Source organism: Pristis pectinata, chromosome 10 (genome assembly GCF_009764475.1).
Source record: "Pristis pectinata isolate sPriPec2 chromosome 10, sPriPec2.1.pri, whole genome shotgun sequence".
NCBI classification, from domain to species: Eukaryota; Metazoa; Chordata; class Chondrichthyes; order Rhinopristiformes; family Pristidae; genus Pristis; species Pristis pectinata.
In genome coordinates, this window is record NC_067414.1 from 62355299 (window position 1) to 62499477 (window position 144179).

Consider the following 144179-nt stretch of genomic DNA (forward strand, 5'->3'; position numbering starts at 1 on the left):
ATTTTGTTGTTACACATTTCTACATTATAATGGCAAAACAAGGGAATATCTACCTTTTACAGAGTGACTATAATTCAAAATATGATTAATTGGCGGTGAAGCATTTTGGGATGCCCTGAGATTGTGAAAGGAGCTAGATAAGTGGAAGTCCTTCATTTTTCCATTGGTAATGAAGTACAGTCTGGTAATACTCCCAGTGTGTAATGTTCATCTAGTAAATGTAGAAGTAGAATTTGATACCGATAATAGTTTACATTTTTCAACACTGGGTTTAATATTGTAATGAAAATGCTAAAGTTATCTTAATTTAGTCAATTACAGGTAATTAAAAGGTAAACAAATTAACATTAATTGGGTAGAAATTTTTAAAGTGAAATTTGACAACCTTACGATATAACTCTTTTTCAGAAGAGTTACCTTTAGAAATGGCTGCGAAAATACAGTACAATTATTTCTTATTTCTTTATAGAAAGTAACAATTAAAATAGGTGAGCACGCTGCTTGATTCATTGAAAAGAAGGTAGCTGACTTTGCATTATTTATTACATTTGCATTCCAATGATACATGTGTCTGCATTGATTGGATAAACATAATACTGTTTGAGAAGTAAACTGACATTTAGTCATTGATTCAGACAGGATCAATGTGGTATTATCTTTAATATTGTGAGATACTTTGCAGAAATGACCTTAGCTCACCCCAAAACTAAAATGATTACATTTTCAAGTTAGAGATCGTCTAGGCACCATCTTAAGGGGTTACACAGCCCGGTGATCGGAGAATGGAATGACACTTGACAACTAGGTCTGAATAAATCAAGATAATGGGGATTCTTGTCAATGGTAATTTGTGCTCCCATAATATATTTCCCTTTTATTACAGTCTCTGGATAGATTAAAATTGTAAAGCAAACAAAAATACCTATTTATTTTTTAATACAAGACATTCGGTGCTGAGATGCTGCCAACAATTCAAATGCATTTTGCTGGTGTCACTTCATCAAATGTTTTCAAGTCTGTTGTATTGGATCCATTATGGATTCTTACATTATATGCACAATTTGCTCAGATTGTGTGGAAGTGTTACAGAAAGATAGAAAAGTACAGCACATGAACACCTTTGGCCCACCATATCTATGCTGACCATGATGCCATTCTAAACTAATCCCATCTGCCTGCACTTAGACTGTATCCCAACACCCCAAATGATGAAGGCAAGCATACCGTATGCCTTCTTTACCACCCTATCCACTTGTGTTGCCATTTTCAGGAAGTTATGACCTGGTACCCTAGGACTCCCTCTGAATTTCAATGCTCTTAAGCGTCCTGTAATTTACTGTATATTTTCCTCTTGCATTTGACCATTCAATATGTAATGCTGTTACTGTATTTTGCATACTAAATATTCATTAAACTTGCTATAGAAAGTAAAATAATGTAAATAATGCCACTGGTTCCTTTTAAGCGTTATGGGAATTGTAGTGATGATCAATCAACCAGAAAGTGGTGTCATGTTGGCCACTTAAAGTTTGAAAAAAATATCAAAAGGGAAAATAAGGAAAATCTACTCTTTGTTGGTTTCCTTTTTCTCTCTGCATTCAACCTTTCTTTCACTAACTGCATTCCACTTTATGTTTCTGGTTTGAGATTGAATTCACCCACTCTAGTTTGCTTATTCATCATCCTTCCTCTGTTTATTTTCCTAATCTCATTGGTTAAGCATTAACCTGTTTATACTGTAAAGTCCCAGATACCCTGTTACTGTCTGAGCTCTTATCATCAACTTACAAGACAAAACAGTTTAACTAGCAGTGTGCACCATAAAATGTCTGATTCCAGCAAAATCTGGCCCAGTGTCCAAATGCTTTCACCATTTTGCTGAGTTCTATTATATATCATGATAACACATTTGTTAGACTGATATATATAAGAATTAATTTTCCTGAATTTTATTAAGGTAGGGAGAAGCAGCTAGACTATTTGTGAAAAGTGAATTGGGTAGGAATGTTGCCATAAGTCCAAGGTATGGAACCAACATGTTAGATTCTTCCCTGTATGACTATTTCTTACATTTGACATAATAATACTATAAACATCTGACAATAGCTATCTGCAAGATCCTTGTTTTCATTTTATAGCATTATAACACTCAATTTCTTAACCGGTTATCCACACATTAAACTTTGTGGAGCAGCTAGCATAATCAAAAACCCCACCCACCCAGGTCATTCTCTCTTCTCTCCTCTCCCATCAGGCAGAAGATACAGGAGCCTGAGGGCACATACCACCAGGCTCAAGGACAGCTTCTATCCCACAGTGATAAGAGTTTTAAACGGTTCCCTTATACAAATAGAAGGACACTTGAGTTCACAATCTACCTTTTTTGACCTTGCACGTTGTTGTCTACCTGCAATGCACTTCCCTGTAGCTGTATTCTGTTATTGTTTTTACCCTGTACTACCTCAATGCACTCTGTACTACCTCAATGCACTGTGTAATGAATTGATCTGTACGAACGGTATCCAAAACAATTTTTCACTGTACCTCAGTACAAGTGACAATAATAAATCAATACCAATACCATTTACTTTTGGAATGGATGCTAAAAAGGAAACCCAAGTTTATTGTTGTTGTTGTTTTCCCAGAAGGAATCACTAGAATTAGGAGGTCAATAGCTTAGAGTACTGCATATAGTTTTGGTCACTAGTGGAGTAAGGCATTGTTTTGCACTGCATATAATTTTGGTTTCTCTAAGGAAGGGTTTATTTGCCTTGGATGCAATGCAAACGTTTCAATAATTGATTTCTGGCATAAGGAAGTTGTCATTCAAGGATCAATTGAGCCAAATGGGCCTATGCCAAATGAGCTTGGAGAAGAAAGAGAGATGATTTCAATGAGTAATTTAAGATTCTGTAAGGATAGATGCTGAGGGTTTGACAGGTGAGAAGTAATTTCCTCTCCAGAGATTATGAATCTTTGAAATTCTCTATCCCAGAGAGCTGTGGATGATTAGTCATTAAAGAGTATTCAAGAGAAATATAATTTTTACAGGGAAATCAAGAATTATGGAATTAGCAGGAAAACAACGTTAATACCAAAATCGTATCAGCCACAACCTTATTGAATGGCCATTTGAATTATACCTGCTCCCATTTTTAAGTTCTTACACATCACAAACTCTGATGACTGGATTTTCCTGGACAATTCATTCCAATTGCCCAAAATGTCACTAACACTAGTTTTTCAGAAGATCATCAACAAGATTTCCAAAAGATAGGATGAATGGTTAAACAGTAAAAGTTCAGTTACAACCTCCTCAGCTTCCAGTAGTAAATGTCGCATGTATAAGTCTTGCTCCTTGCATGAATTGTCAATTGCAAAATGAATATCTGTTATAGAATGCATTGCACTTAATACCTTGGTCTAACATGAATGTGAAGACAGCTTCCAAAATGTGGTGGGCGAGGTTGATAGAACTGAATGCAGAAAACCGGATGTCAATTTAGCAGGTTGGAAATCTGCAATCACAACTGAATTATGGAAATTAACACTTTTGCTTCTGAATACCTTGTCTACAAACTGCACAGGATATTGACTTTAAATGCTCCCAGTGAATTCAAACAACTTGCATAATGAACAGCACATATATGGACATTCCTTAGAGGACCTCATTCCTTCAGAGGATCCACTATCATAGAATGAGTTCCCATACACAAGTGTAAATACTTACACATTATTTAGCTTTTACCAAGGAATTCTCAAGTCTTAAGTGAGCATAGTAGACACTTTAATTGTAGCAGCTGTGGAGGGTACGTGTTGGAGAGAACTATCCTCTGCTGAACGGAAAAGGGTGGAGAGTGAGCTGAAGTTGTTGTCAGGAAGGGGCACATTGGAAATGCATCAGCAGTTTCGTCACACATTTACACACATGCTATGTACAGTCTGTGAAATAGTGGAGAGCAAGGAGGAGTCCAAATTGGTCCGTGACAGTTTGGTGGTGCAGGGTAAGTAAGGCAGTCAACTTAGTTAACTTCGACCATGCCCAGTGCTATGCAGCTCTGGCTCTTACCTAAGCAAAACCTCAAATACCTCTCCAAGTCCTTCTGAATTACTATTAATCTTTACCAAGGGACTGTGTAGGTGTTTTAAAATGGTACAATGGTACAATTGGCCCAGGAAAGGTTAATGAAGGAAAGGCCATTATACATGGAAACTTCATTCATAGTATTACCAGATCTCATCCGTTACCTGCCACCCAACTATATCCAGCATAATGCTTCATCTCCCACTGGTTAAGACTACCCAGGCACAGGGGAGCTCCCCACAGGTTTTTTATCGATGCATTTTCAGGATGTGGATGTCACTGACAAGGCTGCCATTATTACCCATACCTAATGTCCACGAGAAGGTGGTGGTATGCAACCTTCCTGAGTTTCTGCAGTTGTTCTGAGGAAGGTAGTCTCAGTGCTGTTGGGGAGGGAGTTCCAGGATTTAGACCGAACAATGATGAAGGAATGGCAAAATGTTTCCAAGTTGGGATGGTGTGTGACTCAGAGAAAAGTGCACAAGTGGTGATGCTCACATGAACCTGAACCCACGTCATTCTTGGTGATAGAGATGACGGGTTTAGGAAGTCCTGTTGAAATAGCCTGAGCGAGTAACTAGACAAGCATTATACAGCACAGCCATTGTTCATCAGTGGTGGAGTGAAGCATAGGAACCAATCAATCAGGCTGCTTTGTCCTGGATGGTGCTGAGCTATTTGAGTACTGTTGGAACTGCACTCATCCACGCAAATGAAAAGTATTCCATCACTTCTCTGATGTTTGCCTTCTTACTGGTGGAATGCCTTAAGTGTATCAGGAGGAGAGTCACTGACCACAGGATACCCAGCCTTTGACCTGCTACTGCAGCTACAATATTTCTATCACTGGTCCAGATGAGATTTTGGTCAATGGTGACTTCCAGGATATTGATAGTGAGGGACTCAGCAATGATAATCTTGTTAACAGTCATGGGTAGCTGTTTAGATTCACTTTGTTGGGGATGGTCATTGCCTGGCACTTTAATGGTATGAATATTACTTTTAACTTACCAAACCATGTCTGAATGTTGTTGAGGTCTTGTTTCCTTTGCTGAGATTTGAAAATGGAATTAGACAAACATCAGGGAACAGCCCCACTTCTGTCCTGATGGTAGAAGGGACATTGATAAAGCTGTTGAAGATGGATGGGCCGAGGACTCTGCCCTGAAGAACTGCCGTGATATTCTGTGGCTGGGATTATTGACCTCCAACAATTACACCCATTTTCTTTTGTGTAAGGTTTGTCTTCAACCACTTGCATGATTTCCCTTTGACTTTCCATTGACCTCAGTGGTACCAGGGTTCCTTGGTGCCACACTCAGTCAAAACTTTCTTGATCTCAAAATCAGTCACTCTCATTCACCACCATAATTCAGTTCTTCGGTCCATGCTTGGACCAAGACTGTAACTAGGTCTGGAGCCAAGTAGTGCTGGACATCAGTGAGTAGGTTACTGGTGTAAAAGAGCCACTTGACCACACTGTTATCGATAGTTTCTATTAATTTGCTGGTGATTAAGAGCAGTCTGATTGTGGACTAATTAGCTGGATAGGATTTGATTTACTTTTATGAAGAGAATATACCCAGGCAATTTACCACATTGAGGGGGAAGATGCCATTAGTGTAATTATACTGAATCAGCTTGGCTAGAATCACAGCAACTTCTGTCCTGCAGATCTTCAGTACTACAGTTGGGATGTGGTCTGGTCCCATAGCCTCTCCTATATCCAGTGCTCTTGGCAGATATCATGTGCAGTGACATGAATAGGCTGAAGATCAGCTTCTGTGACGGTGGAAATCTCAGGAGGAAGCTGAAGTGTATCATCTGCTCAGCACTTATAGCTGAACATAGTTGTGAATGCCACGGCCTCACCCTTACCACTCACATGTTGGCCCAGATATCCTGAGGATGGGGAGTTTTTGAAGCTGCTCCTCCCATTAGCTGAGACGCGATGCAGCCCCTAAACTGTTTCCTTGATTGAAAATGTTTGCAGTCGTGAGCAGCTGTGTTATGAATACATTGTGACAACTCTTAGCAGTTATCTGGTGTGGATCTACATGAATTTTTCACGTGGTTGCACTCCAGCCACACATTGACAGAAGAATATCCCTTGCTGTATACTAAATATTTTGGTTTCTGTGTTGATGCTATTCATGCCACATTAAAGTGTGATTAATGGTAGCCTGTACCAGTGGAAACCCAGCCAGAATCTGAGTATCTGTTAATTCTGGCTATTTCTATCACCCAGCCAAGCAAAAAGAGAATGTGCTATGGATTAATGTGCAGCTGATCAGATCATGCATATGTCTCTGAAGGTAACCCGGGTATAACTGCCTGTAATTTATCTTACTCTGGTTCCAGGCAGTGGAGCAAGGTTGAGGTCTCAGAGGCACCACCTATGTCACAAGGTGTACAGATGGGAACTATGTTTACCTGACCCAGTCAGGCGAGCAATCCTTCGAACCTGATTTCACTGTCATTCAAAATGTGTGGTAACCAGGTCCAGTAAGTGACAGATCTTTACTGAAGAGGTTGCATATACGTATCTGCAACCACTTAAAGTGAGACACAAACTTTTAGTAGCATGGCTCTTCTGAGTGGTTAAGTAAACAGAGTTTCCATCTGTACATCAATGATGCCTTCCGAGATCTCAACCTCCCTCCAGTCCATCTAAGCGTGACCAACCAGGGCACCTCTCCCCTCAGTGTACCTCCTCTGTCCTGTCCTTCTGTGAACTCACTACCCCCACCACAGGGCATAGCTGATGCCATGAATGATGGGAATCTTTCTCTTCTGATGTGATATCAAACTCGTCCAGCACTGTCAGTGTCAGACTTCAGACGTTTAGAAAATGCTTTAAGATTCAAGATCAAGATCAAGATCAAGATTCAAGATTTGCTTTATTGTCATTTCTCTGAGTATTTACATACACAAAAAAAACGAAATACTGTTTCTCACCAGCCTATATCAGTGCAACAAAAAGAACAGTGATAAATATCTAAAATAGTCTATCAAAACATCTCTAAAACAAAACTAAAAACATATCAACACCACATATTCATATCTGTTAAAGTGTGTTTATGTATTAATAAGTGCTTATTCAGTTCGAGCTGAAGTTCAATGTATCAGGTAACTAACTATCAAACAGTTTCTGTATTGATGTGAGTATGTACGTGTGTGTATGGAGGGAGAGCTTGTTGGTGGGAGTGGAAGGGGACACAGTCCATTTATGATCCTGACTGCTTGTGGGAAAAAGCTGTTCAGCATCCTACTAGATCTAGAGCAGATGCTCCTATATCTCTTCCCCAACAGCAGAAGGGAAAACAGGTCATCAGAAGGGTGACGAAAGTCCTTAATGATGGCCGTAGCTCTGCGAACGCAGCGTTGCTGATAGATCTGCATCAGAAAAGGGAGAGGGGCACCAATGATCCTGCTAGCTGTCTTCACCATCCTATTGAGCTGCTGTTGTTCGTAGGCCTTGCAGCTACCAAACCAGGAGGTGCGGCAGTAGGTCAGGATGCTTTCAGTGGTGCCCTTGTAAAAAGTGATGAGGTGTGGAATAGGGAGGCCAGCCTTTCTGAGTCTCCGGAGGGGGTAAAGCTGCTGCTGGGCTTTTTTAACGATGGCTGCAGTGTTAATAGTGGAGGTCAGATCATCCACTAAGTGAACCCCCAGGAACTTAATGTTGCTGACCCTCTCCACACCAGCACCATCAATAGTCAGCGGTGTATGATCATGCTTGCCAGCCCTCCTAAAATCAATCACCATTTCCTTTGTTTTGTCCACATTGAGGGCAATATTGTGGAATCTACACCACACTGTTAGCTGCTCCCCCTCCATCCTATATGCAGACTCATCATTGTCACTGACGAGACCCACCACTGTTGTGTCATCAGCGAACTTAATGATGTAGTTGGTGCTGAATCTAGCAATGCAGTTGTGCGTGAGCAGGCTAAACAATAAAGGGCTCAGGACGCAGCCTTGAGGTGAGCCTGTGCTCACTGAGATGGTTCCTGATATATGACTGCCAACTCTAACTATCTGCTGCGGCTGTGTCAGGAAATTGAGAACCCAATTGCAAATGCCAGTATCCACCTCTAACAGCCTCAGCTTTTCCACCAGCTGTTGTGGAATGATCGTGTTAAATGCTGAGCTGAAGTCGATGAAGAGGATCATGGCGTATGTATTCTTCCCCTCCAGAGGTGACAGTGTGAGGTGGAGCAAAGTGGAGGTTGCATCCTCTGTGGATTGCACAAGCAATCTCTGCCCAATGTTTTGCAGAGGAAATTGAGATACAACATCTATCATCAAAGATCCCCACCATCCAGGCCATGCCATCTTCTCACAGCTGTCATCAGGCAGGACTTACAGAAGCTTGAAGACCCACACCACCAGGTTCAAAATGTGTGGTAACCAGGTCCAGCAAGTTACAGATCTTCATTGAGGAGGCTGCATATATCTGCAACCACTTAAAGTGAGACATAAACTTTTAGTGACGTAGCTCTTCTGAGTGGTCAAGTAAACAGAGTTCACCTTCCTTTGAACCATCCAGTTCTTGAACCAACCTGCACAACCCTAATCACTATCTCAGTAAAGCAACACTTTGACCACTTTGCACTACAATGGACTTTGTTTTTTTGTTCTAATTGTGTTCTTTTTTGTAAAAGCATTATGTATAATGTACATTTTTCTTGTGAATGCTGCTTATTTGATGCTATGTGCCTATGATGCTGCTGCAAGTATGTTTTTCATTGCACCTGTGCATGCAAGTACTTGTGCATATGACAATAAACTCGACTTTGACTTTGGTACCACCTGCAATAAATACGTTTTTATTTTGAAGAAACAATCACAGGTTTAAATACCCACCTGAACAGTGACTCAATGTCATGGTTATTTCATTGCTCTGCTTCCCAGAAAACTTGCACTGCAGACGTTGGGATTCACATGTTATCATTTATATCATTCTTCTATTTATTAATATAATGTTTCTGAAATAATCCCCATACATGTAACATATATAATTAAAGCAGGAGGAAACCATTTGCCCCTTCTTGCCTGCTACATCTTTCAATGTTCAAGGTTGATCTTTTATCTCAACGCCAGTTTTATGCACTAACCCCACTTACCTTGATTCTCTAAATATCTAAAAATCTGACATTTTTTAAGCTCAGTAACCAAGTATTAACAGTTTTCATGGTCAAAGGATTCCAAAGATTTACTACCCTTTGGGTGAACAAATTTCTTCTCCACTCTGTCCTGCAATACCAATTCTTCTTTTGAGATTGCAACCCTTGGTTCTGGCCATCCCGATCAGGGAAACATCAACTCTGCATCCATCCTGTCAAGCTCATAAGAATTTTTGTGTTTCATTGAGATGATCAGTCACTTATGCTAGGGTACAGGAACTGTGGTGTACAAAGGCTGTAATAAATCTCGTCAAGAAGAAAAGAAAAGCTTACACAAGGTTCAGAGAGCTAGGTAATGTTAGAGATCTGGAAGATTATAAGGCTAACAGGAAGGAGCTTAAGAAGGAAATTAGGAGAGCCAGAAGGGGACATGAAAAGGCCTTGGAGAGCAGGATTAAGGAAAACCCCAAGGCATTCTACAAGTATGTGAAGAGCAAGAGGATAAGACATGAAAGAATAGGACCTATCAAGTGTAACAGTGGGAAAGTGTGTATGGATCCAGAAGAAATAGCAGAGGTACTTAATGAATACTTTGCTTCAGTATTCACTATGGAAAAGGATCTTTGTGATTATAGTGATGGCTTGCAGCAGACTGAAAAGCTTGAGCATGTAGACATTAAGAAAGAGGATGTGTTGGAGCTTTTGGAAAGCATCGAGTTGGATAAGTCACCGGGACCTGATAAGATGTACCCCAGGCTACTGTGGGAGGAGATTGCTGAGCCTCTGGCAATGATCTTTGCATCATCAATGGGGAAGGGAGAGGTTATGGAGGATTGGAGGGTTGTGGATGTTGTTCCTTTATTCAAGAAAGGGAGTATAGATAGCCCAGGAAATTATAGACCAGTGAGTCTTACTTCAATGGTTGGTAAGTTGATAGAGAAGATCCTGAGAGGCAGGACTTATGAACATTTGGAGAGGTATAATATGATTGGGAATAGTCAGTATGGCTTTGTCAAGGTCAGGTCCTGCCTAAAGAGCCTGATTGAATTTTTTGAGGATGTGACTAAACACATTGATGAAGGAAGAGCAGTAGATGTAGTGTATATGGATTTCAGCAAGGCATTTGATAAGGTACCCCATGCAAGGCTTATTGAGAAAGTAAGGAGGCATGGGATCCAAGGGGACATTGCTTTGTGGATCCAGAACTGGCTTACCCACAGAAGGCAAAGACCGGTTGTTGACGGGTCATATTCTGCATGGAGGTCGGTGAGCAGTGGTGTGCTTCAGGGATCTGTTCTGGGACCCTTACTCTTTGTGATTTTTATAAACGACCCGGATGAGGAAGTGGAGGGATGGGTTAGTAAGTTTGCTGATGACACAAAGGTTGGAGGTGTTGTGGATAGTGTGGAGGGCTGTCGTAGGTTACAGTGGGACAGACAGTAGGTAGGATGCAAAACTGGGCTGAGAAGTGGCAGATGGAGTTCAACCCAGATAAGTGTGTAGTGGTTTATTTTGGTAGGTCAAATATGATGGCAGAATATAGTATTAATGGTAAGATTCTTGGCAGTGTGGAGGATCAGAGGGATCTTGGGGTCTGAGTCCATAGGACGCTCAAAGCAGCTGCACAGGTTGACTTTGTGGTTAAGAAGGCATATGGTGTATTGTCCTTCATCAATCGTGGAATTGAATTTAGGAGCCGAGAGGTAATGTTGCAGCTATATAGGACCATGGTCAGACCCCATTTGGAGTACGGTGCTCATTTCTGGTCACCTCAGTACAGGAAGGATGTGGAAGCCATAGAAAGGGTGCAGAGGAGATGTACAAGGATGTTGCCTGGATTGGGGAGCATGCATTATGAAAACAGGTTGAGTGAACTTGGCCTTTTCTCCTTGATAAAGGTGTATAAGATGGTGAGAGGCATTGATCGTGTGGATAGTGAGAGGCTTTTTCCCAGGGCTGAAATGGTTGTCACAAGAGGACACAGGTTTAAGGTGCTGGGGAGTAGGTACAGAGGAGATGTCAGGAGTAAATTTTTTTACTCAGACAGTGGTGAGTGTGTGGAATGGGCTGCCGGCAACGGTGCTGGAGACGGATATGATAGGGTATTTTAAGAGACTTTTGGATAGGTACATGGAACTTAGAAAAATAGAGGGCTATGGGTAAACCTAGTAATTTCTAAGGTAGGGACATGTTCGGCACAACTTTGTGGACCAAAAGGGCCTGTATTGTGCTGTAGGTTTTCTATGTTTCTATGTTTTGTAGACTTAAGCGAGTGAGGCCCAGGATGTGTAATCCCTCCTCATACAGAAGAACAAAGGAACACAAGAAAATAGGAGCTCAAGTAGGTCACCAGGTCCCTCTAGCCCCTCATGGCTGATCTCTACTGGCCTCAAGTCCTCTTCTGTGCTACTTCCCCATGCATTCAATTCCTTGACCTTTCAAATATTTATCTATCTCCAGATGCTAGAAATCTAAACTGAAAACAGAAAATGCTGGAAGTACTCTGCAGGTCAGACTGCATCTACAGAAAGAGAAACAGAGTTAATGTTTCATGTTGAAGACCCTTCGTCAGAGCTTTGTCCCCTTTTGCTTTGCCCAAAATGATGACTTAAAGTGATGAATCTAACTCTTTGTTGCATTGCACAAAGCAAAAGTGGAGAAATCTGATGAGGTTGATCACATAATCAAGACATCTGGATGGAATTTCTTTCCATTAAAATTGATGGAAAAATAATCAATGGTTGTGTTATCGTTCTGCATTCCCTGCACATATTGCTTAATACTAAGGCACAAAAGGCATAGAAAAATTATCCTTAAGTTTGCTGCTGGTTCTCGATTGGATAGCAGCTTACCAGAGCTCATTGAAAATATACTTTGCATATTTACAATGTGATGCAAAGTTATGTCTGCTGTTTTTTTTCTCACACTCTTCTTTCAGCAACTAGAAATAATTGTTCAAAATGGTTATATTTGTAAAATATTAGTTGTTATTCTTACTGAAGAATAGAGTAATGGAAGTTTCATAAGCACAATACTTGTAGTAGATCCTACAGATATCAAACAATGAAGATTTATTATTTTGTCCAGTGCTGGAAATATTAATTATAGTCAGTAGACTTAATGAATGAAAACTGAAAACTGAAGTAAGAAGTAAGTAAAAATTTATGGCAGTGTTGATTTGGACCAACAATGAACTAACAAGAATGTAAAGGCTCATTTATTGGGGGTACCAGGTGTTAGGAGGTAGATTATAAGAACAAATTATAGGCAAAGTTTATAAGAGTGGTGTGGGAAAGAATGTTTCCATTTCATGGGACACTGGCAAGTCCTTGGACAAGTGAATTTGGATCAATGCAACAGGCTCTATCTGAACAGGACCAGGGTCCACGATGAAGGAAAAGCAGGGTAATCTCAAGAACTTTAAATCAGTAAAGGGCAAGAGGGTTTAGGAGGAAAGAATGGAATGAATTAAACTTCTAAAACAAAAGAAAGTGAACAGGTTAAAAGTCTGAAATAGTACTTTAGGCACTACAGGTAAAGCAAAAAATTAAAGGGTGTGCAATAATGTCAGGACTGGGAATTAAATATAACAAATTATAACATCTCCAGGGAAGATATGGAGAAATGTATAAGGCAAGATTACTCTTAGGTTGAAGTCATGTTATCGATGAAATCAATGGAGAATTCATGTGTTGAATTTTGAAACAAAAATAGAATTTAAGACTGTATAAAGCAGCTACTTAGGTTTTAGATTTAAGAAAGGCCAATAAGCATGCAATGAGACATAAACCACACTTGGTAAAACAGTAATATCTAAAAGTAATATCCACGTTACCTTTATACATTTTAATGTGGTACAAATCATTACCACAGTTTAATTTTATGAAGAAGATGTTGATAACATTTTCTTATCTTGAGTTCTGAAATCTGATTTTCTTGTGTGCCTCCTGTAGGAACCAGATAATTAAAAGAGCATCTGGCATTAGACAAAAAAATACTCCTCTCAAAGCATATTAAGTTGTCACAATTATCATCTCCTTAATTGCGTGCGAGCAGGGACAGACAACTGCAGTTTCGTCTAGCATGTGATTTTTCTGTGCAGTCATGTGCAATATTACTGTAAAAGAGTGCACATCATGCATTGAACTTTAAGATATAACACACAGCTCAAATTATATCATACATCATGGAATTGCTTGGCTCACATTAGAGTGCATTATCATCAATTAATAAGCTATAATAAGAATGCAGATAATACTCCTGATTTTTAAAATGTTTAAATTATTGGACATATTAATTATATCTTGGTTGTAGCAATGCATCACCCTTCCAATCTATCTTCTGCTCTACTTTTCACTTCCATCAGCTGAAATCAATAATGTTTTTCTTCCTAGTTTCTGTTACAATTGCCTACTATAAATTTTGGATGTTGTACATAGAAGTGACAGCATGCTTTGAGGCACTCAATCTTTGCTTTTTATATGTTCTCCTAAAGTCAGCAGATGCCATCTCCGGATTGATAAAAGAAACTCAACAACGACCAACCATAACATGAAAAATGACTCAACCTAACGCTTTACTGTTTGTTGTCAAATTTATCAGCTGGAGGCCTTCAGAGTTTCATTCCATATATTTCTTAAATTAATAAACAACTAGGTGATCAGTCTTAAAGTCAGCATAAGTTTTAAAGGTAATAGACGGAGAATATTGATTGGTCATATCACCAATGGATGTTTTGAAAGCAAACACAGATACAAAGTTCACGGGTATGATAGAGTCAAAGAATTAGGAAGCAATGTATTCTTCTGACAACTGTCATAGGCAAGCAAACTTGAGAACTTAGCAATGAATTGACTCAAAGAAGAAACAGGCCACCCACTTAAGAGAACCTGCTCAATTCATTAAGAAGTACATAGGATGTGATAACTGAAATGGCCAACATTATTCCAAAAATGAGACTAACTGAAATCACTGGTGCAGATAAAATTGAATTTCTGCAATTGGTACAATCCTATTGTGGAAGTTTTAATTAATCTAAATATATGGCTCTGTTCTCATAACCACCACAAGGCCTTCTGCTAAAAGACCAGATGTCCAAATCTGCATGTTGGCAAGGAGCCTTGCCTCCAAGAGCTTGGAAATTCCAACACCTACTGAGCTCTAATGGTCTCAAGGTCAAACACAATTCCCAGAAGGATAGTTGAGACTGGTCAGGAACACAATGTCAGAAAATTATCCCAATTATGTTAGACTTACATAAAACACCTTATAACACAAAGTAGTGTGGATGTTGAGGTACCTGACTGAAAAGATACTGGGTCAAAAACAAATACTAATATTGTCTATTTATCTCTTACCTCACAACAGTCACAAGAAGTCTAATATTAGTGTGAGTCAAGGTGCTCAACTGAAATTACTGAAATTCTGCAAAAATAATGGCTCAGATTTGGCTGCTAAATTAATAATGCCTTACTAATGGACAAATGATTCATAAATTTTGGCAAGGCAGCACTAACCCACAAATTGCAAATTACCATGACCTGCTGTATTGTATGCACCTTTCCACCATTAGCTTCACAGATCTATAGCTCACCTTTAACATTCCCATTACTTTCAAGAAGTATCTGCATTTGTATATTGACTGACAACTAAACTCACTGCACAATAGAAAATGTAATCAAACTTTTTTAAATTACTTTTTATTTTCTATTTAATGTTCCCTATTTCTTTGTCCAGTCCTTTCTTTACTCTCTTTAGACTTCTATGAGAGGACAGATTTGAGATTGGCTGGGAGGTTAATTGCATTGAAAATGACATGTATGGAGGAGCTAATTCCAATCCAACTCAAGCATGATAGGCTACATGTGAATGACCTCATCTGATGACAATTTCAATACATCAATATGTCTTTAAAATGACAATAACAGGTGTTTGGCACTTTAACTCAGTTCACATAGATTTCCTGAGCTTCCTGGAATTTGCTAGCAAAGGCGAGAAAATAGCAATTTAGCACTGGAAAAAGAATGAAGAATTAATGGACAGTTGGGAATTTGACAGCCTTAGGCAAAATCTGACCATCAGTATTAGCTGGCTGCATTAGGTTCCAGAAGGCTGCAAATGTCTGCCACCATCTGTTGTGACACTGGTGCTCAGACATGTCAATAAATACAGCAGGTGCTTTCATGTTAAATCTGTCAAAGGCTTTGTTCACATATACTTTTAAACTATTTAAGAAATGTGAGCGTCATTGGGCATTGCCCATGCTTAATTTTTCCTGAGAAGCTGGTGGTGAGCTATCATATTGAATCACCACAGTCCTTGCGATGAAGTGTTGCCAGGGAGAAAGTTCTAGCATTTAGACCCAACAAGGTAGATGTAACACAAATATACTTCCCGATCAGAGGAGTGTGTGACTTAAAGGGAACTTGAAAGAAGTGGTAGTTCCATGTACTTGTTCCCTTTATCCTTCTGGCTGTGGAGGCTGCAGTTTTGAAAGGAGCTATCAATAAAATCTTGACAAGATATGACAGTGCATTTTGTAAACTGTACACACCACAGTCATAGTGATCCAGTTGCGGAGGCAATGTGTAGGATGGAAGACAATGTAACAAACAATTGGGCTCTTAGGTTTAAAAGGCATCATATTTCTTCTGTATTCTTGTAGCTGCACTCATCCAGATAAATGAAGAGTGTGTCATCACACTCCTGACTGGAACCTAACAGTTGTTGGGAACGCTCTGAGTAACTTGACACAGGCTACCCAACCTCTGATATGATCTTGTGGTTCACATAGTTATATTTCTTGTCAATCATCAATCAGCTTTTGATTCTACTGTGCTCGGTGACGACAATGTGTTGGATCTCAAGCTGTTTGGACTTTATTTTGCCGTAGAGAGTCATTACCTGATACTTGTGCGGTGCAAATATTATTTGCTGCTTTGTTTATTGTCCCATGGCATAGGTCTTGTTTCATGTGGATACAGACCACTTCATTATCTGCTGAGCTGTGACTAGAGTTTAACATTGGATAACAATCAAGAAGCATCCGCTTCCAACTTCTGCTGCAGGGAATGTTGGTGATGAAGCTGCAGGATCCAGGACAATGACCTGAACGGATCCCGTGGGGATGACCTACAAGCCCAACCTCCTCCCTCTGTGCTAAGTATGAGTTCAACTAGTGTCCCATTGACAAACAGAGGATGCTGGAAGCATTCAGCAGGTCAGGCGGCATCTGTGGAAAGTGAACCAGAGTTAGAGTTTCAATTTGCAAACCATTTGACAGAACTGGGAAAGAGAGAAAACAAGTTAGTTTTAAGTTGCAGAAGGGGTGGGGAAGGGAATATCTCTGATAGTGTGAGGTCAGTGTTATCATGGGGGATAAGCTATAGATGAAGTCATCCGGCTGTTAGGTTAACGCAGAGAAGTAGGAAATGCCTGGCAGATCTGACCATGCCAATGGAGAGAAAAACTGAGCCAAAGTACAGATGGATGCCCTATGACAGAAATGACCAGTGATGACACAAGCAGAGAAAGCAAGTTGCCTGAAGTTGTAGAATTCAATATTGAATCTCAAGCCTGCAAAGCGCCCAGACAGTAGCTGAGGGGCTGTTCTTCAGGCTTGCATTGTGCATCATTATAACAATGCAGGAGGCCACAGACAGAAAGGTTGGAGTGGGAACAGGATGGACCCTCTATGTGGCAGGCAACAGAAAGCTCATGTGTCACTCTTGAAGACTGAAGAGAGGTGTTCCATAACGGTCACTCAATCTGTGTCTGGTTGCTCAAAAGTAAAGGAGATTATATTGTGTTGTGAGCAAAAACAAATACTTGTTCCTCATTTCTGCTGCATTGTTTCCTCTTTAGTATGAACCAGGTTCCATGGTCAATCATCCCAGCCCCAATACATCACTGCAGTGTTTCTTCAGTGCAGTATTCTGGACCCTCCTAGACCTAACTATCTTTAACTGCATTAGTAACACCTTCCTTCCAACATAATATCAGGAGTGGGGATGTTCACTGATGATTTCATAATGTTCAATTCCATGCACAACTCCCCAGCTAATTAACTGGTGCATTACTGCATGCAACATGATATAGGGTAGGTTTCAGGAATGGGGTGATGTGGCAAAAGTTGTGGGCAATGACCATGTCCAACAAAAGGGACCTGAAGCATCTTGCCCTGATATTTAAAGGCATTGTCATCACCATTTTCCCCACCTTTATAATCCTGCAGATCACCATTGATAAGAAACTCAGTTGGACCAGTCACAGAGATACTGTGGCTGAAAGAGCAGGTCAGAGACTGGGAACCCTGAAATGATGACTCTCCTGACACTCCAAAACCTTTCCATCATCTCCAAGGTAGAAACCAAGGGTGTGATGGCATATTCTCTACTGCACTTCAACAACACTCAAGATGATCAGTATGACTCAGGACAAAGCAGCCTACTTGATTGCAGGATCCTAATAATATTCCCGTAAATAATATGTACCATGTAAAATAATGATAAACCAATCCTATAAATAGTAACAGACAGGTTAAAATCACATTTCACCTGCCCTGCTGGCTCATAGAAAGGAAAAAAATATCCAGGACTGCCTAAAGTAAATGTCACTGAGTGCTCATTGTTGACATATGGAAGATATCAGCGTATGCACATCAGATTTCAATGCAGCAGGATGTAACAACATATTAGAGGACCAATTCAGTGCCAGCTCAGCAACTCCAAAAAGAGCCTATCACTGCAACTTAATAAAATCTCACTAGGTCTGACTGCCTGCGTTCTTTAGCATTCTGAAGATTTTACCTAGCTCTGAGAGGCTGTACCTTGAATGAGTACAGATTCTATCAAGAGGCTTGGTGGGTGGAATTCCGGCAATATCCTGCAAACTCCTTCAGCTGCAGTGGAACATCGACAAAACTGATGTGCTGCCTGTCCTCATATCCTCTTCTGCTCTTGGAATTCAGCCAAAGGAACTGCAGGCTAAATAAGCTCTGACATTGACTTAGAAATTCCTCTCACAGGCCAGGAGTGCAGCAGGATTAATTATTAGGTTTAATCCTTTACACAGAAGACTTAAGATAGGAAATAGAAATATAAAAATCAATCAACTGTTGTCACAACCTGCATGCACTCTCATTTCTACCTAATTTTTGATGTAGAAATTTGCATTGCTCAGCAAATTGTGCTGTCATATTTTCACTGGCTGGATCTCAGAATATCTCAGATGAGAGAAGTGCAATGCAACAGAAAATGATAAAGAATATTTTAAGTAGTTGTAATAGGTGTTTGATACAATAATTACAAGTTTTGTTGATTTGGTTGTAAATATTATGCAGAATTAATCCATGCTCAGTGTCACAGCTGAGGAGATCATGTCTAACAATACAATGATTTGATAATAATTATTAATATTGGTATTACTATCACAGTTCAGCATTATCTCTAATACTCAAATTATTATCTTCATCCATCAACAAATGTATTGTTATCTGAAGTACCATTTGACAATGTAAAGGAGTTAATGAGGTTAACCTTAATCTCATATACCCAACAAAATCAGGCAACTTGGTGGTTAAACACAAACAGATTGGTTACCCATATTGAGTAGAACCCTTTCCCCATGACCTGTGATTTTAACCTAGGCAACTGCAGAGGCTCATGAATTTATGCCCAATGTGATCTTATTCCAATAAGACCCTGGCTGTATTTTAGACTGGACAGGATTCACACAAATCAATAATGGGCATTAGCATGCTGTAGGGAAGCAACAAATGAAAGCACAGGATATTTATGGATAGGGAAAGCCATTTCCTTTTGATTCATCCACCCTCCGCATGCCAAAGTTCAGTTTATTGCAGCATTCAATTGTTTTTTAAATTATACCAGGTTTTTGCCTCTGCTGCTTTGTCTACAAGTTTAATCCCATGCTATTCAGTATTAATGAGAAGAAAATATTTAAAATATTCTGTTTTATATCTTAGGCAATTTTCCTTCTCCAGTTTGAAAAAAATGTTTCAAGTTATACTCTGCATTTAATTTTGCTATAATCTTGATAATCTTTCATATCTCAATAAGCTTATCTTTCTGTGTTCTCCTTTCTGAGCTGGATGTCACAATTTTCTCCAGTGTCCTAAGAAAACATATATATCTGACAGTAAAGGTCATGCATTTATATGCATAGCCTTCCGTAATGAATGTGTCTCTTGATTGGTGTAGTATTCTAACAATGGTATCACCATAACATTATGAAGTTTGATCATTAACTCATCTGAGTTCTATCATTTTGTCAATTAGTTTAGCATCCTATTGCCTTTATTGAGTGCTGCTATTTCATTGGTTGGATCCATTTAGCACTGGGTTGACAACAACTTTTTCGGACACTTTCATTCTCATTCCAAGCTATTATAGCACCATTCAGCTGCTGTTGTTCTGCTCAACTATATATAAGACGTATTTTAAGTGTTTTTGTTGGAATAAATTTTTGACAGTTGACTATAAATTTACTGAAAATAAATCCTTTCATCTCATACCTTTACAAGTGATGGGCTTTTTCAACCTATAATTTTAAATCCAATCGTTGCTGAAATAGTTTCATCATGTCCGATCTGGTGGCCTCTGTTCAGATTGATTTCATACCTTATTCATTGGCTATAAAGTTTTCCATCTAGTTCAACACAGAACAGGTGGTGGATATTTGAAGAAACTTAATCTTAAAAATGAGGTGACTATCTTGCAGTGTCTTGTCACTTTAATTTGCTGCCTTATTGCCACTCTGATCTCTCTGTCCTCTGTCTCTGAATTGTTTCAATGTACGCTTCAACCAATCACCTCACACAGCCAATTGGACTCTATATTGAGGTCAGTTAATAACTCTGAAACTCCAATTCTCACCATATTCAGGATGACCTTTTCTTTATTTCACTGTGTGTTCTGATGTACATGTGACCAATAAAGATATCTTATCTTGTCTTTACTTCTCATATTATCTCTCTTTCTCCCCAGTGTTACATAAGGGTTCCATTCCTGAGAACTGTCCATAAACCGATTTCACTATGTCAGAGAAGTCCATTTTCTATAGCTACTTCTATGGTTTTGTTCTACAAACACTTGCTATAATTCTTTCATTTCATCAAATAATAAAACTAACACTACCCATAATTAAACTAATGGAATATATACTGCATCCAGTCATTAATGAAACATTTTATTATTATTATTATTTTTACTAGCTTGAAAAATGCTTTTAAAATGTATGGGAAAATTTGCATTTAGCCAGATTTCCATAAGTCAGGTCATTTTTAACCCAGGGAGCCTCTGTATTTGGTTAACACTGAAACATTGACACTATTGGTAAAATTTGCAGGTTTCAAGGTCAGAGAAATTGTTATACCCACTTAATCCCTGAAGGCTGCAAGGACTTACAATAGAACTAATAAACATCTGTTCTAAATAATTGCAAGTGACCAGTGTGTCCTTTCCACTGACTTTGTCTGCTAACTCTTAATTCTGTTAACGCTGTATTCCTGAACCCCTAAATGACCCAATATTGCATTTTCTTTTCCTTTATCGCATCTTGTGGTTCCAAAAATAATACTCAAGCTGTGTTAATAATTCAACTAGCACGTGGATCTTGAAAAATTACCATTGCTATAAATCTAACCTTCTAACACTCATTTTTTAACATAAAGAAAGTGAAATTTATTTGCTTGATTGTCCACAGTTTTGCTTTTTTGCCAGATGGTTGTTATTGGAGGCATATCTCACTGGTGCCAGTTTATCACTGCAGGAGTTCCTCAGGGCAGTGTGTCATTGCCAACTATCTTCAGCTGCTGTGATGCAATGACCTTCCTTCCAAATTACAATCAGATGTGGTAATATTAGTCAATGTTTGTACACTATTCAATTCCATTTGCTTCTTCTTAGCAAATGAAGCAATTCACATCTCTGTAAAGTCTTGACAATGTGCAGGCACAAGTGATGAGCAGCAAATAACTTTTGTTTGATAGAAGTGTCGGACAATGATCTTCTCCAACATGAAACAGTCTAAACACATATCCTTGACATTCAAGGGCATTACCATCATTAAGTCCCCTACATCAATATCTTGGGAGTCACCATTGAAGAGAACTCAATTGAACCAGCCACATCGGTACTGTGGATACTAAATTGGGTCAGTGGCTGGGTATCCTGTGGTGAGTCACTCCACATGTGGCATCCTTTCCAGCAGGTATAAGCCAGCAGTGTGGTGGTATATTCTCCATTTGCCCAGATGAGTGCAGCTTCAACAATACTCACGAAGCTCAACACCATTAAAGCAGTCCACTGATTGGCACACCGTTCAACACCCTATAAATTCTCTCCATTCACCACTGAGGCACTACAGCAGCTTTCTGTACCATCTTTGAATGTAATTCAGAGACACACTCTGGTTACTCTGACAGCACCTCCCAAACCGCTGACCTCTACCACCAGGAAGAACAAGGGCCGCAGGCTCTGGACAAGCCATCTGCTTCAGTAATTCTTACTTGTTTTGTTCCTTGTCTGATGTCCAGTGGTAGATGAGGAAAAGTTTCACTCCTTAAGACCCAGTTCTTTGATCCAGCTTTTGGTACTGCTCCAATAGTATGAATTAAAGCTCATTTTGCCGTACACTTTAATTTTGCTGTACAAAGTTACCTGATTTTGCAGAACAATCAAAATGAATGGTCAGGAGTGCTAAAAAAGCAACATTTACTATTATCCACAACTATTCATAATGTGTTTCGTATGATAAATTATGACAGTGGCAATATTATATCCAACTTTTATTTAATTGAATAACAGTAACAAATGAATCAGCCTCACACTCTAAATATTATAATGCAACATTTACAGTGTCTTTTTAAATGGGTGTAACATCAGATTAGAAAATCCTGAACTAAAAAGGAGGAATTTATGTCCTCAATTAATTTTGTCTTCATTTTATGTTTTCTGTGTGGTCAGACATAAAGGCCTGGACAATCTGTCATGTGACATTGTTTCGTTCAATGCTTTGCTAACATAAATTGAGTTTTTCTGGAAGAGAACATGATTGCAATCATTTCTGAGTCAAACTGCACTAATTTGGAAATTCATACAGGTAATTCCAGTGGAGATTCACCTTTGCACATCTAACATAATAGTTGCATATGGAGCATATCTAACGATGCCTTTCTCTGTGTAACGTTCTTTCTGGAACATTGCTGTTAGTCCATGTTTTTTCCTGGGAACACCTATTATAGGGTGCTTCTGCGGTAGTGCTTGCACCATCTTGTACTACTGTTGTCAACCTTGCATGAGCGTTGTTGTTTATTTTGCACATATGTATGTTTTATATAATTTATGCTAATTTAAGTTTACGTTAACATATGTTTGCCCTCGTCTGTATTGTACTGTACTACTGCTGCAAAAAGTGACGATTTCATGATTATACATTCATGATAAAGACAGATTATACTCTGTGTATGTATGTGTATGACAACAATAAACTTGAACTTGAATTTCCAGGGTTAATCATGTTTAATTTGTGCTCTTCCAGACTGGGATCACATTAAGCCAGGCCCAATTAAATATCTCCTCCCCTATGGGCCCACTTTCCGCGATGAGACCACACCCTACCCACAAAATCTGACATCCATTCCCATTGCCATCACTGAATCTGGACTCCTTCCATCCTTAATTTCTCAAGTGGTTGGAGCTCCCCAGCTGGTCCTAGTAGCTGAATTTGCCCATGCAGCTGAGGTTCAAAGCCCCAACTGAACCAAAACTCCCAGATATCCCAGTTCTCTGATTCCTGACTCTCCAACTCTCTGATCAAGGATTGTCCCAATCCTGTAACGCTTTGACTGAAGCATATCGCTCCCCCCCCCCCCCACCCACAACCCCTCATGACACTGTGCCGCTACAATCTTCAGCCAGCTACCACTCAGTTCTCCATGCCTCCTTGGACCCCAAATGCCAACCTCCTGCTTCCCAAACCCTACACCTGGCCCCAGTCCCAAACCCAGCTTGTTCTCCTGCATGTGCCGCAGCTGCACAATGGCCATTTGAAGGGCATTGAGCTTTATATGTTGCTGTGGCTTGCTCTGACAGACCACAACTGAAATGATAGCCATGTTGCAGCCCTACAGCACAGCAATTTTTAGGGCATTCTTTTATGCCAGCAAGCATTTTCACTAAAGATAAAAGCAATTTTGATTGACACATGTTATTGTTGGATTGCAGAAGCAAAATGGTGTTGTGTTTTCATCCTCCCATGTTATGATGTGTTCCAATTCACTAAGTGCTTCTTTTCAGTCGACTTACTGGTAATCACAACATTTGCCGCTTGTGTGTAGGATAGAGTTGCTGTCAGATTGTGACTTCCTGGCTTTAGCCACCCATGAGCTGGCTTAGGTTACATAAACATGATAAGCCAAATTTGATAGCACATATTCCATTTGCAGTTACTTGTTTGTCCCCATTTCACAAAACACATCAGAAGACGACTAATGCTCTTTTGAAGATTCAGCCCCATTTGCTAATGACAGTCCAAAATCAGGTCAAGCAGCAAAGCAGAGCTGATATTTCAACATTTTTCATATGGCAAAATACATTGCGGCTCTTCAGGAATATGTAGGTTCTTTTCGAACATAAAGATTTAATGCACTGTAATATATAGCAGGCAGAAACAAAATAGACAGAAATAATGGTGAGTGCCAAGCAGACATTTCATTTTATTCTGTTTTAACTAAACTGAAAATATTTAATGTAAAATCATGCAGGGTTGGTTGTCAGACATTTCATCAATAAAACTGGCTCAAAATGTTGCTCTACTCACGTATGTCCTTCCATAAGAACTGATCCTTCACAACAGCGAGTGATCTGTGACTCTGATTGTAACAGGATCTGACTAAACAAAAGCAGAAGTCAAAACCTTTATTGCCTGTAATAAATTACAACAAAACTTACATCTGCATTTTATCATTTTTTTTCAGATATAGATCCCAAAAGCTCTGCAGAGCTACCACTGGGAAGAGATACAATTGAAGAGTAATTTTGCTAAGCACTTGTTTTTAATGAATGCGGACATAGGAACTTATAATACAATAGAAAACAAAGAATGTACAACTTTAAGCTGAAGACTGAATATCGGTTGTGCGCCCTAGTCTGACAATCTCCTCAGCCTCCTGCCCTGTGTTTATCGGAAGGACAGATTTGGATTTGATTCCCTGGAGTAGCATTTATTCAAGGGATTGCCTGATCTCCCACCATAACTTTGGCAAAAAACCTAATGAAAAGACTTACACAGCTGTTTACTTCATTTTCCCATGGCTTCTGCCTTTGTTTCCATGAAAGCCTCCAGAAATTTTATCTCTGAGAGCAATGTCATAATAAAAAAGTAACTGATATTTGGCTTTTAATGAGAGGCAGAGTTAGTACCCATTTTTATGCCAATTGGTTTATTTCTTTCAATCACAATCAGTAACCTATTAAGCCTTGAAATAAATTCTATGTTAGAATATTGAACACATTGAATCAGCAGGAAGGATGCTGAGCCTATGGGGTTAATAGTGAGGTGTCAAGGAATCTGAGAATTTTGGTCAGCATTTTCTCGATACCACCTTTCATGATAAACAATATGCTGTCAGTATTTACTGATTCAATAGAGGCATTCAAGGTCAAGGGCAGTATGTTCAATCATGGATTCACTAGTTTCGGTCAGAACTGCATCATGGGGTCATTCATCCTTTACCTTTTGATTGCTGCAACAGTTAGTCAGGATGAAAAATGACTACAAGATGATCTCTCAGTGGATTTTTTTAGCAAGAGAGTTATTACACTGAAAAGGCTTACACTAGCACAAACAAAACTGACAGACATGTACTTCAATGGCAATCCTGGAGAAGATTGTTTCAAAGGCTACATTTTGAGACCTGATGACATGATAATTAAAGCAATGGCTGGAATTTGAAACAGACCACAAATGAATTGGCAGGCTTTCCTCTATTAAATACACTGTTGCCTTATCTGTAGCAAGAGTGTAACAAACAAAACCATAAGTTAATAACAAATCTGGATGTCTGTACAACAAAGGCTGTTTTTGGCCAGAAATAGATGAAAATGTAATATTCCAGCACATCATGATAAAACCAAGGGCTCTGGAAATGTACAAAGTGTGAGGGGAAGAGGCAGCCACAGGGCTCATATTTATTTATAACTCAGGCTATCACAAGAAACAAAATCAAGACAGAAGTTAAAGGGAGGAAGGAGATGGTGGGAAATCCTAGAATTTATATTTTCTGAGCTGAATGTCGCACCATTGGAATTGTGTTTTCCCATTTGCAGTGTAATCTCTGTTGTAAATTTGTTTCTCCCACCCGAAGTGTAACCCAACCATAACTATGGAACTCAAACTTAAATTATGATTTCCCATTTGGTACGTAATTTAATCGTGACTCCGTAACTTAACAAAAATCTGACATTGATACCAACCAAATAAGGTGAGGGGGTTGGTGGGGTAGTTAGAGTTGAACTTCTGTTTGCTCAAGTTAGGAAAGGAGTACAAAACTTAGTGGTAGATTAAAGAAAAAGCTGTAATTATAGTGATAACGCCTAGCAAGGTGTTACCTTTAAAAATAAGACCTTCTATCTGTAAGGATGCCTGGTTACTTGAGAAGAATGACCTAATCAATCACCAGAACCATCACCAGCGGATTGATCCCCAAGATGGTCGTACATCAACAGAGCTCAGTGCATAGCATGATGGGGTTGAGAGAAAAGGTATCACAGAATCAGCCGTTATGTTTACTCTTATTTCTCAAGCTCAGATAAAGGCACATCACCACAGAATAAGAAATTCTGGTCTCTTGTCATATATTAAATTCCTGGGTCAGACTGTTTCACAATCAATAAGAGTTCAATCCTGGGCTTATTTTATGAGGCAGTGGGAATTATCAGTCCCATACAGCTGACTACGAACAGTGTTTGTTGAAAAAATAATAATTTAGGTAATTTTAGTGCAAGTCAAAACAAAATTTTACAATGGGATCTGATTTGGTTAGATATCAAGAAATAGAGAAAGACAATGAAATTATGATATGTCATATTTTAACAATATATCTTACAATGATTAACCAAAATCAGAACAGTAGAGGTGTCAAGCAATGTTTGTAGAAACAGGCACCTATTATTAGGTTGTATGGATGTTGGGAGTTTGGGGACATAGGTTCCATTGATTGTCATGCAATAGAGTTTGGGTCAGTGTTAGCTCAATGGTAGCATTCTCATCTCTGATCACAAAAGAAGGGGTTTGCTCCAGTGTAAGACAGAAGGAGAGCTGCAGTATCGGAGGTGATATTCTTTTAAACCAAAGTTCCTTCTGTCCTATGTGGCAAATGCAAATAATCTCATGAATTTTCATCAAACAAGAACAGGAGAACTTTCCTGGTCCTATACCCAGTAGGTCGTCATTACACAAAACCACTAGGAAGAATTATCTGTTCATTCTTTGATGGTACTTATGTTCCATTTCTTTGTGCAAACTTCCTGTTACGATTCTTTATTCTTTGTTTTATTTGTTCACATTTATTGTTCATCCCTAATTGCCTTTGAACTGAATAGCTGGTTACAAAATTTAGAGAGTAGTAAAGATTCACTGCATTCCTGTGAGTTTGGGGTCACATATAGGAGACATTTGGTAGGGATGGTGGATTTTTTTCCCTAATAGAATAATGATGAACCACTTAACTTAATGCTAATCTGGTTGCTTTATTGTTGTCATTAATGGCATTACTTTTTAACTTCCATATTTATTTAATCATTTAAATTTAAATTCTCCTAAAGCAGTTGAGTGATTTGAACACATTTCTCCAAATCAATAGTCCAGGCCTCTGGATACCTTTCCAGTAAATAAACTGTCAAGCTACCAAACCCTTATTGGCAATGAATTACCATGCAAAGTCTCAAGGTTATGAAGGCTGCTGCATAAATACAATTTCTTAGAAGGGTGACACGAACTAAGGCTTCTGCATCAAGGCAGTCAAATAAGACATTTGTAATAATGAATAAATGGAAAATAGGCAGAAGTGGGGAAAATGAACAAAATAATGCAGAACTTGTGCTTATTATGGAGAATAGGGCTTAAATGAATTTTCTGTGATCTGGAGCTTATATGTGTGCCGATCAAATGATAACACATAAAGGATTTACAAAGCTTAAAAAAAGCCATTAACATTTTTAAACTCCAATAACAAATGCTGTTGTCACATAATTAACTTGTCTTCCTTGTTTGCTACTACTGAGGCAGAGTGTAACATGGAAATTAACAGTTGTGTGCAATAATTTTGTCATTGGTTCACGGATGCATATCTTTTGAAGTTTACTTTTCTGTTTTATGAGCTTGAAGTACTAAATTAATTGGAAAGATGAAACATTTTGATAACCCACAGAAAGCTGAAATATAATCCTTCTTCAAGAATATAATCTTAATTCTACTCTGGTGGCACTGTGATTTTAAAACATTTCACTTTGCCTAATTAACATATATAGTCTAGATCGCGACATTTAGATTTGCATCTTCTCAGATTTGTCTCTAAATTATGGGGCTTCCCTTCAGAATTTGTTAATGTTTTGCATGTTGTATTAAGGGAGATTTCTCTCATCTGACACACCTCTTGACTCTCTTTGGTTAAAATAATGTATATTTAATGTTTACCTTGATAAACTTGCTATATTATGGAATATTCTCACCATATTATCATTGTTTTCAGAATCTACAAAGCACATTAGCTGTATTACCATAACAGAATTTTCATGTTAAAACTTTTGACCCCTGCCTTTCTTTGGATATAATCCTTATTGTTCCTCCAACATAACCACGTCATATTTAGCATTGCACAGCGAGTAATAAGCCATGTTTTTCTTAGCATTTTCTATTTATAAATCATTTCGAATATTGAAATGTATTGTTGACAATTCTTGATTAAGCATAGTACCAGATTACTGAGCCCTTTATAAATTCACAGGTAAGATCATGGCCTGGAGATTTATCCTTGGTTGCAACCTGGAATGAATCTGCACCCAAAATTGTCTCCATTTTGTCAGTGTAGAGCAAAATACAAGTGTATTCACAATCAACTTAGAGTACACCCAAACTTAAAATTGGTACAAACTGGCATTATCCACCTCGTTCAGATTATAACACATTTGGGAGGACAATGTAAGTGGTTCTAGTAGAAAATACTAGATGACCACATCTAATTCCAATTCATATGCATTTGTGTTAAATTACCTGCCTCAGTAATTTTTTACCAATTGTTATATGTCAATTTGTAATCAACATGATACATTGGCCCAGAAATTCCTGGGAGCAGCAAGCTATCAACACTCATCATGTTTTAAGTGGATTTTTTTTTTCACCAAGTCTGGTTGGTAAAGTCCTGCATTTATTTTTTCAACGAGTCTTTGAGAAATATCCATGTCTCTTTCTCAAATGTATCTGGTAATCTCTTACTTTGTCTGAGCTTGGAAGAGAGTATTTGCTTTGGGAGTCCACTGTTGGGAACATTAACAATGTAGCTCCCCTACTGGAGCTGACTGAGTGTTACTCAGGCTTCAGTTCTGGGACTGTTGGCCTGAGAGAAGACATTGACATTGGTTTGCTCATTCTTTGAATGGATTTGGAGGATTTTGTAGAGATGGCATTGGTGGTATCTTTCCAGTGCCTTTCTAGTCCAGTTCCACTGACTATATGTAGTCAGAAGCATATGGAAAAGCAGAGGTCACTGTTGAATTTTAGACTATGAGTTTGGTGCCAGGTTTGAAGTCTTGCTTGTCAAACATCCTGTGCATCAGTCAATGAAAGAATGGCACACTGAAGGCAATGAAATGGGAACTGGTCCATGTTTTCCAAGGATCTTTATTGTCAGAGAGCTGAATTGTACAGCAGGAGCAAGTTGAGGCAGGACCTATGAACTTGTCAGATGTTCCAGTGAGTAAGTCAACCAGGGCTTGGAGCTCATCCATAACATGTGCAAACGCAAGCATCATCTGCGTACTGCTGTTCCCAATGATGTTGGAATGACATTGCTTCTGGAGCCTAGGTAAGAAAATCTGTTCTGTAGTCTTTCCAAGGCATATGTTTTCTTCCAACACATTTGTAAGTTTTAAATTTCAGTGATCTGACACATTAAAATATGTACTTGACAGATTGACATATGAATCATCCTTGTGCCCTTTATAACTTGTTGGATACTTCTTTTCCAATTTCCAGAAACAGCTAGGTTTCAATTTTTATTTTCATCAGAGACCAGCTTGACAAAAATAAAAGATTAATCTCTATTACAATCTGTATTTGGCCATGCATTATATGAAAATCTCAATTATACATATGATGTGGCAATAGTTGATATATCAACAGGAATAATTTATCCATGGAGCCTGTAATCTCATTTCCTTCCACCTTAATTGAAGAAAGGATTTATATTATTTACACAGTGCTAAACTGCTAATTCTGACACATGGGAAGATTACATTTTTTGTTTTACAAAGGGTACTTCCATTTCTGTGTTCTACGATTACTTGAGTTATCACACAATAATGATTACTCCTTATCTTGTGTCACAATCAAAGTGCATAAGTTGTGGCAGCAGAAATTCAGTTCGAGAGGAACTAATTCAGTTTTGACTGTTCAGTCATAGAAGGTTGAAATAAGCAGACACAGAGCTGATCTAGCAAAACAAAATGGAGCAAGGTTATTTAAAGAAGTCTTTGACTTTCCCAATGCACATGCATAAATATCTTAAACAAGCAGGGATCAGCAGTCTTCAGCACCAGCATTTGTTAAAAAGTTGTGCAAGAATTGCTTCCAATTCTTTATTATGCCAGAAATCAGAAGAGAAGGGCTATCAAACCATAAGATGCTTTTTTGGAAATGTTTCTTCCAAGACAAAGCCTAATGGGGTTGATTAGATAAACTCACAAAAAAATAATAGAATTGATATAAAGTACCTTTTTGGATTGTTATTTTAAATGGTGCAGCATCATAGAATGATATAACTTTAGTAATTATTCCAGTACTTTCAAATGTTTAAATATTCTTGTTCTTGGGGTAGGGTAGCAATAAGATCAGAAATACAGATGGAAATTTTACCACTGGTGCAAAATATCCAAATCACTTTTGATATGCCAAATGTATCTCAGTATAATTGTCTAGCTTTGCACACATGGAGCATCAGGACAGGTTCTGTTTCAGATCTTGACATCAAGGGACCAGCAAGACACCAAGTTTGGCATTAAAGATCAATTAGTTCAAGGGGGAAAATACTTCAGCAGCAGAATCATGCCTGCCACTTTGTAGATGGTTGTGATTATATATGTGATAGCAGTCATCTCAGCTCCACATTATCCCTTGAGGAGTTCCTCAGGGCAACATCCTAGACAAAACTGTTTTCAGCCCCTATTTCAGTAACCTTCCCTCCATCATAATCTCAGAAATTAGGCATTTCACTAAAACTTTGGTAGTGTCTGAATTTATTCACAATTCTTCGATTAATGAAACATCTGTTCCCAAGGAGGAACCTCACTTAGAATCCAGGATTGGGCTGAAAAGTAGCAATAAATTTTTGTGCCACACATGTATCAGGCAATGACCATCACCATCAAGACAGAACCTAACTATCTCCCCTTGAAATACTATAGCTTTATCACTGCCATCAATAATCACTCATGAACAGAAAAAGGATCATTAATGACATATAAATACCAAGGTATGAGAATAAGTCAAAAGCAGATCAGCAGCATGGCTCGGTTATTGAATCCTTAAAGCCTCTCCATATATATTACAGCTGTGATGAAGTGACAATAACAGTCAAGAACCTCGACAACATCCATTTCCTGGACATCTGCTCTCACCATTCCAGGCCAAACACAAACTAAATAAACACCATCTCATATTCCACTTGGATAGCCCATAACCCAATGGTATAAACAGTGGAGCTTTCAATTTAAAGTAACCACAATCCCAGTGCTACTGTCCCACTCCTACTGGTCTACCAAGGTTCTCTCTGCTTTATTCCCTTTTTCCATCCCCCCCCCCACCCGCTCATTACCAAGAATCATTATGCTCCCCCACCTGTTTTCATCAGTCTAACACCCACACACCTATCCACCTGGGTTTCTTCTCACATGGCCTGCCCTTCCTATCCCCTCTGCCATTTGGTTCCATCTCCACCTCACCTGGTTCCACCTATCAGCTACCAGCCCCTGTCTTACCCGTCCTTCTCACCTCTTCACACTGGCTGTCTTCCATCTACACTCTCAGACCTGATGCAGGGTCTCAACCTGAAACGTTGACCATTCTTGTACCCCCACTCCACAGATGCTGTTTGGCCTGCTGAGTGCCTCCAGCAGTTTGTTTTTTTGCCACATGAAGAACAAAATATCAGAGTCTAAGTTCCAAATCCACTTTTTTTTAAAGCATCTACCATATTTAGTATAGCTGCTGTTACTCATTTATCTTATCCAAATGAAGAGGCATCCTGAGCAGCATGCCACCCCACCAGCCTTCATATTCAACCAATCAGCCTTTGTGATTTCCACCGGCTCCAACAAGATTCTACCACTAGACACATCTTCTCTTGTCCTTCCCTTTCAGCATTTTGAAGAGACCATTCTTTCTACAACTCCAGGGATCATCTTTTCCATCCCCACTCCCCACCTGTTGGTACCTTCCCATGAGAGACAACACTTGGCTTTTTATCTCTTCCTTTCCAAGCACCATTGACCCAAGTAGGCCTTCCAAGTGAAGCAGTGATTCATTTGCACTTCTTCCAATCTAGCGCACTGCGTTCTTTGTTTTCAGTGTGGTCCCTACATTGGAAAAAGCAAATGCACTTTAGATGAGTGATTTCTGTTTTTTTTATGTCAGATGTCAAGTATCCATAGTTTTTTGTTCTTCATCATCAATAGGATACTCATGAAAGCACTTCACTGAAAAATATCATTGATAAAACCAGCAGAACTAGTGCACAGTGTGTAGATTTAAGTTGTGAATAACGTTATTTTGTCAAAGAACAAAAAAAGATGTTGAAGAATGAGCATCAGGTTCTTGGAGCATCTAAATAAATTGAGCTACTTTAAGAGTAAGAACAAAGGTTCTTGCACAGCATTAACTAATTCACAATACTAACATTAACCAACTGTTGTTTTTCTGAACTTTAATGAGCCTAACTCAGGACTGGTGTGTATTTATTGCTCTCCACAGCATGTCATATGTACTCAGGTCTGGGTTGACTTTAGGTGTTAGTATTTTAATATGTAAGGAGTTGGGTCTAAATAACATAATTTAATTAATTGCCTTTTAAAGAGTTAACTTAAGGTAAACCATAAAATGTGTCAGAATTATATTGGAAAATAACCTCTCATTGTTATAATATGTTTTCAGCTTTTGTTTTGAACTTAGTTTCAACCCATCACTGAATTGCTTTGCAAAGGAAGGACATGTAAAATGAAATGCAAGAAATATTTGTGCACGATATCTGGTCTTCTATTTGTAAAAGCCTGACAACTCCCTCTTATCCACCCATTAAACTAATTATGCAGTATGGCACCAGAACATTGCCTCTTAATGATCAATTAATGTGTCAAAACCATGTGAAGACGATTAGAGGAATGCAGTCTTTGCCTTGTAATTAAGTTTAACATTTTGAAATCATCAGAGTGGGTTTTCTTGAAACTGAATTTGTTCACAATGGTTTTATACAGCTTAATTCTTTGGGGATTTTTTTTACTGTGAAGATATAATTTGCCAGATGGAATTTTTGAAAGATGAATACAAACTAAGATTAACTGATCAATTTCTACAGTGATAAATGCTTTTATCTGTTATACAAGGGCTGATTTTTAGCTTCTAAGTTTATATTCAAAAATGAACTGTCATGTTGACAAGAGTGCAAGCTCAAGGTTATGGGATACAGAGATTCCAAAGCATTGAATTGTTCAAAATTGCTTTCCTTCTCATTAGGACACAGAATGGGCTGAATACTTATGGTTTCCATGCAGTGAATTATTGACTGATTCATCATTTTTGACTCCCTCATTGACTCTATGACCTTATTCAATGTATACTCAACCACTCAGATTAGGACACTTGTAAATTCAATCTCCAGCTTATTTTAAAGATCTCAATCAGGACACAGTATGGATGTTACAATGGATCCGAGCACTCTTCAGTTAAATTAGAGATTGGTTTTAGGTTTTTGCTCATGATCAGTATTCAGTGCCTCTTCCAGAAGTTGTGCATGTGTGAAAATGAGAGAGAACAAACATGGCAACCGTTTGTTGTTGGACAACCCACTAAAAATCTGGGAACAGGAGCTAAACAAAATTTGGATTACCCAAATTTTGTGCAACTACTGTTTGGTGGGAGAAGGATTGAGGGAGAAGGAAGTGGGTTACATGGATAAGATGGCTTTGCAGGGATACAAGGAGAAATAGGAAAGAGACATAAAAAAAGAATAAGAAATAGAAACAGAGTAAGCCACTTAGTCTTTCAAGCCTTCTCCAGCATTCAATAATATCTTCTACCTGCCCTATCCTTACCTGACAGCCTCCAATGAACCTGAACCCATGGTTACCGTTGAGGATGTAAGATCAGTCTTTTGGAGAGTGAACCCATGGCCTGGATGGTGTCCCTGGCTGTGTCCTCAGATCCTGTGCAGTTCAGCTGGTGGGGGTACTTGCAGACATTTTTCACCTCTCCCTGCTTCAATCTGAGGTTCTCACCTGCTTTAAGAAGACCACGATCATCCCAGTACCTAAGCAAAATCAAGGTAACGTGCCTTAATGACTACTGACCGGTGGCTCTCATCCATCATGAAGTGCTTCAAGAGGCTGGTTATGGCACATATTGACTCTAGCCTCCCAGACAACCTCGACCCACTGCAATTTGCCAAAATACCGCCAAAACAGGTCTACGGCAGACACCATCTCCCTGGCCCTACACTCATCTCTGGAACATCTGGACAGTAAAGACACCTACATTTGACTATTGTTTATTGACTATGGCTCCGCCTTCAATACTATAATTCCAAGCAAACTCATCACCAAACTCTGAGACCTGGGGCTCATCACCCCCCTCTGCAACTGGATCCTTGACTTCATGACCAACAGACCGCAATCAGTGAGGTTAGGCAGCAACACCTCCAGCACGATTATTGCCCACACTGGTACCCCAAAAGGATGTGTCCTTAGCCCTCTACTCTACTCCCTTTATACTCATGACTGTGTGGCCAGATTCTGCTCTAACTCAATCTACAAGTTTGCAGATGATACCACCGTAGTGGGCAGTATCTCAAATAATGATGGGTTAGAGTACAGGAAGGAGATAGAGAGCTTAGTGACATGGTGTCATGACAACAACCTGTCCCTCAATGTCAGAAAAACAAAAGAGCTAGTCATTGACTTCAGGAAGGGGGCCGGTGCACATACATGTCAAGAGAGTTGAGAGCTTAAGTTCCCAGGAGTGAACATCACCAATAGCCTGTCCTGGTCCAACCACGTAGACACCACAGCCAAGAAAGCTCACCAGTGTTTCTACTTCCTCAGGAGGCTAAAGAAATTTGGCATGTCCCCTTTGATACCAACTTTTAGCAAAGCACCATGGAAAGCATCCTATCTGGATGCATCACGGCTCGGTACGGCAACTGGTCTGCCCAGGACTGCAAGAAACTGCAGAGAGTCGAGGACACAACTCAGCGCTTCACAGAAACCAGTCTCCCCTCCATGGACTCTGTCTTTACTTCTCACTGCCTCAGTAAAGCAGCCAACATAATCAAAAACCTCACCCACCCGGGACATTCTCTTTTCTCCCCTCTCCCATCAGGCAGAAGACACAAAAGCCTGAAAGCACATACCACCAGGCTCAAGAACAACTTCTATCTCGTTGTTATAAGATTATTGAACGGTTCCCTAGTATGATAAAATGGACTCTTGACCTCACAATCTACCTCGTTATGACCTTGCACCTTATTGTTGACCTGCACTGCACTTTCTCTGTAGCTGTGAAATTTTATTCTGCATTCTGTATTGTTTTATCTTGTACTACCTCAATGCACTGTGTAATGAATTGATCTGTATGAACAGTATGCAAGACACGTTTAACACTGTACCTCGGTACAAGTGACAATAATAAACCAATTCCAATTCCAGTTCCAATATTCCTTGATTCCCTTACTATCCATATATCTCTCAGTCTCAGTTTTGAGTGTAATCAATGACTGAACCTCCACAGCCCTCTCTCTCAGTAAAGACATTTCTCCTCATGTCATTCCTAAATCGTCTAATTTGCAAGTTTGAATGTGATGCTGGGGATAGCTTTAAAAGCTTGATTTGGTGTTTGAGAGGAAGGAAGCAAAATTACATGGACAACAGACCAAATAATCTCAAGATCAGTGACAAAGAAGTCCATAAGTTCCTTGCTATCTGAGATGAAGGGAGACAAAATGAATGAGGAGGGCAACAGAGCAAAAAGATTGGGAATTTAGCCTTGTTTTAACCTTGCCACCCACGCTAATCCTTGGACAGTAAACAGTTTTGACAGGTAATTAACAACCATTAACTCTTCCTCTTTTTTTGTATCCATTAGCTAACTTTCTAACCAAGTTCTTTCACTTACTCTGAAAATTCTATTTGTTTTAATAATACATTCCCAAAATCTATATTCACTGCATCTGCCACACTCCCATTAGCCGCAAAAACTTCAGAAAGTAATCTAACAAATACATCCACTCTAATAATAATATTGGGCCAAAATGCAAGGCCTGGATCAAGTCCAGCACACATGTGCAGTGCCAGATATTGAACCATGTTTCTGAGTTATTGGTTTACAAGTACCATATTGAAACCTTTTTGGTTGAAAGTAACTCAATTAAAGGACATTTGCTTAGCCTAGAGGGTATTTTACTGGGATCAGACTCATCAAGACTGGATTCCATTTTGCTGCAGCCATCATTATAATGTCGCTCTGGGCTACATTTCCAGTCTAGAGGGAAGGAACCCAATATCAGTTATTATTTCAATAGTGGCATTTTTGTTCACAGAGGTCTGGCCATACAAAATGTTCTCATGTTGGAACCAGCTCAGCAGAATATAATTTGTGGAAAAATCAACCATAGTTTATGATCAGATGCTTTAACTAAACTGAGCTTCTGGCTGAGGCAAAGCCTCTCAGCACTTATTGCAAAGTAGAGCAACTCCTAAATGGAGGACGGATTTATTTGACGTTGCTGCAGCATTACGGTTTACTGTTCTGATCAATGGATGGAAATTGAGTTAATTAAGGTATTTACAACAGCCATTATAAGTTGACTACCAATCAATCAAAACACATATTTGCAGTGTTTTATTAAGATTGCATTTAAACAGAACTCTGCCTAAGGTGCCAAAATACATACAAATATTTATAATACACTAGCTTGGCCACAATGAGAATATTGTGCCCAGTTCTGGTGTGACACTTTGGAAGGAATTTAATACTTTAGACAGGGTGCAAGATGAGATTTAGTAAAATTATTTTGTTATGTGGAAAGACTGGAGAAGCTGGGTTTCTCCATAGACAGAGGAAACTGCAAAAGGATCTGACAGAGGTTTTTAAAACCATGAAGGGCACAGAGAGAGTTGTTAGAAGCTATTCTCATTGGCAGAGGGGTCAAGACCTGGGGGACATAGATGAGGGTGATTGGCAAAATAAAACAAAACCGACATGAGGAAAAATAGTTTTATGGAGCAAATGATTTTGGGTCTGTATTGAACTATCAGGGATAGTAGTGGAAGCAGATTCAATTGGAGAGTTCAAATGGAGCTGGAAAAGTATCTGAAAGGAAAAGATTTGTGGGGCTATGGGGAGAAGGTGGCGAAGTGTGATTGCTCTTGCATGCAGACTGTATGGAGTTGACAGGGCTGAATGGTCTCCTATACTCTAACCTGTCTGTTGTATATATACATGACGAACGCAGAAAATGAATAAACAAAAACGTTGCTGCTAAGACTGCCTGCCAGATGAACTAATATTTCACACTATTCATTACTTTTTCCTTGAGGAGTAAATGTGATTTTGAATATCTCATTTTTCAGGAAATACCTCATTAGAAGTGCAGACAGAATTGCCCATCTTAAGTGGAATCTTCTTTGAAAATATTTTTATGCATCTTCATTATGTGACCATGTAGAAAATGAGTTAGTTTACTTTTTATGAAGGAAACTTCCAGTGAAATTTTCTACCATGACAACAATAACAGATGGGGCAACTTATGTCCTTATCTCACTAACAAGCGTCATGATTATTATCATCATTGACAATTACTAGAACCAGAATAAATGCCAAATACATAATAAAGTACACAAATATGTTAATTCAATAAGTTATGTGCAACATCTCCTATGTGACATTCTATGCTCATTTATTAACCTTTCTGGAATAACAATGTTATAATGCCATTTGGTATCACTCCATTTTCATCCTCGCCATTTCAAGCAATTGTGTTGAAATATTGCTGAGGTCTGTCCAAAGTTCTCAACATGAATGAGCAAAAAATTGGTGGAACCCCCCCCCCCCCCACAGACATGACGTGAATACTATGAAACAACCTGTTTGGTTCAAGGTTTGCACCAATGTCCCACTGAATTCATCCGGGCAGAACCTGAAAGGAAGTTGCAGGCTCTGGGGGAATTAGTCTATGCCAATACCTTCGACATTCTTTGCCGCTGTATCAGAAATGTCCCGTTCATCAATTGCACTTGAGTTACAGGATCTGCATCCACTGAACAGAGCTTGGATAGCCCTTTTATGCTCTAAAGTAAAGTTGTCCTGGTTGTTGTGCTTATATCATCATCTCCATTGATGTGTCAGTCACCAGATGAAAATGCAACTGTCTCTCTTACTACATCCAGTGAGTATCTGAACATAAAACTAGAGGATCTTCGCTCCACCTTTCAATAAGATTGTGGCTGATCTTTTACCTCAACGTCACTTTCTTGGACTAACACCATATCTCTGGATTCCTTTAATATCCAAACATCCCAATAAAACTTTGCTTTCTATTTTTTTCTTTCAATGTGGATAATACCTTGCTTTTCCTGATTATATTCCTTTTGCCACCCCCTTTCCCTTAGAATATTTATATCTTCTGAAGATGCAAGAGACTGCAGATGCTGGAATCTGGAGCAACAAACAATCTGCTGGAGGAACTCAATGGGCTGAGCAGCGTCTGTGGGAGGAAAGGAATAGTCAATGTTTTGGGTCGAAACCCTGCATCAGGACTACATCATATCTTCTGAAGCCTCTCTGACTCTTCCTCACAGCCCACACTGCCACCTAATTTTGTGTCATCAGCAAGCAGATATATTACACTCATCATCCTCTTCCAAACTATTTATGTAGATTGTCAACAGCTGAGGCCCCGTGACCAATCCCTGCAAGACCCCACTGGACAGAGTGTCTCAGCCCGCAAATTATGCAATTGTTCCTACTCCTTGTTTTCTGATAATTCACAAATTCTCCATTCACAGCAGTGTATTCCCCTCAATATGGTGCATTCTAATTTTGTTTAATAACCTTTGGCAAGGCACTGTATCAAAGGCCTTCTAAAAGTCTAGATGTATACCAGCTGATTCACCACAACCTTTTCTGCCAGTTAAAAATTCCAGTGGATTTGTCCCTCCAAAAATCCATTTTAACTTTACCCAATCCCATTAAGGTTCTCGTAGTGCCTCATGAAAACTTCCAGCTTCAAATAGTTTCCAACTTTTTCCCTCCAATATCCTCAATGGGAGGTTTGCTGGTGCTACTTGGGAGGGTTTAAACTAGAGTGGCAGGGGATGGGAACCACAGCAGCAGGGCAATGGGGGGTAGGGGTGAGGGCAAGAAAGATGGTATGACAAGTGAGACTGAAAGGAAGGACAGCAAGGGACAGGCTAATAAACACGGTGGGACTGATGGGCTGAAATGTGTTTATTTCAATGCTAGGAGTGTTATGGATAAGGAGGATGAACTTAAAGCCTGGATCAGTACATGGAATTACAATGTTGTTGCCATTACAGAGACCTGGATGCATGAAGGACAGGACTGGCAGTTCAGCATTCCTGGGTTTCATTGTTTTAGACGTGATAGAGAGGGGGTTAAAAGAGGAGGTGGAGGGGGTTGCACTACTGGTAAGGGAGAATATCACAGCAGTACTCAGAGGACACGCTGGAGGGATCATTCACAGAGGCAATTTGGGTGAAGGTCAGAAATAAGAAAGGTGCAATTATGCTGATGGGATTATACTCTAGGCCCCCCAATATGATTCGTGGACAGATTATGCAAAGGTGCAGAAACAACAGCATTGTCATAGTGGGGGACTTTAACTTCCCTGGTAGCGATTGGAACTTCCTTAATACAAGAGGCTTAGATGGGGCGGGATTTCTTCAGTGCCTCCAAGAGGGGTTCTTGAAACAGTTTGTGGAGCATCCAACTAGAGGAGGGAACATACTGGACCTGGTTTTGGGAAATGAGCCAGGCCAGGTGACAGACCTGATAGTGGGTGAACATTTTGGAAATGTTTATTACTCATTATGTTTTAAGATAGTTGTGAGTATGGATAAAATTGGACCTTGCGGGAAGGTACTAAATTGGGGGAAGGCAAGTTACGATAGGATAAGGCAGGAGCTGAGGGGCGTTGACTGGGAGCAGCTGCTGTCGGACAAGTCCACCTCTAAAAACCAGCTGATCAGAGTTCGGGGTTGACATGTTCCAGTAAGGAGTAAGGACAAGGATGGTGAGGTAAGGGAACCTTGAATGACCTGACTGGTCCTAAATTTAGTCAGGAAGAAAAAGGAAGCATACATAAGATTTAGGAAGCTATAATTAGTCTGGGCCCTTGTGGAATATAAATAAAGCAGGAAAGTGCTCAAGCAATTAGGAAGGCCAAAAGGGGCCATGAAACGTCCTTGGCGAGCAGGATCAAGGAGAATCCCAAGGCATTTTATACTGATATTAAGAAAAAGAGGATAACTATAAGGAGAGGGTAGGTCCGCTCAAGGATAAAGGAAGGAATTTGTGCTTGGAGTCAAAGCAAGTAGCTGAGGTACTAAATGAGTACTTTGCGTCAGTATTTACCAAGGAGAATGATTTGGAGGATAGTGAAAACAGAGTGGGGCATGCTAATGTGCTGGGACATATTGAGATTAAGAAGGAGGGCATATATCCTAGAATATTGAAAGAAGCAAGTGAGGATATTGCTGGGGATTTAACAAAGGTCTTTGTGTCCTCACTAGCAACAGGCGAGGTCCTGGAGGACTAGAGAATAGCAAATGTTGTGCCTTTGTTCAAGAAGGGAAATAGGGATAATCCAGGTCATTATAGGCCAGTGAGCCTCGTGTAAGTGGTAGGGAAGCTATTGAAGAGGATACTTAGGGATAGGATTTATGCCCATTTGGAAAGGCATGGCCTGCTTAGAGACAGTCAGCATGAATTTGTGCAAGGCATGTTCTGCCTTACAAACTTGACTGAGTTTTTTGAGGAGGTCACAAAGGAGTTTGATGATGGTAAGGCAGTGGAAATTATCTACATGGACTTTAGTAAGGCATTTGATATGGTCCCTCATGGTAGGTTGATTCAGATGATAATGATGCATGATTCAGACCTGACTTGCGCATAGAAGACAGAATGGGGTGGAAGGTTGTTATCCTGGCCAAAGGTCCATGACCAGTGGTGTTCCGCAAGGATCGGTGCTGGAACTTCTATTGTTTGTGATATATATCAATGACTTGGATGAAAATGTAGATGGGTGGATTAGCGAGTTTGTGGATAGCACCAAGATTGGTGGGGTTGTGGACAGTGTTAAGGACTATCAAAGATAGTCACTACATATTTTAAAGCCCATTTCTATAAAGTAAGTAAAATTGAATTTCAGGACTGCAAACTGTCCAAACAAAACATGGGAAATGTTTTCTGTCAAAGAGACACAGGAACAGTAGAAAACTCTAATAAATGGATACAATAAGTTTAAATATATTATCAATATTATTTTCTTCTGGAAAATAAACAGATTCTTATATTATATTCAAAGAGCTGCCTTATATTTTGCCTGAGGCCTTTTTTAGCTAACAGCAAAAATATTACAGGTACTTTCAGGAATGTAATGGGAAATTTGTTCATTATGGTACATTCAATGCATTTGATGGAGCATAAAAGCCAACTTAATACATTTATCTGTATTCAGAACTGATTGACTGTAGGCTTCATAAATGTTCAATAAATGTTAGCAACATGGGACAGATTTTCTGCTGCTCCAAGATCACTGACCATCTCCTCTAGGCCCAGCTCCCAACACTTTGGTGTGGTGGAGTACAGATTAGGAACTGTCCCAGTGTACTCACATAATTGCTTTTAGAGTCTATCCATGCAGTGTAAGGACAGCAGGAAGCAGAAGCAACACAGGCTTAAGCCCACAATAGCATTGGACATTGGGACATTTGCTGAGAAGTGAGGATAAATCACAGTATAAGCAATGACATAGGGAAGGGTCTGCTCTATGAAGTCATCTCAAAGTAAGAGCTTGAAAAATGAAATGATATTGTAACTATTTGACAATGTTTGAATTTTATTTCATTCTAATCAGAGAGGGTGTGACTGCTTTAAAAATTATAATCATTATCATTTAATAATCAGATAGACATCATTCAGCAAACCAAATTAGCGGTAATAAAGTAAAGAATAAATTCATGATGTGCATAATGGAAGGTTTTCCAGTTCAGTATACCAAGGAACCACTGAGGGAACAGGCTATTTTAGATCTTGTATTGTGCAATAAGAAAGGAGTAATTGACGATCTGAGAGTTTGGAGGCTTTTGTGGAACAGTGATCATAACGTAATATTTTTAAGATAAGATAAGATAAGATATTTTTATTAGTCACATGTACATCGAAACACACAGTGAAATGCATCTTTTGCATAGAGTGTTCTGGGGGGCAACCCGCAAATGTCGCCATGCTTCCGGCGCCAACATAGCATGCCCACAACTTCCTAATCCGTACGTCTTTGGAATGTGGGAGGAAACCGGAGCACCCGGCGCTGGGAATTGAACCCAGGTCACTGGCGCTGTCATTGCGTTATGTTAACCAAAACACTACAGTGCCTGCCCTGAAGATTGAGAGTGAATTCCTTCAGTCAGAAACCGGGGCCTTATCTCTATATAAAACAAACTATGAAGGCATGAAGTGTGAGTTGGGTATGGTAGAATTAAAGACTACTTTGAAAAAGGTAGTTCAGTGAACAATGACCAATATTTAGAGCATTAATCCAAAATTTCCTAGTAATATGTATCTTTTCAAGGCAAACAAAATCAACAGAGAAGTGGTTCACTGTAACTATCAAGGGAAGTTAAAGATCATATTTGGTGAAAGGAAAAAGATTCATAACATTGTCAAGAAAAACAGCATGCCTGATGATTGGGAAAAATTCAGAATCCAACAAAGACGTTGATAAGGAAAGTGAAAGTATAAAACAAGAAGAGGCTAGCAAGTGTCATGGTTACCCACAATAAATAGATGACCAGGAGAAGCAGAAGATTCCTCAAGAAATTAAACTTTTATTTGCAAACAAAAGTTGTGACAGTCAGACAGTCAGTTGCCAGTCACCCTTTGACTACCACTCTCTCTGACTGCCCCCGAGCAAAGCTCGCTGGCCTTTTTTTATACCTTTTTTCATAGCTCAATTACATTGTTACAATCCATCATGTTCTCTCTTATCTTCACAGTTTCATCCTTCACCATTTGCCTCCTTTCACAGTTGTCTCCTGGCTCACAACCGTTTGTCTTTCGCCACAGTCATTTCTGGACTCAACCACAGAATGCCCCAATTATTTATGAGCATTGGGAGTACTGGTACTAGGCTACAGAACTATCAGTTGTGAAACAATACTAGGCTTTAGCTACAAGGCTAACAGTCATAAAACATCACAATGTGTCTCTATTACTTATGAGTTCTAAGACTCACTAGCATCTGGCTTATCAGTTATGAAAACTATCAGCTACAGAACTGCTACAAAATCATTAGTCGCACTAGCCATAACAACCATTAGCTACACAATAGATCAACAGTGTCTTCCTAGGAATGGGCTAACTATTTCTTTAATGAGCTATATGTTTCCCACACTAAGAGTTTCCCGCGCTCGGGCTGGAGAAGAAGGAGACCCAGCGGCCATCTTAAGGAGATCAACAGCCATCTTAAACACAGAGCAGACTATGAATAAAAAAGTATAGCCTCTATTTTCTATATATTCTATACAAGCAACATGAAACAAACTTTAGGAGCTCCTATAGACGTGTAAGAAGGAAAAAAATTGCTAAAGTTAATAAAAGTCCTTTATAGTCTAAAAAAAGAGAAATTATATTGGTGAATAAGGAAAAGGCAAGGACATAGACAAATATTCTGTCTCTGCCTTTACAGAAGAAGACATAGGACCTGACAACAGTGGAGACTACAGCCCTAAATTTCCCAGACGGCCAAGAAACCATACCGACACCTCTGTTTCCTCAGATGCTGAAGAAATTTGGCAGGTCCCCGTTGACCATCACCAATTTTTATTGATGCACCATAGAAAGCATCCTATCCAGATCCCTCATAGCTTGGTATGGGGACTGCTCTGCCTAAGAGCACAAGAAACTGCAGAGAATTGTGGACACAGCTCAGCACATCACAAAAACCAGCCTCCCCTCCATAGACTTTGTCTACACTTATTGCTGCCTTGGTAAAGCAGCCAACATAATTAAAGACCCTTCCTACCCCGGACATCCACTTTTCTCCCCCCTCCCATTGGATACAAAAGCCTGTAAGCACGTACCACCAGGCTCAAGGACAGCTTCTATCCTGCTGTTATAAGGCTATTGAACGGACCTCCTGTACAATAAGATGGACTCTTGACCACAGAATCTACCTTGTCATGGCCTTGCACCTTATTGTCTGCCTGCACTGCACTTTCTCTGTAACTGTAACACTTTATTCTGCATTCTGTTATTGCTTTTCCCTTGTACTACCTCAGTGCACTGATGTAACAAAATGACCTGTATGGATGGTTTGCAAAACAGAGTTTTCTACTGTACCTCAGTACATGTGACAATAATAAACCAGCTTATCAACAAAGTTCATTGTAATTAAAAGGAATTTCACTTATTTAATTTCTTATGAAGAAATGGTCATGGATATAGGTGATTATTTAGGAACTTTTCAGTTTCAAGGTTTTTTTTGAGCTATCAGTTTCTTTTGGTGAGTAGGGAGTTAGGAGGAAGAAAATGCCAGCTTGCTTGAAGTTTGGATTGTGCTTTCCTGATTTAAGTGGAGGTGGCACTAGCACATCTTGGGATATGATAGGAAACCAGACCCAGGTGAATCCTCTGCAGTCACAGGGAGAATGTGCAAACACACCACAGAATGCAGCTGAGGGCTGGATTGAATCTGCCTTGTTGGAGCTGTTAGGTGGCGGCACTACTTTTTGTGCCACTGTGCCAAATATGCTTGCCCTGGAGAGAAAAGCATGCCTTGAGTACTTCATTTTCATTTTAGATCCCTCTTCTCCCTTATTTTACATTAACCAATAGCCACTTCTAACATTGGTTTCTTTATGATAACTTGAATATGCTATGATTTGAACTGGTTGTCTAGCAATAAGTCTGGAGCTTTATAAGTGTGGTAATCGGTTTAATTTTAAATGATTGGTAGCTTCCAGGTGGCTACACTCCAATCACAACTCACCTTGGAAATAACAGGGAATCTCAGAAGTTCAATTTGCATTTAAATTGCTAATATGAATTTATTTCTTCAACTGCTGCAGAGAATCTCTTTATAAAATGAAGTCATTTGTCATTTTCTCTCCTTTTCAGCTATTAAGCAATTTATTAACTATAATGAAAAGCATTACATCCAGACTGGATATATATTTCAAAATGGATCTCTTGATTGACAGCCACTGGTGGTAAAACATTTTCTTTTAATCAGAACAAAACTATTCTAGCTTATTCCCACTCTAGCTGATGTTGTGAATAAAATAATATGGTAATTTCACCAGTGGTGAATGGTTTTTCTATACAGTTGGTAATCAATGAATCCATGTGTAGCAGAGTCAATTCATCCCTAAGATATTGTAAACAATGTTTGAACATTGCAGAAGCAGCTGAAAAAATGGGCTGATCTGAAATGTAAGTGCTCTAGTACAAGTCAATGGAGTGGAATTTCTGCAAAGGCTTTCCCAGTCAATTTCCGCTGAGCACATGGAAGAATTCCAGAAACCCTAATGTTAGGGAATGCATTTCCATGAGGGTTTCCCTCTCGTCTGACTTGAGGGTTCCTATTATTAAATTATAAAACATAGAAGAAGGTCATTTATCAAACTGAGGTTCTGCCACCTAATTAGCCACTAGACATCTTGCACAGCTCAGCAAATGTTCTTTTCTTAAATAGAGATCCAAGACCATTTGTGTGACCATTCCCCTGAAGTCACAGCTGAATTTTCCCTTTTATGTTTCCAGTCGTAATACCCACAGGAACAAATGATTTCAGAATCATAACCCTGATATTAAGTAGGATCTAAGAATATGTTAATTAGGTCCTATCATTTTTTTTACAGGAGTCTCATCCTTAGCCTTCCTTCTGTACTTTGAAATTCAAAGCAGGAATCATGCTAACAAATCCTGATTTAACATTGCTCCAGTCTTCTCACTTGCATCCGTGAGGTTGGTTAAAACTAAGGATAAAGTTTGTATCAGTAAGGTTTACAAAATCAGTTGGTAATCAAGGGATTTAGCTTTTTCCAATGCCAAAACCTAACACATCTCTTCATTAGCTGTCTTGATAATAATTGACTGATTGGGATCCATAATATAACTGATCTGTCCCATTTTGTTGGACTCAAGCTGGTGATTTCTTTCTACCCATTCCTGCTTTGATGCCTAAGCATTGATTAATAATTTAGCCACATAAAATTACGTACAGACAGTTGTAGTTAAAGTTGAGATACCAATTTCCCATTTATGTCAACAAATATTAAAGTAAAATATAAGCCAGAAAGAAGATAATTAAAACTGATTTTTCTAATATCAGTGTATTTCAATGAAGCTCATTTTTATTTAATTCATTAAACATCAAATAACTGTGAGATTATGGTAAATTACAGAGATTAATCTTCTAAATCTAACTAAAAATGGATGTGTAGCTTACAATTTATGTAAACTGATTGAAGACTAAAACAGTATAATAGTGACCTTCTGTTAATCATCATCCTTTTTTTCAGAACTTCATAATTATCCCATGTTATTGAAATGTCAGAGTGCATTTTTTTTCTGAGTTAATTGTCTTTGGTTGTGGTACTTTTTTAAATTCATTCAGAGGATGTGGGCTTCACAGAATGAGCCAGCATTTAATTACCCATCCCTAGCTGCCCTTGAGAAAGTGCTGGTGAGCTGCCTTCTTGAACCACTGTAATCCTAGTGGTGTGGGTATACCTGCAATGCTGTTATGGAGAGAGTTTCAGGAATTTGACCCAAGGACAGTAAAGAAATAGCAATATATTTCGAAGTCCGGATGGTATGTAGCTTGGAGAGCAACTTCCTGGAGGTGGTGTTCCCATGGTTTTGCTGCCCTTGTCCTTCCAGCTGGTAGAGGCTATGGGGTTGGAAGGTCCTGTCGAAGGAGTCTAGATGAGTTTCTGCAGTGCATCTTGTAGAGGGTGCCGACTGCTGCTACTGTGCGTCGATGGTGACATGAGTGACTATTTGTGGATGGGGTGCCTATCAAATGGGTTGCTATGTTCTGCATGGTGTTGAACTTCTTGAATGCTGTTGAAGCTGCACTCATTCAGGCAAGCGGAGAGTATTCTGTCACACTCCTGACTTGAGCTTTGTAGATGGTGGACAGGCTTTGGGGAGTTAGGAGGTGAGTTACTCACCGAAGGATTCCTAGCCTCTGTCCTGCTCATGTAGCCACATTGTGCTAATGGCTACTGCAGTTCAGTTTCTGGTCAACGTAGGATATTGATAGTGGGGGATTCGGTGATGGTGATACCATTGAATGTCAGGGGATGAGAGCTGGATTTTTTCTTGTGGAATCACAGGTAGACAGGGTGGTGAAGTAGGCTTTTGGCAGGCTGGCCTTCATAAGTCAGGGACATTGAATATAACAGTTGGGAGGTCATGGTGCAGTTGTAGAGGATGCATGGACAGCCCCTCAGCTTTTGGTGGTGCAGAGAAAACAATTCAAGTTTGTCCACCCTCTCCTTAGCGTTAGTCCTCTCTAATCCAGATACTGTAACATCTTGGTGAACCTCTTCTGCACCCTCTCCAAAGCTTCCACATCCTTCATGTAATGCAGTGACTATGACTACACACAAATTTGGCCTAACCAAAGGTTTATACAGCTGAAACATGACTGAGGTCCCCCCTCTCATCCTCCTGGCTAATGCATAGTCTCTGGAAAATAAAATTGAAGATCTCAGAACAAGGCTGCAGTACCAGTGGGACATCAGGGACTGTTGAGTACTCTGCCTCACAGAGACATGGCTCACTCCCAACACCCCGGGCTCAGCGCTCCAGCCTGAGGGCTTCACCATCCACCACATGGACCGGACAGTGGCATCAGGTAAAGGCAGAGGCGGCAGCGTTTGCTTCATGATTAATCCTTCATGGTGCACAGTCATGGCGGTTCTGTCTCAGTCCTGCTCCCCCGACCTGGAACATCTGGCAGTCAAGTGTCCTCCATTTTATCTGCTGAGTGAGTTCTCCGCTGTCATCTTGGTGGTGGTGTACATTCCACCCCAGCAAATGTCAGCCTGGCACTGGAGAAGCTGAGCACTGCACAGTCACTGGACAGCACACCCTGATGCTTTCCCTTCAACCAGGCCAGCTTGAAGAAGTCTCTGACAAACTACCACCAACATGTCACCTGCTGAACCAGAGGAGTCAACACACTCGATCACTGTTACCCCACCATCAAGGACGCTTACCGTGCCATCCTGCACCCGCACTTCAACTTCTCACTGCTGCATTTGGAGGTTCCCACCTGCTTCAAAAGGGCAACAATCATATCGGTGCCTAAGAAGAGCAGGGTGAGCTACCTCAATGACTGTCACCCAGTAGCACTCACATCTACTGCGAGGAAGTCCTTTGAGAGGTTGGTCATGGCTAGAGTTAACTCCTGCCTGAGCAAGGACCTGGACCTACTGCAATTTGCTACCGCAACAACAGGTCTACAGCAGATGTAATCTCACTGGCTCTTCACTCACCTTGGAGCACCTAGACAACTGCAAAACATATGTCAGGCTGCTGTTTATCGATTACAGCTCGGTGTTCAACACCATCATCCCCTCAGCACTAATCAACAAGCTTCAAAACCTGGGCCTCTGTACTGCGAGCTACCCATTGATGCCATCTGACCAAATACCCTCCTCTTACGTTCTGTTAGTTTTTTAATTATTTTCTTACTTTTCCCATTCAGTTTATTTTCTTCTCTCACTGCCTTCTTTCCCCCTGTTTCTGTATTTAATGGCATAATTTCATCCTCTGCCCTTCTGCATCATTTGGGTTATTTCTTTACCCTTATCTTTCAATACTTGATTGCACTGTCTTTGATACATTATCACTTCTGATTTCCTCCAACTTGCTCTACAACGATTATGCAAGTTGAAATTAAGATCCAAATATTGTCACTCATTGTGAAGTGAATCACTTCAGCAATTTCTGATGAATCCGAAGGCATATTATCTATCACATCTCCGTCCTCCGTTACAAGGTCATTGTAGATTCCAATAGCTGACAATGCCTCTTCTACATGTAATGCGTATAATTGGTCCTCTCAGCATATCTGACTGCCCTTTGGCAGATCTGAAGGCCTGGTGTTAACAATGAATATATAATACAGCTAAACATAGTCACTATGACTGTCAATACTTTTCATTGTTAACATATGTGGAAATCCTGACCCACCTCACTCATTTCAGGCAGTTAGAAATGTAAGAACCAATGCTATCTTCTCTCTCTCACAAATACATCTTACTCAAGGCTTTTCCCTGGTTGACTTCCTTTCTCACAATTTCTATAATGACATATCTTTCCAACAATATGCAAAAAAGGGCCAATCCTTCTGCCTCCACTGTAATCACAGCATTATTCTGATTTGGATTTAAAATCCCATTCAAAGTGTGTTAGTTTGTGTACATGTCTGTGATCAGTTAACATTTATTTTGTAGGCCACTACCAATGTTTTCCATCTAATTCCACTAAAATTTTAAGAATTTTTAATTTTCAGGGTGGTCACAATTCAGAGGCTTACTATCCTTTCTCAAAATACAGTTTATTTGAATTGAATACTATATTTGTCATTATGCTGAAACCCTGAAGAACAGCATCAGTAGCTGATAACAGAACCTTCAATTTCTTCAAGAAATGGCTCCAACTTTTTTATATCTGTAGAAAAATGCGCTTAATATCAATATCACTGATGCTAGGCAGTACATACAAGAACACTTAATCTTCTTTCCATTCATTTGTCTGTCTCCATCTATCTCCATGCAGAACATTCTGCATTTTTGCTTATATACCTCACTTACCCATTCCTTCACCAGGGAATGGAAGCATAGAACTTTAATGTTCTCAAAGCCTAGTTCCTTCTGATTGTGGGTTGGGGAATTACATTTTTCAGGCCTATGACTGAAAGTGTACACCAAAAATGGGCTCCACAGGGAGGCACACAGCCTGCCCTGACATTTGTTTTGAGATTCAACTCAGCAATTATGTTGAGCTATTAGTATCTGCTATTCTTCCAGAGGCAGCTCACATATTCATGGTTTACCTTCCCTTATTCTCAAATGGGACCCCGGTTTCATGGAGAGGATCTAAAATGGGCTTTAGGCTATCAGTAGATTCAACAGAGATCTAATGTATTTTTTTTACATCCAGAATGTGTAAAAATTGATGTATTGTTAATTTTTTTCTGTCATCTGTGAAGCAAAGGGCAGTGACTAGTAAACTGAGAATATGTGCCCTCATAAAAAGACAGGGTCAGTACCGACCAATTTCCTGCAGAGTAAATTTGGTGCAAACCATTTCTGGGGCCATGAACTTTAATGTAACAGTTCATATTGTCAGAAAGATTTATGCCTCCGAAAGAGAGTATAAGCACAGGAATCATAAACAAGAATGAAACTCTCTCAGTTTGATACAACTGTTATTAGGTTTAGCTATTGTTTCAGTCATTCATCTCTATATAATTTGTAACTTGCTTGATCTTATGGCATTTTGATAAAACACAAGGCTTGCAGGCCATGTTAATATTAATATTATCAATTCCCTGTCTATTACTTAGAAGAAGACAAATTATACCTAGACATAGAACATAGAACAATTACAGCACAATTCAGGCCTTTTGGCCCACAAAAGCTGTGCCGAACGTTGTCCCTACCCTAGTAAATTTACTAGGCTTACCCATAGCCCTCTATTTTACTCAGCTCCATATACCTATCTAACAGTCTCTTGAAAGACCCTATCGTAACAGCCTCCACCACCATCTCCGGCAGCCCATTCCACGCATTCACCACTCTCTGAGTAAAAGACTTACCCCTGACATCTCCCCTATATCTACTCCCCAGCACCTTAAACCTATAGCTGCCTATTTTTGCAGAAGAACATAATTTCCATGATGTCAAGTCTCTGATGAAAAATATATATTCAGTGCCATACACAAGAAGGGCTGGAGGAATTCAGCAGGTCAGGCAGCATCCATGGAGGGAAATAAACAGTTGACGTTTCAGGCCAATTCCCTTCATGAGGACTGGAAAGGAGGAGGGCAGAAGCCAGAATAAGAAGGTGGGGGGAGGGGGAGGAGCGCATGCAGGCAGGTTAGGTGATAGGTGAGTCCAGGTGCGAGGGGGATGGTAGGTGGGTTGGGGAAGGGGAGAAGATATAATAAGCTAGGAGATGATAGGTAGAAGAGGCAAAGGGCTGAAGAAGAAGGAATCTGGTAGGAGAGGGCAGTGGACCATGGAATAAAGGATGGGGGAGGGAAGGAGAGGAGATGGGCAGGTCATCAAGGCAGGGGAAGAGAGCCACAGGAATATGGGAAGACAAAGGGGGGAAGAAAAAGAAGGGACGGCGTTACTGGAAGTTAGAGAAATCGATGTTGAGGCCATCAAGTTGGAGACTCCCAAGGTGGAATATGAGGTGTTGTTCCTCCAGCCTGCACCTGGCCTCAATGTGGCAGTAGAGGAGGCCATGGATAGACACGTCAGTATGGGAGTGGGATGTGGAATTGAAGTGGGTGGCCACCGGGATGTCCTGGCTGTGAGCGAAGGTGCTCAACAAAGCATAGCGAAGGTGCTTGATGAAGCGCTCACCCAATCTGTGTCGGGTCTCACCGATGTACAGGAGGCCACACCAGGAGCACCGGATGCAATAAATGACATCCTCAGATTGACAGGTGAAGCACTACCTCATCTGGAAGGATTGTCTGGGACCCTGAATGGTGGCAAGGGAGGACGTGTCAGGACGGGTGTAGCACTTGATGCTGTTGCAGGCATAAGTGACAGGGAGGTTATCGGTGGGGAGGGACGAGTGGACAAGGGAGTCACGGAGAGAGTGGTCCCTTCGGAAAGTGGAGAGAGGGGGTGAGAGGAAGATGTCCCTGGTGGTAGGATCCTGTTGGAGGTGGCAGAAGTTGCGGAGAATGATTTGTTGGATACAGAGGCTCGTGGGTGGTAGGTGAGGAAAGGGGAACCTGTCCCTGTTATGTCATCAGGGGGAGGGGGTGAGGGCAGACGTGCAGGAAGTGGAGGAGATACGGGTAAGGGCAGCATTGATGGTGATGGGAGGAAACCCTGGACATCTGTGGTGTCCTAGAATGGAAAGCATCACCATGGAAACAGATGAGGCAGGGGCAGCAGAAGAAACTGGGTGAGGGATGGCGTCCTTACAAGTGACAGGGTGGGAAGAGGTGTAGTCAAGATAATGTGGGAGTCAGTGGGTTCGTAGAAGTCTGTGGTTAAGCTGTCTCTGGAGATGGAGACAGAGAGATCCAGAAAGGGGAGAGAGGTGTTCGGAGATGGACAAGTGAATCTGAGGACAGGGTGGAAGTTGGAGGTAAAGTTGATGAAATTGATGAGCTCAGCACGGGTGCAGGAAGCAGCCCCAATGCAGTCGTCAATGTAGCGGAGAAGGGGTTGGACGGCGTTACCAGTGTAGGCTTGGAACATGGACTGTTCCACGTAGCCGACAAAGAGGCAGGCATAACTGGGGCCATGTGAGTGCCATGGCTACACCTTTAGTTTGGAGGAAGTAGGAGGAGCCGAAAGAAAAGTTGTTGAGGGTGAGTACCAGTTTCTGCCAGACAGAGGAGGGTGGTGGTGGAGGGGAACTGATGGGTCTGTTATCAAAGAAAGAAGCGTGAGAGCCTTAAAGCCTTCCTGATGAGGAATGGAAGTGTACAGAGATCAATGTTCATGGCGAAAATGAGGCGGGTCAGGGCTGGAGAACTAGAAGTTGTTGAAGTGATGGACAGCATGCAAAGTGTCACGGACATAGATAGGAGGGACTGAACCAAGGGGGACAAAATAGAGTCAAGATATGAGGACCACAAGTTCAGTGGGGCAGGAGCAAGAAGAAACAATGGGTCTACCAGAGCAGTTGGGTTTGTGAATCTTAGGTAGGAGGTAGAAACGGGCAGTGCGGGGTAGGGGAACTATGAGATTGGAGGCGATAGAGGGGAGGTCTCCAGAGGCAATGAGGTCAGTGACAGTGTGGGAGACAATGGCCTGATGCTCCTTGGTGGGGTCCAGATTGAGGATAAGTAAGAGGAGGTATTCGAGAGTTGACATCTGGCCTCAGTAATGTAAAGGTCAGCCTGCCAGACTACAACAGCACCACCCTTGTCTGAGGGTTTTGATAGTGATATTAGGATGGTGTGTTAGGGAGGTGGAGGTCAGTGCGTTCAGAGGGGGTGAGGTTGAATAGGTGAAGGGAGTAGTGAAGTCGAGACGGTTAATGTCCAATCGGCAGTTAGGGACGAAGAGATCCAGAGCGGGCAGAAGGCCAGGAAGAGGTATCCAAGAGGAGGAAGAAGGCTTAAGGCGGAGAGAGGGGGTCATCAGTTGCAATCCCAGTTTAAGTACTTGCCATAGGCAGAACCAGTTATATCATAATACAAGATATAAACCAAACTCTGACGAATACTGATGCTAATTCCTAATTGCTTTTAAAGAAGCACAGCATGCAAGTCTGAGAGAGCAAAAATAACAAATGCAACAAGACCAGAGTGATAAGAAATATTTGCCAAATGAAGTAAGAAGCTGAATAAACACAGAGACTGCCAAGCAAGGGCCCAAGACAATGTGATAAACAGCTGAAGGAGTATGAAAACAACCACCAGCAGCATAAACTAAAGAAATGCATTCCGTTTCATTCGCATTTAGAAACTGAACGTAGCCTTGAAGTATGAATTGAAATCAAGCTCTGAAGCACTTTCCTTTCCAATTGCCATATATCACTAGTAATGATCTTTGGAAAAGTGTAATGCCACTCATGCAATATCAAAATCTCATAAACCTATTTTCAATATTTTATGCTAGGAGCTGCAGTACAAGATTGCAGCCTCGCTTCCCAAGCACTCACTCTGTCAAGGGCCTAAACAATACATTCTCACCGTTGCACTTAATCACATTTCTCTTTCACATGTCAGCAGCCACTAGGGCGTTGGTGTTCCCATGGAGTTTGGAGGCTGTGTAGTTGATGTAAAGACTAGGTGAAAATTGCCTCTTTTCCTGCAGTGGAGGAGCTATGTCCTTGTAAATTACATTAAAGTTCAAGGAGTAGAAAGAAAGATAATAAATAAAAACATTCCCCGAAGAAAATGGAACACTCCAAGTGCAAATTATTCCTTACTTTGCAATCACATACAAATCCAAAACTCAGGAAGGAAAGCAATACAGAACATTAAAGTACTTCAGAAAGTCAACCAAAGTATGAGTCACATAATTGAAACATATTTCAGGGCAAGTTGCGTCCTCACATAAAGCTTCTGCTCCAACATTTCTGTATAAGACAAATACAGAGGCAAGAATTGCTATATATTTTCACAGGATACTAAGCTGCATTAAACTGTAAAAACTGCCAATCAAACAGTGAAGGAGAAGGTGTTAGATAAATGGACTAGCTGGTTGTGGAGTCAAAATGACAGGGATTGTCTGCAGCTCCTACATAAAAGAGAGCAAAACTTGATGAACAAATCAATTACAATCATCACATAAAATACCTAAGAAGACAACAGACAAAGCAGATGCTGCCTGACCCACTGAGTGCCTCCAGCAGTTTGTTTTTGCTCCAGATTCCAGCATCTGCAGTCTCTTGTGTTTCCAAGACAACAGACAAAATACCAGATTAGGCTAATGTACAAGTTTCTGGAGTCTGATCCAGACCACATTTGGGATCTCAATGCTAGTCTATTTTTTTATTTGCTGGTAGGGCATATTGTACACAATTCTACTTCCACTAAGGAATCCTGCCCACTGGAAGCAAATATGGGCAACAGGCCATTCAGCCCTACAGGAAGATTTTGCACTTAAGTTCCAATGCATGTTCCTGGTAAGCAACATTTGTGAATGTGGCTCAGAATTATAAGGTAGCTTTGTATTTCTCTTTAAAACTTGTGTTTCACAACTGGAGATACAGTTACCACTTCAATGGAAAACAACTGGAGATGTGCTTGTATCTTGTAGTGTAACCTGGAAATTAGATTCAAATTTGTTTGTGGGACATCTAAAGCCAGGAAAATAACAAAAAGAGAGGAATGGGATATGAAGCCAGATTTGAAGGAGCATAGAGTTCTTGGAAGGTTCCAAGGATGGAGCAAAATACTGAAACAGAGAGAGAAAATACAAAAGAAGGATTTGAACACATTATCGTACTAACATTGTTGCAAAAATTGACACTGAACCAAAGGGGGCATTGGGAAGGTGACCAAAAGCCTAAAGAGGCGAGTGTCAAGGAGCATTTTAAAGAGGAAAAGATAGGTAAGGAGGTGAAGAATTTGAAGGGGAGAATTCCAAGATTTGTGCGCTAGTTTATTTTTACTTATTACGATTGGATATCACTATCACAGGCATGTCCATAATTACCCTTATGAAGGTGGGGATGAGCTTTCACCTTGAAGCACTGTGGTCTTTCTGCGAAAATGCTTGAACAGTGCTGGTGGGTAGGGGGTTCCAGGATTTAGACCCAGCTGGGTGAAGTTACTGCTGCTACAGGGAGTTAAGGGGATGCAGAAAAGGATACAAGGCCAAAGTCGAAGATTCTTGGAGGGTTCCAAACTAGAGTGGGACAAAGAAGAGGGCACAAACCAGAGTTAGAAAAGGAGTTGTACAAAAGAATTATATGAGTTTAAAATTGAGGTGTTGGTGAACTGGCAACCATCCTTCACCAATTTAAATTCACAGAAACAACGAGAATTGAATTTTAGAATTGGGGCTTGTTGAACAATCTGGAAGTTTAAAATGTGCACGGAATCTTTTTCACACTGGGAAAAATGTGCACTTTCTTCCCTAATTTTAGAAGACAACTGGTTGGAAATCAACCTTCACAGGTATGCTTGGCTTCATTGGTGAAGCTCTTTTATGGGTGAATTTGTGAGTTATAGGGATGCAATATGTTCAGCTGGCTGTGAATCACTCTCCATGGATAATTGCCGAGAGATTAGATTGTAGCCATTTCTGGTGCACAGCTGCATTTACTGCTAAAACCCATTTAGTTCCTCCACAAAAAAAAAGTTCACCAAAGTCCAGTTAGAAATGGTGAATAATATGGATAGAGTAAATGTGCAGGACAATTTCAGAAAGTTTGTAGAGACTTCAGTTGTCTGTACACAGATGGAAAATGATAGACTTAAGAGCAAAGATGGAGAGAAATTGATGAAATTTATAAATGGCTTTGTCAACCAGTTTCTTTCCATCCCAGCAAGATAGGAATGTAGTGCTGGATCTGGTTTTGGGAATGAAAGGATATGTGGGGCTTGTTTCAAGGAGGAGCAGATAGTAAACAGTGACCAAAGTATCTTTAGATTTTTCATTGGCTATGGAAAAGGATAGGAAAAAATCAGATGTGAAAACTGGAGAATGCTGATTTCTTTGAATTATACAGATGGTCCTGGTGAATTAGAATCTATGATTGTCAGGTAAAACAGTACACTGAACAATTTAAAGTCTTCAAAGGAAAAAGTTTGGTACAGCAGGGAAGTTCATCTTAAACTAGAGTTTTGTGGATAGTAAAGGGTTGATAAGATAAGATAAGATATCTTTATTAGTCACATGTACATCGAAACACACAGTGAAATGCACAGTGTTCTGAGGGCAGCCTGCAAGTGCTGCCACGCTTCCAGCACCAACATAGCATGCTCTCAACTTCCTAACCCATACGTCTTTGGAATGCGGGAGGAAATGCATTTCCAATCTTCCTTTGATTTGTGGCTGGATCAAAAAAAAGGATTGCTTTGGCCTGGATTTTGTAGGACAGACACCGCATTCACTGTCACTATCTGAAATGGTACCAATAGCTTTGGGATTCCCACATAGAAATGGAGATCTCACAGTTACTGTGAATGATTTGATGCAGCTCAACAGGCTGCATTTGGATACTGGAGTCCAGATTAGTCTCAGAGTCCAGATTAGCAAAGGGAACAAGATCAGAAAGGCGAATACTTTTGATTCCAACATAATTTTTTCTATCGGTGCAAGCAGTATTCTATCCTTGATTTGAATAGAAGAAAATAGTTGTGAGAGTACAAAGTAAGTGTTTGGTAATTTAGATTGATTGTTAATTTAAATTAATTTTTCAATGTTTTTTAATCTCTAATTATCTTGTTAATTTTTATTTTAAGGATATTTAAATACTTCAGTTTTTTCAGTATTTTTGCTTGTTTGTAACTTACTTAAGTCCTTTTTTGTTTTTAATTTTTTTAAGTTGTTAGATACTTCTGAATGTCCTAGACACATACAGAGTGAGTTTGGTGGTTTGATGCTTTGTGCTAAGACTGGGGCTGTGACTTAATTTCCTGTTATTTTGAATCTCAGTTTGTGGCAGGCTTATTGTCGCCACCCCATATGCTTCAGCCAAAATGCAAATGTTGTTTCAGGTGCAAACTCTTGCCAAGAAGAATCTTCTTAGCAGTATCCACAAGACCATTAATTCTGTGGGGTTTTCTGCTGAGATCCACAGTGAGCTGATAATGCTTGCTCAAAATTCCACTCCAATAATCTGAGACAAATGTAAGTGTCACATGGAAGTGGTGAATAAATAATAGCTAGCATGGATTTGTCAAAGGCAAGTTTTGTTGGACTAACATGATTGAATCTTTAATGAGCTATCATAGAGGGTTCTTCCTATTTCTTGCATGGACATTTGCAAGGTCTTTATTATGTAATACACAATAAATGTTAGCAAAATTACAGCCAATGAGATAGTGGCAATGCAGCTATTAAGTAAGCTAAAGGACAGAAGGCAGTGAATTGTAAGATACTGCTGTTTTTCAGACTGCAGAGACAGACACTAGTATTACTAGGATCAATACAAGCACCATTGCTCTTCCTGGCAAGCATTAATGATCTGTGCTTGGATCTACAGGGCACACTTTCAAAATTTCTGTTGATCCAAAACGTGGAAATTTAGTGAAGGATGGGAAGTTGTAAAAGACCTTGAGGACGTGGGGATGCGATAGCTTCAATTTAACTCAGACAAATATGAAGTGATACAGTTTGATAGCAAGAACGAGAAAAGGCAATGTAAACTAATGGTCCAATTGTAATTAGATCTCAGGAAAAAGTAGAACGTGGAAATTATATTAACCTTTTATGTATTATTGGTTAGCTGCTACTGAACTACTGTGCCCAATTCTGGGCAGCTTACTCTAAGGTGAAAAGGCCTGGTGTCATCTGACTTTCGCTATGTAATGAGTCGAAATAAACTGGAGTTGTTCACTTTATTAGCAGATATTTAAAAGAAGTATTAAATTCATGAAGGGTTGGCACTGAATATCTGGGAAGTAGCGTCAAATAAACTCCTTTTGTACAGTATTAATCCAATCATTCTTGGCTCTATGGTCAGGACATTGATAAAGAATAGATGTCATTCTCTGCCTTACTGACAGTTTGATGCGATGTATTGAAAAAATCTGATTAAAATGGTCATTTGTGGTCACCTGACAGTTATTCACAAGCCTCATTAGAATTTAAGACAGCCTCACATGAATTGACATTGCTTTAAATTTACCCACGTGCTTTATCCATTCACTCCTTATGCCATCTGCCCCTATAAAGTAAGCAGGACTGGGATTCCTTAATTCCAATTTTTAAAGAATTTCTTCTTAAAGGTATATTGAGCACACAATTTTAATGCTGATTTTTGTTTCTTTTTGGTTTTTTAGTTAAGGTTATTTCACTTATTTTCCCCTGGATTTTGATTTTCTTTTATTTTAATTGTTTCTTTTGTCCCACCATTTGCTGACAATTTCAGTAAATAAAATGCTCAGTATTGCAGTCACTTTGGAATTATCTTAGAGTTTTGGAAAGAGAAAATGGGATCCTCATGGATTAAAGAACTCTTCACCCCTGTATCCCACACTTATTTTACCTGGGAGCGTTATGCACACTGAAAGAGAGGACAATTGCTGAGGCTACGTCACACCTTTAAGAAGACTACAATGTCCCGATGAACACATAGACAAGTGTGGATGCTGTGGCAAGGCAAGGTTAAGATAATGTGCAGGCAGAGATAGTTTATAGACAGTATGCAGTCAATGATGGTGAGAAAGGTCCTTGAGAGGCCATCTGGCATAGCAAGACAAGATAAGGATGCAAACAAAGAATGCAAGGCACACACTAACCATTGGACAATTACTTTAATAACTCTAAGGTATTATTGTCCATTAACTTGTTGTTTCTATTAGTTACTAATGCCTTTATTACTGGAACGGGATTGGTATTCTATGAATGCAAATTAAGTATTCTAAAGTGCCCAAAGGTTTTAATTAGTCAACATTGGTTTAAAAGGTCAACTCTTTGTTGAAACTTTAGAATAGTTTGATAGAGGTTGAACTGTTTTGTGCACAAGTGAATAGTGTGACGGATAAATGAGTGCAAGTTGTTAGAGTCCAGTTAAATGGCGACAACACAAGTGTACAACTTAATATGTTTCTCACATGCTGGTATGTTCCTTTTTTTTCAACTTATTGACATTATCTTCCCCTACCAAATTCAATGCTGTCAGTTCAGTGGAAGAATCAATTGTGGGAGTAACATGACAGGATACATCTTATAAGTGCCAAACAATATGCACCCTTTGGAATCATTCCACGAATGACTGCAAAATTTATGACATTTGCTGAAAAATGCAGACTTTATTGATATTATTCCTTCCACTGAAGTTTCACCTCTTGCCAATCTTATCTCTAAAACCAGAACAGCTAGATCCAGAACTTTGTGTGTCTATGATCCACTGCCTGTGGTGCAAGAGGTGGAATTTCCACGAGCTCATGAAACTGCTGCCCTTATCAAGTCGAAGGTTAATCATTTTAAGGCTTCTGCGTGAACTCAGACTGTCCCAAGGAAGGGCACAGTTTGAGGGGAGGAGGCAGCAAAGCAGGTTGTCTAGCTCAAGTTTGACAGTCAGATGGCTGAAGAACAAACAGAAAGTGGAACTGCAAATATAGAGCTGCCTGTTTCAGACCGTGTGATTGTATTCCTGGTCAAAGAAAACAGCATCCATGGACCTGGAGGCAAAAGCCTACCAATACAGATTCCTCACATGGAATGAAAACATTGGCAATCAATGGCACCATAATAACAGTCCTAGCCATGTAAAAATAGGCTTAATCACCTGACACAGATGCCAAAGTTAAATGACTAATCAACTACGACTGCTGGTGAGACATATAACAGGATGTCAGTTTCTGCCTGTAGTATTTAGGCATTGCAGTATAAGGCTACACAAAACACTTTGGTTCATGTATCATGACTCACTCTCACCCAGATCCCTCTGCTAAAAGTCTCTTGCATCATGACATACTCTTTGCCATCTGAAACTGTGGTCTAAGGTAGCCATGTAGGTACTTTTAATTTTTTTCTGTATTTAAAATAGTAGCAGTCCCTTGAAAGGTTCTTATATTTTATATTTGTGCTCTCCTGTTTCAGGAGTGGGTAGCAGTGATGGTATTTAAAACAGAAAATCTTCTCAACAGGTCAGGCAACACCCATAAAGACAGAAACAGAATTACAGTTGAGCACCTTCGCTTCCGTCAGTCCACCGTAACAGCCAGGATCTCCCAGTGGCCAGCCTTTTTAATTCGACTTCCCATTCCCACATTGACATGCATGCCCCATGGTCTCCTCTACTGCCAAGTCGAGGCTAGATGTAGATTAGAGGAACAACACCTCATATTCCATCTCGGTAGTCTCCAACCTGACGGCATCAACATTGATTTCTCTAATTTCCGGTAAGTACTCCCCACTGTTTCCCCGTCCCCCACCCTGTTGTTTTCCCTTATCCCTCTGGCCCCTTTTACCCCTTTTCTTTCCCCTCCCCCACCCCAACAACCTGCCCATCACCTGCCCCTTCCTCCCTCAGGTTCCCCACCTCCTTCCCTTTATTCCAGGTCCACTGTCCCTCTCCTATCAGATTCCATCATCTTCAGCCCTTTGCCTCTTCCACCTATCCAGCTTCTCAACATCTTTCCCACTTCCCCCCTTCCACCACCTACCTACCTTCTCCCTCTCACCTGGATTCACTTTTAACCCACCAGCTTGTGCTCCTCCGCCTCTCCCCACCCTTCTATTCTGGCTTCTGCCTCTTCCTTTCCATTCCTGGTGAAGGGTCTCAGCCCGAAACGTTGACTGTTCATTTCGCTCCACAGATGCTACCTGACCTGCTGAATTCCTCCAGCATTTTGTGTGTGATGCAACAGAGTTACAGTTTCAGGTTAATCACCTTTCAACAAAAGTGGTATGTCAGAGTAGCCTCAATGACTAACTGCAATGAATTCTTTGGATGCTACATATGACTACCAAGGTGCACTAATGGTGGAAGGAGTGAATGCATATGGTGGTGAATGGGGTGCCAATTATGTTCTGATGAAAGGACATCGACCTGAAAGTCGACTCTCTCCTTACAGATGCTGCTTGTCATGTTTGTATTTCAGCTTTCATATCTGCCATATTTTACTTTGTACATAATAGAAAGAATTGGTGGAGAACTGTCATGCATCTGACCACCAGTGAATCAGGAGGAAGGAACAATCGAAATATTAAAGAGATGCTCATCCTAAGATATGTGACATATTGGAGTCTGGGAGACTTACAGCCAGTTATGGTGACCATGCGTTCAGTATAAATTAAAGTACTCTCACATACAAAATGTTTCTGCTTTGTAAAGTTGAAGCAAAGTAATCTCGCAGAATTCTTAAGATTATGATAAGGGCACACTGCCATTCAATTCATTCCACGTAATAATATGGAATGGTTGTGACCACTGGATACAGCAAAGGCAATGGGACCAGACAACATCCGCTTTGGTACTAAGGATGTGCTCCAGAACTAGCCACAATTCTAGCTAAGCTGTTTCAGTGCAGTTACAACACTGACATCTACCCAACAATGTAGGAAGATTGCCTATTTATGTCCTATTCACATAACAAAGGAGAAATCTAAATCAGCTAATATTGTTAAATTAGGCTACTTCAGATCATCAGCCAAGTCATAGTTGGTGTTATCAGCAGTGCTGTAAAGGATCACTTACTGTCCAGTACCAAGCTATTGATGCCCAGTTTGTGTTTTACAAACAACACTGTACGTGGACTAAAGAGCTGAATTTAAGAGGTGAAGTGAGAATAACTAACCTTGACATCAAGGCAGTATTTGAACAAGTGCAGCATGAAGTCCATTGACATCAAGCGGAAAGCACTCTAATCAGCGGAGTTTGCCTGCAATGACCTTCCTTCCATCATAAGTCCAGAAGTAAAGATATTCATTGATGACTGCACAATATTGAATTCTATTCACAACTCCTCAGCAAATAATGCAGTCTATTCTGCCAAACAGCAAGGATATAGGCAAAATTCAGGCATTAGCAGCTAAGTAATATTGGTGCTACCATCTTCAACAAAGGCAAGTCTCACCTGCTTCCCCGGATCTTCAGTATAGCCAAGTCTTCTTCCATCAACATTTTAGGGATATCTCTGACCAGAAACTGTACTGGGACAACTGCATAAATACCATGGCTACAAAAGCCAGTTCATGGCTGAGTATCCTGCAGTGAGTGACACACCACCTGATGCTACAAAGCCTTCCATGATTTACAAGGCACAAGCCAGGTGTGTGATGGAATCCTCTCCATCTGCCTGGCTCCAACAACACTCAAGAAGGTCAACACCATTTAGGACAAAGTAGACTGTTTGATTAGTACCCTCTCTGCTACCCTAAACATGAATTGCCTCCACATACAGTTGGTGCAGTGTTCCCCATCAACAAAGTGTATTGCAAGTACTCCCCTGGTCCCCTCCAACAGCAACTCTGAAACCTGTGATGTCTACCACCACAAAGGAAAGGGCATGGAACATTTACCACTTTAATTTCTGCCTATAAGTGGCATACTGTCCTAAAGTGGCAATATATTGCTGTTCCTTCTTCATTGGATCCCAATGCTAGAACAGCTTCTCTAACAGCACTGTGGCTCAGTACCACTTTCTTGAGAATGGGCTAAAAATAAGGGTCTACCCAGTGATTTCTATGTCCTGAGAAATAAATAGATAAATAAAAAAGGAGTATTTAAACATTTGTTGTTTTGCACAGTTTAGTAAATGGATACTGCTTTCTTCCATTTTCACTTTTGCAATTTGGGGTGCATTTTATACGGAGCCAAAACAAGGTTCAGCCCAAATTCCTGTCCACCTGCTGTCCTAAAAAAGACACTCCTAATTTCAGGGTAGGTATGGTCACTTCTGTTCCAGTTTTCCTGGATGTGTGGCATTGCAGAACGCACTTATCTCCTTTACTCGTGTCACATCCACGTAAATGCATTTCCCCAACCAACATTAGGGAACGGTTCATTTAAATTGAATTTCCAATCAACAACAGATAGTGGTGCTGATTAAAGTATACTCCATTATTGCAATCTGAACCCTGTCAGTTCAAGAATAACAGGGGATTGAACATAACAGGTATAGCCCAGCATTATATCATATTAATAGAAGCATTTTTATAATAGTGGACAGTGTAATGGCAATGTAGATTTTTTTCTCTGTGCGATTTTAGAAGCCATACTTCATCTTCTGGATTCCCTTAGTTATCCACATGAGGTTTCTGAGCATACTTCATTGTTCTTTGGAATAGCGACAAAGAAATTTCTGTGCTCATATTTTTAAAATTCAAGCATTATTCTTGCTGAGCTCAATAATTTTATCAAAGAAGAAACGTGTTTATGTGCATCTGGGGGTTTTGTTACAGATTATTGATGACATTGTTATGTCCCTCATTGACTTATAAATTTACTGGGTTTATCTTGCATAAGATGTTTTTTTAAAACTGATCACAATTTCTCACATTGGAATTACTTCATTGTCTGTAAAGCTCTTAGGAATGCTCTGAAAGGGATGCAAAAGGCACCAAATAAATGCCCGTCTTTCTTTCCTTATTTTCAATAATAAAAACATCTTTCGAAAACTTCCAGAATTCTGCTGAGCAGAATTACACTCATAAAACTGCCCTCAGTAATGTTTGATCCCAATAATTGTTCTGTCTTTCTAACTACAGCAGTTAAGCTTCATCTGACTTCAGCAGATGTTCTTGGATGGTAAAGCTGGTGTAGAATAAAAACTATTTTTCACAGAAGATTTTGTATTACTGAAATTGCTTTGTTATTTTGCCCAAGTACTCTCATCAGGAGAGCATGTTTAAGTCCACCCCCACAGTAAAGGAATAGATGAAATGCTTAATCCTATCATTTGATAAAAATGATTCTGACTAATTGCCATAATTTCAATAATGGCAGTAAGAGAGGCAGGAAATTAGAACAATGCATTGTATGGTGTGAGGCAATGAATACAGTGGACATGTGCACAATTGAGTTTCTTCAAAGAGGAAATTAAATAGATTTCAGTCATATTTCTTAGCAGGAATAGACATGTCATATTAGTAGGTCAGGTGAGTAGGAAGAGGTAAGATTATTGCTAGTTACGCTGCTTAATGATTTTGCTTCAATGACGTCAGTGACTAGAGAACTTTAATGGCTAGGAACTGTCTTTTCTCAATGCTATTCTATCAAAAATCAATTTAACCAGATTAATTTTCATTCCTGACTATTTCTAGGTCAAATTGTACCAATCAGGAAATTCAGCCATACGCATCCAGTCATAAGTCATCTGTGTGACCACAAGATAACGTTGGCATCAGGGATGCATGGGATGATATCATTCCTTGTGTAATGCTACTTTTAGAGTATTGCAAGGGAATTTCCACCAAGCTGGTGTCAGGGTCATTCAGGTGAACATGGTCTTAATCCTGCATCACTGACCTAGGAGTCCACAATTAGGAGGTTTTCCTCAATCCTCAACTTCCCCACCCCACCCCTGCACCCTCCTATAAAGAAATGAACATCTCCCACAGCACCCAGATTCCCACCTAACACTCTAATCTCTGCATCTCCCCATATTTTCCTACCTTGATGTTGCTGGTTCTGAAACAATACTACCCTGCTGCTCGTACTCCTGATCCCCAATCTCTATTAGTGATGGTGACCACCCTGAGTCCTGTGGTTAACCTCAAATGAAGAATATTGCCGTCATATTTTCATTTTATCATAATGTGCAACATGGTTATGACCTCTTATGGTGCGCTGGAATTTCTAGACACTGTTGTGCTTAGTCCGGTTCAAACATTATTCTCTCATGAATAAAAACAACAACAATGTGAATGCATAGACCCACTTTGATGTGGACACATGTCCAAGTACACTTAGCAAAAGAATACACAGAGAAAAATTCACATCAAGTCTGAGAAGGAGATCATGAAGGATGAAGAAAGCTTAGAAAGGAGGAGATTTTGGGGCTTAGGACCTAAACAACAGTAATTTCTAGGCAATTGCAACAGAACTATATGTAATTTATTATCTGCTTTTTATTTTCAAATTGTATACACTCTGAATTAGTTTTAAAATGGGTTTACCTTCAGACTCTGAGAGTTTTCCCGAAAGCATGAAAATGGAGAAAAGAGTAATGTGGGTAGATTCACACGATACTTCCTCGAGACAGAAGGCCACACATTTACAACACACTTGCCTCATTAAAAATGAACTGATTTTGATTTAAAATTTCTCCTCTGAAAATTATGGAAGCATAGTTTGAATCCATGAAGTGATTAATTATTTTCTGCTGCCAAACTGGCCTGTTCCTTTAGGCTACAGAAGTTAATGGACTAGTAATATAATAGATGTGTAAGGGTATCTTCCGTGACACTTAAGCTACAACAGTGTGCTTTTAGTTATTTGTTTCTAAAACATATTAGTCAACATAGTCAATGAAACAGCTTTAGATCCTTGACCTCCTGATAATATCTCTAGATTCCAATATTACTGACATAAATATATCCTGATGAAAATGTGCACTGAGGTTGGAACAATTAGTTTTTTAGGATTAATTTTTATACCCGCAGACCCTCAATTGAAGAAGAACTTTTTACAGGGCATTCAGCGAGGCATATAATGGGTTACCATTGGAATGAGTTTCACATCCGCAATCTATTTTCATTGAAAATAAATCTACTGAATAAAACTGCCACAAGTATTGCTCTATGCCTACTGCATGATTTCAGTCCTGATTTAGGAGCACCCCAGTTTTAATGTTCTTTGTTCCACAGTTGAACTCCGTAGAGTTGGGATCTGTCAGAAACAGAATTATATATGACACTTTTTAATCCAACATAGGTGTAAATGAATACTTCTCATCTGCACTTATCATGGAGAAGGTCATGGAAGCTAGGGAATTCATGGAAGAGAGCAATTATGTTTTTAAACATAATGACATTGTGAAAGAGGAGGTGTTGGAGGCCTTAAAGTGCATAAAGGGAGATAAATCCCCAGGGCTGACCAAGTGTATCCTAGGATGTTATGAGAAGTAAGGGAAGAAATTGTACGGACTCTGGCAGAGTTTTTGTATCTTCTTTAACCATGGGTGTGGTACCGGAAGACTGGAGGTTGGCTAATGTTGTGACTTTGCTTAAGAAGGGCTGCAAGGTCAAGCCAGGGAATTACAGGCCAGTGAGCCTAACATCAGTGGTGGGAAAGTTACTGGAGGGGATTCTGAGAGACAGGATCTCTCTACATTTGGAAAGGCGAGGATTGGTTAGGGACAGTCAGCACGGCTTTGTGTGTGGAAAACTGTGTCTCACGAATTTGATTGAGTTTTTTGAAGAGGCAACCAAGAGGGAAGGGTGGTAGACGTTGTCTATATGGAGTTTAGCAAGACTTTTGACAAGGTCCTTCATGGTAGGCTGGTCTGGAAAGTTAAATCACATGGGATCCAGGGTGAGCTGGCCAAATGGATGCAAAATTGGCTTGGTGGTAGGAATCAGATGGTGATAGTGGAAGATTGTTTTTCAGCTTGGAAGCCTCCTTATGGATTGGTGCTGGTCCCCTGTTGTTTATCATCAATATTAATGATTTGGATGAGAATATAAGTGGCATGATTTGTAAGTTTGGAGAATGAGGCTAGCATCAGTAGTGTGGTGGACAGTGAAAAGGGTTGTCTAAGGTTACAACATGATCTAGATCAACTAGGGAAAGTGGGCAAAAGAATGGCAATGGAATTTAACTCAGACAAGTGCAAAGAGATGTATTTTGGGAAGTTAAACCAGTGTAGGAAATACATAGTGAATGGCAGGACTCTGGTGAGCATTGTAGAATAGAGAGACATTGGGGTAGAAGTACACAGTTCCTGAAAGTGGCAACACAGGTAGACAGGGTGGTGAAGAAAGTGTATGGCACACTAGCCTCCATCAGATGGGCATTGCATACAAAAGTTGGGGCATCATGTTACAGCTGTACAGGATATTGGTGAGACTGCACCTAGAATATTGTGTTTAGTTCTGGTCGCCATACTATAGGAAGGATGTGATTAAGCGAGAGAAGGTGCAGGCAAGATTCACAAGGATGTTAGCAGGACTAGAAGGCTTGAATTATAAGGAGAGACTGAATCAGATGGGACTGTTATCCCTGGAGTGAAGGAAGATAAGGGATGACCTTATAGAGATTTATAAAATCATAAGGGGCATAGATAAAATGGATTGTCATGGTCTTTTTCCCAGAGTAGAGCAGTCTAAAATTAGAGGGCATATGTGTAAGGTGAGAGGGGAAAGATTTAAAGGGGACCTGAGGGGAAAATGGTGGGTATATGGACCGAGTTGCCAGAGGAAGTGATAGAGGTGGTATATTTGCAACATTTAAAAGGTGTTTGGACAGGTACATGGACAGGAAAGTTTAGAGGGATATGGGCCAAATGCAGGCAAATGGGACTAACTCAGGAAGGCACCTTGGCCAGCATGGAAGAATTGGGCTGATGGACCTGTTTCTGTGCTGTATTCCTCTGGCTCTATGACTCTATAGAAACTTGCAAGCATACAATTAATTGAACAACCTTATGTGGTCAACACATTACCAAGTCACGGGCAATGAATTTTCTCAGAATGAGTTATGCGTCTGTTGTGCTACTGAAACCAGTTTTGAATTCACTGGTGTATAGGAGTAGTGTTACGCATGGGTTTTCTGAATTCTCATTTGTATTCTTGTTCCATTTATCACTGCCATAAAACTTAGGTCCATTTTGCACATGGATGAACTACAAGGAAGCTATAAAAACATGAACAAAAATTTACCTTAAAATATTATTAAAACTTTTAAGCACAGAAATTTAGCTTTTTTAGTATATCACAAAACGTCCTATTCACCAAAATGTGATGAAAATGATTTTTATCCACACCAGGAGTAGTTTTATTAGTTTAGCTTCTTTTTCTATTATTAGCAGGCTTTGTTATTTAATCTTGTTTGATTCTCTTTTTTTTGTTACTTTACTGTTCTTAATAAGTGCTGAGAAGTTCCTCAGGAGCTCCTTGATCGGCAGAAAATGAGCTTGGATCCAACTCCACAAACCAGAGGCTACTGTTGCTCATTGACAGAAGTGACAGTATTGATTGGGATATTCTTATTCCCGATATAACATTTATCTGCTTCTTGGTTTGCGATTTAATTTGTGAACTTTTTGCAATATTCAAACAAATCTGGTGGAATTTTATAACTCTGCTATGTGCAAGACGAAAGCTTGATGTCACTTAATTTGGACTTTTAATAAAGGCAATGACTACAAATGTAACAGAGACACATATGGTTTCTCTATCGAGATAAATAGCAGTAATTTAAGACAGCTATTGCAGGACTTGTGGCACTGTAGCCTAACCATGGAGTGACAACTTGAGAAGGTAAACAAGCATTGACCATCTGGAAAACCACAGGGTGCTTGTCTTGCTGTAATTAAGATATTTATTTAAGATATTTATTTATTAGTCACATGTCCAACGAAACACACAGTGAAATGCATCTTTTTGTGTTACTGTGAATGTGTTGGGGGCAGCCTGCAAGTGTTGCCACTCTTCTGGCGCCAACATAGCATGCCCACAGCTCCTAACCTGTACATCTTTGGAATGTGGGAGAAAACCGGAGCACCAGGAGGAAACCCACGCAGACATGGGGATAACATACAAACTCCTTACAGACAGCAGTGGAATTGAAACTGGGTCGCTGGCGCTGTGATAATGTTATGCTAACCGCTACACTACCGTGCCACCTATACACTACCAAACCCAGCCCAAAAGATACAGCTCGACAAGTTGAGTTTCTTGGAAAACATATTCTCTTCCCTATTTAATGATTGCATTAATGCTCATAGAAGTGTGACTTTGTACAGTGGTGCATTCATCCATTGTCTTTGCTCCTAAAAATCATTTCCCAGGGAATACATTTTGCCTTAAGTGTTATTAAAGCCTAATCAATGTGAGCTTGCTCATTGGACCGTCAATAGGAAAGGTAATTGAAAATTTAACTCTGTTTCACTCTCCGTAAACGCTGCTTGACCTGTTGAATACTTTGTGCTTATGGTGTTTTTATTTCAGATTTTCAACATCCATGGTATTGTGCTTTTGTTCTAATCAGAATATTTAAAGTATACTTGAATGGAGTTGTCATTGTACTCACAGATGGGAGGATGTGATAATATGGTGGGGACTGTGAAAAGAAACAGAATCAAATTTTTGAGACAGTGAACCAGGAACCAGAGGCAGAAGTACAAGGTCTCTTGAAAAGTTCTAATCATTGCATCATTGCCATCATGAACTCCATCACTACCTTCTTAACCATTCATCAGTTCCATATTTACGTTGACCACACTTTTTCAATCAACTGCCATTATTACCTCAAAGAATTCAATCAAGTTAGTAAGAAAGGATTTACTTTAAAAAAAATACATGCAGATTCTCCTTGATTAACCATGTCTTTCCAATCCAGAGCTTTTTTGTCTCTAATAATGGTTTCCAATTACTTGCCACTGCCAGTGTGAGATCAATTAGCCTACAGTTTCCAAATTCATCACTTTGTCCTTTCTTCAATAATTCTAAAAATTTACAAGCCTCCAGCACTACTGCATCCAAAGAGAAGTAAAGAATTAAGACCTGTTTCTCTGTTATTTCTACACTGTTGTTCCTTTCAACAAACTAGGATAGGTCTCCACTGGACCAGGTTACTAACCAACTTAAATATGTTTTTTTATAGTATATCTTCTGTATTATTTTCTATTGTCTATTGCCTCAACATTCATTTTGTAGCATGGAGCCATAAATTCATCAAATATCCCTACTATGCCTTTTCCCGTCATTCCTCTGGTTGCTGATCCATATTAGCTCAGGGTCCAATTTTATAATTCTTACACAAAAGTAAAATGCTCTGGATACTGGAAATCTGAAGCAAAAACAGGAAGTGCTGAGCAATTTCTGTTTTACTTAATTCTCAACATTGTTTTTGAATTTACTGAATGGCCAATGGCCATGCTATATCTGTAAGCTCCTATATATTTACAGTATTCTATGTGCTCTTCTTCAACTTTGACCTCTTCAATATGCCTAATTTCAAATGCTCAGCAATTGGCGGCTATCCTAATAAAATCCTATGGCTGCTTGGATCTTGGACACTGGAATTATTTTACTGAACCTCCACAAATCTCTATATGTCTCCTGTATCTGTTTACTCCTCCCTACCTGTCTGTCTATTTTTCACTGTCACTCTGAAGATGCTCCTTAATACTTGCCTCTTCAATCAAGTCCTGTCCTAATATCTTTTAAGAGTGACTCAACGTCAAATTTTATGTGAATGCACTCCTCTGAAGGACACTGATAAGATATATACATGTGCTAAAGCAATGCAAGTTTTTGTTGTTGTTCTATATATTTCCAATTGCTTCTCAAATTTTCCATACAAAGTAGTTTTCAGTAACAGTGGGAGTAGAAAACTGCTTACTTCAACTGGTCATTATACATTGTGCCTATGTTAGCTCAATAGAAATGAAGATCTGGCAGTATGTAAAATCCACAACTGTATGTTTTCTGTCCTCAATGATAATCAAGATTAACCCCTTAATATCTGGCCATAAATACAATACTGAATTGTCACTTCATAATCTCTTGCCCTTCCAGTTTTGGCAAAAGCTGTTCATGAATTCAGTTGCCTTTTAGAACTCTAAATATTTGTCCAGATCTCATCATACTTATTTGTATTGTGCTGTATTGTTCTATGGTTCTAATTGTCTGCACAACTTTAATTTGATTAACACACAATTTCCCTCTCAATTATTTGCGTTTATTGTAGCACTTCGTAAATCTTGGAATGATTAATTGTGCGTCCAATGTGGAATTATGTACAAAATTACATTGATATATTGACTATACCAATGACAAAAACATAAACATAAAAAATTTAATTACCAAGTGCATTTTTTGGCAATTTACAACTGTAAGCTGGATGAAAAAATATGCACAAGGAAATGGTGTGTTTTTCATTTAATCTCAGTAGAAATCACAACATGGAGGCAGAATGGTTGCTTTTGGACCCCTAATAGCTATTGGAGAATTTTAAGCCAAGCAAATGTCACAAACACTCTGCTTAGTCTTTCCAGGTGACATGCAGTCTTGCAAGGAGATCCCACCAAAAGGACAAGCTATCTTTGTGGAGCCAGGAAATGGCAGAGTGCTCTTGCCAACAGCCCACTTGTTGTGTCCTACTTGTGATTCACCACCCCACCCCCTGCAACCCTGACCTGAGGCTAGCTGCTGATATTGTAAGTTGTCAGAAATTGTCAGAAATAAAGCATTCTGGATTTGATTGAAGAGAACGTACCTGTTTAGAAGCTAAATTCAGCAGCTCTCAAATGGGCAAAGAAATTGTAATGTGCAATTAATCTACACATCTTTGACTAAATGCAGCCAACATATCAAGACTGTGTTGCAGTCATTATAATGATTGAAACACCCATTTAGAGCTGGCTGTGCTGTTCACTGGCTGGACAGTTCAGCAGTAGGCCAAAAGTCACAAGCTACTGGCAACGTACAAGTGATTATTCTTTTAAACAGTACTACAAGAGGAACTTCTTACTATGGAAGAGTTGTACAGTCAAGCAAGTTTAAGAGAGAACAATAGTCATTCCATTGAGCTCCAAAATGCAGATCAAAACAGCAATGCACATGGAATGACATACTTCTGGGAGGTGTTCAATTAGCAAATATCAACAGAATCATAGTAAGGTTGCAGCGCAGAAGGAAGCTGATCAACCTATTGAACCTATGCCTACTCCCCTTCCCTCTCCCTACATTTATTATACCCGCAAATGCGGGTCCTCCCCACCTTACAACAGGGTTCCATTCCTGAGAACTGTTTGTAACCCGAATAGTTCATAAGTTGGAAATGAACAAAAGCAGTGTGTGGGAGAGGATCACAGAAACAGTTGCAAAAGGAGAGCGAGCAAACGTGGGAAGAGTGGTCGCCCAGTAATATATTTAAATAAAAACATAGGCCAACCAAGCGCAGTTACACCAGAGTGTTTAACTTAACCATTCAGATTTCTCTGCAAGATGCAATGATATTGTTGTTGCAGGAAAACTATTATCTATACTCAGTAATAAAGGACTGGTTTGTTTCATTCATGCTATTTGAAGATAGGACATGTACAGGTTCCTAACCTTGCACCAGAGCCACGAACCAAGTTCCCACTAGCAGAAGATGTTTGCAGCCCTGCAGCAGCTAGCAAATCCATCCTGCCAATCTCCTAAACACTCGTTCATATTTACTGATGTTCAAAACTTTGGAGGACCTGTATAGCATCTGGTATGACCTGTGCCAAAAGTGTACACATTTGTGTCTTATTTGCTATCTTGGAACAAAAAAGAGCATTGTAGCTTCCAATCAATGGATAAGAGCTAAATGAGTTTCACTCTGAGTAAGTCTGTAGGCTTTTTTTAATCAGGTCTTCGATTTGCAACTAATCTAGAAAGCAGGGATTATATTGTTCCCAATATTATAATTTACAATTGGCAGGTAGTCAGTTAATTCAAGACCCCAGGGGTTCAAATTATGTAGTGTCCTATTGTAGTTGGAAAACCTTATTGCTTGATTTGAAACATTGGCTGTCGTGTAAGATATAAATCTTATATTTATACAGTAGACTAGGTATTTTATTACATTATTAGATTGTTCGAATTTAAATATTTATTTGGATTTGTGGAAAGCTGGTTATCACTGAATCGTACATTCCCCTTTCTTTTTCCATTGTCCTTCACTTGAAAGGAAGCTGAATATATACCTAATTCCCTTTTTCAAAGTTAATACCTTAGAAGATCACCAATCTGACTATGCACAGTCTGAGAACATTCAAAATTCGAGAGCTTGGGCAGTCAATATTCCTACCAAATGAATTGTGAATAACTGGATCATGAGTTTCTGTGAACTGCTATATTTGGGTAAATAAGTAAATTTATTGTCTTGTATGCACTTACTTATAAAACACAGCATTACATAAAAATAGCATTTAAAATACATTGGGTATATAAAACCGTTACTATTAAAGATTGACAAAGTCAGCATCAATGACACGAATGCATCTATATTTCAGAAACAACTTGCTCTCAAGGAATTTGGACCACAGATTTTCTACTGGACTGAATCTGCTTCCAATAGCCTTTCGGAATTTACCAGATAACAACTTTTTCTCATCTTTACCTCTCATTCTTTTGACAATTACCCTAAATCTATGTCCTCTATTTACTGACTCTCCAGTTTGTGAATAATAGTTTTTCCATATTTGATAAACCCCCTGATGATCTGAAAACTCTCTGTGAAGTCTCCTCTGAAACTTCTCTGCTCTGCTCCTGGGAGATCAAGCCCAGCATTTCTGGTCAAGTGCTCAAATGGTGAATGTGAAGCAATTGTCCCACCTTAGAAAAAAGTGAGTAAAGTGCAGCATTTCCAGGAAAAGCTATTAAGGAAGATGCGTTTATGTTTTTGTGTGTTACATTTCCTTTTACCATTATGTAATTGTTCTTGTTAGCTGCAGATATACTTACAAAGTATTTGTTTTGAATATTATTTGAATAAAAGTATTAGATTCTTGAATACTTGTGAAGGCAACTTTATTTCAGGAATTTTATTTTCATTTCCTTTAAAGGAAGAAAGCATTGAGGTTAATTTATCACCGTTTACTTCTTCCAGATGTCCCAAAGCACTTCACAGATAATTAATTACCTTGGAATGCTATTTTTACTGTGGTTCTGCAGAGAAATGTATCAGTCAATTGCTGTACAGCAATTAAGGTGATTAATTCCTTCATGTATTCTTGGAATCTTCTTTTGAGAGAACACTCAACCAGGCCTCTGGGAGAGCATGGAATATTCCTCACTTGAAAGGTGCTGTGTGATCTTGTATATCCACCTTAAAAGGCAAACCAGATCTAATTTTAACATTGCAGCTGAATTTGCCTCTCTGGGGCAGGCATGAGGCAGATAGGATTTCTGCCATCCTGTCTAAACCTGCCCCGATCTCAAACTGGATTCCTGGATTGTGCATTGGTTGTGGTATATGGCAGGATCCTGCTGGAATTTCTGCCTGTCAGGGCAAGGATGTAAATCCCAGCACTTCACAGCAGGGATGTTTCCAGAAGGGTGGCACAGTGATGCAGCCAACAGAGCTGTTGCCTCATTGCTCCAACAATCCAGGTTCAATACTAATCTCAGGTGCTGTCTGTGTGGAGTTTGTTCATTCTCCCTGTGACAGTGTGAGTTTTCCTTCAGGTGCTCTGGTTTCCTCCCACAACCCAAAGACATGCAGGTTGGTAGGTTAATTGTAGGACAACTGTAAATTGCCCCTACTTGTAGGTGGCCGGTAGAAACTGGGGGAAATTGATGGGAATGTGGGGAGAATAAAATGGGAATAATGCAGGGTTCATGTAAATAGTCAGAACAGACTTGGTGGGCAAAAAGGCCTGTTTCCCTGACTCCAACATCCTAGGACTCTGAAGACCACAAGGGGCTCTGGAAGAACAAACACTACAATCATGACCAGAGTTCACACTGAAACATCAACCAAGAGCTCACCATTTCACATTCCTTTTATTTCAAAAATAAACTTTATTCATAGAGAACATGTACAAGAAATACAAAACAATAAATGGCTTTCCTTACATTCATTGTCTCATCAAGTTAATACATTCCCAATGTGATCTAGTTAAGACATTCTGTGTACAAGGTACCAATGCCACTCATGTGACTTCTTTGAATAATACACCTTTCAAGTGTTTGAGGAGCTGGTACACGGGTCTCAGAGTCTCATGGCGGCAGGATAATAGATTGTAGTGGAGACACTGCAAGGTCCTGATATAGAGTTTTGACCCAGAGCATCAACAATTCCTTTCCTCTCACAGATGCTGCTCGACCATCTGAGTTCTTCCAGCAGATTGTTGCTAATAAATTGCAGTCCTTCCCAACAAAGCCTTTGTGTTGACTACACCAAGCTTCTAGCTGGTCTCTTAGCACATAATCCTGCAGTTTATATTGTGCTAGGCAGCACTATTCACGTACAGACATCTCATTGTACTGAAAGACCAACACATTTCTGGTAGCCCAAAGTACATCTTTCACCAAGTTCATGATCTTCCAATGGCCCACAAACCGGAGAGTCCTCTGTAATGCATCTGCTCAGGACAAACCTTGACAAACACCCTTGCATCCTTTTCCAGACCTTCTTTGCAAAAGTGCAATCCATAAAGAGGTGGATGATTGTCTCATCCCCATTGTAACTGCCTCAAGGGCAGCATGCATTGGGAATGAGACTCTGACTGTATAGGAAGGATCTGACAGGTAATGGCCTTCTCACCACCAGCTAAGCAAGGTCTTGGTGCCTGTTGGTGAGTTCTGATGATGACACGTTCTGCCAAATGGTTTTGACAGTCAACTAATCAAACCATCCCTCAGGATCCATTGTGCCCTTTTCCTGCAGGGCCTACAGGATGTTCTGTGTTGTCCACTGCAAGATGGACTTGTGGTCAAAGGTGTTTTTTTTCTGCAGAAACCTCTCTATGAAGGACGATAGTGGCTCAAGGAGTGCGAGTAGTAGTCATGATGAGTGGGCAGGAAATCTTCTGGAACACAGATCCAATTCCTCTCCTACAAATGGCATGTGGTGGACAGTGAAGGAGTAGTAACCTCCTGTGCTGATGGGGGATCAAGACATCACAATCAAATAGTGGGTTTACATTGCCTGCATTTTCTGTTCTTTGCTGATCAGTTTCTAGCTTATGAAATAGAATCCCAGCTCAAACTGAAAAGGTGACATTTCCCAAAATGCTGTGCACTCCAGTTTGCTGCTACACTGAATATAATGTGCTGAAACTTCTGACCCCCTGAGACATACATCAATGTAGAAAATGGGATAATACAAGGTCTACAACTATGGGCAAGCATGAATTATTGATGAAGGCTGGCAATAACTATTTTTATGTAATGACCACACTGTTTTCAAGTTTTGCAGATGGATCAGGTTGCTCCTTTCACCCCTTATTTTGCCCAAAGTCACTGAAAATCCAGATCTGTGAATAAAGATCAGTGCATTAAATAGGAGATCTATTTCTGAAATTGATTTATGGATTTATACTACACAGCTGATATCCCTCAAACCTGTAAATAGGACTGCTTAAATATGCAATAGTTAATGGGCTTTGATTAATAATTATTTGCTTTGTACATATGTGGATTTTAAGAATTGTCTGAATGAAAAAAAAAGCAAACTGCAATCTCCATGACATTGCTCAATTTTCTAAACGACGTATATTGCAGATTTACAAAGGAAGTGGTGTAGGATGGTGACTTTGAATAATTGAAACTATCTAACCAATCAACAGTGATTTAGATTCAGAATTAAAATTGAATTTGCTCTTAAAGATTGACCCCTCTTTTCTAATTAAATCACAGATCCTGAGTTCCATAGCAAGTGAGGCAATTATTACCCAATTTTGATACAAACTATTCATCCAGGATCTGCAATCAGCAGCTTGCCATACCAACTTGCCACTCACTCCAACAAAAGGAGGCATTTTCTTTGAGTGGTTCCCCAGTGAAAACCAGGGCTGCAGCCAACTCCAACCACACAGCAAAGGCCAATGTGTCAAAAGTAATAGCGTTGCATGTTGTTAAGTTGTGGGTGGGGGAGGAGTGGTGGCAGAACAAGCCCATTCCACAATAAAAGGGTGAAGATAATTGATAAATGGCATATCCATATCTCCTGGCGTAACCAATTGTCAAAGATGTCAGAAGTTTGAATGCTACTGATATTCAAAAACTATAACAAGCTTGAATAACTATTTTGAAAAAGAATTCAAAAACTATAATGCTCAACAATTAATAAAAAGATCAAATATCCACAAGGGATTAAAGGTGGTATATATTTCATTGGGGAAGTTCTCCTCACCTCACATTCAACCTGATGCAGTTTATCATAGTGAGTTTGCTGTACAATTACAAGGCAAAGTATCCAAATTCCTCAAGAGGCTAAAGAAATTTGGCATGTCCCCTTTGACCCTCGCCAATTTTTACTTTAGAAAGCATCCTATCTGGATGCATCAGGGCTGGATAAGGCAATTGCTCTCCTGTGACCACAAGAAACTGCAGAGAGTTGTGGACGCAGCTCAGCACATCATGGAAATCAGCCTCCCCTCCATGGACTCTGTCTGTCCTTCTTGCTGCCTCAGTAAAGCAGCCAGCATAATCAAAGACCCCACCCACCCCGGACATTCTCTCTCCTCCTATTGAGAAGAAGATACAAAAGCCTGAAAACACGCATCACCAGGCTCAAGGACAGCTTCTATTCTGCAGTTATAAGACTATAATTGTCCCCTAGTACGATAAAATGGACTCTTGACCTTACAATCTACCTCGTTATGCCCTTGCACTTTATTGTTTGCCTGCACTGCATTTCTCTGTAACTGTAACATTTTATTTTCCATTCTGTTATTTTTTTTCCTTGTACAACCTCAATGCACTGTTATAATGAAATGATCAGTGCGGATGGCATGCAAAACAAAGTTTTTCATTGTACCTTGGTACATTGGTATTTGTGTTAGTTTATTATTGTCACTTGTACAGAGGTACAATGAAAAACTTGTCTTGCATACCGATCGTACAGACCAATTCATTACCCAGTGCAGTTACATTGAGTTAGTACAGAGTGCATTGAGGTAGTACAGATAAAACAATAACAGTAAAGTGTCACAGCTACAGAGAAAGTGCAGTGCAATAAGGTGCAAGGTCACAACAAGGTAGATCATGAGGTCAGAGTCCATCTTATCGTATAAGGGGACCATTCAATAGTCTTATCACAGTGGGATAGAAGCTGTCTTTAAGCCTAATGGTACGTGCCCTCGGGCTCCTGCCTGATGAAAGAGGAGAGAAGAGAGAATGTCCCGGGTGGGTGGGGTCTTTGATTATGCTGGCTGTTTCACCAAGACAGCGAGAGGGAAAGACAGAGTCCAAGGAGGGGAGGCTGGTGTCTGTGATGTGCTGGGCTGTGTCCACAACTCTCTGCAGTTTCTTGCAGTCCTGAGCAGAGCAGTTGCCATACCAAGCCGTGATGCTTCCAGATAGGATGCTTTCTATGGTGCATCGGTAAAAGTTGGTGAGTGTCAAAGGGGACATACTGAATTTCTTTAGCCTCCTGAGGAAACAGAGGCAGTGGTGAGCTTTCTTAGCTGTGGCATCTACGTGACTTGACCAGGACAGGCTATTGGTGATGTTCACTCCCAGGAACTTGAAGCTTTCAACCATCTTGACCTCAACACCATTGATGTAGACAGGTGCATGTACACCACCCCCTATCCTGAAGTCAATGACCAGCTCATTTGTTTTGTTGACATTGAGGGAAAGGTTGTTGTTGTGACACCATGCCACTAAGCTCTCTATCTCCTTGTATTCCGACTCATCGTTGTTTGGGATACAGCCCACTATGGTGGTATCATCTGCAAACTTGTAGATGGAGTTAGAGCAGAACCTGGCCACACAATTATGAGTATATAGGGAGTAGAATAGAGGGCTGAGGATGCAGCCTTGTGGGGCACCAGTGTTGAGAATAATCATCTGGAGGTATTGCTAACAATGTGACACTAATAAACCAATTTACCAATTTAATTGCTCCTTCCATAGTGCAGTCAAGAAAAAGTTGACTGTAACTTCAGGACTACCAAAGTTGCTTAATTTATTGTGGGAATCCTCAGAGCATATATGGGAAGCACCTGACATTCCTCCAGGAAGTCTGGCCTAATGGCTTCTGAAGTCATTGCACAGTCGTATACTGGCCAGGCAGCTTTGGGAAAGCAAATTTCTTCATCCAAGTGTCACTAGTGAAAGAGTTCATGTTTTTGCAATAATCCATCACAGTCACTTTATTTAATGCCTGGTGCTACTGAATTCAAATTCTCTCAAGTGCATAAATAGGATTTGAATGTACATAATTATTAATTCTAATCTACAACTTACTGGTTCACCAGCATAACCATTGCACTGACTTATTCATCTCTTCAACAAGTTTGTCTTCAGAAACCTTTAAAAGTTTCAAAGGGTTATAGAAGCTCACTTGGTTGTATAACATTTGAAATTAGACTTCTTAAAAACAAAGGAAGTCCTCCTTCCTCTCTTGGTCTTTCAAGTTCCATTAGTGACATCCAGCAACATTTTTATAAGTATTATATCTGCAAAGCAAATGCGACCTGTATTTTGCCCCCGTGGAAGGCATGGTAACAACTGAAATATCATGCCCCCAGTATGTAGATCAATCCAGTAATGTGTAAAAATAAGAGAACTTTGGGAAGTGCTGGAGATGTGTATTCAATGCAAATTTATACACCTTTTGAGTCAGCTCCAGAACTGAAAATTTCCCCTATAAATTCTAAAATAGAAATGTATGTTATACACATTTCAAACTGGCTCCAAGCTATACAACAACTGGCACTTATTTTGTTGAGCTGTCAGTATTAGTACTATGGATGATTAGTAAGCATAACACAATTACAAGCATATCCAAACCTAGTGAAAATGACAAATTGATGTGCAAAAATTGGATTTGCTTATATAGTCCCCAATGATACATGGACACATTTACTTCTTAAGCAGGGAGCTTGCACTGCACAAAATCTATGCCTTAATTTATATTATCATAAAGGTGAAACACCCAGTCACAAATCAATTCCCATTACTCAAACCTAGTATTTCAGTTACATATGATAAATAGCATCACTGATGATCAATAAACATCATGCACCTGATTATGTGGCTGTATACAGTGATTCAGTCCTGGGCAAAATTTACCTTTTAGTCTTTTGCAAAATCAGGTCATTGAAATAATACCCTGATCCTTATTTAGAACCTCAAATCCTTAACTTGTCCATTATTTTTACAGTTAATAATTTTTTTACCATTCAATAATAATAATCAGCTGCTTTGTTATAAGGAGAACCCACCGCAGTCTCCTGGCACCCTTACAGGACTGTCACACCAGTAAATATAGCTTGCTTTAGGGTTGAGTCACAGAACTAGAATCAGTTTTTAGCTCCATTAATCTCACACGGAAAATGAAACAATGTTTAAATGAGGAATTTCACTGTTGGTTACTCTACAAAACACAATCTCCTTTATTAGTATTAATTAACAGCATAAATTAGCATAAGTTAAAATAACTTAAATTATGTACAGCTGTCATAAATGCAGTAGCACTGTTCTATGAGCCTGAATGTAAGATCCATATCTGCATCATTGCCAAACAAGAAATGCAACATCAACAGTTTTTTTTATATTCACATCACACCACACAGCTACATATTATGTTAACATTTATCCATGAATTATGGTTGACTCAGTTTCTCTTCTGAGTTCAGTTGCCTCTGTTAATTTATTAATTAATCTGTGTTCAGAAGTACAGCAACGGTCAAAGCCTCCAGAGATTAGTAGAGCCCCAACATTAGGAAAACACCTGCTATGTTCATAATAGTTTCTATTTAAATGTAGAGGCATCATTAAAATATTTTAAGACTTAAATGTATTAACAAATGTAAATAAACAAAATAAGTTAATATAATTTTATTAAGTTTTACATTAATAAATGTAAATAAACAAAACATACTGGCTTTGTTTCTCAAGCACAAGAAATCCATGCCTATTTAGCCATAATGACAATGCTATTACAAAGGGGAAATTGGAAAGGGTCATCAGTCTTAATTAGTTATTCTTTTTGGTATTTGTGAATATGAATTTGTCTTTCAAAAGATTTTAGATTTCTGTTCTTTTACCATCTCCAATGAGATTTGTTCCTGATCATTTTTTTTTTCCATTACTCCTTGTCATGCTTTCATTGCAACTAATAAATATGTGACAGCAATATTATTGTATCACAAGTTCCAGAATCCTTAGCTTATACTGCCAGAGCTCTGAGAGACAGAATAACCCACAGCTTGAAGGAACAGAAAGGGCTGCAAGATAAATGTCCTCTCTCAGGATTGGCACTGAATGCCATAAAAGAAAGCAAATACACCCTTAATTATGTGCATCTTCTGAGTAAACACACTGTTCAGCTTCTATGTTAGCACAGAATTATCATTTTAATTGTGTTGGACAGCTGCAACACAGCTGAGAATCTCAAATTGCCCATTGAGTTTCTATCATCACAATCCTATTATTGCAGTTTTATTGACAGTTCTTCAGCTGCATCTCAACCAACAATTCATTAAAAGTCAGCAGGCATAGGGGAGACTGGTGTGGAATGAGTAACACCATGTCTAATAAGTGAAAGAAATAGCTAAATGCAATTTCAAAATTAAGCTCTTCCTGATCACAGAAGTAAAATTAATTCTGCAAATAATGGAACATGGTTAGAAATCCACTCATGACAAATGCAATTATTTTTAATTTGCCTTTATACATCAATATACTGATACCCCACTTAGCACTAACACACTAAACATTGATTCATCATAGCTCTTTTGGTCCTCTAGATGAACAGTTACAGATAGTTACCCCCTACACTTTAAAAAGACCTTCACATGAGCTGCACGTTGCTATGGTGGGATTCTGCACTCCACTATGCCGGAAACCATGTGGGAATCCCTGGTTCCATAGTAATCCACCAGCAATCAACTGCCCAAAGTCAAAGTCAAATTTATTGTCATATGCACAGGTGCAATGAAAAACTCACTTACAGCAGCATCACAGGCACATAGCTTCATATAAGCAACGTTCACAAAAAATCATAAATTATACACAATTTTTACAAGAAGGAACACAATTAGAACAAAAATAACTAAGTTCCATTTTAGTGCAAAGTGATCAGGTGGTCATGGTCTTGCTAAACTGTAGTGGTTAGGGTTTTTCTAGTTAGTTCAAGAACCAATAGGAAGTAGCTGTTCTTGAACCTGGTGATGAGGGACTTCAGGCCTCTGTACCTCCTGTCCGATGGTAGCTGCAAGAAGATGGCATGGCCCTGATGGTGGGGAACTTTGATGATGGATGTTGCCTTCTTGAGGCAGTGCCCCCTGTAGATACTACTGATGTTGGGGAGGGTGTACTGGGCAGAGTCTACTACTCTCTGCAGCCTCTTATATTCCTGCAGATTCAAACTGCTGTACCAGACCATGATGCAAACCAGTCAGGATGCTTTCAACAGTATATCTGATGGCATGCTTTCCTTATGATTGCATCTATGTGCTGGGCCAGGACAGGTCATCCGATATGTTAATACCCAGGAATTTAAAGCTGCTGACTCTCTCCATCGCCAATCCCCCAATGTAGACTGGTGCCTGTTTGCTTTCTTTCCCCTTCCTGAAGTCAACAATCAGCTCTTTAGTTTTGCTGACATTGAGTGACAGGTTGTTGTCATGGCACCACTCAGCCAGGTGTCCTATCTCGCTCTGGTAAGCTGACTCATCGCCACCTGTGATTCGTCCAACAATAGTAGTATCATCAGTGAATTTGAAGATGGCATTAGAGTTGTGCTTAGCCACTGTCATGTGTGTACAGAGAGTAGAGCGGGGGCTAAGCACGCAGCCTTGAGGTGCACCTGTGTTGATGGTCAGTGAGGAGGAGATGTTGTTAACCAATCCTCACTGACTGAGGTCTGCTGATGAGGAAGTCAAGTATCCAGTTGCAGAGGGAGGTACTGAAGCTCAGGTCTTGAAGTTTGATGATGAGTTTGGATTGGATAATTGTGTTGAACACCGAGCTGTAGTTGAGAACAGCAGACTGATGTATGAGTACCTGTTGTCCAGATGGTCCAGAGCAGAGTGAAGAGCCAGTGAAATCACATCTGCTGTTGACCCGGTAGGCAAATTGGAACGGATCCAGGTCATCTCTGAGGCAGGAGTTGATTCACGCCATGACTGACCTCTTGAAGGACTTCATTACGGTTGACGTAAGCACTACTGGATGGTGGTCATTGAGGAAGGTCACCACGCTTTTCTTGGGCACTGGTTCAATAGATGTCTTCTTGAAGCAGGTGGGAACCTCAGACAGTAGAAGCAAGAAGTTGAATATGTCTGTAAATACTCCAGCCAGTTGATCTGCACAGATCTTTAGTACTCAGCAGGTACATCGTCTGGACCAGACACCTTTGTGGATTCACCCTCTTGAAGGATGGCTGGATATCAACCTCAGAGACTGAAATTACAGGGGTCATCCAGAGATGTGGGGGCTCGTGAGGGTGTGTCATAGTTCTCTCTGTCAAAGCTGCATAAATGGCATTGAGCTCATCTGGGAGTGTTGGGTCACTTGCCACTAATGCTACCTGATCTCGACTTGCAGGAAGTAATTACTGTGCAAGCCCTGCAACAGCTGTCGAGCATCCCATCTTTGATTCCAGTTTAGTCTGAAATTGCCTCTTTGCACTCGCAATGGCCTTCCAGAGGTTGTACATTGACGTCTTGTATGACTCTCGGTCGCCAGCCCTAAACACCACAGATCTATTCCTCAGCTGATTACGAGTCACCTGGTTCATTCAGGGTTGGGGAAAACTCAGAATGTTTTTTGTGGGTACACACTGATCCACGCATGTCCTTATGAAGTCGGTGACGACTGTGGCATTTTCATTTAGGTCTGCTAACGAATCCTTGAACACGTCCCACCAGGTCGGTGTGGAGTGGCTGCCTCTGTAGGCTGGTGTTGGGTGGGCTGGGATGAGTGGTGCAGCTGATTAACACTGGGATGTTGGCCACAGTGGGTGTACCCTGGACAGCATGATAGGTGTGGGCCAGACTGACACCTGCTCCACGTGTTGATAAACAACTTGGTTTCCTATGGTCTCTTTTTACCTCATCTTGGATGTTATGGAAAACTGTTTGTCCCCCTCTTATTCATTTGTAGCGGTTAGCGTAACACTATTACTGCGCCAGCGACCTGAGTTCAATTCCAGCCACCGTCTGTAACGACTTTGTACGTTCTCCCTGTGTCTACGTGGGTTTCCTCCAGGTGCTCCGGTTTCCTCCCACATTCCAAATACGTATGGGTTAGGAAGTTGTGGCATGCTATGTTGGCACTGGAAACATGGCAAAACTTGTAGGCTGCCCCCAGTACACTCTATGCAAAAGACACATTTCACTGTGTGTTTCGATGTACATGTGACTAATAAGGGTATCTTATCTTTTCTTATCTTATTTAATGGTAACAAGCTCAACAGTGATCTCCAGGCTGGGGAGAGGTGTGCAGCCACACAGTGGGGAGAAGGCAGGGGAGTGGGAGGAGGGGGATGTGCCTCCATCACATCCAAAAGGTAGAGGTGAAAGAGGCCATAGAATTTAGGTGTGCTACTAGTCCACAACAATGGACCATACTTATTGTCCTGACCAAGGTGTAGTCCTGAGCTCTGCATCTTAGTACTTAGAGGCTGCCAAGTACATTCCTCACAGGCAGTGTCCCCACAATGAACTGTGGGGTAAGTCAGTGCTGGATTTACACAAGTTATCAGCACAGTAGCTCTCTCTTAATGCATTTCTCTGTCTGTGATGCTACAATAAACCCTTTTATCTCTGATGCTGTTTGTGTCTTGTTTCTGGGAATTCATCTTCTACATTAAGTGAGATAAATTGGTAAATTGGTTTATTATTGTCACATGTACCAAAGTACAGTGAACTTTCTTTTGAATGCTGTCCATACAGATCATTTCATTGCAACAGTGTATTGAGGTAATACAAAGGAAATCAATAACAGAATGCAGAATAAAGCATTACAGTTACAGAGAAAGTTCTGTGCAGGGAGACAATAAGGTGCAAGGACAAAATGAGGTAGATTGTGAGGTCAAGTATCCATCTTATCATACAAGAGGACCGTTCAATAATCTTATAACAGCAGGATAGGAGCTGTCCTAGAGCCTGGTGGAATGTGCTTTCAGGCTTTTGTAACTTCTGCCGGATGGGAGGCGTTGAAAACAGAATAACTGGGGTGGATGGGGTCTCTGATTATGTTGGCTGCTTTACAGAGGCAGTGAGAAGTGTAGACAGAGTTCATGGAGGTGAGACTGGTTTCCGTGATGTGTTGTGTCCACAACTCTCTAGTTTCTTGTGGTCTCAGGCAGAGCAGTTGCCGTACCAAGCTGTGATACATCTGGATAGGATACTTTCTATGGTGAATCAATAAAAATTGGTGAGGGTCAAAGGGGACATGCCAAAATTCTTTAGCCTCCTGATCATGTAGAGGTGCTGGTAAGCTTTCATGGCTATGGCATTTAGGTGGTTGGACCTGGACAGGCTATTGGTGATGTTCACTCCTCAGAACTTGAAAGTTTCAAGCCTCTTGATCTCAGCACTGTTGATGTACACAGGACCATGTACACTTCTACTCTTCCTGAAGTCAATGTCCAGCTCTTTTGTTTTGCTGACATTGAGTATTAGCGACAATGCTGACATTGGTACCACTATGTTAGTTATACGTATTACTGTAATATCTTTAGAAATTTTAACCATATTTGACCAAAATCTATCCAAAATATATTAAAACTCTCCATATATTTCCAGTCTATATAACCCTACTTCTGGGTTTCACATTTTTATATGTTTTTATATTAGCTTTTTCCATTATAAATGTGGACATAGAAGTTTATAATGAAAGCTGCTTCTGTAAACCTGTGAGCCTCTAATTGCACCTTCCCCCTCCCGTCCATTTTACGTATCTCAATTCCTCAGTCAATGCTGCAAATGAACTTCTATTTTTGAAACCTGCTGCCATATCCATTGTTGGTAACCTAGAAATAACAACGTAAGTTTAAATGTTTTATGAAAATCACAATGTTTAAAATAGAGGTTGCTTTAAGGCTTTGCACCCTTGTCCGATTATCACACATTCTAAGACCAGTCCATCAGAAAATTACACTAAGAGTTGAATTTCAGGGAGGTTCTCACAGTAAATTTGAATGTATAATTGCAGAAACTCTGAAAAAAAATTGTGGATGATATTGCTGCTGTTTTGTTCACTTCATATTCAAATAATTTTATTGCATGCCTCAGTAGTATATTTTACAATACCTTTACAAAATAATTTGAAACATTTCTGCTAAGAGGGAAGTTTCCTAATAAAATCCTCCCATTTCTCAAAAATTGAGAGCAAGAAAGAAAATAACTTTCATTATAGTAGGGCCATTCACTGCAAGACATTTCAGACTCTTACATCCAACAAAGTATCTTTTGATAAGATAAGGTTTCTTTATTAGTCACATGTACATCGAAACACACAGTGAAATGCATCTTTTGCGTAGAGTGTTCTGGGGGCATCCCGCAAGTGTCACCACGCTTACGGCGCCAAAATAGCATGCCCACAACTTCCTAACTCTATTCTCTATTGCAATCTCGTATTGAAGTCTAGTCTCTATTGCAATCATCAGAGGCAATGTGTGCAGAGGTCCCACAGAAAACGATGAGATAATGAGACTGATCTTCCAAGGAGGTCCAACTGGATCCGCTAGCAGATAAGCTCATAATTGGATGTTTCCCAAGAATAGGCTGAAGTGTGGCCTTCACTGGGAAACCTATACTGTTAAACCTGGTAAAGGTATAGTGGTCCTGTTGAAATTATAGGGAGAAATCAGCTGCAGAAGACAGATAAGGAGAACTTCTGATTGATTTAATTGAGTTACTTTAAATGTGTGTACTTTTAATTCTATAACTTTTTAAGATGTATTTTAGTTTTTACAGATTTCAAGTAATTTTGAATCATGTTTAAAGATATTATTTTATATATCTGTTCCATAAATATGTCATTAACCTAAATTGGGAAAATAAATCTTCATATTTTTGGAAAAATGTGTTCAGAATGGAGATTGCATTACATCTTTGCATGTTGGCCTGATTGTCACATTCTGTCTAACACCACTTTTTATGAAAAGTATACGAGGGGCTGAATTTCATGAGATTCTCCAAAGTAAATATGAAAATATTCCTTCAGAAACTTTGGATAAAATAGGGCAATTAATATTGCTGCTGTATTCTATGGTTCTAATTTATTTTCAAATAAGTTTACTGCATATGTTAGTGTAAATTTTTACTACATCTTTACAAAGTATCTCAGTAAAAATCTCCTCTCAGATGGAAGTAGAGCTGGCTTCATCCTCCACAGTGTAAACTTTGACCGTCTGTCAGCCTGGGAATAGGAAATCATAGACTTTCAAAGCTGTTCTGTCAGCCACTTACACGGGGAGAGTTCCTACACAGCACCATGCGGCCTGGGATATGTCAAGATGCTTGGAGCCAGAGACATAGAAGATTGTGCTCAGGATCATGCTCAGGATCATCTGATAAGATGCATAGATCGACTGGACAGTCAGAGACATTTTCCCAGAGCAAAAATGGCTAACATGACGGGGCATAATTTTAAGGTGATTGGAGGAAGATATAAGGGGGAGGTCAGAGGTAAGATTTTTTACACAGAGAGTGGTGGGTGCATAGAACACACTGCCAGGAGAGGTTGTGGGGGCAGATACATTAGGGACATTTAAGACACTCTTAGATAGCCACATGAATGATAGAAACATGTAGGGCTATATAGGAGGGAAGGGTTAGATATCTTAGAGCAGGATAAAATGTCGGCACAACCAAAGGGCCTGTACTATGCTGTAATGTTCTATGTTCTATATGCTGATCTGCAAAGGCAGGTAGCCAGTGAACTCAGGGCAGTGGAAGATCAGCCTCAATGACAGCATCATCTGTTCTAGTGAAGTGGATTGACAAATGAATCCAAAATAGTGTTATGCAATTTTTAAAAACCTTACTTATACAGCACGGTAACAGGCCCTTCCGGCCCAACAAGTCCGCACCGTCTAATTACACTGATGTTAACCTACTAACCCGTACGTCTTTGGAATGTGGGAGGAAACCAGAGCACCTGGAGGAAATCGACGCAGTCACGAGGAAAATGTACAAACTCCTTGCAGACAGTGGCGGAGATTGAACCCTGATTGCTGGTGCTGTAATAGCATTATGCTAACCACTACACTACCGTGCCGCCACATCTGGGGCCCTTTCAGGGATCTTTACCATCCATCTGAAAGGGTAGTTTCGGCATGGCTTAATGACCTATCCAAGTGACAATACTTCCAACACTGCAGCACTTGCTCAGTACTGCACAGCACTGACTATCTACTACTTTTTAAATATGAGGCAATCATGCCACATACTGAATCATGGTTGATATTAAGAAGCAAAGACCAGGAGTGTGCGCATAGTGAGGAACATTCATCTTTGCAGTAATTTAGTTCACTGCAAGTTATGCTCCACTGAACGCTGGAGGTGACTATGACTCCTTGCCATTAACACATTCTCGTAAAATGATGCCTTTTCATGCATGCTTTAATATCTATAATATAGTAGTCTAATATATTAGATTACGAACCAGGACTAAACTGGAATCACAGATGGATGGCTCGACAGCTATCGTGCACAATATAACTTCCTACAAGTTGAGATCGGGTAGCTTAAGTGGCAACGACCCAACACTCCCAGATGAGCTAAATGCCTTTTATGCACGCTTTGATAGAGATAAACTATGACACACCCACACAAGCCTCCACATCTACAGATCACCCAGTAAGTTCAGTCTCTGAGGCCGGCATCTAGGCATCCTTCAAGAGGGTGAATTCACAAAAGGTGTCTGTCCAGACTGCGCTACCTGACCAAGTTCTCAAGATCTGTGTGGACCAACTGGTTGGAGTATTTACGGAAGTGTTCAACCTCTCGTTTCTGCGGACTGAGATTCCCACCTGCTTCAAAAAGGCACCTAATATACCGGTGCCCAAGAAGAACATGGTGACCTGCCTCAATGTCTGCCATCCAGTAGTGCTTACATCAACCGTAATGAAGTCCTTTGAGAGGTTGGTTATGGCACGAATCAACTCCTGTCTCAGAGGTGACCTGGATCTGTTCCAATTTGCCTACCACTGCAACAGGTCAACAGCAGATGCGATTTTTCTGGCTCTTCACTCTACTAACCATCTGGGCAACAGAAAAATCATAATGTCAGGCTGCTATTCCTCGACTACAGCTCAGCATTCAACACAATCATCCCATCCAAGCTCCTCATCAAAATTCAAGACCTGGGCCTCTTTACCTCCCTCTGCAACTGGATCCTTGACTTCCTCATCGGCAGACCTCAATGAGTGACAATTGGTAACAACATCTCCTCCTCACCGACCATCAACTCAGGTGCACCTCAAGGCTGCGTGCTTAGCTCCCTGCTCTACCATCTATACACACATGATTGTGTGGCTAAGCGTAGCTCCAATGCCATCTTTAAATTTGCTGATGACACTCCCATTGTTAGATGAATCACAGGTAGCAATGAGTCAGCTTACCAGAGCAAAATAAGTCACCTGGGTGAGTGGTGCCATGACAACAACCTCTCACTCACGTCAGCAAAACTAAAGAGCTGTTGTTGACTTCAGGAAGAAGGAGGAGGGGTGAACATGCACCAGTCTACACTGGGGGGTCAGTAGTGAAAGGAGTCAGCAGTTTTTAAATTCCTAGGCGTTTTAAACATATCAGGTGATCTGTCCTGGGCCCAGCACATAGGTGCAATTATAAGAAAATTGCGCCAGTGTCTTTATTTCCTTCGGTGGTTAAGGAGGTTCAGCTTGTCACCACTCTAACAAACTTCTACAGACGTACAGTTGAAAGTATCCTGACTGGTTGCATCATGGTTTGGTACGATAATTCAAATGTGCAGGAAAGTAAGAAGCTGCAGAGAGTAGTGGACTTTGCTCAATACATCATGGGCACATCTCTCTCCACCATCGGCAGTATCTACAGGGGGCACTGCTTCAAGGCGGCAACATCTATCATCAAAGATCCAGACCATTCGGGCCAAGCCATCTTCTTGCAGCTACCATCAGACAGGAGGTACAGAGGCCTGAAGTCTTACACCACATGTTCAAGAACAGCTACTTCCCTTCAATCATTCAGTCTTGAACCAACTGGTAAAACTCTAATCACTACAGTTTAACAACACTATGACTACTTTAACCAATTTGCACTAAAATGGACATAGTTTTCTTGTAAAAATTGTGTATAATTTATGTTTAATTTATGTTTTTCTTGTGAATGCTGCATAGGTGATGTTATGTGCCTGTGATGCTACTGCAAGTAAGTTTTTCATTGTACCTGTGCGTACATGTACATGTGCATACGACAATATGACAATAAGTAAATAAATAAATCTTTGGAATTGGGAAATGTGCCCACATAAGCATGAGTGATACAAGAGTCACTGATAAACCTTATCATCTAAAACAGAGAATTGTCTGCCTAACAACTGATTACACAACTTTACCTTTTGAATAAAAAAAAAGCCTCATCATCCATTTTCACAACAATGATTTTCCTGCATATTCTATTCTTACTTACATACCTTCTCTGCTTTGTGGATTATTGTGCCCTCCAGTTTGAGGGTGCTGAACAATAAGAAGTTTTATGTTACAATGCTTGATCCTTTCTTGACTCATGATAAACACAAGTTACAAAATAAAAATTGTAGTAGTAAAATTCCATTGTCAGTTTTTGTCTCATAATGGGCAACATTGAGAAACAACTGTACTGTGGGAAGTTTCAAGGAATGATGTCTACAGTGAACCAAGTGATAAAATATTTGACTTACATTTATATTTGTGTCATTGATGATATTTAGATAATACACAAACAATAAGTAAAGATACTTCAGAATCAGGTTTGTGATGGTTAAATATCCTTGTTGAACCATTTTTTGATGAGCGTTGACTGATGATGTCCCTCTGGTGCCTATAGATTGTACATGATTACAGTTAAATTTTCTGCAAACCTTGATTTCTTAAGGGTTTCTACTGACAAGTTCCATAAATGACCAGAAATTGCATAACTATGTTGAATAACCAATAACTTACAAAGTGGCTCACAGAACTGCAATAAACTGCTATCCGATGTCAGAGATCATCTCAGTAATTTGGCAAAAAGAGGGTTAATGACAGAAAAGTGACAGGATTAATAAATAAGGGAATCTTTAACTGTACAATAACATGGGGACATTCTGGGAATTATGTCAAAACAGTATCTACGTAAACTAAGTGATAAGAAATAAAAAATCAATAGGAGAGAGCTAGCAAGGAAATTTGGAATGGAGAGGAAGATTTCTGGTTTCGAGACATAAAAACAAAGGAATTATTTTAGATAATTTTAAGTGGGAAAAGCTAACATAAATGATGAAAAGCAAGGAATATTTTTCAGAATGTATCCAAGGCTTTCTTTGAGTGGGAAGAATTTCTATGAGGATTTTTCTAAGTTATTGCACAACATTGACTGAAATAAGAGGAACCAGCCAGTATTCATTGTTTTAATATTTTCAGCAGTTCTGCAAACTTCCCCTCAGGGAACCTTAACAGAAATCAAGGGTTTTGTCTCCAAATCAAAAAGGAAAGAAGCTTTGCCTGATTTAGTCATGAAATACACCAATATCTGCGGTGAGGTTAAAAGAGCAACTGTGTAAAAGCATCCAGAGCATAATTAAGTTCAATGTGAAAATACAAAAGGGAATTATACAGAAGCATCGGTCCATATTAACTGGGCAGAAAAACTTGGTAACAAGATAATGGATTAGCAGCAGAGAATATTAAAACTTGAGATAGATACATATATTCCATTAAAGGAAAGAGCACAACATTTCATGGACAATCTCATATTATTCTAAGTAAATAGTCATGCAAAAAAAACATGTACAGAGGACCAAAAGCTATGGTATGTGAATATGTAGACACAAGAGATTCTGCAGATGCTGGAAATCTGGAGCAACACACACAATATGCTGGAGGAACTCAGGCAGCATCTATTGGAGGAAAATCAACAGTCGCCGTTTCAGGTCGAGACCCTTTATCATAACATATGTGACTATGTTATCTGACTAACGTTAAAAGCATTAGTGAAACTAAAATAGAAAATGTATTGAAAGTAACAGCAGCCAGAAAGGAACAAATAAAATGAGTCATCTGGACAGAGGTCAAATGTGATGCAATCTAAGATGTGTTTGGAGTGCATGCGTATAAATACAAAAAGCATTTATGCATGCAGGTTAGGTTGGTGAGCCACTGGCACAAATGTGGTTAAGTGAATCGAGTCCAGGTCAAAAAATTGGGAACTAAATCTTTCTGGCTGCAATGTATTCATGAAAGAAAAGGAAAAGAAAAGTAGTTAGTTGATCGGTGTTGACACTGATGTGCAAATAGAAGAGAATAGGGGTGGCAGTATTAATAAAAAAAACACTATCTCTTAAAAAAGGAAGAGATGGTGCAATGTCCAAAGGAAAATATATCCGCATAGAAACAATTACAACACTAGCTCCTGTGTCACCCTGAGGTCACTCAAGAATGGGAATGAGATATGAGTGAATCCGGAGTTAAGAAGGTGAAAAGGTATATGAATTATCCTTTATTACAAAGGAAAGATTAACATGAAATGGAGTAAGGAGGTCTTTGATAAATGAAGAGAATCACAAGATGAATGCACAAGTTTCAGGGGAAATTTAAGAAGGCTAATGAGGAAGAAAGAGGGATTATGAGAATAGATTAATTACCAGTGCAAAAATGAGTTTGAAAATCTGTCATAAATATGAAAAGCATAATCAAAGTATGGACTCTGCCCATCGGGAACCCAAAAAAAAGGGAACTTTGAGTGTAGGTGGAGAATATAACTAGTATACTAGAAGGATATGTCATGTCTCCTTCACATGAGAAGAATGAGCTGCCAATGTAGTCATAAACGTGAAGACAGAGGTAATATTGTGTGGGTTGAATATAGAAAAATGAAAGCACTTGCAAACTTAGTAATGCTCAGGAAGTAGAATTCATGCAACCCAGATAGGATACATCCTAGGTTAATGTGGAGGTTATGGAGATTGCAGAGGCTGTAGGCTCTGGCTACAATATTCCAGTCATCCTTTCAGCTGAGGATGGTGATGGAGGACTGGAACATTGCAAATTCATGTGTTCAGAAAATACAAGAGGGTAAAGTTACAGGCCAGCCAGCTTTATGGTCAATATTTTGGAGCGAAGTAATTGAGACTTGCAAAAGTATGGCTACATAATTAAAATCAGCAAAGATATGTTAAAGTATATCACACTTGATTAACTTAATTGAAGTCTAGTGAAGTCATAGTTTATGAGGGTAGAACAGTTCATAATGTGTTCACAGACTTTTGAAAGGCATCTGATACTGCAAAATTAAAACCATGAAATTATCAAAACAATGTTAGCATGGTTACAAAATTAGCAAACGGTCAGAGAGCAGATACTGGAGGTGAACTACTGCTTTTCTGAGTGGAGACACAGGTGGAGATATTCGCCAGGTTCAGCTCTTTTCAACGTATATTAATGACTTACAGCTGGGTATCCAGGGTATGAGTTGCAGATTTCTGATGATTTACATCATGAGCTGACACATTTGACATGTGGAGTACTAATCTTGGTTGCAAGAATGCGAGAATGTCTAATTTAAACAGTGGTGCTCAAACACCTAGGTTTATGGCTTTGATCACAAATCTTTTTTAATTAGCAAGAGAAATTCAGACTGTTCAGAAGAAATCTAAACTGCTTCTTTGTATTAATGTTGCATTTGTCTTTAAATACCTTGCCTGGAAAGAAACTTTTAAGTCAGTGGTGCAGAAGAGGCCAATGGATCTTTTGTGAGGGCCCATTGCTGCCAAATTAAATTGGAATAAGGCCAAAGATGTTGTGAACCAAAGATTGGACTCATATTGTGTGCAAAAGGTCCTCTCCTTATGTTATTCTAAGGAAAATGGGTAGGTCATGGGATTGGGTTTATGAGATTGTGGGATGGGGGAATTCAAGGCAGGATTAATAAGTAAGTGTAGGAATACTATTCGGGGGGGCAGTGAGGGATTGGGACCTCAGTGATCAGGTAGGACATGGGGGAGTGAGGATGGTGGGGGGGGGGGGGGGGTCAAAATCAAGCTACTGAGGTTGTGGATCAGCTTCCGAATCAGGACTGAGCAAGGACTAGACTAGCAACTAAGGTTATGGATGGGGTTGAGAATAGGGGGAGGTTGGAGGCAACATGAGAGAGAGCTATCGCAAGGACAAGTATGTAACTTATTCTTGCAGTGGGATGTACCTAAGACATGTTCACAGTGATGGACTGTGATGGTTCCCTTTAAATACAAATTTCCTTTGATTTACAAATGCTCAGTTTACAGATTTTTGCTTTTATGCCATTGACTCCTTGGGTTACGTGTCCTTGATTTATAAAATGATCTTTTGCAAGACTAAATAGCACACCACTCTCCTTATACAGCAATTCATTGTACCAAAATTCCCGTAACATATTTCAATTTACAGAATTTAGCTTTACAAACTGTTTTCCAGAAACACGTCTTTTTCATAAATTAAGGAACGGCAGTAGTGGCAAAACAGGCATCACATGCATGGTGCTGGGCTACTTCTACAGAGTGGCATGCCATCTGCAGACTGTGCCAACATGATATAAAATCACAGAAGTTTACATGTTCTGCTGGGTTTGACTTCCTACATCCAGGCAAAGGACCGGAAGGAAAGTCACATGCAGCAAGTTCTGTATAGCCAAATTCAAACTCATGACTCTGAAGCAATGATCCAGAATTCTGGAGGATGGTCCAAACAGTTAAACACTACGCTACGATTTGAAAGATAGGAAATTTTTGAAATTATTCATGGAGCGTGGGATTTACTGGCAAGGTCAACATTTGGTGTTCATCTATAGTCTCCTGAGGAAATGGTCTGGAATCTCTTGCAACAACTTACAACCATTTCAAGTGGCAACCATATGGTTGTGGGGACACAAGAGACTGCAGATGCTGGAATCTGGAGCAGAAAAACAAACTGCTGGAGGAACTCGGAGTCTTGGGTAGTCGACAGCCCAAAGGGATGAACATTGAATTCTCCAGTCTCAGATAATCTACACCCCCTGTGCTCCTTTCTCTATCTTTCTGATCCACCCAGGTTCCCTCAATGTCCCCCCCTCACCTTCAATCCCCCCCAAGCCACAGTTATTTAATTTCTTTCCCCTCCCCCACCTGATTCCACGTGACCATCACCCACAAAATGAATCCACTGGGTCTCCCGTCCCCTCCCCCTCTGGTTCCATCTGCCCTTCTTTCCTCCGTTACCTGGGTCCACCCATCACCTCCCTTACATATTGGGTTCCAGAATCTGTAGCCCTTTGTTATGTCCACCTCACCATCCAGCTGTCGACCCTCTCTCAACTCTCCCTTCCCCCTAACTGGCTCCATCTACCCATCACCTCCCTCCTCACCTACTTCCACCAATCGCCTGCCAGCCCCTGCTTCACCCCTCCCCCTCTCCTCTTTATACTGGCTATCTCCCCTCTACACACACACTCCTGATGCAGGGTTCCAACCCAATGCTGCTTGACCCACTGAGTTTATCCAGCAGCTTGTTTTTTGATCCATGTGGTTGATGGTCTGGAGTCCATACGGACCACATCAGTAAAGACGAGATATAAGATAAGATATCTTAATTAGTCACATGTACATTGAAACAAATAGTGAAATACATCTTTGCATAGAATGTTCTGGGGCAGCCCGCAAGTGTCACCACTCTTCCGGTGCCAACATAGCGTGCCCACAGCTCCTAACCTGTACGTCTTTAGAATGTGGGAGGGAACTGGAGCACCCGGAGGAAACTCACGCAGTCACAGGGAGAACATACAAAGCCCTTACAGACAGCAGCCGGAATTGAACCCAGGTCACTGGCGCTGTAATAGTGTCACGCTAACCGCTACACTACCGTGCCGGCAACAGATCTCCTTTCTTAGAGGGCATTAGTGAACCAGATATGTTGTTACAATTATCCAACTATTTCATGATTGTCATTAGTTCCATTTCAGATTTATTTCATCCCTGCCGTTGGATCTTTAGTTAGAGATTCTGATTTACAAAGCTGGAACATGGTATACTGTTACTAGTAAACCTTTGTAAAACATTGGTTAAGCTTTAAGTGGAATTTTGTGCTGAGTTCTAAGCACTATAGTTCAGGAAGGACCTTAAGGTCTTGGTGAGGATGCAGAAGTGATCTATGTTATATATTGGTGTTCGGGACAATGGACTTGATACTTAGACAGACTGAAAAAATTGTTCTCTTTGGAACATGAGTTATCGAGCTATTGACAGAAGCAGCACAGAAGCAGCCCCTTCTGCCTATTGTCCACACCAAACATTAGCCATTCATTTACACTAATTCTACATTAATTCCCTTTTTTTATTCTCCCCATATTCTCATCAATTCCCTCCAGATTCTACCACTGGGCTACACACTAGGGAGAATTCACGGTGGCCGATGAATCGACCAACTCACATGTTTTTGGGAAACAGGAGCACCCAGAGGAAGCCCATGTGGCTATGGGGAGAACGTACAAACTCCACACAACAGCGCCTGAAGTCGGGATTGAACCTCTGGAGCTGTGAGGCAGTGGTTCTACCAGTTGCGCCACTGTGCCAATCCATTTTTGTTTTCTTCTTTTTAACGGGTATTTACAAGGTTAAGAAGATATTTGGTAGAGTTATTCAAATTCATGAATAGTTTTGAAAGGTAAATAAGTAACTACTTCTAGCTGCAGAAAGTTTAGCCACCAAAGTATACAGGTTACAGGTGATCGACAAAGAACTAAAGTAGGCATGAGAAAAACAATCAAGCTGCTGTGATCTGGAATGGTCTGGTTAATAGGTCAGTGAAAGCATATGAAGTGGTAATCTTCAAATGAGGATTGAAATAATATTTGTAGGAGAAAAAAATCGTAGGTTCAGAAAGAGCAGGAGATTGGATAGTTCTACCATACAAGTAATTGGTGGGCTGAATGGCCTCCTGTTCCATACCATTTTATGGTCCTTCAGCTTTCGCTTCTTACCTAATTAAAAAGTATATAATCCATGCTGAAACTTAAAATAAAGTCACATAATAAAACTAGTGAAGAAAATTATGCTGAATAAGGCATGTCAGGGATAGCTAAAGAAGAGATTCTAAAGGTTAAAAGGGAACAAAAGAGAAATGGTCAGCCAATGATAAAAATAATGGTTTTCAGAGACACAAGAAATTCTGCAGATGTTGGAATCTGGAGCAATACACAAAAAGTGCTGGAGGAACTCAACAGGTCAGGCAGCACCTATGGAGGGAAATAAACAGTTGATGTTTCGGGAAGAGACCCTTTATTAGAACTGGAAAGGAAGAGGGCAGAAGCCAGAATATGGGGGGAGGGGGAGGGGGAGGAGCGCACGCAGGCAGGGGATAGGTGAGTTCAGGTGATAGGCAAGTCCAGGTGAGAGGGGGAAGGTAGTGGGTGGAGGAGGGGGAGATGATGTAATAAGCTGAGAGGTGATAGGTAGAAGAGGCAAAGGGCTGAAAAAGAAGGAATCTGGTAGGAGAGGGCAGTGGACCATGGACTAGAGGATGGAGGAGGGGAGGAGAGGAGATGGGCAGGTCATCAAGGCAGGGGAAGGGAGCCATAGGAATAAGGGAAGACAAAGGAGTGGGGAGGGATAGATAAGAAGGGGTGGCATTACTGGAAGTTAGAGAAATCAGTGTTGAGCCCATCAGGTTGGAGACTCCCAAGGCAGAATATGAGGTGTTGTTCCTCCAACCTGCACCTGGCCTCAATGTGGCAGTAGAGGAGGCCATGGATAGACAAGTCAGTATGGGAGTGGGATGTGGAATTGAAGTGGGTGGCCATGGGGAGGTCCTGGCTGTTGTGGCGGACGGAGCGAAGGTGCTCAACAAAGCGGTCACCCAATCTGGGTCAGGTCTCATCGATGTACAGGAGGCCACACTGGGAGCACCGGATGCAATAAATGACACCCTCAGACTCACAGGTGAAGCACTGGCTCACTTGGAAGGATTATCTGGGACCCTGAATGGTGGCGAGGGAGGACGTGTCAGGACAGGTGTATCATTTGGTGCGGTTGCAGGCATAAGTGACAGGGAGGTTATCGGTGGGGAGGGACGAGTGGACAAGGGAGTCACGGAGAGAGCGTTCTCTTCGGAAAGCGGAGAGAGGGGGTGAGGGTAAGATGTCCCTGATGGTAGGATCTCGTTGGAGGTGGCAGAAGTTGCGGAGAATGATGTGTTGGATACAGAGGCTTGTGGGGTGGTAGGTGAGGACAAGAGGAACCTGTCCCTGTTGTGTCGACGGGCAGAGGGGGTGAAGGCAGACATGCAGGAAGTGGAAGAGATACGGGTAAGGGCATGGAAGGGAAACCCTGGTTCCATTTCCAAAAATGGAAAGCACCACCATGGGAACATATGAGGCAGAGGCAGAGGAACTGGGAGCAGGGGATGGCGTCCTTACAAGTGACAGGGTGGGAAGAGGTGTAGTCAAGGTAACTGTGGGAGTCAGTGGGTTTGTAGAAGATGTCTGTGGTTAATCTGTCTCTGGAGATGGAGACAGAGAGATCCAGAAAGGGGAGAGAGGTGTCGGAGATGGACCAAGTGAATCTGAGGGCAGGGTGGAAGTTGGAGGTAAAGTTGATGAAACTGATGAGCTCAGCACGGGTGCAGGAAGCAGCCCCAATGCAGTCATCAATGTAGCGGAGAAAGAATTAGGGGGTGTTACTGGTGTAGGCTTGGAACATGGTCAACAAAGAAGCAGGCATAGCTGGGGCCCATGCGAGTGCCCATGGCTACACCTTTAGTTTGGAGAAAGCGGTTTGGAGAATAATGGTTTTGTTAGCATGTAAAAAATATAACAGCACAGGAACCTGAGGATAGCCAACTGCGGCAGGTGAAGGTATGGTATTAAATATTTTACATCAGGTTTTACATGGACAATATTGTGAGAATGCACATATATGGACTGATTTCTTCACTTAATTGGTACGAGGTATATAAATGGAAGGGCATATTAATGTTCTGGCCACCCCATTATAGGAGGGATGTGGAAGCTTTGGAAAGGGTACAGAAAATATTTACCAGGATATGGTCCGGATTAAAGGGTATGAGCTATCAGGAGAGGTTGAAGAAACTTGAATTGTTTTCTCTGGAGTGTCAGAGGCTGAGGGGAGACCTGATAGAAGTTTATAAAATTATGAGAGGCATAGATAGGGTAAACAGTCAAAATCTTTTTTCCCAGGGTAGAAGTGTCAAATACTAGAAGACGTGCATTTAAGGAGAGAGGGGGAAGGTTTAAAGGAATGTGTGGGGGTAAGATTTTTTAGGTGCCTGGAACAGGCTGCCAGGGGTAGCGGTGGAAGCAGACATGATAGTGGTATTAAAGAGGCTTTTAAATAGACACATGAATATTGCAGGGAATGGAGGGATATGGATCATGTACAGACAGAAGAGATTTAGTTTAATTTGGCATCGTGTTTGGCACAGACACCGTGGGCTGAAGGGCCTGTTCCTGTGCTGTGATGTTCTACTGTATGTTCAATGTTCTAATAACCACTTGGTATAACCTTGATCCAATGCTGCTGCAGACTCTGCCTTTTAGTTGGGAGCTACAACAGAAAATTCAAGACCCTTCATCAGGTCGTCATCTGTTCTGATGAAGAGTCTTTGACTTGAAACGTTAACTTTATTTCTCTTTCCACAGATGCTGACTAACCTGCTGATTCCAGCATTTTCAGTTTTTACTTCAGATTTCCAGGATTTATTGTAGTTGAGAGTTATTGCTTTCAATAAAGGATGGGCTGCTTATTTCTCTAATACTGTCTAACAGCCTAAGATTGTGGTAACACAAAGAATCTCACAGGCACTACATTGGCACCATGCTTGTGATGTTTCTGCTTGAGAAAGTAGCAGACCAGTGGTCTGGTTTGAAGAAAACACAGTAAGATTAGAGCAGTGACAATGGCCGGCAGTTGATGTGACAGATCTGTTGTGAGCTTGAGAGGGATGAACGGAACCATCTATTTGCCCTGTACACGAAACAAATGGAATTGAACCTGAAGGTGAATTAAATGATTGAGGTCCTAGAGTAGGACACCAAACAGAAAAATACTCGTGGTAGGGCTGGAAACACATGAAATATTGGTGTGTAACTAGCACCAAAAATCACAGACAAGGTCCCCTAAGAGGACATAGTGAAAACATTGGAGGGATATTTTAATCCGGTGCTGTCAGAAATTCTCAATAACTACAAATGCAGTGCATGCAGTTAGGGATCAGAGGAAATAGTTGCTGAATATGATCAGTCTGAACGCGAGCAAAATGATGTAACTTCTGGAAAATTTAGATTGGGCACTTAGTGTGTGAACTGGTTCATAAGAAATGGATCAGGTACAGAACTTTCTGAAGGTGGAGGAAGAAGAGCCAGAGATCATAGTACAAGCTGACACTAATGACACAGATAGAAAGAGGGGTGAGTCTTGCAGCCCTACCACGAGTGTTTTTCTGTTTGGTGTCCTACTCTAGGACCTCGATCATATAATTCACCTTCAGATTCAATTCCATTTGTTTCATGTACAGGGCAAATAGATGGTTCCGTTCATCCCTCTCAAGCTCACAACATATCAGTCACATCAACTGCCGGCCATTGTCACTGCTCTAATCTTACTCTGTTTTCTTCAAACCAGACCATTGGTCTGCTACAGGCCCTAAAGGCAGGAAAGACCAATGGAACCATGGTGGAGAGTGGCCACAGGCTGGCTTCTGCAAACACAGTGGGCAGCCACAAGAACTTATGGTGTATTCCCCAATGTGGATGGCATTTGATACACATGCAGATTTCTCAGTAATAGTTTGAGACATGTGGGAGCATTTGGTCAGTATGATTCCTTTGGTAAATGGCAGTACTCTGCTGCAGGTGCATTCTGAGGAGGTCTTGCAGATTCTCAGGGAGATGTTATGCACTGACCAGTATCAAGCCGTAGAGATAAAGCTGCCAATGATTGTAGCCAATCGACAAGAAAGTCAAGTGGAGACACAAGAGACTGCAGATGCCGGAATCTGGAGCAGAAACAAACTGCTGGAAGAACTCAGGGGGCCGAGCAGCATTGGTGGAGGCAAAGGGATAGTAAATGTTTCAGGTCAACACTGTGCATCAACTATCCTTTTGCCTCCACAAATGCTGCTTGACCTGCTGAGTTCCTCCAGCAGTTTGGTTTTTGACAAGATGAGGAAGGACTACTTATGGACAATGCACTTTGAGTGGGCAGTGACCCCATGTTGACATGTCATTTGAGGGTCTGATGAAATTATTGCCAAAGTACATGCATCTCCTTAAGGACTTCTACAGTGGCATCGGTGGATAGTTTTAAATTCGCATTCATCTGGAAGCCTTAACTCTGTAATGAAGAGCAACAGAGTCATACAAGCAACACAGAGCAAAAGGTTGTGATGAAGTTTTCCTGGTCTATAATGTCTTGCATAAACCATTATAAGACACATGTGTAATTTTGAAAACTCCCCACATTCTCACCTCCATAGATTAAATAGGAGGCTCTATATCACTTGTAGGCTTACTCAATTTCAGAACTTTTAGGTTGTAGACATTTCACTGTGGTTGTGAATCATAAACCACTGGCAGCAATTTTTGGACTAAAGTTAATGATTCCATCAATAATAGCTTCATGACTGTAACGGTTATCTGTTAGTCAAACCTGGACTGCTCTAGGTGTCAGCGCTGAATGTCATAACTGTCCATAGCTCCAGTGCAAAACTAGAGGGGGCCAGCTCCAGCTTTCCAGAGGGTACAGAATGAGTTCTGTTGTTGGGAACAAAATAAGATAAGATAAGGTAAGATTTCTTTATTAGTCACATGTACGTCGAAACACACAGTGAAGTACATCTTTTGCGTAGAATGTTCTGATGGCAGCCCGCAAGTGTCGCCACGTTTCCAGCACCAACATAGCATGCCCACAACTTCCTAACTCATACATCTTTGGAATGTGAAAGGAAACCAGAGCACCCGGAAGAAACCCACGCAGTCACGGGGAGAACGTACAAACTCCTTACAGACAGTGGCTGGAATTGAACCCAGGTCACTGGCACTGTAATAGCGTTATGCTAACCGCTACACTACCGTGCCTGCCCAATACTTCCTCATCTTGGTTGATAACCGACCAAAGTGGTTGGAAGAGTTGCTGTTTTACAAAGTGAAACATGAGGTCAGTTCACGTAATCTATGGCATCCCAGTCTCTGTGGAATTGGTTTCTTACAAAGGACAGCAGTTCAGGTTAGTTGCATGAAAGTTGCACTGGAGCATTATCAAGTTCCTCCCACCCAATGGGACCCAGCATTGTTTGACATCGCCACACCATCTAGTATCTAGTGGGGAAGCTGAATGGTCTGTCTGCATGCTAAAGGAAATAAACAAGCTGCAATTACTGGATAAGGGTCCAAGTGACCCATGTGGCATCAGCTGGCATTCTTCTCCTTATGAACAAGATGACTCCAAATTCCATCACAAAGTATTTCCCAGAAGATGTGCTAATGATTGACTTTGCAAACAAGGCTAAGCTTAGTGCAGCTGAACGTGAAGGACAGATGGAGAAAAAAAGAGCCAGAAAGGCTGACACAAGTCACAAAGTCAGGAGAGGCAAATTCAAGTGGGACATACTGTAAGACTGCTCCAACCATTGGGCCACGGAGGATGGTCAAGGTGGATCCACGAAGACATTGTGGAAGTGCTGTGAGTCAGGAACTACAGAGTGGAGATGGTGACCAAGAACAAGAACAGGAAGATGTACATGGCTTTGAGTTACTGGATGAGTTCTCTGATGCAGACATTGCTGAACAATTCATGGGTCTTGAGGCACAGGAGACCTGAAAATGAATGGATGGAAAAAAATTAAAGGCATCTAGAGAAGATACTTCAGAGATGAAAAATGTACCTTTACAGTTGAGGAGATTTCAGAAGTCAAGAAAACCATAAGAATTTATAACTTTATAAACATATGTAAATATTTATCCTATTTTAAAGCCATGTGTGGAAACAGGTAATGGTTTGAATTGGGTTATTTCCTTTTTTAAAGGGGAAACAGTGTACTGTATGTCAGCATACCTTTGGAAACTGAGTGCAGTATATGGTATGATATGATACATTATTGTACCAGGCAGTGCAATTTGGTCAAGAATTACTACCTTCAATAAAAGACGTTCTGTTTATAGTTCTACCTCTGTCTAATAACTTGTGCTGGCAGCAACATAAAGTAATAAACAGATACTACAACTTAGAAAAATAATTAGTTCTACATAAGTTGGGGGAACTCGAAGCAAATAAGTCATTGATGGCATCCGCCCTTAGTTAATGAAGTCCCAGAGGAAGTGACCAAGGTCCTAACCGCAATTTTCCAAACCTTCTCAGAATGGCCCACAATGAACCCTTGAACCACTGCTCCATTAACCTGTACATTTGGCATCCATTTGAAAGAAACTATTTTCTGTTAATTTTAAGATTAAGCAAAATCACACAAAATATTTGGAGATAATATCCCATGTTCATAATTTATAAAATTACTTTTTCTTTAAAAATGAAAATTTCTCTTTCCTGCAAAGCTAAAAATATTTTCCCAAGTATTTAATGTATCACTACAACTTACTATACAGATAGACCCATCACGTTTTGGAAAGTCATGCCTTTACCTTTTCACTTAACTTACTTGTCGTCTGTCAGTAAATCAATAAAAAAGCACTTTAGTATCTCATTATACCTGTTTTGAAAAATACTAACACCAATATGGAATGAGTATTATTGATTTTAAAATCTGCTGACAGCAAAATAACTATTCAAAAAGCCTAATCAATCCAAAATGCCACTTTCAGCTTTTTCATAGATGTTTACTTCACATATCAGGTTGTAATAAATATATTTGGACTTTTTTTAAAAATAGTGTTCATGTCACTTGCTTCCCTTGCTCTCCTGATCAATTTGTCCCTTTAGTGGCCACAGAACTTCAGGAACTAGATGCTCATCATGAAATAGCTGTCACTTAGGTTGAGCACTGAAATAGCATATGTCTAAGTCACTTTATCTTGGGAAGGCACCAGCAGTTGACATCCTTAAAATAATTATTCTTGGGACATGTCCAGCACTAGTTGGATCAATATTAATTGTCCATTCCTAAAAGTGGCCTGCTTTCTTATTGCTCCCCTGTTACAGATTTGCTGACCAGTTGGTCACCGGGCAGTTATGCTAGCAAATACTAGAAAATTCAATTGTCATCTATTTTTGATGGGATTCTTGTGCTTATTCTTGTACTCTGCAAAGAATGGATTTTTTTCTTAATTGCTAGTTCCACATGGGACTAGCTTCACAGCAACATTTGAATTAAATTTATGCATAGAATTATGTTGTCTATATCTGTCAACACTTTGACCACCTTGATTTTGTTTCTCTTTTCTTTTGCATTTGTTTTTTGCAATGAATTGTTTAATTCTTTAGCCTCTCCTATTTACAACCTTCCATCTCAAAATCGCGTGGTTTCCTGGGATCCCCACTTCTAACCCCACCGATATTTGTGGCATCAAAAGAAGTGGACCATATGCTATAAGAGATTGCGATTGAATGGGATATATGTGTGCTAATAGGGTACACGACATGGACAATGGAACAGAAGTCTATCATTTTCAGGTTTTAGATACTACCGTGTCCTCCCTCCCCTCCCACACACATACCTCACCTCTCCCATGAAAGAAACATGCATGAACAATCTCTCTAGTTGCCTCTTTTATGAATGAATCTTTTCTTAAGTGTATTTTCTTTTCAACAAACTGCATGGTAGGTTGAGATCTACTGCAGCCTTTGTGAAACTCAGAGAATGCAAAGCTAAACTCCAGATGTATGCGTAATATAGTTCGAGTGTCCTATGCAATACAATCATTCCAGCACACACCCAGCAGAGTGGGAATAGGGCAGAAGGCCTAAAAATTGTATGCTGTTTGATGTTAATGGCTGTAACATTATGAAAACTTTAACTGTCAATATTGGAGAACTTATTCACCAATATTTTTCCATAGAACTAATTATTTGGTATTGATTGAATAGTTACTCCCCTACGTTTCACCAAAATACATAGAAATCCAATACTTTGTTTTCTCAAGGAGGGTATAAACTTTTAGATATCCACAGCACTACGTGTAGTTGTAATGATACAACCAGATTGAAAAACCTTGCCACTAACTTCTGCCAGATAAGCTCAGATCACAGTGCTTGAATTTATTTATTGTGATTATATGTTAAAAAATATTAAGCCTTCATTTTGTGATACTCAGCAAATAACTCTGTTACATTAGAGTTGAATAATGGGTAATTCTGCAGAGTTATCCTTACTTAAAATATAAGGTAATGAATGGAACTAACTGCGGATTTAAAAGGAGAAAAATTGCTGTCATGTCATTTTTTCTGAGTTACTTGTGGGAGTAATATCCAACATAGATTGTGATGTCTGATGATAAATTGTACCCAGATCTCCTGCTGGCATGTAGCAGCGATGCGGTGAATAAATTAGAAATTGACTCAATGGTAGAAAATAAGGAGGGCCAGTTAAAGAATTAAGATCAACCGTGTGTTTTGTGCCCAACGATAGTTGTTCAGACCAGTCATTGGACTCAGAAGCACAAAGACAATTGATCAACATTGCAGATGATACAGAGTTAGGTGGGCCGGTGGATGTGGATGAAGCAGTTCAGAAGATGCTGAGCAAGCTGAGTAAATATAAACATGGATCAAAATAACAGAGAAATTAATATTAACAAATGTGAAGCAATGTGCCTCAGAAGGATGAATGGACAATACATATGTTCTATGAATTGTTGAAATAACTATACTTGAAGCCAGGGAGTCTGAAGAATACACCCAAATATCAAGTCGATACAGAACAGAAACCAAGAAGGTAATATAACACTGAACAATGTAGCCAAGATAGCTACATTCAAGTCAAAGGAAAATATAATCAAGTTTCTTTATCAATATTCTGATAAGCTGGTTCCTTTTCTCATGCATTTTTTCACTGCTCTATAAATTTTTGCTCCATTTAGCCTCATAGATTTTTTTGTTTTTTTCACTTACAATTTCTTTAATCATTAGCTATGTCTAACTCCCTTTTTCTTCCTGCTTCCTACAATGTGAACAAATAATACCTGATGTTTATTTAGATTATTATCAATGATATGTGTAATTTTACATATGTTGTCTGTAAAATGTAGAATATGTTAATATTTATTAGTTGAGCTCCTATGAGTGTTAAGCAAAAATCTTCGGGTAATATGGGTTAGAGGATTAATGTTAAATGGAGTAAAGATATGCAGCCTTGTTGTTTTGTTGTTATATAAATTCAAATGATAGTTCTAAAAAATGTAAATAGTATTTATGAACATCATTACAGTTTTATAGTAAGACTCATCCAGGAGAAATTCAAATACAATTTAATATTTTAAAGTTCAGTGACCAATAACTATAATTAAAATAAATTATCATGTTTTGTATCTATATAGAGAATAAGAAAATAATCTCCTCAATCATTTCATAATGGTTTGTTTTATAAAAATCTGAGTTGATTGCTAAATAATTAATAAAATTAATCCTCACTACTGTCTTCATCCAGGTCAAGAAGCTGTTGCTTAAATTACTTGTCTAACCAGGCTAAGGAGTAATATTATAATGTTTTAATTTAAGCTCGTTACTAAAGGTACAAATATTTCCTTTCAAGATATGATTGAGATATGAAATCAATCTCTTTTACAATTATTACTCCTATTCTGCTCTTGCTGGAGAAGCCTGAACTGAGCAGAATGAAAAGTTGTTAAATTGTACAAAATCTTTTAAAGAAAGTGCTTATAAAACTGAATGTGTAAGGTTTAGGACAGTGAGTGAAAGATGCATTTTTACAGAGAGTTGAATAGATGATGAAGGAGGTGTGTAAAGGGAATTGGGAACAGGGTGAACACTGGGAACTTAAATTCTGCCCACGTGGAGATAACACATGGAATGGATTGACTGTTTGCCTGATGTAGTTGTCCTTGTGTACATAGAACATAGAACAGTACAGCCCATGTCTGCAGTGACCATGATGCCAATCTAAACTAATCCCATCTGCCTGTACATGGTCTACATCCCTCTATTCCCTGCCTTCCATGTGCCTATCTAAACACCTTTTAAACATTGCTGTTGTACCTGCTTCTACTACCTTCCCTGGCAACGTGTTACAGACATCCACCACTCACTGTGTAAAAAAAAATTGCCAAACTTGCCTTGCAAATCTCCTTTAAACGTTACCCCTCTCATCTTAAACCTATGTACTCTAGTCTTTGACATGTCCACTCTTGGGAGAAAGACTAACTAGTTGAAAAGGGAGAGTAGAGAGAGTTTTTTTAGAGAAAGGAAAGGGATTTGGTTAACAGAGGTTGCAAAATAAAGTTGAAGCCGGTGACTGAAAAAGCTGGACAGAACCCAGGTTGGGAGGGAGACAAAGGAATTTTCAGAGAGATGTAGGTTTGAGAAGGTAGAGAGTTAAGGATGACATGTGAGAAGAGGTACAATTAAAGAGTGCGCATGAAGGACAGCAAGATTGTGTAAGAGTAGGCAGAATAAGAAAGAGAATGGGGCTATTTTGACTTCTTGCATCTGAATTCAATGGTGCCACCTAAATGTGGCTGCCCATCAACCCCAAATTAACAGGGATCTGCCATAGGTGCCCAGAATCATGGGCTCATTCAGGTATGGGTTCTTGAGATGTACAAATTAGGGTCATGGATCTCAAACATCATCTTAGCTCAGTGAGTGAGGGCAGGGTCATTGCCACCTCTGAGAATAACTGTTTCCCCATCCTCACCACACTTCATCTTAGTGTCAGCCAGAGAGTCACAAGATTGGAGTGCTTTAATTTAGTGAGTAGGCCCAGAAGGCGTGTGTGGTGCAAGGTAGCTTGTTGGCTTAAGACAAATCAAGTATATTGTATTCAGGGCATAACATTTAATGTCCACACTGGGAGCAGGAGAAAGCCATCTGGGCCTCTTAGCCTGCTCCACCATTCACCAAGGTCATGCCTGATCCGCTGCTTCAGTTCCCTGCACTATCCCCATATGCCTTTGTTTCTTTAATATCCTGAAATCTATCCATCTCTGCTTTGAATGGACTCAGTGGCTAAGATCATTGGATGTTTGGATATTTAAAGGTTGAAGAGATATAGGGACAGTACAGGAAAATGGACTTGTGCTGGAAGATTAGCCATGATCAAGATGAGTAGCAGAGCAGGTTCAAATAGCCAGATCGCCTACCCCTGCTCCTAATTCTACATTCTTATGATAGGTACTTACTTCAACACCCCTGATTGGTCTTCACAGGCATTGAAATTCCACAGTCTCTTCTCTTGCATATCTCTCCCTCCCCAGATCACCTCCCTGATCGCCAACTCCCCCCTTTCCCCATCCAAACATATCCCTCTCCCCACTGCATAGTTGACCACTTTGCAGATTGCCCACCCCACCCCAAGCCCATTTTAGCCCTGATCACTGATTAAGTTGACTCTCCAATGCACCCTCCTGCCCCTACTCTCACCTCCAGACCCAGTCATAATCTTGCTTTGGGAAAGAGTGTAGTGCCTTGAGATTTCCAATCACTTGCACTGTTGAAATTTGCAGTGACAGGGCCCACAACCACGAAGTCATTGATGCTCTGCTACAGTGACCATCTAGAACACCCAATAAGATGAACTGGGATAGTTAAGTTTAGGTATTTATCATAGTTCAAGTGAATATAAAATGAAACTTCCAACCACCATTACAAGTTGTTTATGAAAACCACTTCAGGGTTTTAACACAGTTATAAACACCTGGCCCAATTACAAATTCAAAATCTAAAATAAGACCAGGAAGTGTAAGAAATATTCAGCAGACCAATGAAAGATCATGGATCTGAAAAGTTAACTCAGTGTATCAATCCAGCCTGCACTGCTGAATGTTTCCAGTACATTTTCTTTTCGTGTGTGACTTGACTATTATGACACATTGAGCAGTTCCAGTTATTCTGATGGATCGTTCCTTTGAAGTAACATATCTGGTTTAAATAATTTACTGGTGAAGTGATTTCCTGGAAGGCATCCAGCATGAGATGCGTTACTGTATGCAAAAATTAAAGTCATCAGGGTCAGTTTTAACCTGCTGAAATTGGCAGTAATAACTTAAAATGAGGTTATTAGATTTACCATTTGTTAACACCGATGATTAATCCACTGATGCTTTCACAGGGGGCTTCCATCTGGAATATTTACCCGCTGCAGGACACCTATACCTGATTTTTTTTTTAAGCATAGCACTGAAGCATTGCACAGGCCACGGTCTTTCAGCTGCAGTATCATTTCAGCCAGAAACATAATTAGCTGTATGATATCTTCAATGTGAAGTTAGACACTCTAGTCTCCACAGCCTGCCGCTGGCCCACCCTAACTGCCACTTGAATCATGCCTAGTATGTCAGAACATGTTAAAGAAAGGCAGTTTCCCCACTTCACTGATGATGGGAGAGCCAGAGACTGTCCTTACTTGGTTGACCCCACTCATCAAAGCAGTGTGCTGGGGTACTTCATCTGTTCGTACCACAGGTAAATGCTGGATGTAGGTGGGTACAAAACCAAGTCAACTCATGGGAGCTGGATATATTCCCATATCAGAGGTATTATACCTTATACACATATACCATGGGCAACAGGTACATTTAAGTATACAGATCAGGATGCCATGACTCATGAAACTCTGTGCCATTTAGAATCTGTTCACCATAAAATCTCTGGCAGTAGAGCTGAAATGGCTGTGAAAGTTAAATATTAAATTATTTGATGAGGGATTAAGAGGAGTATGAAACCCTCCAAAAAAACTATGGGTCTCCGATGACTTGGGCTGACGCGACTCCTCCACCATCCACCATCACTGTAGGCTGTCTCACTTTGTCTAGATCCCACCCATCCTTCTCCTGTACCATGATTTCAGCATCCTAGATGCCCAAGTGTCCTGTGCTCCCAAATCAACTGTGTTCCAAAACAGTCAGTTGAACTCCACAGATTAATAGTCTGAAGCTAATGAGGGCTAGGTCTCAAAATCATGACAACCTGGAATGGATAGCCAACAGTTCATTCTGTCAGTTGGCCATTTGAAAATTAAAATCTGTGCATTCAGGTTTACGATAGTTCTTTAGTTAGTAACTATGAATAATGTACCAGCAATTGGAATCATTATTGTAACAGTAATCAGAAAACTCATTTAGAATGGTGAGACAAATATAACAATTCTTATAATTCATATATTTAAAGCAATTAATGTTGATTTTGCTAATTCAACAAAGCAATATATTTCAAAACTTGGGAATCCATGTTTTGCATTTAAATTAAATTATAAGTAATTGCTAAGCAAAGCTTTGATATTAATTATGATTATATTATATTAAATATATTTGTCTGCATTAAAATAGGTCAATAAAGATATTGGTTATAATATTTATTCTGCTATTTTCCCACTTGAAGTTATGCAGCACTGACTGTGGAAACATTTTAATACAGACGCATTTTAATATAACTGTTCAAAATGGAATAACATGCTGGGCTAAGGGACACTTTAAAATTAATACTTTCTTTCAGAGCATTTCTAGAGTATAAATGTGTTTTGTTTTCTTGTGAGTGCTTTGTTTCTTTGATTCCCAAAACATATTAAAAGCTTGATACCTAAGCATACAGATGTGATATATTTATAATGACATGTATATAGATGTGATATGCTTTCCACTAAAAATAATGCATGTGGCATTCCATGGCACATTTGAAGCTAGTTGGCAATTACTATTGAACAATGTGGCCATTGGAAATAGTAAGGGATTGAGATGAATTTGGAATACACTGTAATAAGAGACGTATATCAATTTCCTTCAGAAGGTTGGAAGTGGAGATGTTCACTGATGATTTTCCATTGTTTAAGTTTGTTTAGCACTGTTTGGAAATGAAGCAGTCCATGCCCTCATGCAGCAAGAACTAAACAACATTCAAGTCTGGGCTGAGAAATATCATGTAATATTCATATAAAGGAAATGAACATCTCATGTACTCCAGTCATTCAACGTTATTACCATTGCCAAGGTTTCCGCCATCAGCATGCTGCCGATCACTCTTAACCAGAAACACAATTAGATGAGCCACATAAAGACTGAATACAAGAGCAGGTCAGAGGCTTGGTATTCTGTGATGAGATGATAATCTCCTGACACTCCAAAGCCTTTCTATCATCTAGATTGCACAAGTCAGGAGAGTGATAGAGTACCCTCCACTTGCCTGCATGAGGGCAGCTTCACTACACACAGTAACCTTAATACCATCTAAAACAATGATTAGCCCCATCCACCTCTCTAAGCATTCACTCCCTCTGCCACTGGCACACTGCGGCTACAGAGTATACCATCTGCAAAATCCAGTTGCTCATCAAGGCTACTCCTGACAGCACCTCCCAAATCTATGACCTCCATCAGCAAGAAGGACAGGCACATGAAAACACTATTTTCTGCAGGTTCCCCTCTATTCTGATTTGGAAATATATTGCTGTTCCTTCATTGTTGTTGGATCTAAATCTTGGAACTCCCTTCCCAGCATTGTGGAAGTGACTTTAACAGAAAAACCGCAATGGTTCAAGAAACTGGCTCACTACCACCACCACCTTCTCAAGGACAATTAGGGATGCACAATAGATGCTGGCCAGCAGCATACATATTCTGAAAAAAGCATACATAAAAAAACTATAAGTGCATGACCCTGAGCCAAAGATAATTCAGTGCAATAAATTATCAATATTCCATCTAATTACTGATCATGCAGAAGTGCTGAACAATGGACTTTGTTGGCAAATTACTCGAACGTTTGCAATAGCTACACAGATAAATGTGAATACCATTAATAAAGTGACTGGAAAATCTTTATCATCAGTTTATGATTAGAAAGTAGGAGTTACTAATTATTAAGTTTCCAACTATTTCTCCTTCTCATTCTGAGGTCTGATGACTATTGTATCCCATAGATTCAGGTCCCTGCATGGGTTCTGACACTGTAGCCACTGACAGAGATTAGAAAGTATGTTTAGCTCATTCAAATCATCCATCCAAGTTTTTCTTTACCTGCTACTTGATTTATTACTTTCAAATTTTCTAGTCAGTAAAAATCCAACTTTATTCTGAAACCTGATTGATGTGCCCTTAGTCGAGGAGATAAACCCTGCAGCACATAACAACATCATAAGCCTGTATCTAAAATATGAATGTTACAATATTGCTGTAAATAAGCAACCACTGGATTATCTCTATTTGTCCTAGACTGACACTCCCCTGTGCAAGATTGAAATGCCTTTTGAAGTCCATCGCTTTAAGTGCACACTTCCTTAAGGGTTATAAGCTTATAATGACAAATAAATCATAGCAGACAGACGCAGCTGAAATCAGTTTTCCATACTTTAAATGAATTAGGTGAGATTCTAAGGACACCAAATGGAAGATAATAGTTGACTTTGTTTTCTTTTAAATCTAAGAAGATTAGAGCATTCAGAAAATGGAGAAATGACAAATTTATATTGTAAGCAAGAGGATTAACCTTAATTTACCTTGTATTTTTGCTTGACTACCAAATGGTGGCTTGGAGGATTAGAACAGCAGAATAAAGGAACTGGAAGCAGGAGTGAGTCATATGGCTTCTTGGGCCACTTGCCTGGATGAGCCATTCAAAAACAACATCACTGATCCGATGGCTCGTGTACTGCTGCATGGTCTTCATATCCTCTAATGTCTGTAGTGTCAAAAAATCCTATTGATCTCAGCCTTAAATACGATCAATCAATGACTAAGCATTCACAACTCTTGAGGTTGAGAATTTCAAACTTTTACAAGCTTCTGCATAAAGGAAGTTTAGTTCATCTCAGTACTAAATGGCCAATCTCCGTTGCTGAATCTTGCCCTCAACATCTAAATACAGCAGCTGGAGGAAACAGGTTCTTGTTATCTACCCAACTGATCTCTCTCGGGCTCCTGTATGCCTCATTGAAACCACCTCTCATTCCTCTAAACTTCTGTGAATATAAATCAATTATTTTCAATTTCTACTCAGGGGTCACACCTTCATTCCAGCAATCAACCTGGTGAACCTATGCTGCACTGACTTCATGTCAAGGTTATCCAGTTGTTTATTTGTAATATCACTTCTCCCACTTGATTCTGCAATATCTGGACCCAGGGAGTCTGAATCACATTTAATTTGAATGGATGTCCCATTGCAGATTGACACCTAATTTTTGTAGGCCAGATTGCAGTGGACTGGCCCATTATCCAAAATCACTGCCCACTGTGCCCACCTACTTACAGTAACCCGATCAGGCTACAGAAGGCCAACTGAACTGGCCATCCCTACCTAAGAATCCTTCTGGAAGTGGACTGCCCAAGAATGCTCTGATGGCCATTTGGAGACTCAAGAGACTGCAGATGGTGGAATCTGGAGCAAGACAAAAGGCATTGGAGGAACCTAATGGGTCAGGCAGCATCAGTTGAGGGAAATGGACAGTCGAAACCCTTCATCTGGACTGGGAAGAAAGGGGGAGATGGCCAGTATAAAAAGGTAGAGGGAAGGGGTGGAGCAAGAGCTGGCAGGCGATAGGTGAATCCAGCTGAGGGACGTGATAGACAGATGAGTCTAACTTATGTCAGAAGCTGGGACGTGATAGGTGGAAGTGACAAAGGGCTGACGATGATGGAATCTAATAGGAGAGGATGGTGGAGCATGGAATAAAGGAAGGGAGGTGGGGAGGGGAACCAGTAGGAGGAGACTGTGGGTGATGGGCAGATGGGGGCCAGTTGGATCAGGAGGAGAGAGAAAACAAAGAAGAAAACAAAAAGGAAAAGAAGGTGAAAAGGGACAGATGGGGAGTGGAAGTTTGAGAAAGCAATTTTCATGCTGTCAGCTTGGAGACTGCCCAGGAGAATATGAGGTGTTGTTCCTCTAGTTTTCAGTTGACCATGACCTGGCAGTGGACGAGGCCATGGACGAACATGTCGGTGTGCGAATGTGAAGTGGAATTGAAACGGCTGGCTACCAAGTCCAAACTGGCACGGCAAATGGAGCAGAGGTGCTTGATAGCCTTTTGACGGCTTGTTCATGACAGTTTTTAAAGACATGCTGCTTTGTTTTTTGTTTTTGCCAATCATCTTCAGTTTAGACCCCCTAAATCTTGATCTTTCTGCCAACAGGAACAAGTTCTCTCTATCTTCACATCCACAGATACTCCAGAACTCTCTGCTCTTGTGCCCCTTATGGATTATGTCTTCCAGTTTATATTTCTTCCTACCAAAATGAATTTCTCAGCAATAAATTTCATCTGTCTGTCCACCTATTCCACCAGATGGTTTATTTCCTTGCAGTTCTATTACTGTCTCCCTCCATTTTACTACACCTTCCAGCTTTGTGTACTTCCAAGTCCAAATAATTAATAAAAGCCATGAACTTGGGACAGCTCTCTAGGGATCTCTACTGTATACTTCCCTCCAGTCTAGAACACAGCTACTACTTTAGTCAATTTTCTATCCATACTTCAACTTTTCCTTTTGTACTATGGACTTCAATCTGATGACAGGCCTATTATGTGGCATTTGATCTAATGCAATTTGGAAATCCATATATACACATCATCTACAGTTCTCTCATTGACCACTTCCTTTACTTCCTCAAAAGGTCCTATCACTAGTTACGTAACAAATCCATGCTGCCTTCCTCTAATCAATTTGTACTTAACAGCCAGCTAATTCTGTTCACAATCATTGTTTCCGATACAGGATTAGTGTAAAGGGGTGCTTGATGGTCAGTATTAACTCTGTGAGCAAAGGGCCTGTTTTCATGCTGTATGACTCTATAACCTTCCTACCATTGAGATTGAATTTACTGGTCTATAGTTAATGTGTTATTCCCACTTCCTTTTTTAGTATGGGAATACATTTGCAAGCATTGAATCTATAAATATTTGGAGGATTCTGGCCAGAACCTCTGCAATTTCATCCTTTACTTCCTTCAGCAATCTAGAATACATTCTAACTGGACCAGGTCTTTTACCCACTTTAAGTGCAACTGGCCTTTCTCATACCTCCTCCTTATCATTCTAGCCCATCCAGAATCTCAACCACCTCTAATATTGGCCTTCCTTAATACCGAGTGTGGCTTTGTCCAATTGTATATTCTAGTACAGAACACTTCTGATTTTAGCTTACAAGTGAATCACTGTTTCCCTTTTACTTTCTTATATCCCTTCAGCAGTAAACCGAACCTCCTCTTTTGTAGTATGCATAATATAGATATGTCACCTTATTTATTTGCTTGACAGAACATTGAAGGGAACTTCTCAGGACCTCCTTCATTACATTCTGCATCAAACATCAGAATGTCAGCAGAGTGACAGAAACCAACAATTTGGCAATACCTTGTCCTTGTGCAATGTTATATACTCACAAAAAATACTGGTTTAGTGAAGAATATAAACATTTTAATCATTGAGAATTTGTTAACAGAAGAAATTTTAAAAGTTTACAGCCAAGGATTACTATTTTTTAACAAATCACTTCTATTGGTTATTTCAAAGATTGACAGTGAATTTATGAGCAGTAGTCTACTTCGTTTTATATGCTATGGTGCTTTCTTGTCATAATTTCCTTTTTTCTAAAATGTGAATCAATAAATGGAATTCACCAAAGTGCCTCAAAGTTGCACAACAATTCTGTGCACATTAAGGAGACAGAATGCATTGGATCCGACACTGCACTTGGGTAGACAAGTAGAGAAATTCTGAGTCTCAGTTGCAGAATATATATGAATGCCTTTGCAACTTCACAAGTTCCCATGATCTGTCTTGTCAGAGATTATCACACTTCTGTTCAGTATATCTTTTGCATAGTGTTCTGGGGGCAGCCCACAAGTGTCGCCATGCTTCTGGTGCTAACATAGCATGCCCACAACTCCCTAACCCGTACATTTTTTGAATGTGGGAGGAAACCGGAGCACCTGGAGGAAACCCACGCAGACACACGGAGAACGTACAAACTCCTTACAGACAGCAGTCGGAATTGAACCTGGGTCACTGGCGCTGTAAAGCGTTACGCTAACCGCTCTGTCTGAAGATGTTAAACATCTTAGCAGAGGTCATTGCATTACACAAGGGCTGAGGATAGAGGAAGGCTCAACACTTAATGTTGCCATATTTGTTACCATGTAAACTATTGGCTACTTATTTTTAATATTTACAGCAGATTCCTGTGAGATAAATTAGAAATACAAAATCAAGACTAGAAATTTGTGAAGTTTCTCCAGCAAGAACTTATTGAACCTTTCCTTATATTACAACAATGAAATTATGTCATAGTTGTTCTACCAGAGGTTAGGCTGTTAGAAAGCTGAAGAAATTACAAACAAGGAGTTAAATCTTTTTTCTAAAAATAGACAAAGAAATATATATTACATATAAATTATTATGCATAATTTGTATCATGATAAGTGGCAATAAATGCAGTCTGGTTAAAAAAATAATCCACAGGATACAATCAAAATGCATTTCTATTTGTACACCATTTGAATTTAACTTGACTTTTCTGCAATTAAAGGAATACATTTGGTGGAAATGGACTTTAACCAGCAACAATACAGTTCCCAACTTCTACATTTTTCAAATAAAGGTGTTATATCAAATAAATACCCCAATTCTCCAGAAATTTGCTATCAATTCTTTTATGTTCAGTTCAGGAAAAAATATAAACTTCAAGTCGCATTCTCGAGAGATGCAGTTGTTTTGAAAGGATTAACAAATGGCTTTCCCTTCAAACTCAAAATGTGTCAAAATATGCAAAGGTAAAAACAGGAATAACAATATGATACATTCACTGTGGTCCGATGACTTAAACAAATAGTATATTTCAAAAGGGCGAGAATTCCCTTAACCTCCCTAACCTTCGCAATTTCTGTCCTATGAAAATGCTCTAGAAAAGCATGTTTCATTCTGTAAAAGGATTCTGCCACTGTCCCTATACAGTTAGTCACCTGCAGTCCTTGCCTTTCCAACTGCTCCCACCAGGTTTGCATGATCTTTTGTTTTCCACGTGGACAATTAAACACTGAAATTTTTATACTAATTTAGTTCTTATACACCATGATTATAGCTGCTGATTCACCCCAAAAACCCCAACAAATACATTGCATCATGCTAACTACATATGTCATAAGTGCCCATTTCTATTGAAGGATCATCATGTGTTTCTAGAGGGGAAAAAACTAATTTATTATAACAAAGAATACAATGGTATTTTGTTGTGTGGAATTTCTACCTAAAGGACTACAATGGAACAATCCAGCTGAGATATTCCTCTTAAATTGCCAGGTCCTTTATTCTATATAATCACTATATCATCAAATATTTTCTTTCATGCCAATTATTCTAAATTGTATTATTACGTATTAGAAATGATGAGTGGAATATTAAAAAAACCTCAAACTATTATGTGCTTATATTTTCATTGGAGTATGGATTAAACAAATCATGGACAATGTGATACAACAGATATCTCAATTGTGTCCAAAGGGACCTCATTGGACCATTGTACTTGGAGAGACCAGGCACCTGTCTTACACCACCACAGGTTTTACTAAAAAGATTGATAATCTGATGTTCTTTCCAAAGTCTATCTCAAGAATCCCTTTCGATGAAAGTGAATGCACAACTTAACTTGCAGAGATTGTGCAGACAAATGTCTTGTGCTTCACTTATTACAGATGTCATTGTTATCCAGGTGAAGAGCAAAGCAGAGGCGGTGTACTTCCACGTTAACAAAAGGTATTGTGTACATCATGTGCAGAACAATCACATTATTTTTCTCACTTGATGGATGGGATAACAGAGCCAAGATACCAATACTGTGGCTTGTTCCAAGGGACTTTTAGTGCATGTATCTCTCTTTGACATATGTGTCAGATTCTCCCAATTTTGTCCTTCACTCAGGGCTTGAATTATAAACAATTTGATCATGTTCGTCAACACAATTACCTTTCGCAAATCTGCCTTAACTTTGATTTCTTAGCTTACCGTTTTCTAATTGACAATTAATTGTGTCTCAAATTAATTCCTCCAAACATTTTCCCACTACATGTTATTGACCTCGGGGGAAAAGAAGATTGAGTGTATTGAAAAACAAGTTCAATTGTATATAATTTCTATTGTTCATTTCACGCTACAGAGCAAAACAAATTCCAGCAGCCACTGCCTCCTGCACAGCTCTTGTCCTTCTAGAAAATTAAATCAATGTTGAACTGTGCAGTTTCTGAGAAGTAATTTCAAAAACAGTGAAAAGGCATTTTACCCAATGGAGACATTTCACCCCCTCAGGTACTGTAGATATCAAAGTGTTCAACAATAAACATACTCCTATGTTTTTTGTACATTATGTACGCAGATTCTCACAGGCAATTTAATTAGAACATCTAGCATTATTTCAGCAGTATAATAACATTTTGAAACCTCTAAAGAAAATATAAATAACTATGATTTTTCAGAATTGCTCACTGTTTGATCTTGCCCTACTGAAGGTGTTAAATTCCCCTCTTGGAGATTATAATGCCTTTTAGATGGAATGAAAAGTAGACCTGGATGCTACTTCACCCCAATAAGTACAATACCCATATATGCTGCATGCAACCAAATGATGCAATGTAATAGATGATGGAAGTTTGGGAGTAAATGAATGACACAATCTTCTGCATTTATCTATCAAACTTTTCAACCAAACATACAACCACCCAATAAAACTGGCCAAGCTCCCAATTGTCAAACACAAGTAATCTCCATTTGCACATGCTCAGAGTCAGTCACCCATTACTACATCGGGCTCAGTTGAAAACTGCCACTTTCTCCTCCTTTCATTCCAATTTTTTATGCCTTTATTTTAATAAAATGTATCTTACCTTAGGCCTAAACTATGTCATTCTGTTAATGCATTTGTACAGCACAGTAAAAATTAAAAAACTCAAATTCATCCCAATGAGACTCACATTTGTGAATAATTATTCTAATGTATTCACATATCACAATCTGGGCATTGCTGGCAAGATTAGCATTTATTGTCATCTTCAGGTTATCCTGAGAAGGTGGAGCTGAACGACCTTCTTAAATTGCTGCAGTCCATCTATTAAAGGTATTCCTTTTTGCTGTTGAGGAAATAGTTTCAGGATTTGGACCCAGCAACAATGAATGACCAATGATACATTTCCAGGTCAGGATGGTGTGCAACTTGGAGGGGAACCTGCAGTTGGTGGTGTTGCTATGCCTTGCCCTTGATGGGAGAGGTTGTGGGTTCAAGAGGTGCTACCTTTATGTATCTACTCTGTCCACTGTTCACAGGTGATGAAACGAGTAAGTGTTTACAGTGGTGAGTGTGGTACAGTCAAGCAAGCTCCTTATCCTATATGGCATTGAATTCCTTGAGTTATTGGAGTTACACTTATCCGGGGAAGTGGCTAGTATTCCATCACATACCTGATTTGTACCTTGCACATGGTGAAAAGGGTGTCAGGAGGTGAGTTGTTCAGTACAGCATACCCACCCTCTGACATGCTCTTGTAACTACAGTATTTATGTGGTTGGTCCAGCTGAGTGTCTGGTCAGTGGTGACCTTCCCACCCCCTGGATGTTGTTGATAGGGGACTCAGTAATAGTATATCCATCGAATGTCAAGGTTAAACCCACTCTTGGAAATAGTGCCTGACACTTTCATGACGTGAATTATACTTACCACTTATCAACCCTGTCTGAATGTTGCCTTGTTCTTGTTGTATGGAAGAATGGAATGCTTCACTGGCTGCAGAGTTATGGTTAGAAATGAATGTGGTGCATCAGTAAACATCTCCAATTTAGACATTACAATGGAAAGAAGATCAGTGATGAAGCACCGGAAGTTGGTTTGGCCTGGGACACAGACCTGAGGAACACCTGCAGTAACGTCCTAATTGACCTCCAACAGTCACATCTATCTTCCTTTGTGCAAGGTATTACTCCATCCACTGGGGTGTTTTGACCTTGATGCCCACTGACTTCAGTTTTACCAGGACTCTGACACCACAATCAGTCAAATGCTATCCTGATGACAAGGGCAATCATGTTTACCTCGCCTCTGAAATTTAGCTCTTTTGTTCATGTTTGATCCAAGGCTGTGGTCAGGCCTAAAGCAAAGTTGTCCTCACAAAACTCCAAGTAATGGTTTGTAGGTTATTGGTGGTAAATGTAGCTGAATAGCACCGTTGACAGCACTCTCCATCATTTGACTGATGATTGAGAGTGCACTGATTGGATGGTAATTTACCAAATTGTTTTTGTCCTGCTTTTAGTGAACAAGACACAGATGGGCAATTTTCAACATACTCAGGCAGATACCCATGTTGTAACTGTACTGGAACAGCTTAGAGGCACAACTCTTTCTGAAGTACGTTTATCCTATTTACTGTGATTGTAGAACCACAGAACAGAATAGAGGGGGTCCTTGGTGTGAATGATGGTTAAAATCAGTGGAAACTTATGAACTTTAAGACAAAGAAATACATGTATTGTTTATACATTTCCTTTGGGCTGCAATTATCTATGCCCAGTTATGTCAATTTTATTTGAGCATATTCCAATAAAATTTAGAAAATAAGAGCATGTATTCTAGTATCAGTTGAAACAAGCTGCAACCAGCCCAGGCTGAGATTTTTAGCTATGTCCAATGGCAAAATAAGTTCAAATTGTTACAAATAAAATGGGGCACCAACAATATTATAATTTCACAGAATCCATTTTCAGGTCACTCATTTTGTTTCATTTGTCTTTCCAGAGAAGCATTCCTGTTCACAGTATCCACCTATTGTTTCCTGTTATAGAACAGAACAGCACTGGACAGGCCATTCAGCCCAGGATGTTGTGCCAATTGTGATGCCTATTTACACTAAATGTCCTCCTCCTGTTTATCATCCATATCCCTCCATTCCCTTCATACTCATGTGTCTACCTAAAGGACTCTTAAACACCATCAAACTGCACAATTCCTTCACTACACTTAGTAACCCATTCCAGGCACCTACCATTCTCTGTGTTAACTTCAAAACTTCCCCCTTCTAACCTTAAAAGCATGTCCTCTGGTGGTTAACATTTCTACCCTGGGGAACAGATTCTAACTGTCTACCCTATCAATGCCTCTCAATTTTAAAAACATCTATCAGGTCTCCCCTCAGCCTCTGACACTCTAAGGAGAACAACTCAAGTTTATCTAACCTGTTCCTACAGCTCATACCCTTTAATCCAGGCTGCATCCTGGTAAACCTCTTCTGCACCTTTTCCACAGTCTCCATGTCCTTCCTATATTGGGGCAAGCAGAACTGCACACAATACTCCAAGTGTGGTCTGACTAAAGTTTTATGTAGTTGCAGCATGACTTCTTTACTCTTGTACTCAAGATCCCTACTAATGAAGGCAAGCATTCCATATGCCTTCTTTACCACCTTATCCACTTGCTAAGCCACTTTCAGTGAACTATGAACCTGAATCCCAAGATCCCTCTGTACTTCAATGCTGTTAAGGAGCATACCATCAACTATATACTTTCTCCTTTGATTTGGCCTCCCAAAGTGCAACACCTCACACTTGCCTGGATTAAACTCCATCTGCCTCTTTTCTGCCCATATCTATAACTGATTTATATCCCACTGTATCCTTTGATAGTCCTTAACATGGTCTACAACTCCACCAATCATGGTGTCATCTGCAAACTTACCAATCCACCCATCTACATTATCATTCAAATCATTGACATACATCAAAGGTCCCAGCACTATTCCTTGCAGAACACCACTGGACATGGATCTCTGGCCAGAATAACAGCCTTCCACCCTTGTCTTATGGGCAAGCCAGTTCAGAATCCCAACTTACAGTTCACCCTGGATCCCATGCACCTTTATCTTCTGAATCCATCTACCGTGAGAGACCTCATCAAATGCTTTAAAGTAGATTTAGATAACATCCACTGCCTTACCCTCAAGCTCCTTTGTCACCTCCTCAAATAACTCAATCAAGTTTGTAAAGCATGACCTGCCTCGCACAAAGCTATGCTGACTGTCCCCAAGCAGGTCATGACTTTCCAAATGTGCATAAATCCAATCCCTCAGCATCCTCTCCTTCTTGAACAAAGGCACAACATTTGCTACTTTCCAGTACTCCGGGACCTCACTGGTTGCTAGTGAGGACACGAAGATCCTTGTCAAAGCCCCAGTGATCTCTTCACTTGTTTCTTTCAATATTCTCGGATAAATGCCATCAGTCCCTGGGGAAATCCACCTTAATGCTTTTCAGAAGACCCAACACTACCTCCTCCTTAATCTCAAAATGTCCCAGCACATTAGTGTGCCCTACTCTGCTTTCATTATCATCCAATTTCTTCTCCTCAGTAAATACCGACATAAAGTACTCATTTAGTACCTCAACCACTTGCTCTGACTCCAAGTGGAAATTCCCTCCTTTATTCTTAAGTGGACCTACCCTCTTCTTAGTTATCCTCTTTTTCATAATATAAGTATAAAATGCCTTGGGATTCTCCTTGATCCTGCTCACGAAGGACATTTCATGGCCTCTTCTGGCCTTCCAAATCACCTGCTTGAACACTTCCCTGCTATCTTTATATTCCATAAGGGCCCAGTCTGATTTAGCTTCTCAAACCATATAAACACTTGCTTTTATTTCCTGACTAAATTTAGGACCTCTCAGGTCATCCAAGGTTCCCTTACCTTACCATCCTTGTCAATACTGAACTCAAATGTCCTGTACGCACTGCAAAACATCCTAGACCCTGGCACCAGGGAGGCAACACACCATCCTGGAGTCTCGATTGCGATCACAGAAACGCTTATCTGCACCTCTTACTAGAGTCCCCTATCACTATCGCCCTGCCTGATTTCACCCTTCTCTTCTTTGCCTCAGAGCCAGGCACAGCGCCACTGACCAGGCTACTGGTGCTGACCTCCGAAAGGTCATCCCGCCAACAATATCCAAAGGGGTGTACCTGTTACTGAGGGGAACCCTGCACTATCTGCCTAATCCCCTTACTTCTCCTGGTGGTCACCCATCTACCTGTAGCCTGCACCTGAGGTGTGACCTCCTCACTAAAACTCTCATCTATGATGTTCTCAAATAATCCTGAGTACATCCAGGTCCTTGACCCAGTTTGCCAGGAGCTGCAGCTGGGTGCACTTCCCACAGACATAGTCATCAGGGAGACCATGTTGTTCCCTGACATCTCACATCTAACAAGAGGACCTTTCCATCACCCTGACTGCCATTTTATCTACACTGTCAAAGGTCACAGATCAACAAGAAAATAAAAACCTTACCTGATTCTAGCCAAAGCCTCACCTCCCCAACTCCTGCACTGGCCCACTCTCACTATGGCTGCTCTGCTTGACCTGACCTTCTTTATATTGGCGAAAGTGTGTGGCAACTCAGCCAATCAGAAACAACTTTTTAAAAGCTGCTGGCTCCTCCCCTTCGCTACACTGGCTGCTGCAAATGGAGAAAAACAAGCTCTCAACTCTTCAGAGTTAATTATGTAGAGTAAGTAAATTATGTAGAGTTACATAGAGTAATTTATTCTTGTATCTTAGATGTATAAAAACCAGTGATGAAAATGGATTTTTTTTACTGGATTTTTATTTTCAGAACATGCCAAAATCTTTGCAGAGTTATATTCTTTGCTTAGAACTGTAGTCTTGTTACTCAAAGATGCTTTATTGCTTTCATAATGAAGCAAAATGTTACAGAAAAGTGACACTTGCTCATCAGGACTACACAACATTATGCATTTCTAGTTGGCTTGGTATGGCAACTGCTCTGCCCAGGACTGCAAGAAACTGCATAGAGTTGTGGACACAGCCCAGCACATCATGGAAACCAGCCTCCCCTCCATGGACTTTGTCTATACCTCCCGCTGCCTTGGTGAAGCAGCCAGCATAAACGAAGACCCCACCCACCCAGATCTTTCTCTCTTCTCTCCTCTCCCATTAGGCAGAAGATACAGAAGCATGAAGGCACATACCACCAGATTCAAGGACAGCTTCTATCCCATTGTGATAAGGCTATTGAATGGTTTCCTTATGCAATGTGATGGACTCTTGACCTCACAATCTACCTTGTTATGACCTTGCACCTTATTGTCTACCTGTAATGCACTTCCCTGTAGCTGTGACACTTTACTCTGTATTCTGTTATTGCTTTTACCCTGTACTACTTAATGCACTGTGTAATGAATTGATCTGTATCAACTGTATGCAAGAAAGTTTTTCACTGTACCTCAGTACAAGTGACAATATTAAACCAATACCAAATACCAATAATGACAATGATACATATGTTCTCATTTCTACATACATACCACCAACAAAAAGAACAATTCCATTTGTGTCAGTTGATATTTCACTTTGTCTATGACATTGTCAGTTGTCAAATCAAAAATATTCATATATAATACTGAAAGATTTTAATTTTAAAGAAAGCATCTAAAGCAAATAACTTTACACAACCTATGGGCATAAATCTTTTAGTATTGCGCAAAACCAAAACATTCAGTGGAGGACTACATTCCCGGAGCTGCGAATTAAATGTTGCATTCTATAAATCCCGAAAGAAAATCTCCTGCTCATCAATAGGATGTTTTATTACTGTCATACACAAACATTGAGATTGAAGTTCTTTTTGATTCATTGAAACTGGCCGTTTCCTTTCAGATCAGCCAGAACACCATTTTCATATCCATAACCTTAACATCAAAATGAGCAGCATACACATGAAGGATCAAGGACCTTGGTATTATTTAAGACACTAAGAGAGAAGAAAGTGGTTGAAGCACAAAAGAATACAGGAAAGGGATTCCAGAGCTTGCACGCAAATTCTAGTGGTGGTAAAAAGGAAGAAGCTCAGTACAAATGGCAGGAATCAGTAAACAGGGATTTGGAGATGAAGGGCTGGGTAAGATAGTGAGGAATGTTGGGCTAAAGGAGGAATGGAATGTATTGGTCATGGTTAATTCCAAAAACAGAGATTATTTGTCTTGGAATAATATTGGTAACAAAGCCTTGTATCTGCTTTAAGACAAAAGAAATTGTTTTTGGCGTAGGGAGTATCCAAGAGGAAAAAAATACATTGGAGATAATGTGTTCTTTAATCATTTTTGAATTGTTAATCTTTTTGTTACGCTGTGTGTTGCCCATAACAACAGAAAATGCAGATAGAGGCATCACACCAGCTACTCATTAATGGCTCACAAAACAAGTGGGAAGCGAGAGGCGTGGTGATCTCCCAGGTGTAAGTACAAAACAAAAACATTTGCTTAAGATTTTTGTTTAATTTTTATGCATTTTTTCCTATCCATTATACTTAAGTTATGATTTCACTTAATATACTGTATATAGATTATATTGATCTATACTTAACATAAGATTAAAATCTGCTGTAAAATAACTAAAATGGAAAAGGTATTGAATTATTGGAATGGAATAGGTTGAGGTGAATACAATCAGTAGCCAATAATCTCGCAAGCATTTCGGGCCCGGTAACCAAGGCAAATGGGATCAATTTGTATTTTGACAAACCCACAGTTCATGTTTGCCTCCTGTGACCTTACCACTTCCACATTTCCACATATCCTGGAGGCATGGGAATGATGATCACCCCGCGGATCTGAGCAGTACGCAAGTGGTGCAGAGTGTATCCAAAGGCAACACAAATTAAAGTTCCATTCTCAGATCACAGAGGTGGCCCTTTGACAGCTTGTGCCATCCGAAGGCTGTTTACACTGTCTCCAATGGCTCAGATGATCAGAGAGATATTGAAACAGTTCAAACACAATTAAATAACTTAAAAAAAATTTAAAAATAATTATTTCATTTAAGAATTCACTTATGTAAATTAAGTTAAAATAATATTATTAAAATAAAATAATGGAGTAACCCATTCACCTTCTTTTAACTCTTTAATGGTCAATGATGCCATTGGAACGAATGGGGCTGCACCAGATGTGTCAGCCCTGACTGGCATAAAACTAAGGGGACACGATTGCAGAGCACATGAACGTACCTACAAACACACAAATTAGGAGCAGAAGGGAACATCAGCCCCTCCAGTCTGCTGCACCATTCAATAAGATCATGGCTAATCTGATTGTTACCCGAATTCTGTACTTCCATTTACCTACTGTAACCTACTATAACCTTTCATCCCCTTCTTTACCAAGAATCTATTGACCTCTGCCTTAAAAAATTTCAAGGGCTTTATTTCCACCACCCTTTGAGAGAGTTCCAAAGACTGACAATTTTCTGAGAGAAAAAACATTCTGCCTCATCTCCGTCTTGAATGGGTGACTCCTTATTTTTCAACAGCGGACAATCAGCTATCCACCAACATCATGTGAACCATTATTTCTTGATTGTGAAGTTTCCAAGGCTCGTAATGAGGGAATGCAGAGAAGAACAATTTGCGTGGGAAGAAATGAAATCAATAGCTTCAGGTTTGAAAAAAAAACAAGAGACAAGAAGTTGGGGAGAACAGTGAATGAAAGCAGTGGGTAGCAGATGAGTCAACTTTGCCGGTATTGATTGAATCTTCAAGCAGTGAAATTCAATTGGGTGCAAGAGGCAAGGCTTCACTTGGAATGGAATTGGAGCTCAATCACATAATTTAATTTTGCACAAGTAACATCAAACAATATGCTGCATGGCATCTGTCAAGTCTGTGCATGTACAGCAACATCTGAGTAAGTGATGGTCAGGAGTGGGAGTGGGGAGGAAAGTGGGTTGGGTTTTATCGGTAGCCAGCTGGTCCTAGAGGAATTGCTGCTACTGCCTCTGGCCCAAGGAGCGCCGCAAAGGTCTTCCTTCATGGATTCCTCTCTTCTTGCTTACTGCCAGCTTCCCAAGGTCTGAGGAACCCCAATGTCTGTGGTTAAAAATGGAATCTCTATTAAAATAAATGCAGGTAGCCAGATTATAAATGATAAAAATTATATTATAAATGAATATTATAAATTAGATTATATAAACTATATATATTATAAATTATATTTAAATGCACAATCCATTTCCTGAAAGCAGACTCACTCACCATCCTGCCTCTGATAAACAATATGCTGGAGGAACTCAGCGGGTCGAGCACAAGCTGTTAGAGGAAAGAAATTGTTGCTATTTTGGGCCAAAACACTGAATCAGGACCCAATGCAGGGTTTTGACCAGAAATATTGACAATTCCTCTCGCCCCACGGATGCTGCTTGGCCCACTGAGTTCCACCAGCAAATTGTTTGTTTCTCCAGATTCCAGTATCTGCAGTCTCTTGTGTCTCTGCCTCTAATAATATTGGAAGTGGGCAGAATCAAAGAAATTTCATTTTTCCATTCCAGGCCTCATCCTCAGCTATTTATCCCTCCGTGCTTGAGTTTCTGGCAGAACGTCTTCCTGGCCCCTAACTGTCTGTCAGACACCCCTTCCTACCCCCAATCCTCTGGCACACTGGAGCCACTGACTCTACACCAGACGCCTGTCCTTCACCTGGTCTTTTCCCCATAAAACCACCAGACTTGCTCTCAATCCTGGGCAGCATATTTTCAAAGTCAAGAAAGTGCATTGCCCTTTTCATAGCACTTAATGCCTTGATCATTGGGGGGCCACTGCAATGCCCATCTACTGCACCCATAAGTATGTCAGAGAACTTCTAGGCCAAACATTTTTGAAACATTATCGAGAACCGAAGATAACTGCAAACACTTGCTGACTTATACAATTATATTGTTATTATACATTACATTTAGAGCTGACTTATTCTGGTGCTTAAATGAAATTCAGCTGCTACAACTGTTGAAAGTATCCTGACTGGTTGCATCATGGTCTGGTACGGCAATTCGGATGCACAGGAACGTAAGAAGCTGTAGAGAGTAGTGGACCCTACCCAATATATCACGGGCACATCCCTCCCCACCATTGGTACAATCTATAGCAGGTGCTGCCTCAAGAAGGCAATATCTATCATCAAAGATATTGTCAAAGATTCCCCACCATCCGGGTCATGCCATCCTCTCACAGCTACCATTGGACAGGAGGTACAGAAGCCTAAAGTCCCGCACTACCAGGTCCAAGAACAGCTTCTTCCCTTCAACCATTCAGTTCTTGAACCAACCATCAAAACCCTAATCACTACAGTTTAGCAACATTATGACCATTTTGATCACTTTGCACTAAAATGAACTTTTTTTTTGTTCTAATTGTTAAAATTTACTTGGAGTATTGTGGTCAGTTCTGGTCGCCTCATTATAGGAAGGATGTGGAAGCTTCAGAGAGGGTGCAGAGGAGATTTACCAGGATGCAGCCTGGATTGGAGAGCATGTCTTATGAGGATAGGTTGAGTGAGCTAGGGCTTTTCTCTTTGGAGAGAAGGAGAATGAGAGGTGACTTGATAGAGGTGTACAAGATGATAAGAGGCATAGATCAAGTGGACAGTCAGAGACTTTTTCCCAGGGCAACAATGGCTAAATGATTGGGCATAATTTTAAGGTGATTGGAGGAAGATATAAGGGGGATGTCAGGGGTAAGTTTTTTACACAGAGAGTGGTGGGTGCACACTTTGCCAACAGAGGTTGTGGGGGCAGATACATTAGGGACATTTAAGAGACTCTTAGATAGACACATAAATGATAGAGAAATGGAGGACTATGTGGGAGGGAAGGGTTAGATAGATCTTAGAGCAGGATAAAATGTGAGCACAACATTGTGGGCCGAAGGGCCTGTACTGTGCTGTAATGTTTTATGTTCTATTATTGTGTTTTCTTGTAAAAGTTGTATATATATTATGTTTAATTTATGTTTTTCTTGTGAATGCTACTCATACGATGCTATGTGCCTGCAATGCTGCTGTAAGTAAGTAAATACATGCACTTGTGCATATGAGAATGAAATCGACTTTGACTTAGAGCTTCAGCAATCCAGCTAACTATTTGTCTATTTGGAGCTGAGAAGACACTCAACAGCTGGAATAGTAAGCATCTGTGTGTATTTTGAGCATTGCTAAATTAATTATTTTGTAAAGGGATACTGAACAAAAAAACAGCCAAGCTAAACAACCGTTGGATTTCCAGCCTAATGATACCAACTGTTACAGGACAAGGTTGAATGATTTTGTTTGCCATTCATAGTCAAACATCTAGAAAGGGTATTTGAAGGTAAAATCATGATGAGTGAATATAGGTCCCACCACAGTGGAAATTCAATATCTGCCTGGACAAAGCAGCCTCCTTGATTGATCCCTTCCACCACCTTAAATACTCCCTCTGCTGTCAGTTAACTGTGGATGGACTGTGTGGTATTCACAAAAGACAATGCAGTTACTCAGCTAGGCTATTCTAACAGCACCTCCCAAACACACAACCTCTCCCACTAAGAATGACAAGGATAGCAGGCACAAAGAGGCACCACCACCTGCAATTTTCCTCCAGGTTGCACCATCCTGAATTAGAAATGTATCTGCTGTTTTTCACATGCGCAATGTTACGTTAGCATTTCAAAAAAAGTTGACTCCCTGTTAGACATTAGAAGGAAGTAACAGGTTTTTTTTAATTATCGGGTTTATTTTGTTATGCTGTGCACACATTCATTTCTTAAGGTGAATATCTAAGACATCTGTTTGTCGGGTACCTGTGAGTTGAAGATCCCAGACACACACTCAGAAGATCGCCACCTCCAACTTCCTCCATATTTGACTCTGCTTTAGTGATCTTAGTTTGGAACTGATGCATTTAGACTCCAGAAGCAGATGGGAAAAAAATCACCTCAGATCTATTAGTGCATATCATTTATTTTTTACTGATAACTTTTGTCACTGCTCAGTGTCTGCTTGATATTCCAGAAATACTAGAGAAAGAAACAACGGAATTGATGGAATTAGCTCAGAAGCTTTAACTGTGGATTAGCACATCTCCGGTGGTCCACAGGCAGAGAAATGTGTCAGAAGAATGACAGGGTTTTTGTCCTAAAACATCAGATGTGTGGAACTACCAACCAACAGGATCATTTCAAAATTTATGCCACACTATTCAAGTCTCTATGATCAAACAGGAAAACAATCTAAGCCAAATAACTTGATGTTATGTGTATATGTTTTCTGTCCACCAATAAAACTCTGATAATCTGGCACCCTTGGGACTTCATTAGTGCTGGACTAGCACATTTTCTGGACTACTGGATGTTAATCCTATTAATATCCAAATACATTTTTATTTCATTTGTTTTACATATTACACAGAAGTATAATAAATTTTCCAATGAACCCAGTGAATTTAGAGGGAGCAGAAAATATACAAGCACAGTGGACACCTGCTGTGGACACAAACCTTCCCATGCCCCTGACCCTTGTGCTCTGGACATGTACTATGGCTCGAGCGATACATCCAGCCCATAGTCTGGGCCATGGCCCTGGCCACAGACTGAACCCAAGGCTCTGGCTGCACACCCCCATTGCCTTCTGGACCTCCAGCTCACATTTGGGACGAATGGGTGAGCCAGATGCCAGACCAATCAGATTTCTGAACAATCTAATGCTGGATAATTGGAGTTTTATTGTATACAGTTGCAAATAGATCATGTTTTAGTAATTATAAATATTGCTGTTGATAGGAGCTATTCAACATTGTCACAGGATGGAGTTCATAGTTTTGAATTGTAAGAAAGACAGGGTGTGTCAGGGATGAAAACAGATGATGCTGGAAACACTCAGTGGGTCAGGTAACATTTCTGGAAAGAGAAACTGGTAACATTTCAGGTTAAAGACAGTTCATCAGTGTTTTCAACGTTTCCTGTTTTCATTTCATAATTTCAGTGTTACCTTTTTTTTGGATTTTCCAGTAGGTCAGGGAGTGTGTGGTGAAAGATGAAAGTGGGAGATGCAACCTGAGAATGGACTTTTGAATAACAAAGTGGAAAGCATTGGTTAGTTAGTCATGTTCACATAGACACAGCGGGCAAATTCAGTGTAACATCATCAACCTGTTTGGACAATGAACGTTCCAGTGTAATGCAACTTACCAAGAATCTGCAGCGATTAACCTGCAAAGCTACTAATCTGCTTTTCTACGCAGGACAGTTGAGAGCACCTTCCTGACTGTTAGCATAATGTGAAGTTGCACGGAATTCAGAGCCCTATTTTAAAAAGTTCTGAGGCAGTGAAGTGGTAGCAATATAGGAGATACGTACTTCCAGCTCATAGCAATTATCCTCTTCCTACCCATCCTGTTGGAAGCTTAAAAGACTATACATTTCTAGACCTAGGTATGAGCAGGGTGGTAGAAGATGGTTCTCAGGATCCTTCCATGGGGTGCAGCTGTAAAAATGTATTTTTCTAATTGTTCCAATCAAAGCTCCAACAACCTGCATGATTGAGGAGATTCAAAGCCTGTGAACTCATCCACTCCCTGGTTTAATGAGTCATGTAGAGAATATTATTCTTCTTTTCCACAACATTAAAAAGAAAGGAACCCTTGGCTTCATAAATTGAGGAAATAGAGTACAAAAGCAAAGAAATCACGATGAATCTTTATAAAACATTGGTTCAGCTACAACTGGAGTATTACTGCTAGGGAAGACTTGAAGGCCTTGGAGGGAGCAGAAAAGATTGAACCAAATAATTCCAGAAATGAGCAGCATGTTATAGTGAAAGACAAGAAGGGATGTGAGCTGTTCTTCTTAGGGCAGAGAAGGTTGAGTTGAAATGTGATGAAGGTGTTCATAATAACAATGGGTCTAGAAGGTAGAGCAAAATTATTCCCATTGATGGGAGGGTCAAGAAACAGGTTACAAGGATTTTAAGTGATTAACAAATAGGAACATACATGGGGTGAGGTAGTTTAGAATAAGACCCTCTCTAATAATCATTAAACATACTGTTGATATGTGTATAAGTTCAAAAGTATATGATGTGCATGGTGAAAAACCAGGATGACATGAGGAAAAACTTTCTTATACAGCAAATGGATGGCATACACAATTCATAGTTGACAAGGTGGTGGAAATACAGGTGACCGCCACATTAGAGGGAGGTTGTGTTCCTGGAAAACGATCCATATGGTGGTTTTCCATAATGTGAAGCTGCATCATCTGCGAGTTGAAAAAAAATTGTGTTTATTTACTTTTTTCACAAATTCTGTGAGACCGATTTTATTTTTCCATATCTCAAAATTTTGCGTAGTGACTCGTGAATTCTGTAAGGGCGAATTTCCATCACCCAAATAGCCCTTACGTGGATGTCGCCTATAAATTCAATAGTGGGTTTTGGATGGTGATTGGATTGGTGATCTAAGGAAAAGAAATTGCAGAGAGATGGGGCAAGGGTACAGCTGCAATACTCTAATGTAACATTAGGAATGGACTTAAAGAGCCAACTGGCCTCCCTCTATTCTATAATTTTATAATCCTCTGGATTTCTGAATTGGTGGGGAGATAATGTTTACCCTTGATATCCTGTTTTTTATGTGATTATTTAGCTCCACTGGTATTCAGCATGTGTTTAAAACAATCGCTTTATTTATATTAGCACCTTTAACAAAGCAAAACACCCAAGATGGTTCCCCGAAGTATTGTCAAACAAAAATTGACACAGCACTACATCATCAAGGTAAATGACCTTATATGGGCAGAAATTGAGGAGATTAAAGATTAAGGAAGGGATAAGACCCTGGAGGACTTTGAAAATCAGGATAAGCGTTTTAAAATCATGGCATTGTTTAACTGGAAGTCAGTGCAGCTGAACCAACACAGGAGCAATAGATGAACCTGACTTGATGCAAGCTCAGGCATGGGTAGGATTTGACAGAGAGAATATAAGGGGAGACTAATATTAGACTAATCTAGGCTACTGGTAGCAAATGTATGGTTAACAAGCACCATGATATTGAACATTCAGCACATGAGATTAAAGAAGATGTTCTACATTGCAGCTTCCCTGTCAATACCACACTTCCTCATTGCATCCATTCCTCAGCTGATGTTATGCACTCAAACTCAGGATCACTAGCAGTGGTGGAAAGGCTCTGCCTCTTCCATACAGCAGGTTTTGCTTCCATTTCGCTGGATTTCCTGAAATCTATGAAGTTTAGCCAGCCAGTGTTAAAGCTGGGAAGGAGGTAAAAAGCTAATACAGCAAGTTTAAAGGAGTGGCTCATCACCAGGGAGGGAGTCAAATACCAATACTGCTCCACCCAGTCCCTACTCCACCTCCATTAAAAGAGGTGCATGAATTTGAGGTGCGTTGAATATTGATACCTTGAAAGGTTTGTAACTTCACCCCCCCACCTAAAATTGGGTGTTAAAATTCACATCGGGGCAAGATTGTTACCAATTAATCTGAGCTGAGCTAAGAAACATGTAGAAGTAACAACTTATATTATCAAGTAAAGGTAAGAAAATAATGAAATTAAACAACCACATTATTTTAGAACTTGCTATCAACAATATACAACATAGCTTGCTACTGACTGGTTCCCAGAAGGAACTCACAAAAATAGGGAGGGTTCCCTAGAGTGAAGCATTGCACATTGTAATGACCTGAGGACGTAAAACAGACATCACACAGGCCACTCAAAAACTAAACCAGAGCACAAACCAAAATGGGAAAAGTTGGAATGTTCACTGTCAGATTCCTAGACCAAGCCAACACCATCAAACACTTCAATTTTCTAAAAATATTTTAAAAGTTCAAAGAGATTAAAAGAAGTAACATTCTGAGAAAAAATAAAATATGTTAAAATAAATTTAACTCAAAAAAACATCTGAGGTTCCTGGTTCTTAACACAAGAAAATTTGTTACCTAGCCACTAGAAAAACTCTTGGAAACATATTAAAAAGTAGTTTTAAACTGATAACTCCCCTGAAATCCTTTTTAAATTAATGAGCTCCCACAAGTCTCTCAAACCTGTTCTCTTCCATTAAAATCAATTGGTGAAGATCCCTTGCACTTCAGACGAGGTATAACGTTTTTTTTACCCAAGTTCTCATTGTGATTGGTGGGCAGTTGACCCAAATTCTTGTTTCCTGTTCAACTCCAGTGAAGCCAATGGTGACCCAGTGTTTTTACTTTTGTGCAGATGTATATAGAAATCTCAAAGTTGCTTTCAGTTTTGAGGTGTAATGACGGGCAACACAAGTGGTTTCACCATCATTGCTCCTAAAATAGACCTACAATTCCTTCAGACATTAAACTGAATCTATGCTGGTGTACCAGGCTTGTTTTGGCTAATTGATTTTGACATAATCTAGAAAAAGAACCCTTAGATACTTAACACTATGGGAATAAGAAAAGCGAATTGCTTAAATCATCTAGATCTCAGTAAATGATACTTCAGATTCTGTTTGAGTATATTGTTTAACCATCATAATGCAATTGTGTAACTTATCACGTATTATAATATTTTATTAATGTATGTCTTTATATAAATCATGTCAGTGGAAAGTTCTTGTACCATTTGGCCACAGTGCTATCATTCTGTCCAGAATGCATCTCATGAAGAAACTTGAACAAGCATGCACAATGTTGGAAACATGGTTCTGTGCAGCCTCCATTTTAAAATGGTTAAACAACGGCTTGTGCTTATGTGTAAATAAAAAAGTTCTCAATATTTAAGGATTCAATTCTCTTTTAACTCTGCTCACCTTCTTAGAATGATGGAGCATAGAAAAAAGCTACTTGGTCTCTCACATTCATGACAGTCCTGAGCTTTGCGAATATTTCTTCTTCATCCCACTCCCTTTCTAATGTAACTTTTGGATCTACTTCCACCACCCATTTAGACAATATATTCCAGATTGCAACATCCTACATAAAATAAAAATCTCTAGAAATTCAACTTCCATCAGCAGGGCCGAATGGAATGAATGGCAGAGCACAATGTACTGGTGCTGCCATATAGAGCATTTAGTGCGGCTGACTGCGGCTGAATTTCTAGACAAAGCTCTCCTCATCTCCCCTCCGGTTCGTTTGCGAATTACATCAAATCTAATTCAACTGCTTACCAACTCTTCTGTCACTAGATATTTCTTCTTATTTAATCTATCAAAACACTTCATCGTTCTGAATATCTGTATCATCTCTTTCATTAGCCATCTCTGCACCAGAAGAATAGCCCCAGTTCCTCCAGTCCGTGCAGAGTTGCAATAGAATTGCTGCCTTGAAAAGTGGTTTGCAAAACAAAGATTTTACTTGGAGCAGAAGCTGCCAAGTATGTGAGCAATAGAAGCCCATGAGATCTCTCTATTGATTCTTTGTTACTCGATTGAGTGTTCTGTTAGTGAGGGATTTAAATCAATATGTTCAGAAACTGAACATTTATTTTAGTTAAAAATTCCTTTTAAAATCATTACTAAGTTCGACAAATTTTGATTGTAATGTTATTTTAAATAGTGTTAATAAAAATAATTGGGTATATTTATGATGGTGTTATATTTTATTACTTTTGTTTTGCTTAACGTGCATCTTGAAAATTCTTATTTGGCAATAGAAAGCAACCATACCATTTGAAGGATACCAAATGTGCAGCTGAGAATGGTTGTATTTGTTGAGTTACATTGCAGTATTTTATGACATACTTTCTGCTTTCATCTATTTTTCACACTTTGAAATCATTACAATGACATAAAAGATACAGCTGATACTGTACTTCATCATCTCTCAAGAAACTAGGTGCCTAGCACATGTGATCTTAATCTTGGAAATTTGAGGGACCAGGTTTCACAGCCTCTGCCAAGCAAATAGAAAGTTGAGGCACTTGGAAAATCACAAGGTTGTGTTTATCATCCCATTCCTGCTCCCATTTTGTTTGGCTCATTCATGGGTATCATCCTGGTGCCTGCCTATTTCGTATGGGAAAGAAAAATAAAAACTTGCATCAATAAACAGTTTGTATGTTGCTCCAGATTCCAGCATCTGCAGTCTCTTGTGTCTCCAATAAAAACTTGTACTTTGGAGTGTCCTTCATGGTATTCCTTCAGTACCTTCACAGACAACAAACTATAGCAATGAAGGAAACTCATGACAGCATGTGAATAGGATTCTGAGGAAGCATAGTGGTCTCAAAGTACTTCTGACAAAAACTGGAAGGAAGGTGCAATTTTCACACATTCACTTAAGTTTGGAGGGGTATATGAGCAGAGTTGTTACTTTCAAGGAGAAGTACACCAGAGACACAGACTTATGATCTGGGGATGTGAGTTCAAATTCCATCACTGTACAACTTAAATTCTGTTAATTAAGATAGGTCTGAAATAAAAAGCTAGTATTAGTAATGGTGACCATAAAAAATATTTTGTTCTCTGATTCTCTTCAGGAGAGGACATCTGCCATCCTCACAGTCTGGACCATCTGAAACTCCAAACCTAAAGCAATGTTGATTATTAGCTGCTCCCTGAAATGGCTTCACAAGCAAATTGTTCCTTTAAAAAACAAGGCTTCAGCAGCAGCTCCCAAATCCATATCTCCCACCAGCTAGAAGGAATGGGAATACTTTCTCTTCCAATCTGGAAATATATCACCAATCATCATTGCTGATTAATAATTAGTGTAGATTCCTACTTAAAATCACATTGGGATTATTTTAACCATAAGAACCACAGCAATTCAAGGTGCCGGCTCACCAGCACCTTGTCAGGATCAAATTGGTATAGGTAGTAAATGCTGCCTTTTCCAGAAAGAGCTATATCCCTTAAATGAATAACATTAAGGTACCTAAAGGGACTGCTGTATCCATTCAAATAACATGAACAATGAAGCCCTTTCTCATGGTGCCTAGGCTTATGCTGGGCTGTCACACTTACAAATGCTTCCCCATTTTTAATCACTCCTTCCAGGACTTCAAGATTCTCCACCACACTCAAATCTTGAGTAGCATCTGACACTGGTACAGCACTCATAGCTCACCATGCATGCTGATATGAGGCCAACCACTGAATTGACCTAGGCCTCTCAGACAGGACACTGGGTGAGCATGGGATTGATTGTGCTGCTTATTGTTTATCCAACACCTACTTGGGTCCCCAAAAATTGGCTGCCAGAATTTAATTCTACGCAGTTGCATTACAGCATCAATCTCAATCAATGTCTTAATTGGCAGAATGGCAGTTGTTAATTATCTATTTACAATTATAACAATTTAGATATGTATGAATTTTGATTTCACCAGTTCCCTTAAGGTTACAAACTACTTTCAACAAATTTCAAATTGAATTTGGACAGTGTTTTCTCAAAGGAAGAATGTGTTGTTTAATTTTAAATTCAACCATTAATCCTTACTGAGATTTCACAGTAACCATCCATCTTTTTGTCTTTATTTAAAAGAGTTTGTCAATCATGAGTTGGGTAATGTCTTACTAACTGGTTATCATGTGGCAGAAGATCACTCACGTGATCATCTTGCTTTGTTATTTTTATTCTGTTTTATTCAATTTGTACTCCATGGCAGTCTTTTTCTTTCATTTATTCACAGGATATGGGCATCACTGCTAAAGCCAGCATTTAATATATATTCCTATTTACCTTCGAACTGAGTGGGTTGCTGGATCATTTCAAACAATAGCTATGTGACAGCCACTTTATTAGGGGCCTAGAAACAAAAATAAACCAGGCAAGTTAAGGACATTGTTGAACCAGCTGGGCTTTCATGACTTCACAGTCATTAGCTTTTTAATTCCAAATTCCAGATTTGTTTAATTAACCAAATTTAAATTCTACAGCTGATTTGAACTCATCAGTCCAGGCCTTTGGTAGCCCAGTACTTTGACCACCATGCAAAGATGTTATTAACAACTCTATAGACATAAAATTTACAACATGAAGACAACAGAGGAAACTTTCATCCATTGATCAATAATACAACAGTTTAAAAAATTAGAGCTTTCGACACCTTGTGTGTAGAACAGTAAAGCAGAAGTAAAGGCTGCCTGGCATTCAATCTGTGAGTAGTCATTATGATGATGATAGTTATCATTACCAAATTCTCTCTTTACCTTGCACCTCATTACCTGGCATAATTGATCAAAGACCCTGGAGGTGTGCTCACCAGATCTTACTGATACTGTTCAATGGCAGCACATGAGAGGTGTGCAAAAAAGAAACGACAGAGAGATTTTCATCTTCATTGGGAAATTTGCTAAAGGCCAAGTTACCAACTCCATCAGATTACCACAATGTAGTGAGGGCAAAAACGTATCTTTCAAGATTCATTGAGCTCCAAACCTGAAGGCATTTTTAAAGCTTCTTACCTTGGATGGGCTGTTTAGATGGGCAATAAAATACAGACATTTTTTTCCTCGACTGTTCTGTGCAGATACTATGAAGAAATGAACAAAGAGTTCTGTGAAACAATATGATAAATAGCACCCTTATCTATGGATACTTTGTGCTCTTTTTATAAATGAATGTGAATGGCAGTTTAAACTCGGCATAAATTCATAATCATTTTTTTGGGTTTGTCCTGCCAATGTGACCTCCCCTGGGAGATGCAGGAAAATGCAAATGTTTAGTTAATTTGTGCAGTTAGCTTGAAATTGTGTGGCAGAGGAAATTCCTGACATATTAGAAGGACCAATATCCTTGCGGGAAGGTTTACTAGTGCTGCTCAGGGGTGGGGGGAGAGGTTTCAACTAGAGTTGCAGGGGGGTGGGAACCAGAGCGGCAGGGCAGCAAGTGGAGGGGCTGTGGAGAAAGTAGATGTTAAGACTACAAGCAAAAATGGAAACCAAAAGGTTGAGCATGGTGGGATTAATGTTCTGAACTGGGTCTACTTCAATGCAAGGAATATTGTAGGTAAGGCAGATGAACCTATTGGATTCGTACATGGAATTATGACGTTGTAGCCATCAGTGAGACTTGCTTGCAGGAGGGGCAGGAGGGGCAGGAGTGGCAGCTCAATGTTCCGGGGTTCCATTGTTTTAGACGTGATAGAGGGTGAGGTATTAAAGGGGAGGGGTGGCACTAATCAACAGGGAAAATGTCGTGGCAGTGCTCAGAGAGGACACACTGGAAGGCTTGAGTAGCAAAGTAATTTGGGTGGAACTGAGGAATAAAAAAGGGATGACCATGTTGATGGGACTATGTTATAGACCTCCAAATAAGTCAGCGGGACTTAGAGGAGCAAATTTGTAGTCAGATAGCAGACAGTTGTAGGAAATATAAAGTTGTAATAGGAAGTGATTTTAACTTTCCACATATTGACTGTGACTCCCATACTGTAAAAGGACTGGATGGGATACAGTTTGTCAAATATGTTCAGGGAAGTTTCCTTAATCAATATGTAGAGGTCCCGACGAGAGAGAGCACAATACTGGATCTCATCTTAGGGAATGAGACAGGGCAGGTGACAGAAGTGAATGCAGGGGAATACTTTGGATCTAGTGATCATAATTCCATTAGTTTCAAGATAATTATGGAGAAGGATAGGACTGGTCCTAGGATTAAGATTCTAAACTGGAGGAAGGCCAATTTTGATGGCATCAGAAGGGATCTGGCAGGTGTGTATTGGGATAGGTTGTTTTCCGGCAAAGAAATGCTCGGTAAGTGGGAGGCTTTCAAGAGTGAAATATTGAGAGTACAGAATCTGTATGTTCCTGTTAGGATAAAAAGCAAGGCAAACAGGTTTGTGGAACCTTGGTTATCGCGTGATTTTGAGGCCCTGGCAAAGAAAAAGGAGGCGCATATCAGGTATTGGCAATTAGGATCAAATGAGGCACTTGAGAAGTATAAGAAATGCAAGAGTTAAGATACAAATCAGAAGAGCTAAAAGAGGGCATGGGATTGCTCTGACAGACAAGGTGAAAGAGAATCCCAAGGGTTTCTATAGCTATATAAAGAGCAAAAGGATAGCAAGGGACAAAATTGGTCCTCTTAAAGTTCAGTGTGGTCATCTATGTGTGGAGCTGAAAGAGATGGGGGAGATCTTAAATGAATTTTTTGCATCCGTATTTACTTGAGAGACAGACACAGAGTCTACAGAACTAAGAATAAAGAGTAGTGAGGTCATGTACCATATCTGGATTACAGAAGAAGAGGTGCTTGCTGTCTTGACATGAATTAAGGTGGATAAATCCCCAGGGCCTGACAAGGTGTCCCCTCAGTCCTTGTGGGAGGCCAGAGCAGAAATTGCAAGGGCCCTAGCAGAGATATTTAGAATGTCCTTAGGTTAGGTGAGGTGCCGGAGGACTGGAGGATAGCTAATGTTGTTCCGTTGTTTAAGAAAGGTTCTAAGAATAAACTAGGAAATTATAGGCCAGTGAGCCTGACGTCAGTCATGGGTAAATTATTGGAAGGTATTATGAGGGACAGGATATATAAGTATTTGGATAGACAGGGCCTGATTAGGGATAGTCAACGTGGCTTTGTGTGTGGCAGGTCACGTCTAACCAATCTTATAGAGTTTTTCAAGGAGGTTACAAGGAAGGTTGATCAAGGGAAGGTGGTGGACATCTTCTACATGGACTTTAGTAAGGCCTTTGACAAAGTCCCACATGGGAAGCTGCTCCAGAAGGTTAAGTGGCTTGGCATTCAGGATGAAGTAGTCAATTGGATTCAACGATGGCTTAGTGGGAGAAGTCAGAGAGTGGGAGTATATGGTTGTCTCTCTGATTGGCAGCCTGTGACCAGTGGTGTGCCGCAGACATTGTTGTTTATCATCTATATTAATGACTTAGATGATAATGTGGTAAACTGGATCAGCAAATTTGCAGATGACGCCAAGATTGAGGATGTAGCGGACAGCGAGGAAGACTATCAAAGCTTGCAGCATGATCTTGACCAGCTAGGAAAATGGGCTGAAAAATGGCAGATGGAATTTAATGCAGACACATGTGAGGTGTTGCACTTTTGGAGGACAAACCAGGGAAAGACTTACACGCTGAATGGTAGGGCACTGAGGTGTGTGGTAGAACAAAGGGACCTGGGAATACAGATCCATAATTCCTTGAAAGTGGCATCACAGGAAGATAGGGTCATAAAGGAGCTTTTGGCACATTGCCCTGCACAATGGTAGAGGGGAGATTTTATGTTGTTTAGATTAATCAGAAAGTAATCTCATCCTTGGAGAGAGGGGGAATATGTTCTTACATTACTGGCTATTTGTGTTACAAACACAGAAACTCTTGGTTTGTACTCACCAAAGAGACAAGACTTCTTCAAAAAGTAAAAGTCTCCTTGAACATATTGGGCAAATATTGATGCTAGTATTTCAGGATCTCTGTTCCAGCATCAAAAAAGTAGGTGAACCTGGACTACATTGTGGCTTCCTCCAGTCCGAGACAATAGCTTCATCTCAAATCCCAGGTTAACGTTGTCAAGATGGTAGTGCCACAGCTGTAGTAGAGCCTTATCATTCCCAACACTGACCATGGGAGGGCAGGATGAGAATAATCAGAACTGCTTTGATCTTATTCATTGGCAGAACAAGCTCAATGGGCCAGAGTGGCCAATTCCTGCTCCGAACTCTTATGTTTGTAATTATTCCTAGAAAGTTTGAGGCCTTTCTGATTGTTTCTTTGGGATTCACATTCTACTAATGGTTTCTGGGGTGTAAGGTGTGAATTCCCATGGCAACCCATGAACACCACCAATTCACACAAACAGGAAAGCTGTATGTCTGAATCAGTCTCACCACTGCTCTACTTTCTCTACACTCATGACTGTGTGGCTAAGCACAGCTCAAACGTCATCTATAAATTCACAAATGACATCACTGTTGTTGGTAAGATCTCAGATGGCGACGAGGAGGTGTGCAGAAGTGAGCTAGATCGGCTGGTTGAGTGGTGTTGCAACAACAACCTCGCACTCAACATCAGCAAGACCAAGGAATTGATTGTGGACATAAAATTGATTCAGGAAGGGGAAGTCAGGAGAACTCACACCAGTCAGCAGTGGGAAGGGTGAGCAGCTTTAAGTTTCTGGGCGTCAACATCTCGGAGGATCTGTCCTGGGCCCAACATATTGATGCAATCATGAAGAAGGCACGCCAGTGGCTCTTCTTCATTAGGAGTTTGAGGAGATTTGGTATGTCACCAATGACTCTTGCAAATTTCTATAGATGTACGGTGGAGAGCATTCTGACTGGTTGCAACACCACCTGGTATGGAGCTGCCAATGCACAGGATCACAAGAGGCTGCAGGGGGTTGTAGACTCAGCCAGCTCCATCACGGGCACAACCCTCCCCACCATCGAGGACATCTTCTATTTAATTATTTTGTAATTTATAGTAATTTTTATGTCTTTGCACTGCACTGCTGCCACAAAACAACAAATTTCATGACATTTACGTAAGTGAGTGAAAATAAACCTAATTCCGATTCTGATTCTCATCTGTGAGGTCTTTGCATATTTATTGTAGGTTTTGTGTTCTGTGAACATTATCAAATCAAATGCAATAATCCTTGTGAGAAATAATATTTTTCCTCTCTATAATAGTTCATTTTTCAAAAGAAAATTATTTTGATAGGAAACTGCCTCTAATTATCTTTCTTCAGTTATTATTCTTTAGATTGGCAATTAGCTTAGTTTGTTGATAATTTATCCTAAAAGTTAAACTCTGCTAAAAGCTAAGGTGATAATATTTGCATAGCACATTGTGAAATACAACATTAAAAATAGGAAAAAGAACGCATACTTGGTTTTTCCAGTTAGCCGTAGAATATGAGGAATTCCCTCAGGCACCTTAACAGAGCGGAAAAGGACTGGAATTGTACAGTAAATTGGGTTTGATGGATGAGAGAGATTTCACATGATCATTTGTTTCAGCTCAATCTGACTATTTTTCTATATTTGAACTAATTGGCCAAGGAAAAGATGCAAAGAAATGATGTTTGTATTTGTTTTTATTTGGAAGCCAATTTGTGGCTTCTCTCGCAGTAAACAATGACAAGTAAGATTTAAGTCAAAAAACATGATGAACATCTGGATAAAACAGAGACCAAATACACTGTATATTTTTTATCTTTCTAACTGTTAGTCTTTACTGCTTATCCAGAGTGAAAATCTCTGTTGAAATCATTGTGAAGAAACATTTTCATTTTCAGTTGAATATAAAAGAGAGCACGGTTTGAAAATGCTGGACATCAAACATTTTGTAAGGAATATGTGCAATATATTGAATAAACAATCTATGATGCCCATCTGTCTCCACACATTGTACCAAAATGAAACTGAATGCATCATTGGATGGAGTCTCAGTGAATGCTTCCCTCTGGAGTTTCGTTCAGCTGTCTGTGTGCTATACAAGCAGCAAAAGGAACAAAAAGGAGAAAGAGATCAACAGTCTGCAATCCCACTCCATAATTTCTTCTACGCTGGGAAGTCAAAAGGTTTGCAGAGCACGGGGCTTCTGTTAGGTGAAGTAAGTGATGAGAGGAGGAGGCAGAAGACAATAGGAATATTAGTAATTCACTGGCAGGCATGGTAGTTTAGCAGTTAGTGTAACATTTTACAGCGCCAGTGACCTGGGTTCAATTCCGGCTCCTGTCTGTAAGGAATTTGTATATTCTCCCGATGTCTGCATGGGTTTCCTCCGGGTGCTCTGGTTTCCTCCCACATTCCATAAAAGACATATGGGTTAGGAAGTTGTGGGCATGCTATGTTGGCGCCGGAAGCATGGCGACATTTGCAGGCTGCCCCCAGAACACTCTACGCAAAGATGCATTTCACTGTGTGTTTTGATGT